Source organism: Embiotoca jacksoni, unplaced genomic scaffold (genome assembly GCF_022577435.1).
Source record: "Embiotoca jacksoni isolate LCO1_2020_lvr unplaced genomic scaffold, fEmbJac1.0.p SCAF_9, whole genome shotgun sequence".
Taxonomy (NCBI): domain Eukaryota; kingdom Metazoa; phylum Chordata; class Actinopteri; family Embiotocidae; genus Embiotoca; species Embiotoca jacksoni.
Window position 1 is genome coordinate 8,853,543 of NW_027185447.1, and position 125,279 is coordinate 8,978,821.

General features: G+C 43.7%; 5 protein-coding genes across 9 annotated transcripts in view; 2 read left to right on the top strand and 3 right to left on the bottom strand.

The window, feature by feature from the left end:
- perm1a (PPARGC1 and ESRR induced regulator, muscle 1a) overlaps positions 1–4,469 on the top strand; it is a 6,782-nt gene extending 2,313 nt beyond the window's left edge. Inside the window, exons 2-4 of the mRNA XM_069141080.1 lie at positions 1–2,051; positions 3,129–3,245; positions 3,600–4,469. The exon at positions 1–2,051 is cut by the window's left edge and continues 1,716 nt beyond it. Coding sequence (XP_068997181.1) covers positions 1–2,051; positions 3,129–3,245; positions 3,600–3,715 — 2,284 coding nt within the window. The 3' untranslated portion in view covers positions 3,716–4,469. The remainder of the gene's footprint in view (positions 2,052–3,128; positions 3,246–3,599) is intronic.
- A 1,066-nt stretch (positions 4,470–5,535) lies between these two features.
- Positions 5,536–18,760, bottom strand: plekhn1 (pleckstrin homology domain containing, family N member 1). 2 transcript variants are annotated; one of them, XM_069141082.1, is made up of 16 exons: positions 18,585–18,760; positions 16,762–16,852; positions 16,396–16,557; positions 15,494–15,574; positions 14,908–14,998; positions 12,909–13,042; positions 12,144–12,293; positions 10,943–11,023; positions 10,764–10,839; positions 10,355–10,500; positions 9,875–10,027; positions 8,859–9,095; positions 8,232–8,387; positions 7,605–7,847; positions 7,314–7,374; positions 5,536–6,385 (listed from the first exon to the last, which is right to left on the bottom strand). In XM_069141082.1, the coding sequence occupies exons 1-16, from the start codon at positions 18,656–18,658 to the stop codon at positions 6,201–6,203; spliced, it is 2,121 nt and encodes a 706-aa protein (XP_068997183.1). In that variant the 5' UTR covers positions 18,659–18,760; the 3' UTR covers positions 5,536–6,200. The 2 variants fall into 2 exon arrangements, with proteins under 2 accessions (XP_068997183.1, XP_068997182.1); XM_069141081.1 differs by having other exon boundaries at positions 7,605–7,850.
- A 7,691-nt stretch (positions 18,761–26,451) lies between these two features.
- On the bottom strand, positions 26,452–43,908 carry klhl17 (kelch-like family member 17). Of its 3 annotated transcripts, none has more exons than XM_069140748.1 (12): positions 43,700–43,908; positions 40,561–40,825; positions 39,649–39,770; positions 39,295–39,516; positions 35,502–35,618; positions 35,058–35,289; positions 34,440–34,584; positions 33,721–33,888; positions 33,423–33,511; positions 33,196–33,269; positions 32,867–33,048; positions 26,452–29,353 (listed from the first exon to the last, which is right to left on the bottom strand). In XM_069140748.1, exons 1-12 carry the CDS (start codon positions 43,880–43,882, stop codon positions 29,125–29,127), a joined length of 2,028 nt encoding a protein of 675 aa, XP_068996849.1. In that variant the 5' UTR covers positions 43,883–43,908; the 3' UTR covers positions 26,452–29,124. The 3 variants fall into 3 exon arrangements, with proteins under 3 accessions (XP_068996849.1, XP_068996851.1, XP_068996850.1); XM_069140750.1 differs by lacking the exon at positions 43,700–43,908 and adding an exon at positions 42,934–43,080 and having other exon boundaries at positions 26,453–29,353; XM_069140749.1 differs by having other exon boundaries at positions 26,454–29,353; positions 35,076–35,289; positions 43,700–43,907.
- A 232-nt stretch (positions 43,909–44,140) lies between these two features.
- On the top strand, positions 44,141–61,981 carry noc2l (NOC2-like nucleolar associated transcriptional repressor). The gene is made up of 18 exons (XM_069141110.1): positions 44,141–44,225; positions 44,639–44,776; positions 44,885–45,068; positions 45,186–45,432; positions 45,954–46,044; positions 46,160–46,238; positions 46,463–46,573; positions 46,674–46,787; positions 47,985–48,173; positions 48,609–48,748; positions 49,791–49,902; positions 52,670–52,783; positions 54,108–54,209; positions 54,524–54,667; positions 57,871–57,984; positions 58,242–58,371; positions 60,318–60,410; positions 61,683–61,981. The coding sequence occupies exons 1-18, from the start codon at positions 44,206–44,208 to the stop codon at positions 61,820–61,822; spliced, it is 2,262 nt and encodes a 753-aa protein (XP_068997211.1). The 5' UTR covers positions 44,141–44,205; the 3' UTR covers positions 61,823–61,981.
- Positions 61,982–63,725: 1,744 nt separating this feature from the next.
- Positions 63,726–116,045, bottom strand: samd11 (sterile alpha motif domain containing 11). Of its 2 annotated transcripts, XM_069140814.1 has the most exons (13): positions 115,178–116,045; positions 113,991–114,082; positions 101,541–101,716; positions 93,325–93,434; positions 85,735–85,827; positions 81,808–81,972; positions 76,036–76,189; positions 70,425–70,540; positions 69,991–70,069; positions 68,940–69,751; positions 67,950–68,083; positions 65,305–65,415; positions 63,726–64,979 (listed from the first exon to the last, which is right to left on the bottom strand). In XM_069140814.1, the coding sequence occupies exons 1-13, from the start codon at positions 115,875–115,877 to the stop codon at positions 64,701–64,703; spliced, it is 3,021 nt and encodes a 1,006-aa protein (XP_068996915.1). In that variant the 5' UTR covers positions 115,878–116,045; the 3' UTR covers positions 63,726–64,700. The 2 variants fall into 2 exon arrangements, with proteins under 2 accessions (XP_068996915.1, XP_068996916.1); XM_069140815.1 differs by lacking the exon at positions 65,305–65,415 and having other exon boundaries at positions 115,178–116,044.
- Between the last annotated feature and the right edge of the window lie 9,234 nt (positions 116,046–125,279).

Below are 125,279 nucleotides of genomic sequence, written 5' to 3' on the forward strand. Positions count from 1 at the left end.
TGCAGAGGCTGGAAATTCTGGCAGAGATGAACAGCCGCCGTGTCAAAGTGAGGCTGAGCCCCAACAACAGCTGGAATCAGACTGTCACAGCAAAGACCAATATAGCACTACGCTGGAAAATACTCTGTGTGCAACTGGTGGGATCACTTCTCACACCCCCAAAACAAAACCTCAGAAATTCAAAACCGCAGCCTGTCCATTATTAGACAAGGTTTCCAATACCGTGATCTGCACTAATTTACCATCAGATTGTATTGATCCATCTCAAAGTACGATCAGTTTAGATATAAATAATACAGTACAGCAAACAGAACATCCTCTGGAGGTTCAAACTTTATCCAAATTAGATATTTTATCGGAGAAAAACCCAAAAGCTGAGAGAACTCAATCAGCTGTATCACAAATAACGGTTTTAACAAACATTCCTCAGACAGAAACCAAACAGTCCTTGTCTGAAGACTTCCTAACAAGTCCTTCAGATATCACACATGTGTCCTCCTGCTATACTTTGGACACAGAGTCTGTCATCTCACTCTCCAACGAAAACTTCACAAACATGTCGGCTAGTTTTTGTTCATCCGTCAGTGAAGATGAGTCTGGAGGTCAAGGAGAAAAAAAAGCACTAATGTCGGCTGAACAGAAGGAAGGAGACGCTACATCTGGACCTGAAGGCCAACCAGAATCGAACTGTGATTCGTTGGATGGAGCAGAAGACAGCATCTCAGCATCTAAAGCTGAATGCGAGCCAGAAAAGGTGGTGAATAAAGTGTTTGCCATGTCTTCTTTTTGGAGTGAGATGGAGAAGCTGACGATTAATGATATTCTGGGCGTAAGGATGATCAGCAAAGGCGCTCCACCCAGCTCTCTCCCACCTTTACAGGAAACTGAGGAGCCTGACATGTTTGCTGTGACCGATTCAGGCTTTTTCACTCACGTGGATGAGTCCAAGTCGGAGCAAGTCAATGAGGACGCGTGCAGTGCACCTGATTCTGTAGAGTCAAGTTTACGTTCTGTGATCGCAGTCGATTCTTCCTCTTCAAGAAGTGTTACGTGGGAGAGAGAACCTTTCTCGGTGAGCAGATGTGCCGATATTTACCCGGAGAATATGATGTTGACATCTGTGACTAACACTCCCCAACTTGTCCTCTCTAATGGGCCTCAAAAGTGCCTCAGAAAGATTTCCAAAAATGTCAGCGTGCACAATTTACATGCCCTGGAATCTGAGTCTTTCGGCTACACACGGAAAGTTGAAGCTTTACATCCTGTAGATGAAAGCGATTCAGAAAAAGTAGAGTATTTCACTAAAGGATTTCTGCCTAAGCAAGACAAAGACATGGAATCTCTACCTTCCTCTCTGACAGACACTTACCGCGTCTCTCTTACGGATATATTTCAGTACTTCTTTGGAGGAAAACAATCAGCTCCCAGCCCTGCAGCTACAGAAAACATAACCACCTTCTACGCTGATGGAAACTCTGTCCCGGAAACATACGATCATTTTTTCTCAGAGTTTGATACAGAAAGCTTCTTCTACCCTCTCACCGCAGCCAAAGATAAGCCAGTTCCCATCTTTTTCTACTCTCGCTCAGCTGACAGAAATCTGCAGTTTCCAGAGGCTTATGAATATTTCTTTGCGTCTTCTTCGTCAGACGATTCTTCTGTGGAATCTGATGAAGAAGATAACTGCGGCCCCGTGAGGGTGGTGACCAGGTTCAGCCGGAAGACCAGCTCAACTCAGATTTCTACAGACATATATGAGAATTTCTTCACAGACAGCGACCTCAGACAGAATCTCTTCTGGAAACCAACACTCTCCTTCAGGAACAGTAATTTTACAGCATCTACAGTCCAGAAGCAGAGATCAAACCCTCTGTCTCTTACACCTGTGAGGCCCAGCAGCAGATCCCGTCCAAGGACTTTTCCTGCCCTGGTAAATCAAGATGTGATGTTTCCCGACCCGCTGCTCTGCTCCTTTGATGACAGGATCTCCAGACAAGTAGCGCAGCAGCCTTTCAGATACGAAGACTTACAGACGACTATTTCAAATCCAAGTAAGTCCGCTTTAGACAATGATGCATACATTAACTGTCGTTACTCGTTGGGTTTTAACTTGAACTCTTACAGTTTTCAGTTTCATTTAAACCAACATGTTTCTGTTTGATACTCATGAGAAAGCAGAAATATGACAGGACTTTAGTCCTGGAAATTTCATGGAATAAAGGTCAAAGTAAAGAGACAAGATGTGATTCCAGTGTAAACAGCAAGTCGCACCATCACTAAAACCTAAAGCACAACATTTAGCTCTTTTTTGTACTATAATTTATTGGCCAATCTTTTTATCAGAGGTTTAAAAAACACATAAAATGCCAGGTTTACATTCAGCCATTCTTTATACCCACGTATCCTCATCTAGCCCAGTCTGCACTAGTTGAGTTGAGGCAAAGTCTTTTGACAAAAATATCATATGTAGATATCCAGACTTCAGAGAGATTTCTAAATTCATTATTTTCACACTGCTGTTCGATCTGCTTTGCATGCTGTTTGAATTAAGACTTATTGGAACAGTTAGCAGCAGGATTTACGCTTGATGTGTTTGTCACATTTGACCTCATCGGTTAAGCTCTCGTTGTTTCCATCACATGTGGACAGTTGTAGTGAAGGACATGTTATCCACTCAGTCAGCTGTTACAGTCATGACCGCGACAGATTCTCTTTCCTCAGCTGTCTGGCAACCTTGACTGACTTCAGTGGTGAAGCCAAGAGGAAAAGTTGTACGTGATAACTTGACTTCACTCAATGAGTGTCTCCTCTAAGCCGCCTGTTCAGCACTATAATTCATGTTTGGCTGTGAAGGGAAATGAAACGATCTAATGTTGAGGAGTCGTTATGTATTTGTGAATCTCTTTTAAAAACTACAATGTGCTTTGATTAAGATGCCCACTAATATGTTGTCTTATGTTCACATCCAGCATATTATTGAGAGCTTTTCCTACAGCTGTTGGTATGTTAATGTTAATCCCAATGCCCCTGACCCCTGAATGAACTTCTGTGTGAATGGTTGTTTACATCTTGTATGCAGCATTTGTATGAGCAGCTTAATGATTCATGATATTTTCTATGTTAAAAAGGGTTGGATGCCTCCCTCCTGCCTCTCAGACACTCAGACATGTGTCTGGTTTGTATTGCTTTTGCTTCATGGGTCCTGAAGACTGCAAACCCACAAGTTGGAGATGCCTGGAAGGCTGGTATGTATGTTTATATGTCGCGTTGATTTACTTTGGAACAATAGAAAACCTGCAAATCTTGTTTTTTATTCACTGAAATTTTAAAACAGCTGCTCATTCAGTCTTTATAATTGTATTCACCCAAAATTGGATTTTGAATTAAAATCATTTCATTTGAGCTTTTTAATGACTGCAAGGATTCTGGCTGTTAATAATATTCTGAGGCCGTAAAAAAATGTTTTCCAGGAAAGACTGGGGTAAATAAATAAAAAAAATATAACGAGCTTCAGGGAAAGCAAACTTCATATGAAGGAGTAAATTCACTGTTGCAAAGTATGAGTAATGTGATGACTCACTTTTTGTTTTATCACTCAGTTCTGTTGGCGAACGTAAGTGCTCTGTCAGCCATTCGATACCTGCGTAAGTATGTCAAAATGGAGGCAGCAGAAAATGAAATGAGATTGTGTCACACCTCGCTGTCTGACTCTTGACGTTTCTGCCTCTAAATCCGTCATGAGTGAAATGATACATTTTTCCAATGAAGACTTGATACGAGCCAATGCGGGACGCAAGTTGTTCAAAGAAACTGTGTTGCTACCTGTTTGCAATATAAATATTACTCTTAAATTCCGATGATCGCTCCAGAGAAATTAATCAACAACTGTTTCTCACTGAATTATTGTGCGTGATTCTTTTACCTTTTAGCATTTTAAAGCATTCATTTAAAATTCAAAATGACCAAAAGCAGGATGAGACATTTACTTATCTGAAAGAAAGCTTTAGACATTTGTAAATAATGTTTGAAAGTATGTACTGAAGGGAGATTGGAGGCAGGTTCACTCAGAGCTAGACTGGACATGATAGATGGACGTGTGATTAATGGATTAAGTTGAGACACTCAAGAATTTAGGATGGTTCTTTTTAAACCTGTATTTTTCCACTACATTACTTGTATAATGCAAATTTTTAAATCAAATTTTGTAAAATATTCCACTGACAATTATCAGAAGTATTTCACAAATTTATTGAGGGGACATGTATCGCAATATTTAACATGGAAGTATAACAGCATTCCCTCACAAAAGTATATTTCATAATAGGGATAGCATTGTGTGCTAGTATCAGTAATATATCATGTGATGGGCCTTTTATAGATTATTAGAAGATGACTGTACAGTATTGTTGTATAAATTGCACTGAGCTGTTGATGTCTTTCAGTTTAACTACAGTAAACAGTATGGTTGAGTTGTGTGCTGTCTGTCATTCAAAAAGCACTGAGACCTGATAATGAAACACTAGAGGGCGACATAAACTCACATAAGAACCTGGACTGGCGCATCACTGCTGTGTCAGATGCAGTTTTCAAGTGATTGACAATACTCATTTTGTTCTAAAAAAGTAAGTATAGACCCAAATTATGTGTCAAGCTCACAATTAACATAAAAAATAATTTGCTTAATCAACCACGGGCAATCTGTCATCAAGGTTTTTTCTTTCAGGATCAAATTTATCCCCAGCAGGCGTTATAAAATATGAAATGTCCCTCAGTTAAGTTCAGCCCATAAAGCCGTTCCAGTATTCTCCCAGCACAAGCACCCAGTTCGATTTTGTACCTAATATTTCAAAATGTCACAGATTTACGTACAGGGGCGCAAAATTAAATTCCAAATGAAATGTAGTTGTTTAATACAATTTCATACAGAAGGAACTCAAGGTGCCTCACATCACAATTAAAACATAAAATTAAAAAGCCAAAATGTGCATATAAACACACCCATGTAATACATACATGCGTACATACCGTATATGTACGTATATGCATATGTACAAAACATAAGCACTCATTTCTCTATATGTGCATATGGATATTGAAATGCATATATACACATAAATACACAATTACCACAAAGATTTGAAGAGAACGTTTGACTGAATACAAACTTCTTTAGTTTGCTTGTAACAGTCTAAGACCGGTAAACAAACTGTTCCTTTAGTTTAGCTGGATAGATGCGAAATTATTTCTCACCAGACTTTGCTGTGGATATTGCTGTGGGCATATGAAGTAAAAGAGGCCCTTTGTGATCTGAGCAGTCTACTCAGTGTGTAATTTGTAATCTGAAAGCACTGAGTAGCTGGTGGAGGCTGCAGAGAACCGAAGTGATGTGGCCTGATTTTGTTTAACAGTAACAGATTTGAGAAAAAAGACACATACTGATTTATGAGGCCCTAAAAGAGAGAAAAAGTAATTTGTATTTACTTATACAAGATTTCAGATATTTAAAATAAGACTAACCAAACATGTATATTTTTATATTTTTATTTCCAAATATAAATAAACACCTCAAACAAAAATGAAAAATCACACAGGTATCAGTATTGTACAGTTTAGATAGTAATATTAGCATATTTAATGCAGTCAAGTGAAGCCACATGGATTTGCTTTGACAGTGTAGTGTAATAAAATAATAAATATACAACATTTACAAAAATATACACATATATTCTTCACTATAACAAGCCCTGATGGAATGCTTTTTATAGCTTTAATTAGAAACAAAAGGAAACATGTAAATTAAAGTAACAAACAGCCTGTTAGAAAATCCTTAAAAAACTTGAGGTACAACATATTAAACTGTTGACAGTACCATTACATATAATACTTTACAAAAATAACATTGAAGCTACACAGTATGTAAAGTTCACGCTGCTGTTTTGAATGCTACATATCAAACAGACAATTGAAGTGTGAGTCTGTCACTTCCATAATGTTGTGTTTTTTGGTATTTCCTTTCACACCTGCACCCATCGTTCTTCTGCTAGACTACTGAACATCTAACAAAGCGGTTCCCGGGATTTGTCGGTTCATACGGTACACAGCAGGAGCAGCACAGGCTGTGCTTGTTGGCTTTTATCATCCCTCTGATAGAGATCAGTTGTTTGCACACGTCCAGACGAGTGCCGGGCGATTGTTTTGTTTCATGACCATCTCTGCTGGGTTGCCATGGCATCAAGGCCTCTGGCCCCAAAGTCTAATCCTGACCAGTGTGTCGAAATTCCAGACGTTGGCTGAATCATTCCAGTATTGCAGTCGTACTCCCAAATGTTGTCATAGTCCACTTCCTGGTCATCTGGTTCTGTGGGTTCGAGGTACGAGTGGTGATCTGCAGGAACCAAAGAAGATTCCCGGGCTTTTAGTTTCAAGCAGTGAAAGGCTAAACTTGCCCTGACTCTATAAACTTGGACACAGTCCCACTGTAATTATGGTGTGATGTGCCTTGTCCCAAAATATAATCTTACTGTAAAACCAGTAGTGTAACATGCCACCTCTAATCCATGTTATTTATGTCTGCTTTCTAATACTATAGAAACATGCAAAACACTTGTACACAGCACATTTAAAAAAAAATTATGGAATATTGTATAAATTAAAAAAAAAAAAAAATCATGTGATAAAAGAGCCCGTAGATGTCATGTACCGAGTTGTGTGCTGTCATTCACAGTAGAGGAGTAAATCCTGTCTGTAGTACTGTGTTCTCTTCCACTGAGCTTTGACCTCACTGGACGTCTACACCAAATGACATTTAGAGCTTTATTATGCTTCCTCGAGTTGGCACATTTGCACATTTCCTGCACCTTCAATTCTGTAACCTTCAAACTTCAGTTTACCTGCTGACAGACCCAAGACTTCAATCAATCCAAAGTGCATACAGTGATGAATATATGGTGCAACGGAGAGCGAGAAATGCTCTGCGTTCTTAGTGATATTTAAGAAGGCGGCTCACGGTGTTGACTTCAATACCTCACACTCATAAGGAGATATGATGCTACAGTGTTAAAGATTTGAAAGAGTGCCCATTGTTTCTTCAAAAAAAACTATACATTTATCCCAGCTATGGAAACAGCCCTCTCTGTTTTGTTGGCAAGATGAAAACACTTTAATTAAAAGATATTTTATCAGGACTTGAAGCATATAAACAATTACTATAAACACTTGGATGCATGCTTGAACTTAAGTTCACACACAGGCACACCATACATTCAGAGAGGAATGTTTCATTAGGTTTGTGTATGCATGCCTTCAATTCTTACCTGGTGAGTAACCATAAAGCATCTGAGTGTTGTTCCTCACACAGCTCGACGGGAAAAGAATCTGTCAACAGATGTGAAAACAGAGAAAGTTACTTCCCGTGATCAACTAAAACAAACATTCTCTTATGTCCTAAAATATGTGTTTCATCTGTTGCACCTGTTTAAATATCACGTGCTTCACATGTATATACCCTTTCTCTACTACCAACCAGTGCAGCAGCATTTTACTTTGTAGCAGAGCATTCCAGAAACAGGAGTGTCCTGGGAGATGAGTGTCTCTGTGCTTCTCACCTGCTCTTGCACTTGGCCGGGCACAGGTAGCAGCTTTAGCCTGGACACGGCCTCTGCTCTCTGCTCTGCTTGGCTTTGAGGAGTTTCCACCTCCAGGCCCAGAGCATGTCCGTGGGAGTTGGTCAGGACCAGGCTCCTCCTGCAGCGTCTGCCCATGGGAGGGGTGCGAAGCTGGAAGGAGGAAGGAAGGACCCGGGTGTCTTGCTGATGGTGTCGGTGGTGAATCGGTTCATGCCAGCTCTGCTGCTAAAGAACAGAGGGGAGAGGTCACAGGAGGTCAACTATAAGAATGTAAAATAAGAGTTTATATGATTAACATTAACCATAATTTCACCCTAGTCTAGTAGTGTTCAAAATGTTGCCATAAACACATGTTGGTAATAAATATTTTTCTGTGTATGTAACTGAGCTGGTTTTGATGTGATTTAACCAAAATAAACAAGTGGTTTATACATTTGGATTCAGTGATGGTCAAATGCTGTTACAAACTACAAGTTGTTAGAGATTTAGCAACCTGACCAAAGACTCTTGTTTCTACGTGTTTATGCTTGTATGCACTGCCTGATATCAGACTGGCTGCACAGGTGTAAACTGAACCTGTGGCTTCAGTATCATTGACCCACTTACCACCGGCCGGGCCTCGTCCAGGGAGTAGATTTCGGGGCTGCAGGGCTCATCGTACAGAGGCGACAAGGGTTGTCGCGGGGCGCACATGTCCGAGTGGCGCTGGGGGGTGTTCATGGAGTAGTTCAGAGATGTCTGAGGAGTGCTCCAGCTGTTAGACTGAGCAGAGGATTCAAACAGAACCAGGCATTAGTTTACGCTGAGTCAGGAAAGGAAAGTCAATCACCAATTTTCCTTCCATCAGTCTGACTGTTTGACACTCTTCAAGTGATAGAGACACTTTGAACATCACACTTTACGATCTGACTACTAAGTTGAGGTTTTGGACTAATGCCAGTTATGCAGCAGTGGAGCGGAACTGTCTGAGTAGAGTAAATGTTTTAAGACCTGCTTGTGCTTTTTTTATGAACTATAATAGATTTCACTCTTTGCACCATGAAGCAGATTGATCTTTCAATCTTAATGTGCATAAATGCCAACGTCACTCAATTTGTTAACACTGTGCATGACAGCCCCTCTCAGCCTACTGCTTGGTGTTTCTATTTAAGTACTGCGCACATGACATGTGAGATAAATCACCAGTCTCAAAGGGAATATTCAGTTATCAAGTTAGACACCAGACTGAGTTACCTTGACAAGCGGGGCTTTCTCCAGCCGCTGTGGACTGGCCCGGTTCAGGCCCAAGTAGGGCGTGCTGTAGATCTGAGACAGCACCGAGCTCTCTGCAGGCTGGAGGTAGGAGCTGCGCTGGGGGGAGGAGTAGCGCAGTGACAAAGGTCGAAGGTCGCGCTCGGGCCTGGTGTGGGAAGACATGCTATTGGTTCTGCTGCCCAGCCGGGCAGTCTCAGTGGAGGAGGGACGGCTGTACTGTAGGGACAACAAACACACCACGATGAAAAGTCAGTCAACAGTTGTGGCTTTACAACACATCAGAGATTTTATCCTAGAAGTCCTAGCAGAGCAGACATTATAAAGTGTCTCTTCTCTCTTCAGCTTTAGGTGTCTGTATCATCTGGTGTTTTTTAGTAAACAAAGTCATCTGAGTGTGGGAGAAGAAGGTCTTTATTAGCTTAATTGGGAGAGCGGTGGTTCGGGTCTGGAGTTGAACAGCAACATTTCTTCTGGGCACTCAGCCCTCTCCACTCTAAGCTAATTGGATGGGCAGGCGGCCTACATAGTCCTCCCCCGGGGGAGTTTGGTCAAATGTCCTGATAATGCGGAGTGCTTCAGTGCTTTTAAAAGAGTCTGAAGTTAACAAGCAAACTTTTCACTGCTGAATCAGGATCTCAGTGTCTCTTTCTTCACTACATCCAAAAGTTTTGTTTTGATACATTGAGTACATGTTGTTGTGCGAAAAAACTACTGACCTGGTTGTAATTTTGTTCTTTTACTAAAAGGCCTGGCGATCGCCACCTGAGCATTTGTAACAGGAGCACTTTGGTCTATCGACCTCACTTAATAATTAACTTCGTAAAAGAAAGGTGTTGGCGCTCTGCTCCACCAAAACAAGCACAAGTCTTATGAGTAATTTAATAACGAACTTCCACCAAGTTTATATCTGTCCAAATATTGCAGTGTTCGTGTGTTTGATTATGTTTATTAGTTAAATGAATAGCCAGACTTGAGAAGAGGCGCAGCTGACTTACACAGAGGGGTTCTGAGTATCCTGGCGAGAGAGGGTTTTCTTCATGAATGGGGAGCTGAAGGTTTTGGGACCCACGTCCACTCAGCGACTGGTTGAACTTAAGAGACTCCACTCTTCCTTGGCTGTTTCCACTCCACCTCTCAAACTGTGGAGCCTAGAGATACAAAAAAAAAAAAAAAAAAAAAAGATAATAAATTATTTTAGAAAAGTATCTGACAATGAGCCACTTCTACTGAACCCTTGACTTGGTAGTGGTAGTAGTGGCAATTTAGGAAGTGAGTTCACAGTCATGCTGAGTGTTTGTCAGTTTACATAAGAGACAAGGCCAGGCCGCCTGTCTCCTTTATCACTTTTCCTTGAACTTAATTTCACTCTACCTGTGGCTTCGTAAGAAATAGCTCACGGCATAGTTATAGATCATCAGCAGCTGTTGATGATGTCATTATTGTTGGTCCGTGAGCGTAAGGAGAGCAGGTCTCACCTCCATGTTCGTCGGGGTGTAGATGATGTCATACACAGGGGGCGGGGGGCTGAGAACAGGCACGTCAGCGACTTTGAATTGCTGGATCCAGTCGCAGAACTCGATCCTATCCAGACAGGACACCACTATGGGATTGATCAGCTTCCCTGAGAAGAGAGCAGGGGAGGACAAAGCCCGTCATTTGGTCCGGTTGCTCACTGGAATGTGCTACATTCAGATTGCTATTCACCAGGGATCAAACCAGCTCATTCATGGAGGGGTTACACTCGGTGACTCTAGCGCAAGTCATGGTAAAAGGCCACTTAAAATAAAACATGCATAAGAATGTGCACTCATTATAAGCCCTTTAACATGTCTATTTAAATGGTAGTGTGCTGAGCAGAGCAGTTGACCGATTCAGTGTGTTTACCTTCAATCATAAAGGTGTTGGGCTTGACGTCTTGACAGGGCGTAGTCACTGTAATCATGTTGAGCGGAAGTTTTCCCTGTAATCATAATGACTCTATAACACAGCTTTCTTATGCAAACACTGGATACACACAGCTCAGCATATGATTAAGTTCAAAGGAAGAAGGTGGTCAAATGTACCTTGTAGAAGAGCCCATCGTTCTCCTCTGATAGGATGATCAGGGTTGATGGGTACATCACCAGCAGTCTGTCGCTCTGTTCCTGTGGAAATACAATTAAAGTGAACTTTATGAAGTGTGCGCAGTTGTTTTCATTAGATAAAAACACATCTAATCACTCTTATCCAACAGTAAATTCTTGTGTCGCTAAAATTGCACTTTTGTATGTCTAGTTTACATTTCTACTATCTCATTTTTAATTTTTTATCGTGTCGAAAGTCATATTAAGTAGAAACATGTGTAAGCCAGAACATTTTTAGGGCAACATTAATTCTTTGTGGCTCTTTTTCTTCTTTGTATATTGAACAGGGAAGTTTTTATGTTGCACAAGACAGACAGGCACCAAATACTCCTGAAGGTAAGAAAACAAGCCTTGATAACGTCAGCAAAGATAAGATTCTGAATAACACAAGGTACAAAGGCAACCGTGAGACCTGGTGTGAACATTAGAAAAAAAACAAAAAACACCAATGTTATCCTTTAATACTGTGTTGAGCTCCCAGTAAGATCTTCAGTCAAACTAGTTTGTGGTGCATTTAAAGGTGCGGCGGACTGTAAGAGTTTATGTCTCTTCTCTCAGAGGGTGTGTCTGGACAGACAGCTGACATTCCAGCTGTGAGGTGAGTCGAGTCACTGCGTGAGCCGAGCAAATGCCTCTCACACACCCAGGCCCTAAATCTCACACACTTCAATAGTGCTGCCGCCATTTCCCACAGAGAATTAAATACAGATAGCCGTACAAGCTGCATCATGACTACTGCTTTTATTGGCCGCTATGTGAAGCTGTTTCGGTGTTTGTGCGCATGACTTGGTTTATTTTTGTATCAGTTGTTTGCAGGTGTCTGAAACTGTAGTGCACCTTGACAGAAAAATAAAGATATTAGAAAACAGCGTATGTTCAGGGGAGCTGCTAAAATATGGACTGCGCCCATTTCAACTCACCCCTTACATTGTGTTGAGGTAATACGTGTGTTGCGCAATTTTAAAACTATGTGAGTCACCAGGATTTAGAGCCGATGTTTTCCTGCTTTTATTCATCACGTGAAAAAATTCCCAGAGTTCGAAAACATATGACTTACGTTCTGCTGTACTGTATATTTCCATAAATAGGCAAGTGACCCGTTACTGTGATTCACTGAGGATAATCAGCCGTTATGTCGTACCTGACAGGGCAAGTGCTGCAGTCGGACTTTCGTGACGTAGGTGATGGGCCCCAGGCTGTCCCGCTGAGAGCCCTCCCACTCATAGATGTGCTCTCTGTTGATGGAGTTTCTCAGCTCGTCTCTTCCCTCGGGAGTCTCGTCTTGGTTTGGCTGCAGTAAGCACACAGGGGTAAATGGAAGTCAGATATAATCATCACCAAAGTAAATATGAACAGTGGTCTGCCCCTAGGTGAATTTCAACATTTTACTTTGGCTTCTTTCTCTGGAATGTTTGTTCCCAGAAAAGGCTCCTAAACTAAGCCTCTCAAAGGAATCATCAGTTCAGTTGTTTTCTTCTTTCTTGGCACATCTATAGGTGGTTCATGTGTTTCATGAACTGTTTTCCCACCTGTGGGTGTAGAGTCAGCACTTTAACTCCGTACAGATGTTAGGGTGATTATGAAGTAGGGCATGATGTGGTCAAGGCCGCTCCCTAGTATTCAGGCCTCAGGAAGAGCCAGCAGTGACCTACATGACTCACCAAATTTACACGCTCACACACATCCTGTTTTATTCAGCAGTGATTGATGCCAAAGCATTTCGCTGGTTAATCCACAGGAGGATTTAAAAAAAGAGACCACTGTCAAGTGCTTGTTTGAATTTGGAAACAAACAGGGTGTTCCTCATTGTTACAGCACAACAGACATTTTCATGCTGCCAGATATAATTTATCATATGTAATTTCAAACCAGGTGGCAGGCAACAAAAAAGTGCAGTTGAACTTACTTTCACTCTGGTGTAGTTTACGGGTGCAATTGGAGTGCCTCCATTGGCCTCGATGTTTTCTTTAAGCAGGTCGAACCACAGGTCCATCTCTTCTTGGTTGGCACAGTAGACGATGATGGGGTTTAGACTGACACCTGCAGGGGATAAAGGTCACAGGGTCAAACAGGAAAAGTGTCAGTCAGGTTTCTCTTTTTGTGCCTTTTTCTGATCAAAAGCTTTCTGTCGTGGGTAAATCAGTGATGTTCAAACTCTTGGATCTTTAGAGTGAGTGATACAATAAGTCAGATAAATGTTAACACATGTTCAGGACAGTAAACCACATGTAAGGCCTGTTGTGAAAAAGCCTCCCTGACCTGCTGCGTTTGGCATTTAAAGACTGCTGCAAACTTTCCCTCCCACGAACTGCTTCCCCAGGAGAAGTGAAGAGGACCTGGGGTGAGCAGAGCTGGAATCCCCCGCTGCCTATCAGTCCCACACATACCAGAGATAACCAGCACAGATAGTCCATTTCATTCCGTTGTACTGTACTTGTCTGGAACCATAGCCCGTTGACTGCTCCTTAATAAGCAGTTTCTCTGGACTCACTTGTTGACTTTATTTTCATCCCAGTTCTTACTGGTAGACCTTGACCACAGCACTCCGTCTGAAAGTTATGTTTTTTTTACTCCCTTTGTTGTTGTTTTTCAAAGTTCAAGCAAGGCAAGCAGTGTTAAAACTCTCAATCAAACGCTGATTCAGTTTACAGAGGTCTTTAACTAATGTTAGAAGTAATTATCTGCAATTATGTAACATTCACAGCCATGTTGATTAAAACCATGTGAGAGCTTCCGGGAATTTTTACACATCCTCTCGTGTGGTATTTGCTTCGTCACCCTCTAACTCACCAACACAGTATTCTCGGCTCAGTGAGGGGAAGACGCAGTAAATCTCTGCATCAGATTTCTCACTTGTCTCAGAATTTTGTCATGCTTCCTTGACCTGTTTCCTGTCAGCGATGCCTCCCGTAAGGTAAATAAAGGTTTATGAAAACAGCTGAAATATCATACCACAAAATAACAAGCTCGATCTGGAAAACCGCAAACTAATTTCATGAGAAAGCAACACCAAAGAGAGTCAATATTGTGACAGCAGATATTTCTGTAAGATAATAGTGACGAAGACATATAAACACAGAAACCTTACACCTTCATGACCGAGATGGCCTTTTCACACGTTGGATTTTTGTTGTTCAGTATTTTTTCTTTAATCCCTGCCTTCACTGATGTTGTTTCCCAGACAAGAACCAAAGCCATCTAACCATTACAGCAACTTATTCCTCCTTAATGAAAATAATTCCCATTGGAGATTTTTTTTCTATTCAGAGTTCAAAAGCTAATTGGCATTTCTAACGGGCATTAACCAGTTTTTGGAATGTGCCATAGATTATACGCAGTGACAAGGCTAAGAGCGTTAGCCGGGCTTTTCTGCGCGACAGCTGTGAGCTGACTGAAGGGCACCTGTTGTCTAACAAGCGGGGCCTTTAAGGCCAGTTTGGCCTCCTGACCAAAGGTGAAAGGGGCCCAGCTCTAGTTAGTCTTGGGTTTGAGTGGAAGTGAAGAGGTGAAAAGGTGTCGCGCCACCTTTGAATCACTGGAATGTGACAACATGGGAAACGCTGCAGACTGAAAATAGTGTGTGTTTCTTGTGGGGTTTTTTTAAGTGGGGAGAAGTTTTACTTTGATCCATAACTGATAACAGACTTAGCAGACCACCAGGAGGGGTTAAAAACATTGGACAAGATTCATTAAATTGAGATACTGTAAATATGAGCCAAAAAGCTGAATAAGATTCTCACACTAGCTCTGGTTTACCCACTGACTTAAAAACCTTCAACCGGATCAGCCGGTTTCTGTCTGAGTGATTTATTAGCTGAATTTAATGCAGCCAATGAAACAAAACATATGATTATCACATACCAGGGCTCGCTGCCAATGACACTTTCTAGTGAAGTCAAACTTACCGTTGATTTGAAAGGCGAATTCTTGGGGCTGGCTGTGATTGCAGTTCTGTTGCAGGTTGTTGATGGTGAGTTCTTTCAGCGGAAGAGTCCCCTGCACACAAAACAACAAAGAGTCCAGTCACGCTCCTTTGGCCAAAAAAGCATTCTCTCATTCACAAATCAAAAGCATCCTCTGCATCATTCCCCTCACTTGTCATGCTGTTTGAACTGTTGAGCTCCAAATAAAAAAATAAAAAATCACCTTGATTGAGATCAGCCATCAATGATGTATTCATGTCTGCCTTCCCTTTGCTGCCATCTGTAATCTGACTAATACTGTATACAAATACGTAGCTGTCTCTTTTCCACATGTAGGTGAGCTCTGAACAGACCCAATTAACTGATGATTAATGGCTGCTCATGCTTCATGAAACAGATAAAGAGACATAATCATACTTTCTGTTTATCAACAATGCGCTGGTTGGCAGGGTACGACTGTCAGAAGGTATGATGACACAACATAAAACTTAAAATTATGAAAAATCTTGCCTGTGATTGTGAGGAACTATGGATTTGGTAGTTATTGCTTGAGCTAATAAGAAGTTACCTGGTATGTGAGTCCAGTTGTGTTGTTGGAGACAAAATGAAGGTGTGTCTGGAAGAGATCCAGGTAGCAGTCATGTATATCCTGCAGAGACAGTAGGAGAGGTTATTGATTGAAAAGAGTTACACACATTACACACCCACATTATAGTCTGTTTTGATGTTTGTATCCAATAAGAAGAGTCATGTATTGCAGCCTGACAAAGATCTAAAGATTAATCAATATTTACAGTAACTCTCTGCCAAGAAATAGTCTGTCAGTTCTTACTGTTAATTTCATTTTGTAACATATTGTTCTTGTATCATCTGCTGATTCATAGAGCAGGAAATGTTCTGATTCAATGGGATGGATGAGGGTTTTTGCGGTGTTCTTTTCTGTAATAATTTAGTTTGTTCTTTTGCCATCATGACGTCATTCCTTCAATCAATCTTTTCTTTCGATTTTTTCACAGAGCTGTTGTGTCACAGCTTTAACAAACTGCAGTTCCCACCGCGAGGAGCCAGGTTGTCCTTTATCAATCCGGGGGATCAGAAGAACTCTCTCTACCCTGAGGTTTTCTGTTGGAGATGTTTCACAAGCGCAGCAGAAGCAAGCATGTCCAAACACAGGCTGCGGCCCGCTTTGTGGAGACCTGATTGGATTATTCACAGCCAGCCACCACGTCAAAGACAGCCGTGAGTTTCAGTGTGCTCGGTGCCTGCAGAGCAACATCCTGTTACTCTCCACCTGTTTTTTTGGGGGGGTTTTGACACTCACGGGTCATGATGTGTCATTGAAGGCTTGGTCATTTGTTCAAAAGCTCTCTAACCACAATGATGATTGTGAGGCTTTATCTTTGTTTTCTTTCATAGCTGCTTTCCTGATATTTCATCACACAGTCATTAAAGTTATTTTGTTCCACTCACCTGGCAGTGGAGGAAGCGGAAACGAACTTTGGAGCTGTGAATCATCCGTCCGTAGTTCTTCACATTGATGCTGCTCTTCTTCCAGCCGCTGGCCGGGTCGTAAGGAAACGGCGGGTCCCATTTTATGTTCCCTATCGTCTGCAGATCTTTGTGTGTCATTTCCTGCAACCATTAATACAGTAACGTCACGAGAGTTTAGACATGACATGAGTAAACCAGTCAGGCCTGGTGGTAAAGTCAGTCACACAGACAGCAATAAAAAAATCGAATAGCACACATGTTGACACTCAGAGGAAAGCAGCCCTGTTTGGTATGCATGTGATTTAATGTTATTGCCGTGTCCTCTGAGCTGATGGAGGTCCTTACCTTCCTCGGGGTGACAGTGCACAGGATATTGATGATGCTGTTGGACTTCTCCTGTCCCTCTTGGGGATTCTTCTTGCGAAACAGGCGACTGCTGCCCGGGAGAAAGAAAGCCATGTGTTAGTACTCGCTCTCCAATGTTTACCATCTATTCCATCTTTGGTGTTTAGTTGACTTTCCAGCTGCAGTGTCAACAAGAAACATATCCTGTTTGTGGGAGTTCACTGTTATTTACTGTAGTCAATTAAAAAGATGACCTAAATACAGCGTTTTTTTGCTCTACTGCGTTGCATTTCAAATTCAGTTTAGTTTACACTGCAGATAAATGACATGTATTCATGTTGTGTGTCTCATGTCATATAACTCAATCAGAGGCCCTTCCTTTATCCCTCACCCCATCAATACCGGCTATTTAAATGATAAGAACAATCAGGTCTTGTGTTTCTGACAGCAGGGATATGCATAGGAAAATCAGCATTCAATGGCCCTCTTTGTTTTGCATGACCCTCATCTGTTATCATTAGTGTCACGGCCTTATGAGGAAGCCCCCTCAATGCAAAGATATGACTTGGGGATTGCTTTTACAATCTCAGCTTGTAGTTTACATGCTTATCTGTACATATGTGTGCCAGTGTCCTCAGTGCAACAACGCAGGCTTTTGTTTGCATGGTGGGAATCAAGGACTGTCTATGCAGCAAGTCCATGTTCAGCATTAATCATTGCTTAATCTCAAGTGAGGGATGCTGTTACATTAAATCTCTTTTTTAAAATTTACACATAAACAGAGAAAAATATGATGGACATTCACCGTGATGGAACCTGCAGCTGTAAAGTGAAAGAGGAATATATTGTAGATAATAGACAGGTAGTGGATTTGCACACCCAACATTCTCCAAGTCTGTGGCATTCAGCAGCACTCACTCCCCTTCTCTGTGGGGAATACCTGAGCCTGACCTGATTCACCAACACAAAGACTTAGCAGGGAACACAGGAAACTGGAACACTGACTGTATTGTTCGTGCTGAACCATCAATCCAACGTGAAAGGTGTATCAGTGTTCAAGCTGGAGGTTTTGAAACCCAACGGTTTTCTTTGGGGTTGCCCTGCCTCTCTTTTTATTTGAAAACTTAAGAGCTACATGGCACGTTTAACAAAAGTAGACCCTGAATCATCACACAGCTCAGGACTGAAGACTGAAGCTGAGGCTAATTAGAATCAGATGTGGTTGTCCAGCAGAGTTGGCTGCACCAAGTGTAACATGCCCAGTCATATAATCCTGGAGGATTAAAGAAAAATGTATAGAAATCCAAGTATAACCCATTATTGTCAGTCTTTTCTTTTATTCATGTCAAACGCCTTCAGGTCAGATCACTTCATGACATTTTCTTATATATCTGGAGTCACAAACCAGATCTTATCATTTAATTAGTATAATGGCCCGCATGGGATCATAATAATGAATGGGGGTCAGTTCCTGATTTTTTTGGAGGGAAACCAGATTCACTGACAGCTGGCAGATCATCTTCACAGAGATGCAAAGAGGAGGCAAATGGTAACTGGATCATTGACACCGTTGGCCAGACAGGCACCACTCAGACACGACCGCGGGACTCTCCTGTATTAACATATGATCTTGACCATGGCCTCATAAAATTCACAACCTCTGTTTAACCCCACTGCTCAAACCCTGAGAAATACCAAGAATTCCTTCCAGCTGAAAGGCAGAGTCTAAAATAACAGACTGCAGTTAAGGGCATGACATGTGCTCTGTGGACTCACTGACACAAGTGCAGTAAGAATACCTGGACAGGTCAAATTGTTCTTACCTATTTCTGCGTATGAAACTCTTGCTGGAGAATCTGAAGTTGTGCTGGGGGACACATGACATGCTGCTCCCCATGCTGCCGTCCTCTGTGTGGCTTTGTGCTGCTCTGTAGACAAACTGTACTCCTTCTGTGACAGATGAGCGTAATCCAAGAGTGCAGTGCGCTCCCTGCTGAAGTCAGACTTGTACTGAGGCAGAAGTGGGCAGGGAGAGGGCTCTGTGAGAGAGTGTCTGTGTAAAAGGGGCGGGGCTTTGACTTTGCGTCACAGACTGCGTGGTGGTGAATAATCAGTAGGACTCGCTCTCTGTGAGCTGCCTCTGTCTGCTAAATCAATCCCAGCAACAAAGGCCGAGGGTTCAGGGGAGAAGTGTGCCATTTCACACCTTCCAGGAGCCAAATGGAGCTCATTGTCGGGGCACCACTGCAACCAGTGGCCACTAAACAAGCTGGATGGTGTGTGTCAATCACTGGGGAAGATGGGAACTTCTGCCTGCATGCCCAGACATGAAAATGCCTTCACACTTAAGGAATCTATTTATTGCTGGCCCTCATGCTTTGAGCACATCAGTGTCATTTTGAAACTTAAGTATCTGGGAAGTGTTATATTACAGTACGCTCCCCTGTTGTTTGAGCAGATCATAGTAGTTCAAAATAAAACACAGTGGAGATGTTAAAAATAGTCAAAGCATCACTAAGATATTTGATCTGAGGAGGTGAAAGTATCTGGTGTCACATTGTTTCCAAACACAAAATATCAAATATGAGATTCTCCCTGTCAGTCGGAGAGGAAGAGAGGAGTTTCAACAGGACGCCTGTGAAGTTAAAGGTTGTAATTTTCATAAGAAAAGAGGTACATGCAAACATATCTTGTTTGCATGTTGGGAGTTTGCTCCTAAACAAAATATTCACCACCTAGAGAGTCACTCCAACTAAATAATTCAAGCACAATCAAGCAACATAAATAAACCTTAAAATTTAGCATGTCGTCCCAGGGGATGTACATTGTTATAGACTTAACAATACATTTTGATAATATAGCTTTGATATTTGATAAATATATTTAGACTGTTGTGCAGTTAAGTTGATAATTATAGGTTTTAGATTGCAACACTCAGCCTGACTCACACTAGACTGATTTTTCAGAGTTGACCTCCATAAATGGACAGTGACAAGCAGCCTTATCAATCAAACGAAGGAGTCAAACCCTTGTGATCGTGTAGTGTTTGCTTCTCGATTAGGTCATTGTCTGTGGTGAGCTGCTGCGGTTACGTCTTAAAGTGAAATACACCGTATGCTGCAGTTTGTCAGTTACTCCCAACCTGTTCAACCGGTCGTTTGAACGGATCCACCTGAGGCACCAACAGTCGTCAGCCTCTTAACTATGGAGACATTATTACTTTCAGCCTCTAAGATACTGTGTTATACTGCTCTCTAAACCCCTGTAATTTAATCAACATAGGAGACTGATAGAGCTACATGTGGGGTCAGCAAATATAAAACGTCTGCGTAAGTAACAGACGAATATTAAATGTATTCGAAGTGACAGATAAGATGTAAAAGGACTAAGGAAAATGCCGTCTATAACATCAGTAGACAGATTGAAATAGATTGCTGGTGTTTTATCTCGACTCCTTTCCACTCACAACATTGGCACATGTGAAACACTTAACCTCCAACGAGGAGTGAATTGTTAGATCAAAGGCATAAAACATAATGTGACATATAAAGTCTATCCTAATTCATCACAACCTCGTCTATTTTAATAATCTGAGAAAGACTAAATTTGTTTATAGCTAAATTATCCTTTCAGAGCTCAAATTGTTTGACAAGAACACCACTAACTTTCGTAATGGTTGTTCACCCCAACGTTACAGTATCACTTTTATATCAAGTTAGATTAGGTTTAGTATCACAAGATTTTAATTAAGGAATTTTGCAATTTGTTCAGCATACATCCTCAATTCTAAAATGCTGAATTCAGACCAGAAAAAACAAATTTGTTTCTTAAAGGGAAAGAATTCAAGAAATATCCGAAACAAAGAAATATTACCAAAGTTTTGAATAAATGTTCGAATTGTTTGAGGTTTATCTTAAATTTTGTAATTTAAATATTGACATGAGACAGAGAAAGAGCAAATGATTCTCTATCAGTATCTATAAAGGAACACAATGCATTTGATATACTATAAACACATCTACTACATTCAACCAGAACCAACTCGAAGTAAACCAACCAAAAATGTCCGTTCTCCTAGTTTTGAAATATGATAACCCTTTAAGGTAATCTGTTTCTAAGCTAAACATAAACACATTTTGGATAGTATCTTTAACTCCTTACCTTCCAAATCACAAATAAATAAGGATCCTTAAACACATACCAGTTTAAGGATCCTTATTTATTTTTCAGATAACCACTTTTTTACTTTTACAAATTGAAAGTAATCTGATTATTCTACAAAGTAATTACAGATAGTTGAAATTGGGCCAATGATATAATTATTTACATTTTCATGAAAGCACAGTTCTAGTCTGGTTGTGCATCACAATGGAAAAAAAAAAAAATCTGATTTACTCGATAACGTGCAGCTGGGAAAGTGACTCACCTCTCTGTTGCAGTATCACACGAGGAAGCCAGCCAGGAAAAAAACTGACTTTTCACTGAGATCGCTCCATTTAGATTCACAGTTAGTTTCAGGTGAGACAGATCATTTAGTGTTTGCCAATAAAATCCCACTGTTTCCCAAGAATTTCCCTATTCATTGTAGAAGGAAGCTACATCATGCATACAACCCACATCTTTGCCAAATATACAATCAAAGGTCAGTTTCTACCTTGATTTTTTTGAGAAGTGTAACATCTCATAATGTTTTCCAGAAAAATGTAGAAGCTGAATGATATTCATGGTTACCATTTTCTGCCTTAACTTTGGTTACTCAGCAATGTTTTAATTCAGGAAACCGAGAGATGCCCAAAACAACTAACGTTTTTAAAAAATAAAAAAAAATGTTTGTTCGAATTACTATAACATTTTAAGAAATCAAAAAAAAATCAAAATCAAAGCTTGTGCTTGTTAATGCACTAAATGTTGTCATGTAGTTAACTTGTAGATTTTTAACTTACTAACATTGGCCCCTCTGAGAATCGACACCTTAACATGGCGGACGGGTTTGAGTGGCCCAGTGATCCTGGGAGCTATGTTGTCTGGGGCCCCTGCTAGGGCCTCCCAAGGCAAACTGGTCTCGGGGGGAGAGCCCAGACTAAGAGCGGTTCAGAAGTCCCCCAATGAACAGCAACCCATGGACTTCAGCCACCTACCCCGGGGAAACCGGGGGAACCGTCCCGCGGCCAGACCCGGGAGGGGAGCTCGCCGGCGGGCGTCTGGTGGCCGGGCCTTCGCCCATGGGGCCCAGTCGGGCTTAGCCCAAACAAACTTAATGGAGCAGCTACCCTGTGGAAATCCCCCCCCCGCATGGACAAGCATCGCGGTCGGGTGCCTTGCAGACCGGGTGGCAGGTTTGGGATGGGGGCCCTGGCGACCTGATCGCAGTCAGCATAGACTGGCCCGGGATGAGCTGGAAAATTTTGCGGGGGAGAGAGACGTCTGGGCCAACTTGCTTGGCCTGCTGCCACCACGACCCGATCCCTGATAAGCAGAAGAGAATGGATGGATAACATTTGCATGTTAACGGCTAACTTGTTAAACATTAGCATTTTCAACAAGATAACTTCTTATCAACATGTATTAGTATTGTATAGCAGAACTACTTATTAACATGCATTATCATGATCATTTTTTGCATTTTAGCTTAATGTCAGTACATACATACGAATGCTAGACGTCTGCTTGTTAATATGCTAATGAGTTTGACAAGTTATTGGTGCACTTGAAACACAACGAAAGTTGTGCTTGCACTAATGTTTTAAATAGTTTTTTCAGTATCTACTCTATCTTTTACGAGCATTACCCAAGTTTTTAAAACTGGAATACCTGATGCCTATTTTTCGTACTAGTCATGTAGCAACAGTGTTCTTACAATGTGAACGTTAAACACCAAGCACATCGTGAACTTGCCTTCCCATGTTGAAAATACTACCTCATTTATTTTGGTACTCTTTGTTCCACTGGTGGCAGAGCAGATTTGACTCTCCATTTGTTGACCCTTTAAGAATTTTTGTTCTGGTGTGTAAAGAGGGCTGCAATCTTATGGGGTCAGTATACTTCAAACCTCTTACTTCTACACATTTTGAAAAAACAATTGGGTGGTTGCACCATTTTTTAACGTTTCTGACACCAACAATCCTTGCAGTGTTATACACCTCTACTTATGTTAAGTGTGTGTGTGTGTGTGTGTGTGTGTGTGTGTGTGTGTGTGTGTGTATGAATATTTTAGAGGAGACACTGTTTGAAAGTGTGCACTGCTTAATTTTGATGTTTATTGCAGCAGCGTTTAAACTCTTTTACGTGGGCTTGCAGCATGTATGTGCTCCTGTACAAACTAACTTGTTTTAGGCAACCGTTACAGGACTTGTGTGGGGATTTGGTCTAGCAGCCACTTTTTTGGGTATGTTTAATTTACTACAGTAGATTTTACTCCTGCAGTTTGTGTCACAGTGCTCAGCGGGAAGGGGAAATACCGAGTGCTTTGCCAAAAGCAACACTATATAGAAAGACAAACCGCCCATTCATTTGTTCCCACTCGATTTATCATGGTGAGGCTCACAATTTCCAAATGAGGTTTCCCAACAGCAGCCCATATCACCCATTAAAAATAATTACATTATTATTTGGTATGTTTCCGTTTTTTCTTTCCTCACCTTACACTGGTTCCTTAACTGCTTATATCAGACCTGCAATTATACTTCTGCAAATTACACTTCATTCTTTGATTAAACCACCTGTTTCATTTTATTAGACTTCTGCTCAAAAGACGAAACCTAACCTAGAAGCCATTTTTGTAATGTCATTTTCCCTCCATGTGTGGTGGCTTGAACTTTGGCTCTCCCCGAGAAACAGCAGCGGTGCTAAAGTCACACCTCGGGCTCCTAGAACAGAGTCTGGATATGAGGCCCCCAACATCAGGTGTCCAACAGAGATTCAGACGTGCCAAAGTTCTCACACACTACGACCATAAAGGAATCTTAATTGGACTATGGCCCTCCTTTGAAGGCAAGATCAGTCAAAGTCATTTTAACAGTTTCAATTTCCAACTTCTGTATAGATCCTTGTTTGTATTACCAGCCACACATTATGATAAACAAGTGAAATGACACAACTGCTTTGTGATGTCACATATGCACAAATACATGCAGTCTGAAAACTGGAGGTTTGATGTGATCTTTAATCTTTAGTCACTTTTTTTTTTTTTTTTTTTCATTATTTACTTTGGCAACTCTCCAGAACAATAGGCAGAGTCAGCAGCAGCTTGGACACGGTTTAAGATTTCCTTGGAACTGTCGACATGTTAACTGAAAAATGAACAGAAAAAAATAGTGAGAAAGTTCTGCAGTGTCAGCCTATAACGCCTTGTACATTGCATAGATCTATAATCCAGATGTCTACAACTGGCACTGACACATTCATATATATATATGTATATATCTTTTTTTTTTTTTTTTCCTTTTACATTTTTTAATCTAATCCATTTGATCTAATATAAACTGCACAAGGATACCATATGTTATATTTTAGGAATATATTTATACATGCAGCATTTTAGGGAATAAACAAGACAGTAATGTACAGCGATAAAACCAACATGGTAAAAAACTGGAGCCGGTTTTGTGGGGACTGTAAGAGGAGATGAAATTTTATTAAGCAAATACAGAAACTGTCGTGTTTTTGGTTTCGGTGATATTTAGCTGTACATGGCGTGTTTATAACTCCAATAGGCAGAAACTATTCTTTGGAGCGCCTAGAACATAATTTGGCTTATTCAATAATTAAAATGGAACACGCAAAGAAATATAAAGCCTTCTACTCTGCCGTTGACACAAATTAGCTGAAGCTCAATTTATTTTACTCTTCTCTCTACCTTTCACCAGATAATTTTCTTCATGTTGACAACTTAATTTAACCGGTTTTGGCTCTTTGGCCAAGATTGAATAATTTACCTATTTTATGATCTGGCATCATTATCTTTCTATAAGTGGCCTTACATACTTCTAAATTGATTTTGAAAGGATTGTCAAACCTCTTTCAGAGTGGCCATAAAATTTAGTGGTACCCTAATTTATGTGTAGCTACTTTTTGAATAATGATCTCCTGCTGTTGATACTTTACTGCACTTGACAGTTATTTTGTGCACCCACCACAGGTCTGTTCCTGAGCACGCCACTTTTTCTTGTGAGCATTAAAACCTTCCACATTGCTTCTATTCAGTGATTTAAGTCCCAGTCATAAATAGTTTTAATCGATTTTCCGTCACAGCAGTGCAGGTCTTTGCTTCAGCCGCAGGTCAGAAGGTGTACGAGCCTTTCACAGTAGGTGCAGTGGTCCAGTCGACACCTCAGTCCTCACAGAGAGGATGGCAGAATTTTCTCCATGGCCCGATAAGGGCCGTGCAGAGCCTGACACCAGGGGAAAGGGGAGAGGCTGCGGTGGGGGGGGGGGGGGGATGCTGGGCGGACAGACCGCCCCCAGATCAGCTGCAGCAGCTCCTCTAGAGTGAGCACATTCATCCAGACACATTGTAAAGTCATCAGCATCCTCAAAGCAACGGAGGTGACTCACAGCTACTGCAGTTAGAGATACAAACTAAATTTTCCACCCACTTTTTAACTGTGATTTTTTTTTAATTTTTTATTTCCTTATTGGTATTTTTGGCATCAGAAAAAGATCTTCAGAAAGTATGAGTCCCAATTAATCAAAAAAAGATGTATTCTATGTGTTCAGATTTAATTTAGGCAGGACTCTAAGCATGGGGATGTTTTCTCTCCCACTGTGCTGATTTTCATCTAGCGTCTTCTGTCAATGTGAACCGTTTGAAAACTTCTGGTCTGTAAAAGCCCCCGCAGCATAATCTAAAGTTCCTCTGCTGTCCTTCCTTCTGCTGTGTACAGTCCAAAGAATTTTTACAGGAAGATTCACCACTCTCGTGATGCATTATCAACACTCCCGAAAGTCATCATATCATTGATAAAGGTTATGTATAACAGCATTGTTATTAACAGCCTGAGTATATGAACTGTATTTGGCCTTGGGAGTTTTTGAGGAACTTTCTGCTGACACTACCATTAGAATCCATTGTGACCAGTATGATATGATACTGCTCTTCACAAAGACAAGAAAAATATACTTTTATTACAGGAGTGTTTGATTCAGGTGAAATGTCACTTTAATATTAAGGTTGGATAACTTTCTTTAAAAATGTAAACTTTCATTTGGTCTCGTAGTAAATATCATCCAGATCATTGTCTGAACTCGACAGTGTAGATATATATATAGTATACAAGTAGATATATATATTTATATATTTGTCATTACTTACAGTCAGTTTCACTTCATTAAGTTGGCATTACTGAAACTACAAAGCTCTCATTTCTGGCTATTAAATATATGGCTACAAGCTGGTTAGCTCAGTTTACAGGATATAACTTGTACATTTGTAAGCTTTAGAAGTGCTGCTAGTTTGGTTTTGCTAATTTGAGATAGAGCGAGGCTAACTGTTCCCCCATTTCCTGTATTTTTTTTGGCTAACCCGGGTTATTGGCGGCTGTCCTTGGCTTCATATTTATCCTACAAACACAAGATTGGTGTCAATCTCTTCATCGAATTCTTGGCAAATAAACACGAGTATAGCAAAGTATACAAGTATAGCAAAGCCTCTAATACACATGCACAGGTGTGTCTTGTGTTGTCTCCAGAGTATGCTGTTAAACCAGCTCTGTGTGCAGTTGTAGTTTTTTTTTTTTTTTTTTTTTCCTCAATCAAAGTTGGTGTAGGTGTTTTGCATTGTGTGTTTTTGGCTTGTGTTTGTATGTGTGTGGGGAGAGGAGGAGTTCATGGGTCCAGTGTGTGCAGAGGCAGCCACAGGTGTGAATGCCGTGTGACCGAGGTCAAGGAGGGTAAAGTGAGAGTGTTCAGCTGTCTGCTTGGATCACTGTGAAAGAGGAGTATGTTGGGAAGGTACCAAGGAACTGTGCATGTTGAGCCTAGCAACAAACTTCGTTAGCAACACAGCTTTCAGTGTGCGTGTTTGTTTGTATGGATTTTTTTATTGGTAATTTGAGGTATTAGAGTTATTAGTAATTAGAGCTACAGGGATATATCCTTTTGTTCCAACTAGATGGGTTCAAACTCACCAGGATACTTATCACATCTGAAAACATCTTTATTTATTTCTTCTTTTTTTTTTTTTTTAAAGTGTATAGTATTGCTTCATTTCGCAATAGTGCAAAATTCAACATTTTAAAGTCAATCATAAATAACAAACATAAATAAACAATTATCACCACATTAAACACAAACAAAAAAAAGCTACAGTCACATTGAAATTGCACAAATGGATTTAAGATAAGTTGAGCAACCTTTTTATGTACATTTCGATCCACAGATTGGAGGTCAAAACCGCGTGTGGCTTTGAGCGCTTTTGTCTCAAAGTCTGTCCCTGACTCATATCGACTTTACAGGTTAACAACATTTCTATAAGGCCATCACAGCTCCAAATCTATTGGGTCCGCTCTTACACATAAATGAAACCTAAGGAAGTTTTAGATAAACGGAACCAGATCAACAAAATCCTTCAAAATAAGGAGAAAAGGCAACTTCTCAGAAGTTTGGAATGGCATCACTGCACGACACATGAACTGAACTGAACTCAGGTACTGAGTCAAAAAGACAGTAATATTTGTGGTTAATAAACAGGTTTTGTTTTTTTTTTCCTAGTTGGATCCATTTCAACAATGAGGTAATAAGCACCAAGTGTCAACAACATTACTCATTAGTGTCAAGTGTTGTCATATTGAAGGTAAACTAGTATTTACTGCTTTAATGTAATGTTAAGCTGTCATGTGTGAAAAGGATTAGATCCGCCTCCATGTCTTTTTAAAGATAATAGACATTTAAAGACAATGTAGTCTTTCATTGGCTGGTCAACAGTTCAGCAAGCGGCTAAAGCCGTTTTTACAAATGTAGCGGACAGAAGGTACAGCGTCACGTGAGATCATGCTTGTGGCAGTGAAGAAACATGAAGAAAAGAAAATAAATGCTGCATCTCAAAATGCAACAATCAGTCCTCTTAACCAGGAGAAGCTCCAAATGCGCACATATTCAACGGCGACCTCTCTCCCACTACGACATTCTCTTTGTCATTCCCATCGACGATATGCACTTCACACATCTCAATAAATATATTTAAAACACTCTTAAATCGGCATAGGTTGGATCGGTTTCCTTCTCTCTGCATCTTTAAAACATAATATATTAGAATTTATACATTTTTATAAATACATATAGTTCAACATAATTCTCTGTTTGTATAAAAAAAAAGAAAAGAAAAAAAAAAGAAAGGATCTAAGCTCATGTACAGTTCAGGGGTCCTAGCTTTTCTACATTGTTGGTGTCCATGCTCTCTTGCAGTGCGAGAAGGGTTTTATAACATTGCCTGTTACTGCCACCTAGTGTGACACAGCAGCACTACGACATTGTTTTAACCATGTTGGGAGCCAATACGTAGACATGCGTGGTACAACCAGTAAAAAGCTACATTCCAAAAGTAAATTCATTCACTTTCTCTTTTTTTTTTTTTTTTTTACACATTATTGCAAAAAAACTCATCAAAGAAATCCCTTGCAGAGGACGACGACATCAAACCAAAAACATTTACATCACACGTGACAGAATTAAGGGTCCACCATGTTTCACGATAAGTGTGTCAAACACTGGAGTGGTGGGAAAGAAGTGGGATTTGAGGAGAGACGGTTCACACATCTCACATGATATCGTTGAGCTCTTGACGGGAGTGGGAACTGGTATCGGTATGGTGGAGTTGTACAGAAGAGTTTCAGGCATCCTGGTCCGATACAGTGCAGCCCAGAAGTAATGGCAGCATGGTTTGTAACAGGAAGATGCAGATTGTTACAGTAAATTACAAAATAATTCTTAAAAAGGATAATTAGTCAAATTATTTACCGAAAAATATATAACCTCAATTTCATGTCACCCAACAGCATTACTGCAACAGCTTATTTTTACAAAAGCTATCTGAAGCTACAACTGCACTTTGAATTTGAAATCTCTTGATTTTTCAAGATTTATCTTGATTTGAAATCATTACTAATGTTGTATTTTTTTTTTTATTATTATTTTTTTTTAAACTATAATTGAAAAATGTTCGCCAAGACTGACAAATTCTGAAGTGTACCGGGCCAGGAGCCTCGTTCCCACCGTTCGCCCTTCTCTTCTCCACCCCTCCATACGTCTACCTGTCCCCTCCCATCACTCGTCCTACTTGCCGTCTCAAACGGAGCAGTTGCGTCTCTTCCCAGAGCCAGTCTGGGCTGTAGCAGCAGAGGCTGAGGTCAGCCAAACGGTGACCCCGTGTCAAAGGCTGGTGGAGGACACCGAGAGGGTGGGTGAGGAGGGCGGCGGGAAGTTGAGAAGCTCCAGCACTGCCACGCCCACACTGCTGCGCCGTGTGAACATGCAGGAGGCAGCGACCCATTTGTTGCTGCGTGGGTTGTACTTTTCAATGGAGTTAAGGCTGGAGCTGCCATCGTTACCTCCCACGGCATATAACCAGCCATCCATAGCCACCAGGTCGTGAGTGCTCCTGGGAGGGGGGGATATCAAATTCAGTAACTAAGTTTTGCATGTATTATTTGTACCGCCATATTTTTAATACGCCATATAAGGATTGATTTCTCGTTTTCTTATCTGGAAGGAAAAATTATCGATGCAATTTATTTAACCGGCACCTGTTCATTTACAATGGATCCAGTGTGATCTACAACATAAACATTATCAATGATTGTGTCCAAAAACTGAAAGATGACAAAAGACATTTTGAGAAGTGAAGTGGCTTATTGACAGAATAAACACTGCCATATTGTGATTACAAAAAAATACTCAATTTCAATTTCCAAAGGTTCCAATCATGATCATGATATAATGAGATTATTATTATGAGAAAGTTATTCTACAATACTTTGAAATGGGCACATGTATATGAAGTGGCTTCATAGGAGTGATAGATTAGTGGTCTGTGCAGTGTGATGTTTTGGTCTGTAAATGGAGCCTCTCAGCAACTGGATAAGAAAAGTGCTCAAAGCCACACAGCTGATTAATGTCATGGGTTATTTATGGAGCTGCACAGTCAACTGCTGTCACGTTTTCCTGCTCCTACAATACAGTGGGTACGGAAAGTATTCCGACCCCTTTAAATTTTTCACTCTTTGTTTCATTGCAGCCATTTGCTAAAATCAAAAAAGTTCATTTTATTTCTCATTAATGTACACTCAGCACCCCATCTTGACAGAAAAAAACAGAAATGTAGAAATTTGTGCAAATTTATTAAAAAAGAAAAACTGAAATATCACATGGTCATAAGTATTCAGACCCTTTGCTGTGACACTCATATTTAACTCACATGCTGTCCATTTCTTCTGATCCTCCTTGAGATGGTTCTACTCCTTCATTGGAGTCCAGCTGTGTTTAATTAAACTGATTAGACTTGATTAGGAAAGGCACACACCTGTCTATATAAGACCTTACAGCTCACAGTGCATGTCAGAGCAAATGAGAATCATGAGGTCGAAGGAACTGTCCAAGGAGCTCAGAGACAGAATTGTGGCAAGGCACAGATCTGGCCAAGGTTACAAAATCATTTCTGCAGCACTCAAGGTTCCTAAGAGCACAGTGGCCTCCATAATCCTTAAATGGAAGAAGTTTGGGACGACCAGAACTCTTCCTAGACCCGGCCGTCCAGCCAAACTGAGCAATCGTGGGAGAAGAGCCTTGGTGAGAGAGGTGAAGAAGAACCCAAAGATCACTGTGGCTGAGCTCCAGAGATGCAGTAGGGAGATAGGAGAAAGTTCCACAAAGTCAACTATCACTGCAGCCCTCCACCAGTCGGGGCTTTATGGCAGAGTGGCCCGACGGAAGCCTCTCCTCAGTGCAAGACATATGAAAGCCCGCATAGAGTTTGCCAAAAAAACACATGAAGGACTCCCAGACTATGAGAAATAAGATTCTCTGGTCTGATGAGACCAAGATTGAACTTTTTGGCGTTAATTCTAAGCGGTATGTGTGGAGAAAACCAGGCACTGCTCATTACCTGCCCAATACAATCCCAACAGTGAAACATGGTGGTGGCAGCATCATGCTATGGGGGTGTTTTTCAGCTGCAGGGACAGGACGACTGGTTGCAATTGAAGGAAAGATGAATGCGGCCAAGTACAGAGATATCCTGGAAGAAAACCTCTTCCAGAGTGCTCTGGATCTCAGACTGGGCCGAAGGTTCACCTTCCAACAAGACAATGACCCTAAGCACACAGCTAAAATAACAAAGGAGTGGCTTCGGAACAACTCTGTGACCATTCTTGACTGGCCCAGCCAGAGCCCTGACCTAAACCCAATTGAGCATCTCTGGAGAGACCTGAAAATGGCTGTCCACCAACGTTCACCATCCAACCTGACGGAACTGGAGAGGATCTGCAAGGAAGAATGGCAGAGGATCCCCAAATCCAGGTGTGAAAAGCTTGTTGCATCATTCCCAAGAAGACTCATGGCTGTACTAGCTCAAAAGGGTGCTTCTACTCAATACTGAGCAAAGGGTCTGAATACTTATGACCATGTGATATTTCAGTTTTTCTTTTTTAATAAATTTGCACAAATTTCTACATTTCTGTTTTTTTCTGTCAAGATGGGGTGCTGAGTGTACATTAATGAGAAATAAAATGAACTTTTTTGATTTTAGCAAATGGCTGCAATGAAACAAAGAGTGAAAAATGTAAAGGGGTCTGAATACTTTCCGTACCCACTGTATATATGTATACATACATACATACATATACACATATATATACACACATATATATATATATACACACACACACACACACACACACACATATATATACATATACATATATATGTGTGTGTGTGTGTGTGTGTGTGTGTGTGTGCGTGCATGTCTCTGAACCATGGGAACAAGTGGATCTTGCTGATGTTATAACAAACTCGAAGACCGCTTCATCTCTAAATCTTCCCTCCGTGATGCAGATTTTGTAACAGCACAATGCTGCGAGTGTGTGCATGCGCGACTGCTTTGATAAAACGCTTGCAATACAAGTTTCAGCTTTCATCCTCTAAGTAAACATTCACTCTTCTGGAAAATAGGTCATTTGATGTTTATGCCTTAAGAAGGTTTAGGCCGTTAAGAAGACACCCAAATGCCCCAAATCACTCGTCTTGAAGAGTAAAGAATTTCCACAGAGAAAAATAAGCGCAGCATGGCTAGCCTTTTGACAAGCTCCATAGAGATGACGCTACAGGATTTTTTTTTTTTTTGCTTTTCAAACAAGCTGACTTAACTTCAGAAAAACTAAAGTGGAAGATAAAGACCAACCAAGCTCATTTCCTCTGCAAGGTGTCATGTTTGTGAGAGCTGGACCGTGTTTAAAAAAGCCACCTCAGTATGTCATTTGAATTGAACCGCTGCTAATTGAAGGTTAGAAGTGGGTCACCCTGAAGCCTCAGTTGGCTGAGGTGTCTCATTCAATTACATTTTTTGGATCCATCCCAGGTCGTTTATCATCTCCTCACCTATCTTTGCTCTTCCTATCTCTTAAGTGTATAGTGTCATGTAAAAACAAACCCACAAAAGTCGAAACATTTGCTGTAAAAGAACCAGTTCTCTTTAAAATATGGCCAGTAGACTCTGTGAAAACCCCTATACAGATTGTAGTAGAGATCTGTTTACTGATAGAAATTATAAAATTGTTATTGTAGCAGCGTAACCACATATTCTCGACTATTTGAATATTGTTAATCTCTGCCTTTGTTATTTTAAAAGTAGAAATGCATTTGGCTACAGGTTGCTTTTGCACTCGTTCTGGTGACTCTTATCTCAACAAGTGGGTCTTCCAGATTAAGCATTCATCTCTGCAGAGCTCAGATCTGTTCAATTCATGTCAAAAGTGAGTTGTGATCATCTCGTGTTCCGACATCATTTACTGTGCGCAGGGTTAACTTACCTTCTTTCCTTATGACAGTAAGACAGCTTTGAAAGTCACTGGACCTGCACCTGTCTGTTCTGGTTACACTAGTATGAATTCTGGCTAACCTGCGTATGTTCATGGGGGCAACTCCTTCCCAGGTGTTGGTCTTGGGGTTGAACCGCTCTACTGAGTTCAGGCAGCTGGTGCCGTCATTGCCCCCTGCGACGTACAGCATGCCGTCCAGCACGGCCACCCCTGCACTGCTGCGCCGACTCAGCATGTTGGCGATGGCTGTCCATGTGTTGCTCTGTTCAGTCAATCGAGAGCGCGAGCATTGGTCACATGTTTATACTGTAGATCCGTCCGTAGTGTATGGATTTGGTCTACAACATTCAGTCGATATAAACCTGGCAACAGATGAGTTATTCTGATGATAAATTTAACAGCAGTTTACCTGCGGGTCATATTTCTCCACTGTTGCGAGATGTGAGGAGCTGTCATAACCTCCCACTGCGTACAAGCTGCCATCTGGAAGGGAAAAGGGAGTAAACACAGACAATGTAAATGTTAGCAGTTAAATATCGAGGTGGTAACTCCCTCTCGATTTCAGATGTTAAAATGTAGACGGTGTAATGTAAACACAGAGTAATACAGCTTGTTTACAGTATAATGTTTTCCTACCCAGAGTTGCCACTCGAACATATCTCCTACGGGTGCTCATGGCAGCAATTGAGGTCCATGTACTGGTCAGAGGGTCGTAACGCTCCGCACTGAAAGAAGAGAAAGACATTTACAGTAATTACACTGCAAGGCTGCAATTTCGATAAAACCTCTGATGCATGTTGCAGAAAAAAGCATTACGACAAAAAAAAAAAAAAAAAAAAAAAAATGATGCGACAAGATACAACAGTGAGGATAATTTAGCTTCGAATAATCGAGATGTGCAGCATTTACCAGCAAGATGTCAGTCTGTGTGTACCTATTGAGACAGGAAGCTCCGTCATAGCCTCCAGCAGCGTACAGCAGGCCGTGCAGGACAGCTACACCCAAACAACTCCGTCGTGTTCCCATGGAAACCTCAGGCTGCCAGGAGTTAGTGATGGGGTCGTAGGACTCCACGGTAGCGAGGTCTGAAGTGCCATCATACCTGAGGAGATGTGGATAGAAATGACTCGAGGTGTCAGCATGTTGCCGTGAGTCTGAATAACTATGCAGAGCACGGTAAACGTTTACGTTAAAAAGGCATTTTTCATAGAGCAAAGCAGTGAACATTTCATCAGGAGAACAAGGATGTTTGTTTGTTTTTTAACGTATACATTATTGACATATTCTGCCTGCAGAAGCTTATAACCCGGGTTAGCCAAAAATAATACAGGAAATGGGGGAACAGTTAGCCTCGCTCTATCTCGAATTAACAAAACCAAACCAGCAGCACTTCTAAAGCTTACAAATGTACAAGTTATATCCTGTAAACTAAGCTAACCAGCTTGTAGCCATATATTTAATAGCCAGAAATGAGAGCTTTGTAGTTTCAGTAATGCCAACTTAATGAAGTGAAACTGACTGTAAGTAATGACAAATATATATATACACACTTATCACACAATGTAATGTTTGAGTAAAAGATTATTTCGCTAAAACAAACTAAAGTTAGCTTGTTTTGGGTCTGAGCTCAACACTACGGTTATCATCACTCACCCTCCAACAGCATACAGTCTGTTCCCGATGGCCGCCACGCCCACCCGTGCCCGCCGAGTGGACATGGATGCCACCATGTGCCAGCGATCCGTCCTGGTGTCATACGCCTCGCAGTCTCCGTGGATGGCAAACAGGCTGCCACCACCTGAGACACAAAGAAACAAACATACCGTATGGAGGGGGAAAAGACTTTAATGTCCGGCAGAAATGCAAATGTTGTAAGAGTCATATTGATTTTAGTCAACTATTCCAGTACTTTTCACAATTTTCAGGGTTTGATACATATCGAAAATCAAACGCGTTTATGGTCAGTCTGATCGGCCTCGCTGGAAGGCGGAGTGAAAAGCCGGCTGCTGTGGAGAGGAGCGAGATGCAATATCACAGCTGGCCAATCACAACGTGGGTAAAAGTGGGTTTGAATGTCACGTTGCTGGTTTTAGAAAGTTACCGCGAATAGTCGACAGTCACCCTCTGGCTGATGTTAGAAAGATGTGCGGGAGTTTCCAATACTGTCTGACCATCCCACTTAAAAAAAAATACTAAAGTTTGAACACTTAATTAGTAACATCGGGAGCTATCGATGATTGACACGTGGTCTAAGTGTACCCTAATGGGTACCTTCAGGGGCACACTGACCAACGGCGAAGAGCACGGGGCTGGCGCCCTCACAGCGTCGCGGGCGCGTCCGGCTGTTGCTCAGGACTCCCCTCTGCTCAGGCATCAGGTGGTACTTGAGAGCCTCGATCAGCAGGTCCTTGCACTCCGAGTGATGACGCACCAGCAGCTCGGTGTCCACGTTGCTCATCAGAAAATCTCGCCTCAACAGGGGCAGCCGCACGCACTTCATCAGCTGATGGGGGCGGAGGGAGGGAGGGAGGGAGGGAAAGAGGGAGGGCAGGTGGTGAGTTGAGTTGAAGGGGAATGGAGAAATTTGGATTGATGCGTTTCAAAGAGTCAAACAAACAAAAACAAAAAAAAAACATGTTTTCAAAAAATCTTCTCAAATGAGACAACAACAACAACAACAACAACAACAACAACAACAACAAAAAAGACTCATACCCAAGGTACATGTTGCCTGCGTCCGTCGATATCATGTTTCACCCAACTCAACACAGCCCGGTACACTTCCTCTTCAGATGGCACGTTGAGATTGTCACTGGATATCAAATCCAGGACCTGGACACAAACAGACAGGCAGAGTCATTTTATTCCATTATTTTAAAGAGCATCTCTCTAAAATTTGAAATCACAGCGCCTTTAATTCAACTTTCACCACCAAAAATCTCTCGTAGAGAAGCTTTTGCTTCTGAAAAAATATGTGAAAGTGAAAGCTGGACCAAAAGTGTCAACACTCGAAGTAAATTGAGGCATTGTTAGTTCCTGTAGGTTGTACCCCACTTCTTCTGCTGAACTGTTGCCTCCTCTCTCTCTCCTATCTCTCCCCTCTCTCTCTCTCTCTCTCTCTCTCTCTCTCTCTCTCCTCTCTCTCTGCTGAGCTTGATTTGTCTGCTTCCTTTCAAAATGAAACTTAAATACTGTAGAATCAATCAAGTCCAAATTAAACGTAACTTTTACAAGGCACATGCATCCTATAAAGACTTGTGTGTTATATTACAATCTGTGTGTGTAGCTGTGCTGTATTTAAGTTGCCACTGTTTGTGTGTGTGTGTGTGTGTGTGTGTGTGTGTGTGTGTGTGTGTGTGTGTGTGTGTTATCTGTGGCACATGCTGCAGTCTGAGTGGATGGCTGGCACAGTTCCCAGCTCAAGCCAAAGCTGGCAGGGCTGAGAGGGACCTGAGCAGCCAGCTGCTGCTGCTGCTGCTACTGCTGCCATTACTGCTGCTACTGTTGTTGCTGCTGTTGTTTCTGCTGCTATTACTGCTGCTACTGTTGTTGCTACTACTGCTGCTGCTGCTACTACTGCTGCTACTGTTGTTACTGCTGCTATTACTACCACTACCACCACTACTACTACTACTACTACTGCTACCACCACCACTACTACTACTACTACTGCTGCTGCTGCTGCTGCTGCTGTCTGGCCCGGCCAGATCAGGGCAGCAGTTAACTGCCTCCCAGGAACAGTTTCCACTAATCCACAGTCACACAGAAAGACTGTTGTTGCTGTTGCCCCACCCTGCAGTCCCTCTTTCCTCTGCCTGCACACACTGCATCACATTAACAAAAGTGCGTATGTGTGTAGAGGAAATGGAAAGTGTAGTATGAGGGACGTATGAATGACAAGGGTTTCGGAGTTGTCAAGATGCTCAAGATGTCTTGATACGCTGCTCAAAGTAATTAGGATGCATTCAGCCTGTGTTGTCTTCATAATATCATGCATGTGTTAGTGAAACATCGCCAAAGCGGCCTAGTCATAATCCTGTCACGCCGTGCCACTTCCTTCACAGAACATGGGAAGAAATATGGAGCATATTTCACAGCTCTGTGAGCTCAGAGTGCTTTTAGAGCAGCCAGTACATAAATCCAGATCTGGTGCAGATTCATGGCAGGCACAGAACAGCTGCAGACAGAACGGGGCAGGAAGCCAAAGGAAAGAGAGAGATAGAAGAACAGAAATGAAGAAAAAATTGTCTATTTTTAATCTTCCTTTATGCAGCTTAAATTTCCCTGTTTTAATGCAGATCCAGTCTCGGGGCTCTGAAGGCCAGAGACTCGGTGTTGTACTCTGATGGAGCCCCATCACTTAAGTGCTGTGGGAACTGTTCTTTAGAGGAGTGAGAGGATAATGGGAAAGTGATGCTGGCAGCTGTTTGTTACTTCTTTTCACTGCCCTTTAAATTCGTTGTCACCTGGCATGGCTCAACAAGCGTCTGTTGAAAAAGAGGCCATTTTAAGTGAGAATAGGCATTTTTCTCTTTTATTCAGACACTAAAGTGAACACCCTCCAACACACGACAAATACAACTTACCAGTGCTGGGCTTTTAGATGTAGTCTGATATTGTGAGGCCAATGTAAAAAAGGAAATGTATAACACAATGCAACCTTAGAGATAAAAACAAAAAAAAAACCATTAAAAAAATGTTTATTATTATTTATTTTTTTTAAACATTAAAACGTAATCTGTGAATTGTGCATTTTATCGTTCAGGAATATTCACATTTACTGTACGATGAAATATCAGCACAAGTGTGTATAAATTCGAATAATTGCAATCAAAAGCATGTTTTAAAAACATAACGTCAGACTCGTGACTCGTGCACTACGGGCTCTAATCTTGTGTGTTGATTTGGGGTTTAGTTAAAGTTAAGCTCACTGACTGTCCCTTTACGGTTTCTTTAACCTTTATTCAACCTCTGTATTTTTTTTAGAGGAGTTTACACAGAACTTTCTGCTGAGAAACAGCAACCTTTTGAAAAACTCACTTCCCCTTCACGTGTTTCCACTAGAATAATCAGGGTCTAAACTAAGACCAAGAACCAAGAAGTTGCTGCTTGAACAGTTTGCACTTTTGGAAGTTTCAGCACATTTTGAGATGAACCCTGCATTGCTAGCATTATTTAGAGTTTTACACCCTGTATGTCTGAAAACCTGCAAACATCTTGTTTTGCTTGCACGTTGCCCGGCAATAATCAGGATGGAGCAGCCTCAGAGATTTTTTTTGGGCTTTGTTGCCCATTTTTGCAGAAGACAACATTAAGAGGGAATTTGAGACCATGGCGATTTCAATGTTCCAGCGGATTACTTTGCTTAATCTTTCCTGCTGTGAAAACACATTTTAAGTTTCTAGACATTTTGAGAATAATGCCTTTTTTTTTTTTTTAAATCCCTGCTCTCCACACTCATTCACACCAAGATGCAAACAGGTCAACCACAGTCTGATCAGCTGGCTGCTGAGCAGCTCAAATGAGCAGTGCTATTTATCTCATCTAATGGCACTCAGGCACTTTATCCTGCCAATTTTGGAGCCAAACTAGCAACTAGCATCGTTTGCTGGGATAAGCTGTGGCCTCCCGTGACCCTGTAAAAGTCTAAGCTAAATTTCCCCCAAAAACCTTTGTCTGAAATTGGTAACAGTAAAATAATAGAACATTATTGAAATCTCAGAGGAGTAAATAGTGTTGTTAGCTCATATGTTGGCTCTATAAACAGCACAGCATTAGTGAAAAATGTCATTGGCTTTGCCTAATTACCACTTCCAGGGGAGGAACCACAGTGTTGCCACTGCTGAGCACTAAGTGATCGTCTGTTGATGTGCCAGTTAAAGTAGTCCATGACCTCGGTGGAGTGATAAAACACTAAGAGACAGTGATTGATGCAACAAGCAGGGAGACAAGAGAGGTCTTCTAATGAATGTTAAAAACACAACGTCATGCCCACGGCCACGTCCCTCCCTCTCTGTGGTAAAAACAAAACATGACTGGTTTGGACACTTGCAGCGGTGTTCATATTAGTGGAAAAAGTTGATCAACAATATGCAGGAAGAAAATGAAATGCTTTACAGTTTGCATAATTGTCAGCATTCTGGTGGATAAATTGAACTGTAATTGAACAGTAAGGAACAAGTTGTTAATAACTAGTCAATGACTATTTGTCATGAATTTATAATAAAGTAATATGACTCAGACCAGTTGCCATGAAGTCATCCAAGACGAGGCCAAACCAGGGAATGTCGACTGGGCAGTTGCTTTCATGTGCTGTCTGAATGTAACAATACTGCCAAGTTAATGGTAATCAAATTACCAGTATGACTGACAGAGGACACTATTTCCCGAAGATAGATTTGCCAATAATTGTTTATTTCCCCTTGTGATTATACCAACAATACAACTTTCTCTATAAGCAGCGGTCTCTAGAGGACACAGCAGGAGACAGAAAAAGCATGTCGCCTACCTGTTTCAGTGGCAGCAACATGAACTCCTCCGTCTTGGACACCTCCACAAAGTGCTGCAGGACATACTTGTGTGCTGACTTAAGCAGGTCGCTGCAGGAGTGAGTGTCAGCGAAGCCTCGGATGCCCAGGCAGTTGGAGGGGTCCAGCTGGCTGAGGAGGAACTTGCAGCAGGCATCCCGCACCCCGTTGAGCTGCAACAGGCTCGCTGCCGGGAGCAACGTCTAGGAAGAGAACAGTTACAGGTGGAAATGAACCGAGTCTTTTGTGTGTTTTTGTGCTCGATAGAGGTCGACTTACAATGTCTAATTTAACAACAGTGTTAAATGTGACGAATGTGAAAACTTCTAGCCTACCTGCACGTTGCCTTCCCCGACCACGATCTCTGCTGTGTACGCGTACTGGACCAGCTGCTCCAAAGCCTGAGAATCGATGTCATGAAGGGTCACGTGGGTCTGCCGACTCTCTGACATCTCATCTGCACGACCGCACAGAAAGAAAGCCGATACATTTTTTGAAAAAGTCATAACCAGTAAAAGTCTGGCTGATAAAGTTGCATCCCTGTTCAGTCATGCTGACACATGGCATCTTCTAATGTATACAGCGCCGCTGCCGAATGTCAGCACAGCCCATTCGTTGCTGTCCATTTAATTAAGTTTGTGTGAAGTGTGCGAGGTTTTTGAAATTCCTGAATCTCTCGCCCACCCTGGTTCCTGCAGAACTACGTCAGGATGTCCACACATCATCAGTCAAATCTTTTACTAGAAGAACTCACAAACACATTTACCGATCTGTTCTGTTAAAATGGGATAATTAGTGACTGGGTCAGATGAGAGGAAGCAGCTGAATCTCCAAACAACTGACTGTCTGGAGACACATTGTACCCTGATAAAGGTCTAGTGTCAGGAGGAAATCTGAGATTCGTACACCTCAACTGACCAACTGTGCCCCAGACAGTAATAGAGGGAAGGAAGGAAACGATGATGTTGAAAGGATGAAGCGGTGTTTACTGCGCGCGCACGTACGCACGCACGCACGCACGCACGCACGCACACACACACACACACACACACACGCACACACACACACGTTGTCGTGGCATCAGACTCAAAAGACAGACAATAATTATGTGCAGTTTGATGTTAGAGTTTAAAATATCTAAACCATGCCACATGCTGATCCTCATGGATTTCAAGCATAAAAACATGACAGGAAGCAAACATAGGCAGTGTGCTTAGCATTAAATCAGAAAAGTGGGCTGAACCTACTGGTAAACATAGCATGGAAGTAGGGGCTGCAGGATGCCAGCACCACTTTGTGCGCCTTAATTTCTTTGTTGGAGACATGGAGCACAATGTCACACAGCAGGGCGCGCTGTCGCATCCTGTTCATGGACACGAAGGAGTCGTGGTAGTGGCGCTTTGAGTTGTGCGAGATGCTGTGTCCATCGCGGTTGAGCAGCTGCATGCCCCCCTCCATCATGGTGCCTGAAGTGGCGGTCGTGGGCTCGTGCCTGGGCCGCACTCTGGGCAACTGAAACGTGACCAAAAAAAAACATTTTAATGTCAGTTAATACCGATGTCATTATACAGTAAAAAAAATCTTGTTTTGTCATCGGTCTTAAGAGCTTAGTATATCTGCAGAGTGGCAAATGTTATGACAGGTGTCCTGAGCAATCATTGTGCCTATTGTTACAGTTATAGTATCCATCCTGTCAGCTACGACAGGAAGCCCTACCAGCCTGACAGAAATCTGAGTACAATTACAAAGTGCAATAGGACGGCTGGCCTGATTATTTGACGTTCAGCGTCAAGACTCATTAGATCTCACTACGACAATTAGAGTTTAAAAAATGAACATTATTAGTTCAATTTGAATCAAATCAGTGCAGGCTATTCATCCATTAGACTGTCTTGATTTATCTGACTGTGATTTCTCCAGACTACCAACTTTAATTGCAGCAGTAGCTGTGAACTCCACCCCACCCCACCCTGCTCTTGAATGGAGAACACACTTTAAAATGTTGCATAACCATCATCACACATTATAAACATTATGTTTTAGTCTAATAAATATTTTGTGTGCGCCAAGAAGCGACTGGATGAAGCAACCCAGTCGGGAACAACATTAGAAAAACACAAGCTGAAGACAGACTACAGGAATTTTAATGAAATATGCTGAATTTGATGCAGTGACAGCTTCCACAGGTCCAGAAAAATACATGAGCAGAAGTTGACTGGATGGAGGGAGGGAGGGACACACCCTCAAAAATATGACCTTAATTCAAAACAATTATGTTCCAGCTGTGGGTGCGGCCTGTAGCTAAATATAGAAGCAGACCCAACAAACCTACACCACCCAGACTCTGTCCATCAGGTCTCCAAGGTAGATGACCTGAAACAAACTCCAGTCCTGAACTTACCTAACACTGTATGCCATACATAACGGATACACACCACACTCGGACACAAACGCTTTCGGACATTTCATGCACTGAACAAATACACACTCACACCATCTACATTTATTTTATTATGGTCTATTTATTTATTCTCCTTTTCTGTTTTCCTGTTAACCTGTCTGGAAATTGAAAATCTATAAGAGAAAACGTAAAAAAAAGAAAGGGGTTGACTGGTTTTGAAAGTTGTCTTGTAGCGCAAGGGACATCAAACTCCTCCAGTGGAGGGCCAACACAATAAAAATGTGTTGTTGTTAATATCCTTAACTTGGGAAATAAACATAATTACTACCTCATGTAGCTAGCCATTTGAGCGAGTGTTTACCACAGTGGGGCGTAAACATCCCGAGACAGAAAAATCGCACCCTCAAGTGATGCTTTTTTTTCCGTATTAAATTCATTCTTTGTGTCTTTGTAAATATAAAGAGAGGTTTGTGTGAAAATAACACGGCTAGAACAAATATGCAACCAGCAGATTCTCATCAGAAGAGAACATTGACGTGTTTAAAGTCCAAAAAGTGCAATTCTCCAGGCTGAAACACAACAACATTATATTGATCCTGATGAAGTTTAGTTTCACATATTAAAAACACAGTTCACTGAGTATCTAAGCATCTGAACGACGCTGGCATCTGCTCTGAGGCACTCTTGTGCCTTTCAACTAAAAACTCTCCGCTGTCCCAATGTGAACCATCTCAAATGTCATCACAGCTGCCAGGCGACTAGCTCATTTTCCAAAACACAATAGACCATAAAAACACACCAGCCATGTTCCTCCAGGAGGGAACAATCTGCTCACATGCACAGGGGAATTACAAGAGACAATGCTGCAGACTGAGGCATGGATACACAGGAGGTAGAGACAGATGTGACATCACAATTGCTACAGTAAAAAAAAAAAAAAACTAACAGGAGTAAAGCACTTGTCCTGTCCATCCCTGTCTTGTCTCCTCTATCCTGTCTCTGGCTCCAACCCTTGGATGCCAGCCACACAAAGGCTCCTTAACAAACAGTGCATGCACAATATTGTTGGACGCGCAAATGTTTCAGGACAGAAAAGATGTGTGTCTATCCAGACATCAGCCTCCTCGTGTGATGAGAGGAAACCCCAACCCCCACTCCATCTATTCTGAATTACAGCATCTATCAGCTGCAGCACAGACTGAATGTGTAATGTCTCTACCGGTGGCGGAGTTGCGGTTGTCCTCGGACACAGCGTCTTCCACGAAGGGACGGCAGATAAATCAACAGCTGTCGCAGTCAGACTGGTTTAAAATTGGTACCATCGTCTGTCCAGCTGTCCATATTCTGACTCAACCATACGAAATGTGAAGAAAGCCTCTGTTTTGTTCTGTATGCAGTTGACGTCAATGCAAAAAAAAAAAAACCTGCATGAAAGCTGACATCGGTTTGTTAAGGTGGAGCTGTAACTGCTCCACCTTAAGCGGGGACGCTGCCTCTGCTGTTGAAATATAACACCGTGTGAAGGAAGCGACACACGTGAGACCAAACTGGAGGACATTTCTTCTGAGCAAATTACAATAGGAGACAGTGAAATGTATTTATTTTTCCACGTAACATAATACGACCTTAAGCAGCCGCCTTTTGTCTGGTCTGACTCCGGAAGTGCGTTCGATACATCCGCCTCTGCTCCCACGAGAGGCGGAGCTTTTCATAAAAGCGCTGTGATTGGTCAGAACCCCACGTCGGTTAGCCCGGACAACAAAATCAAACAAACAGCCACCGACTGATGAACTCCGTGTTCAATAACGCGTAAATCCTGATTTCTCCAATTTAAAGATGGCATATAAGTGGAAATCATGCATTTAGCATTCTATTAATGAAATAAAATAAACGTCAGTCACATTTGATTGTATCTTTGTGGACTAGCCAGCTAATCTTAACGCCGAGCATTAAAAAAAAAAAAACTAAAAGCAGACAGGTCTCACCACCGGCCGTCGTCGGTGTCGATGTGACAGCAACGATTTCTTCTTGTTTGTAAGCTTGCCCAGCTTTGTGGTTGTGTATTGAAGTGGTAAAATAAAAAAGGGGAACGGTTCCTCTCGAGGTCCTCTGCTTCCTGTGTCTCGTGAATGTGGCGGATCATTTAATTTAAACCTCACGTGCAGCATCAAAACACCGCTTGTTCTTGTGCGCGCAGCTTTGACAGTAAAATTTCGAGGATGACGTGAACGCCCGGCCGGCTTTTTATTATTCTTGTTTGATTGTGCGTTTACTCTAAGTAATTTAGTTTGGTTTCACTAAAATATCAACACCTAAGCCAATATATATATATTCTGTGTCGGAGCCAAATAATAATTCCCCTTTTAGTCAGTAAATTTATGAACACGGGTATCTTGCGCCGCTCATTGCCCATGAAACATAAAACCAAGCCCTTCGTTTTGCACCGGGGCATTGTGGGTATTGAGGTTTGGCGTCACGTTTCGGATCCAGCATGGCAGCGAAACAGAAAAGGTGTGTGTCCAGTTACTGTGTAATTTGTTGCATGTAATGAGACTTTAACGTTTATTTGACGTTGTTTTGTTTAAAGCAGACGTGTTGTCAAGCGGGTCGTGAAACTTGCAGAGTTAATCAGACTGTTTTAACGTGATGAGAATGTATTTTAGCCACACATGCTGTTAGCATGAGGTGGTTATGCTAACTTAAACTCCAGCTACGTATTACGTTTTTTCCCCTCTTCGTTATAAAAAAAAGAAAAAGAAGAAGAAGCCTATTCACGAGTGTCGAAGCAGATATTTGCAGCTAACGAACAGACGGACAAATAAACAACACAACGATTTGTCGCCGGAGAATGAGGAACATGTGTAGTTGCCACACACATGTTGGTTAACTTCTCTAATCTGTTGAATTGCTGTCTTCTTTTGTAGGAAGTTAGAAAACCTCAGTGTGGATGAGTTCCTGGTGTCAGGTTTTGACTCTGCAGGTGAAGATGAATCTGAGGACGAGACCCCCAAACAAAACGGGCCCAAGAAGAAGAAACAGTTAAACTCCGCTGCCTCGAAGACGTGAGTCCTTTTTTGTTTTGTTGTTGTTTGTATTGGTTACATGTACACACTGTTTGTGATGAAGATAAGAATGACATCATGCTTCTGTGAATTTTGTTGACCGAGCAGAGATGAAAAGAAGAAAGGTAAGGCCTCTCAGCACAAGGAGCAGCTGTCCCGGTTAAAGAACAAAGATCCTGAGTTCTACAAGTTTCTGCAAGAAAACGACCAAACGCTCCTAAACTTTGACGACACGGACAGCTCTGAGGATGAGGACGAGAAAAAGTACCACAAATTACCGTCTGCACTGGAGGTAAGCTGCATGCTGTCGTGTGTTGTGTACGTGTGTCTTGAGTTCACAATGAGTCATGCTGGAAAATAAAGATCTTCGTGATGTCATTTTTTTTTTTTTTTTTTTTTTTGCACGTAGGAGGCCAGCTCTGGTGACGACGAAGAGAATGATGACGAAGAGGGTCAGAAAGGGTCCAAGAAGTCCAAGAAGGTGGCGGAGACGATCAAAGTCACAGAAAAAATGATAGAAGACTGGAAAGCTGCTCTGAAGAAAGAACCCTCTCCTCGTCTCTTCAGAGAGGTCACTCAGGCTTTTAAGGCTGCCGTCGCTACGACAAAGGGTGAAGGAGGGGGTCAGTGTCGATACAAAGTGGCCGACAGTTCAGGTACGTCATCGTCTGTATTTAGTCTGCACCGTTGTCACACAAATTATTCGTCATTGCTTTTTCTGTAAAAAGCAGTTTAAAATCTGAATTGAACTTTCGAGTAACACAATCTGCTTTAATCGTCATATTTAGTTTTACCTGCAAATCTTCCTACTTGTTTTATCTTCGGTTGAGTGCGGTGTTTGTTTTTCTTTCTTTCTTTTTTTTTTCTTTTTTCTTTTACCCTCAAGAGAAATATCTGCATGTTTATCTACAAAACTTTTTAGATTTTGTCTAAAGACGACAGCGTTCTTGCCTGTTAACTGTAGCGTGAACACAAGGCGCCATACAAGAAATCATATCTGAGATCAGAATGAGTAAACGTGATTATGTATGGGGTGCGTTTGAAAAGTTGACAAAATGTTGTTGAATAACATTTATAATGAGCAAGCCATGTCTCCTGTAATGTACTATATATTCTGTAAAATCCAACACAACCTGTTACACTCTGTAAAATAATCTTTTTCCCGTCCTCTCTGCAGTCTTCAACACATTGGTCCTGTTCTGTATCAAAGATATTTATGTGACCCTGCAAAGGATGCTCAACCTGAAGCCAGATAAAGACCAGAAGAAGTAGGAAGTCAACATGCGTTATATCTGCTGATCTCATCTCTTATTAACGGTTTCAGTGTATCTGTGGATAGACTGTTCACTCAACATTTTGTGTTTCTTCTGTATTTGTTCTCAGGCTGGTGCTCCCCTCGTCCAGTAAAAAATGGCAGAAAAATCAAGTTGATATCAAGATGTACCTCAGTGGAGTAGTTCAGGTGTGTTCTACTGTCCTGTTTGTCTGTCCGTGCTATACTCAATTCGATGGACATCATGATGTCCAGTAAATATAGAGAACAGAGATGTTTTCTTTGTCTTTGACGCAGAGCAGTAAACTTGTAACAGAGCTTAACATCTGTTCTGATATTTCTTTCCTCTTTAACTTTTGCACCCTGAAAATAACCCTGTAATGATCTTCTTACCTTCTTCTCTCCACCTGTAGCTGTTATCGTGTCTAACAGAAGCTTCAGTCATCAGCGCTGTCCTGCAACACACCAACCAGCTCATAGCTTATTACCTTTGTCTACCCAAACAGTGTCGTTACCTGGTTAAGGTAAGACTTGAAGACTAAATGGATAGCATGGAATAGGATGCCTAAGTAATCATTGCGAAATAGTGTTTTATTGTTTTTGTTTGTTTGTTTGTGTGTCCAGCAACTAATGAAGCAGTGGAGCACAGGGGAGGAGACGAGTCGTGTGCTCGCCTTCCTGGCGCTCAACAAAATCTGCAGACACAAGCAGGACACGTATCTTAACCCTATTCTCAAGGTGAGCTGCATGAACGGAGGGATGCACAACTGGGTTTGGATATAAAATGGACTAGAACGAGGAATTTACCAAGTCAAGTCAAAACACTCTAGTTAACACTCTGAACCCCAAAACCTGGTGTCAAGTTAACAAGGCATGTTTTCTTTAAAAAAAAAAAAAAAAAAAAAAAAAAAAAAAAATATATATATATATATATATATATATATATATATATATATATATATATATATATATATATATATATATATATATATATATATATATATATATATATATATATATATATATATATATATATATATATATATATATATATATATATATATATATATATATATATATATATATATATATATATATATATATATATATATATTCTAAATTACAACATTTATCAGCCGGAAACTGGAAAAGTTCGAATTTATCGTCAGGTTTTCAGGTTCTTGAACGAATCATTTTCACTGAGTGCGTCGGTCAGACAAAATACCCTAATCTGAGTTTAAAATAGTGATAGTTCATCAAAATCCCTTTATTCTTTGTCTTCTAAAGCTTTGCTAAAAATTAATTGTTTGCACGATCAAGGTTTTTTTTTTAAATACAAAATTCTGTGCTTATCATCACAACCTGGAAGCCGTGAGTGACTCGGCTGAGACCAACAGTGACGTGGCAAAAAAATGTCAATGCATTTTTGACTGAATTGCAGGCTGGAGCTCAGAGCGGATAGAGCAGAGAGGTTTGTTGAGGTTGTAAAAATGTAAACTGTTTATGTATAGTCTGTGGGAGCCCAAAAAAAAAAAACTTGGGGGGGAAATGCTGTGTGTATATAGATTAAAAAAAAATATCTTATTTTTGTAAATTAAATTATCAGAGAAATTCAACTTGTATTTATGAGATTAAAATGATTTTACAGGTTATGTCATGAAAATGACACTATGACTACACATAACTACATATAAGGTGCAGGCCTGACTGGTGCAGTGAAAAATGAGTCGACAGTAAAGTAAAAATGTGAAAAGAGCAAATGACACCCAGAATCTGCTCGAGGGTTCAGAGGGTTAAACGAAGAGGAAAACTTTTTGTTTCCTTTTTTATTTGATAATCGTTTGCACGCACATCCAACCTGTACAATCAGTACCCAGCTGTTTTCTTCTACAGCATTCTGCTCCTCTCTTTTGACTCTTTTCTGTCTCTTTGCAGCAAATGTACATTTCTTATGTACAAAACTGCAAGTTCACGTCTCCCAACATGCTGCCAATGATCAACTTCATGCAGAGGACTCTAACGGAGATGTACGCCCTGGACACACAGGCCACCTACCAGCACGCCTTCATCTACATCCGGCAGCTGGCCATCCACCTCAGAAACGCCATGACCATGAAGAAAAAGGTTGTTCTTGTTTTTTTGACTCTGTCTAAGCTCACAGAGATGATCTACTTATGTGCTTTTGACAGCTTTGAAGACACATGAAGATGTATTTGAAATGGTCATGTAGATGACGGGGAGACGGCCCCTGCAATTGATTTCTGTCATTTTGGTTTTGATTTAAAGATTTGTCTTGTAAATATATAAAACACAAGTGTTTATTTGCTGTATAGGTGCAAATGCAGAGGGGCTGGGATGTATAATTGGAGTTGTATAAAATACAGTGCTTCTATAAGCTCTGTTGTTATTTTCTGAAAATTAGATTTGATCAAAACATCTCTGCTGACTTTGCCACTACAGTTAAAAGACGGCACAAAGCTGATCTCTGATATATAAATGTTGGCACATCAGCCTGATGCTTGTTTGACATTTTTATTTTCTTTGATTAATTGTTGATAGGAAACCTATCAGTCGGTGTATAACTGGCAGTACATCCACTGTCTGTACCTGTGGTGTCGGGTCCTCGGCACCCTGCACCCAAGTGACGTTCTCCATCCTCTCATCTATCCTCTCTGCCAAGTCATCATCGGCACTATCAAGTGAGTATACACTTTTATTATCTTACTTCAGCACATGTTTGACTGTGAAGTAAAAATGTTTAAAAAGTCCAGATTAAGTAAATGATCCACCTCAAAGTCTTATACACAAAGCTGTCTGTTAATGATATTTCTGGTCAAAAGGTATGTAGTTATAGAAATTTATGTAAAAGATTTATTGTGATGATTTTTTTCAAAAAGCATAATTTCTCTTTTGATTTCATGTAATAAAATCTGTTTATTTGGCAATTTTCTCCACAAAACGATCCCAGAAACATCTAAATCTGTTTCAAAACTTCAAATCAGTTTTTGGTGATGTCAGAAAACCTTGTTGCACAATGTGTGTTTTTGTTGTTGTTTTGTAAAGCAGGGAAACTTTTGCTCTGAACACCCAGAGTGTCAGCAGCAGCCAGATCAATAATAAAAAAAACAACAACAATGGGTCTCATGTTGTAACAACACTGTTTGAGTGACAGACGGACTGCCGGCAAAAGGTCATAAATAAGACAATATTATGCACAGAGGAGTGCAGCAGTGCTATCAATCAGGGGTGGGAGTGGATAATGATATAAAAACAGATATATTAATACTGAGAAATAGGATGAGACACTAAAAATACATTATGGAGTACATAAAATAGCTGTCATAAACTGTCATCACAAAGTTATTTGTTTGGTATACTAATAAAGAATGGGACTTATCCTCCACTACATATCTTTATCACTCTCCTGTCATGACTAAAAATGTGTGTTTGTGTGGCAGCAGTCTGTAGTTAAAAGTTGTTTTGGGCTGTGCCGTTTACAGTGACCTGAACTTTTGGATTCACAGTTAATCGGTGTCATCACTAAAAACTCGTTTATAATTTGTTAACGTCCAAAACTGTGGCAGAGAAACTTGCACTTCTATTTGTTTTTAAATGTGTGCAGTCTCAACAGTGTATTTCTGGTGTGTGTGTGTGTGTGTGTGTGTGAGAGAGAAACCACCAGGCTGCTGCACATGTTACCAGCAGCAGGTGGAGACATTGACCACCGTTGTCTTTTCTCAGACTGGTGCCCACTGCCAGATACTACCCTCTGAGGATGCACTGTTGCCGAGCCCTCACACTGCTGTCGAGCAGCACCAACACGTTTGTGCCTGTTCTGCCGTTCCTCCTGGAGGTAAGACTTCACGTCATCTCCGGGAACCACTGCACACATCTGACAGAGCAGCTCCAGGAGAGAAAAGACAAGTTTCCAGCAGCCGGGTCTCAAATCTTTCACACCAAAACACGGCTTGAAGCCCTCGATTTAGATGATCTAGAATAAACGACAGTCGGTTGGTTGACTTTGTCACGAGTGGAAACAGTGATCAGGTAGACGTGATGAAATGTTCCGCCGGTGGTTTGCTGTGGAAAAACATCAGTGGCGTATGAAATGCGTTTTGGTCTCAACGGCCTCAACTGAAGGAGCTCAGGAGGAAACATTTCGAAGGGTGGAACAGAGCGAGAGACACCTTTTGTTATCAGGCCAATCACAGGTCACCAACTGACAGCCTTTTCTCCGGGTCAGGTGTTAATCACGTGACTGCGTGTGTGTGTCGTTTGTGTCTTTTGTGTGCAAAATATGAAAAGTGTTTATGCATGCTGTGGGCCTTCGCTGTGGTTTGCTTGTGAAGAGCAGTCTGCTGGCGACAGTGACTAGTTCGTCCCGCTGGGAGTGATCTGTGCGTGCGTGCGTGTGTGTGTGTGTGTGTGTGTGTGTGTGTGTGTGTGTGTGTGTTTCTGTGTGCATGCAGCAGTTTGACCGAGGCGATGAAGGCACGGTTGTGGTTTACACTCTGGTCCTAACATGCTGTGCAGACCACATCCTCTCTGCCTATGGCCCACTCCCCACGTCTTCTTCCCCGCACACACTCGCCGCCCCCCAACAGCAAGCTGTGTTTATTTGTGACGCACAACACTTCCTGTGTTTTTTCTCCTTTACTGTTCTCCTTGTTAAAGGCAGGCTGAGGTACGCTGCTACTGTTTTAATTAGAGCAGCAGAGGCAGCCCCTTCCTCCTATGTCTGTGCCTGTGTGTGTTCTCGTATCTCCGAGGGGGGTGTACGATTTGGAGCTTCCTGCTTCGGTAGCTGTGTGTGTGTGTGTGTGTGTGTGTGTGTGTGTGTGTGTGTGTGTGTGTGTGTGTGTGTGTGTGCGTGCGTGCGTGCGTGCGCTCGCTCGCGCGCGCGCACGCACGCACGCACCAAGGTTGGCCCATGCCTTCCCACTTCCCCCTGGCTCCCCCGCAGACCGCCACCACATCCTATGTTTGTACAGACAGCACCGGCCAGGAGCGTTGCTCTGCTGCGCACACAGAGAACATTAACGACCACACACACATGCACAGAGATACGGGGAGTCAGAAATAGCTTGATACACAAATACAAGATAGAAATTCACTTGCGCACTGTGGGCAGATGTGAAAGCTAAAGCTTGTAGACAAATAGCCCACACGTTGGCTAGAATGTACTTTCACAGACCAAGATAGAAATGTGTCATCTCGGTAACACTGCAGCGTTTAACGTGAGCCGCGGCGAACAACGATCGTCAGAACAGTCAACATGTAGCAGGTGAAACGTCTTCAGAGAACAAGGAGAGGGGTGTAGGTTTATTAAGATCTTTATTAAGACAAAATAAAAATCCACATTCAGATATAGTTTAAAAAGAAAATGTTTTAAGTGAATTAATTCCATGGTTTATTGCTTACTGATGGGGTTTGTACACCATCAGCTTGACCTTTTTCATGGTTTCCTTCAGTATGAGGCTTTACAGTCCACTAAGTGCCAAATTAATGCGGAACAACTGACTCAATACTTTCTGCCACTCAGGACTTTACTAACTCTGAGCGTTGTATGCTCACACACCGAACTGAGACACTATCTAGTACAAAGCTTCAGCAACAAGGTGACAGTGTGAAATATTTCACAGGGGTAGTGGGCACCTCCCTTTACCCTGCTCCCCTCACCACTCAACACCCACCACCTCCACCTCTTTTACATCTAAACAAGTTTGACGTGTCGACGTGCTTTGGCAACGTTATCTTTGCTCAAAGCCTAATGATCATACATGCTACAGACGACCACCAATACCATTCCCTCTCCGCCGAATCCAAAGACCGCCCTGCTCAGCTGCTTCACCTCCCTCGCTGCCTGCTGTTGGCTCCGTCCACGGATTCAACGTAATAAACCCTCTGCTGCCTTACTGCTGCCCGGTCCTCCTGAGCTGCCTGCCTTTAATTCCACTTCCTTCCTGTCCTTCGCTCTGGTGCCAACTTCCTCACCACCTCGTCTTTGCTCTCTGCCAACTGCAACTCCACTCTCACCTTAGCACACTTAAGTTCCTCTGTCAGGGTAGACGATGGTAATTGGAGGGTGCCCCTTTCAATACAATGCAGCACTACTGAGGCATCAGGGAACCCCCAAACACTTCCTAAAAATGAACTAATCAGTCTCTCCAGCTTCCATCTTAGAAACTGAACACTCATTTACTGTCATAGGCCACATTACCTTTGCAAGTATCCCAAACTATAGACACCACAGCTTAAGCTTTCCCGGAAGTCCTGACTTCTCTTTTCTCTCTGACCCTTCAGTAACATTTCCTCTAAGCTGCTCAACCTGCTCAGCATCGCCCAGCTCACTCGTGTACCTTCTCCCTACACTCCTAACTGGCTTATCTAACACAAAGGGGTGTTTTGATTGGATAAGTAGGACAACAGGTGGATGATGATGTGTTTCACTCAGAAAAGTCATTTCCTTTTAAAAAGTGAGCTGAAATTATGATATAAAACAGAACGAAAAAAGAACTGCCTGTTTTTATTGGCTTTAAGTTTTGGGGTTTATATTTCTGTCCCACTATCGCAGCGATAAGATCAGAGTTCAGTGCTGCCATTTCGTCTCTCTTTTATAGATCTTCCAACAAGTGGACTTCAACAAGAAACCTGGAAGAATGAGTAAGAAACCCATCAACTTTGCAGTCATCCTGAAGCTCAACAAGGTCAACCTCATGGAGAAAGCCTACAAGGTAAGTCTGATTCGTACAGGACAGATTATTTCCTCTGGAGCTGGTAGAGAGAGTGCTCAGGGTAAGCTGCTGTTTGTGTCTTTATTGCCCTGAGAAGGAGCAGCTGATCAGAAGAGTGGTTCAAGTCTCAGTTATTTCCACGTCGCTCCGTGACACTGTGTGTTAGCACTCGTGTGCGCCTAAGGGGATTGAGGGCAGCGCGGAAAGCCCCTTGTCAGGGCTCTAAAACTGGCCCTGAGTCGCCACGCTCAGTGCTGCAGCCAAGAGGATTGCCTCACGGCTCTGCGGGATTATCCCCTGCACTCCGCTCGCTAGGACTGCGGACTCCACTGCTGTCACCTGGGCAGCTGCCACGTAAACTCCCCGCAGACCTGACTGAGCTGATCTGTCTGAACACTGATCGCTCCACACAGACGAGACAAGTTTTCACTTAAACGGAGGCAGCTGAACTTCTAGTGCTGTAGTTGACACATTGTTTTTTATTATTATTATTATTATTATTATTATTATTATTACACGTAAATCTGCGTGGGATTATACCTGTGACCAGTTGTCGTACTTGGCTACATTATTATTCATGGAGCCCATTTTTCTCGGCATTACTTTAAAAGGTGCTACGAGGAGATCTCAGTAATGTCTCATCCACTCTGTTTTTTTGTGTCTGTTGACGATTCTTGTGTGTTTGCTGATAGAGAATTAAACACATGGAGGAAATCTAAGAAAAGCCATGTAATCTCCTAGTTAGTTACACTCCAAATGTAACGTCATCCAGGGTTGCAGCGGTTTACCGGTATCACGGTATATAATGGTATGGAAATTGAGGATTATCAAACAATTGCTTTTTTTTTTTACTGGTATTGGAGAAATACACGAGACCAAACAGACTATCTCAATTTCATGTTGCACAGCTCCTTTCCTCCTCAACTGCCTGGCAGATTTAGCAACAGGTGCCACATCCGATGAGCCTGATCATATCACCATCTCCAAACCCCCAAAAAGTGATTCAAATTAGCAGTGCGGGAGAATTTACTACTACTTACTAGAAAATCATGATTCTCATTTTATCCAGAATTATGCCGCCCTAATCAAGAGGTGTGGCCCGAGATCATTGATGAAGGATTGATCCATAGCAGAGAATCTGTGGTTTATAACAGGCAAGGTTCAGCTGCTTTTGTGATTCTTTTGTAAGAAGTGAGATGGTTGTTGATGTTCTTTGGTCACCAGATGCACTACAAAGGGTAAAACTATGACCTGGACTTTATTTATCAGTGTAAACTTTGATTATTGTTTGCACATTTTTCTGTTCTGCTTTTTTTTTTTTCAGGACGGGTTGATTGACCAGCTGTATGATCTCATACTCGAATACTTCCACAGTCAGGCCAGCTCCATCGGCTTCCCCGAGCTCGCCCTGCCCACCATTATTCAGGTAACGCAACCATTCAAACTGATCCAGGAACAGACTCGGGTTTTAGACCGAGGAGGTTAAATGACGTTATCTCCTCATGGCTACAAACAATTTACATTAAACTAATTCAGTGAAGTAAAGAAGCAGCAAAGCCTCTGAATGGAGTTTAAATCCTGAACAGATGATTCAGGCTCTGCTAGACTGAATATTCTTCCCCTTGGGGGGGAGCGACCACGAGCCCTCATCGGGTCTGCCTGAATGCGTCTGATGGGTGGACAGCATCATCCTCTCTGCCGGTCGCTTCCCTCTCATGCTCCCCCTTCATGTCCCTGCAGCTGAAAGCTTTCCTGAAGGAATGCAAAGTGGCCAATTACTCCAAGCCGGTGCGTCAGCTGTTGGACAAGGTGCAGGAGAACAGCAGCCACATCACAGGACGGAGACAGAAGGCCGCCTTCGGAGTGGCCGATGCCGCCGCTGTGGTGAGTGTGCTGGTGGTATGAAAGACAGAAGCTGTCTCTCTCTGCTGTTCTGTTTCCTGATGTTCAGTTTCAGTGACCCTCACCAGTTAGAAAATGAGTCGTAAATACAGGCCAGCGCTCTTCTACCAAAAAAAAACAACAAAAAAAAAAAAAACACCGTTATACAGGTGAGTCTGAGATCAGGGAAATACATGTCAAAATGTGATGAAATAATGCTGAATAGACAAGTTGTTGCTGTTCTAAATGAATAACTGACCAAAAACTGATTATTTAAGATCATTTAAACAGAAACATGAAAAACAAAAGGCAGTCATATCACAGTCACTTATAGATGGACAGAAGACAGAAATAATTTTATATTCAATTCACTCACATTATTGAAGGTTGCAGTCCTTTTTAAGTGACTCATAAAACCTCTCTGGATTCACATGTTCAGTTGTTTTGGAAGGCAGTTTTGTTTTGTTCACTCAATATTTAATGACGTATAGCTGGCTATAATACAGTACAATTTTGATATTTGTTGAATTAATTGCAGCCCTATTAAGTATTAAAAACTGGATCCTGTAATTATCTGTAGGGCTGGTTATCATTCAAAAATATTCAATATTGATGTCTAGACTTAAATACTGGTTCCCTAATGGTGCTCTTTCAATATCATTTGTATAAAATCCATTTTAACGAGAACATTTCACGTTAAAGTACAAATCTTTAGTTTTTTTAAGGTAAGGAGGCTGTTTTCTGAAGCTACAGTTTACCAATGTTCCCTAAACGCCTCACATGCTATGTTAGTGGATGCTAGCTGGTCGGCTGCGCCCGGGGAGGCCTCAAGTTACTGCAGCGCACACAGCTCGGACAGAAATGTGGACAAAGAGTGAAATAAGGCGTTCAAATGTAAGATTCGGTTCAAACCAAGGGAGTTTTATCTGTGCAGGTCGGCCAAGTGGAGCCCACGTAGGGTGAATGCTGGAGTTCACGACATTTTCTCCTGCATAAACGTAGTTTAAGTTGGATGTTTTAACCATATATTCATGTGGATTTATCCTTCATGTGGATTTATCCCTCATGTGGATTTATCCCTCATGTCAGAATTTATTACCAAACGACGAGACATTTTTATATGGCAGAATCAAAGCAGCTCACTCGGTGGTATAAAGGTATCACAAACATCAGTACCCCGCTCTCGCTATATGCTTTATAATTTACCGTCGTGTATGAGATTATCGGTTCTGTTGCCGTTTGTTTCCATCGAGAGCAACAATTTTTTGACACCGAAGACGAGTCATCTCATTCGAAGCCGCTTCTCGGTGTCTCATTAGTCCACTTCACCGGCTCTCCCCCCCGTTTGTCACGTTTAAAGGGCTTCGAACCGCCCGGTGTGTTCAGACGGAGAACAGATATGATCTCGCGCATCAGGAGCGCACATTATGTTTGAAATATTACAGCAGATCTTATGCTTAGATTAGCCCACTCATTGACTCACCTCAGTGATGTTTTATTAGTTTCTAATTAAATACTTCAAACTATTTAATTTGCAATTTTCGTCTTCATATTAAAAAGAGACACTTAATATAAAAAGTATTGATTCACTGATCTTATGCACAGATGAGACCTCAAACATGTCAGAAAATGAAACGGATGATTGAAGTAGAAACTCAGATTGGAAATGAATTAGGCTGCAAGGTGTGTCCATTAATCCCTCCAGCTGATCCATAAATCAGACGTGATGAGGAGGGATTGGTTGTCACTCTGCCAGCTGTTATGGCCATGTTTGGTGTTTACGATAATTGATTATCCTGAAATATCAGCCAACTCAATCCACTTAACTTGGAAGAGTCGGTAAAAAAAACACGTTTTAATCATCTATTTAGAGTAGTCATGTGTCCGATCATCTTTTAACTCGTCTGTGGTGTTTTTATCTGAACACTCTCAAAAGAGAGGTCGCAGTGCAGCGGTAACGTTATACTGAATGACAGACGCGGAGGTCTGAAACTTTTTTTCTTCTGGTCCAGTTGAGGAAAGTCCTGCGAGCCATCGGACGACTGACCATGAAACATCACAGGCAGCGACTCGTAATGGAGGACGCTTCTGTATAAATACATCTGAGAGACGGCGTGGTTGTTCAGAGCTCTTACTAGAGGCGCCACCGCCTTACTGAGCCACCGTGTGTGTGTGTGTGTGTGTGTGTGTGTGTTTTTTCTGTGACGTGATTAATATTTAGGAGCAGTTCAAGATGAAAATATAGTGGGTGGTTTTTGTTACCACACAAACACGCACGCACGCACACACACACACACACACACACACACACACACACACACACACACACACTATCTCATCAGCTAAATTACACAAAGTACAACAGACAGACAGCGCGGCACCGTGCCAGCGCCTGTCGCCACGGCTCTCTGCTCAGCGGAGGCTGTCGCCATGGCACCGACTCCCTGGCATCGTGGCAGCAGTAGAGGTGTCACCGCAGGCGGAGGAGAGGGGACAGCCCTGCTGCTGCCGCTGTGGAAAGGCCACGGCCCCCCTCCGGCCAGCAGCCCCCTGCCGACATGTCACCCAGACGGAGAGCTAGCCTAATTAATGATGCCCTGCCTCCTTCCAGGTCGAGCTCAGGTGTTTGCTGGTCTCTCTCTCTCTCTCTCTCTCTCTCTCTCTCTCTCTCTATCGGAAATATTTAAATATTTGTTTCATTTGTCCGAGGACTCGACTGAATTCTGAGGTCGCTTTTCTTTTTCATTTTCTCACCCCGTCTTTTTGCCTTGTGCCTACATGTCACCCGTCTTAATGGCTGCTCAGCAAATTGTGTTAAGTGTGTTAAGGTAACGGGCGCTGGAGGCCACAGTCTCTTCACCCTATTGGATTTGTTGGTCAGATAATGTGATTGGTCCAAATCAATATCGTCCACAAAGACCTTCAGGGGCCGGAGAAGATCTTTTCTCTCAGGCGCCTTCAGTCTGTTTTCTCCATCCTCCTGACTCTCAGCGCTGACTCTCGTCCGTCTGTCTGTCTGTCTGTCTGACGCTTGTCTGTCTGTCCGTTGATGCAAAGCTGCGGTTGAAGCCACATGTATTCAGGTCGTTTTAGGTCCTTAGTGAACCTGCTGAGAAGCTCGTCTCTGCCACGCTGGATATTCAGTCTCATCAGGAGCACATCTGTCCACACCTGCACATTCACCCTCCATGTCATGTCTCCGCCAGGCGGCCTGGGAGAAGCAGATCAAGGAGGAGGGGACTCCTCTGAGCAGGTACTTCAGCCAGTGGAAGAAGCTGCGGGAGAAGGAGATCCAGCTGGAGATTTCCGGCAAAGAAAGGGTAATTATCCGACCAAAGAAACCACCGACATTCGTCTCATCCACCCAGTCATCATGAGTCGCTGCTGGCGTTTTCCTTCGTGAATGTCAGCGTTCCCCACAAGAGTTGCTCTTTTCCATAAATCACTAAACAGTCACGCTGCAGAGTGGAAACTTTTACCGGCAGAACAATTATTTTATGAGCACCATTAAGGCCATCAAAGCAGGCTTGTGTGTGTGTGTGTGTGCTCACCCAGCCTGTTCTTGTGTTTGGTAAAGATGGAGGATCTGGACCTCCCCGAGATCAAACGGAAGAAGATTCAGGACAAGAAGGTCGAGGACAAGAAGGAGTTCAAGGACCTGTTCGAGTCCGACAGCGACTCGGACGACGCAGGACTCAAAGTCAAAGGTAAGAGAACGCTGGGGGGACTCGCTGTGAGTTTTGAGACCGGAGGTAATTTGTGGACCGGTGAAACCGACGACGCCCGCCTCGGCCTCCAGGGGGCGGTGTTTTGCTACAACAGTGCAAAAGCAAAGTTGCGAGGTGATGACAGCTCGGTCTGATTTCTCTGCCTGATTTCTCTGCCGTAATCTGTTTGTGTGACGCTGGCCGTCTCAAAGGTTTGACCCCGTCGCCGGCGGCGTGGTTACCGCGAGACGCCGAGACGTTAAAACATCCACGGAGGCTCTGCGTGTGTGGAAATAAAAGTTAAACTCCAAATCAAGCTCGAGAGAAAATGTCTGCTTATCAGACAGTTTGAGTTCGCTCTCCGCCGAGAGGAGCCGTCAGCTCGTTCACGCTCGAACCCCCGCATGTCCCGTCCTCTCGGGGTCGTGTGCAGGTCACAGGCAGCTGCAACCTCGCTTTTACAGCTTTACACTCGGACACGCTCCAAGCAGAAAAAAAAAAAAAAGAGTCCTCCACAAGGTCACAGAGGAAGGGAGTAGGCGGCAGGGGATTTTTTTTTTTTTTTTTTTTTTTTTTTTTTTTAATGCATCTGGACTTCATTGTAGGGAGAGTCCCCACAAACGGATGGGCAGCTGCCGGCAAGCGTCCACCCCTCCCACTCCCCCTCTTTCGTTCGTCTTTCCTCCACCCCACCCCCCCCCCCCTCCCCGTGCACACACACGAACTGAAACCCCCCCCAACAGGAAGTACAGGCTTGGATCCCAGCGGGGGTTCCTAATTCAAACCAGCCCACTGGAACAGCCAGAGGTGGCCGCTCCCACTCCTCTCTCCCTTTTTTTTTTTTTTTTTCTCTCTCTCCTCTCTTTCATTCTACCTCTCTCGCTCTGTGGGCTTCAACCAGCTGCCCCCGCATATCCTCGCAACACGTGCGCACACAGACGCACACATCTCGATGATAGCACACACCCACCACCTCGTCGTCCAGTCTCGAAGAGCCAAAAGCTTTTGGGCCGCTCACCAAAGCTCTTTGTGGTCTCACACGCTCCCGGAAAGAGGGGGAGTCTGAGAGGAGGGGGGCTGATGATTTAGATCTCTCTCTCTCTCTCTCTCTGTGTGTGTGTGTGTGTGTGTGTGTGTGTGTTGTGTGGTGTTTGTGTGTGTGTGTGGTGTGTGTGTGTGGTGTGTGTGTTGTGTGGTGTTTGTGTGTGTGTGTGTGTTGTGTGGTTTGTGTGTGTGTGTGTGTTGACAAGTCATCCAGGTCATTCGGGGGCAATGTCTTAGGTACTGCTGAAATGTGCGAGCAGCAAAGAGTGGGAGAGAGCATGTTTGTCGCATTAAACTCAGACGAGAAGGGAAGTACCTAGTGTGTGTGTGTGTGTGTGTGTGTGTGTGTGTGTGTGTGTGTGTGTGTGTGTGTGTGTGGCACACAAAGGAAGTAGCTCTGTTTTGCTTCTCTCCTCCAGCTTCTCATCACACCTCAACTTCAAAGCCCGTGGACCCCAGTTGTCCCTTTGGCTAGACAACACACACACACACACCGTACTTTGAGGATAGCGCAACACAATTTCAGACAAACTCAACTCCTCTCCAGCACACACGCAACCGCACGCACACACTTCCTGACTCCGCCATCATCGTCGTAGCTGTGGAACCTGCTCGCTATCTCCATTTGCTATATTTAGGCCGTGAGCATAAGATGTCTGAAATTGCCGGTAGTAAACTGTCACGGGTGTTTGTGCAGCGGCAGCGGCGCCTGTAATCGACTCTCAGTTCCATCTCGGGAGGAAATAGACACTTCCAGCTGCCTCTGATACCTGGCCCACATATCCGCGTCTCCAAAGTCCTCAGACGTCAGCGCCGCACCAGCGCAAACTTAGGAACGTCTGAAGAAAGTAACACGAGACAAAACTCGGTGCCGAGTAACGTTTCTCACCGTCTCCTCGCAGGCAAGAAGAGCAGCCGTGCAGCTGATGATGATGATGATCTCGAAGATCTCTCTGACTTGAGCGATGACGAGGGGATGGAGGGAAGAGACTCAGGTTGGTACAACATCAGTGTCGCCACACAAACACGCTCTCGTCACAAAGCAGTTTTCGGACATTTGTAAGTTTTTCATTTGCAGGTTTTTATGATTTGAGTGCACCGATGAGGTTTCCTGTCGGCGAACGGACGTGCAGACTCGATAATCTGGAGGCCGGCTGATATCGAAGCCGAAACCTCAAGACGGTTGTAGAGCTGCTCGATTAGATCACCAATTCATTTGTCAGTTGATTGAAAGTTAACTTGCAGCTATTTTTTTTTTTTTTTTATAATAATATTCTTTATTATATATTATGTCTTTGTCTTAAAAGCTATCTATCGATTAAAGCATAAACTGTGAGATATGATCTAATTTCAGTCTTTACAATCAGAGGGTTTTCTGTTAGTTATATTATTCTTGTAGAGTAATAAATCTCTGAGTTTTAAGCTCGTGGTCGGTCAGAACGAGCCGTTAAGATGCAAGTATTTACTCCGGTAGACTCGCAGACTGTTTCCATATTATTATTATTTATTTTTATTTTTTTATCAATCGCATAAAAAAAACTTCTTGACTCATTCATCAATAATGAAAACGATCATTTGTTAGAACCTTAAACGTAAGCATTCGAAAGGGTAAATTGCACTGAAAATCAAGTCACCTTTGCTTCAAAATGTGCGTGACCTGGTTAGTATTAAATTCAGTCTCGCAAATTAATAAATTGCGTACAAATGAACAGAACGGGAACCATCCGCTATGCCACAACATAGATTTAAGGGATGTCAGATTTGTTTTTGTTTTTTTACAGTGTGTTCCAACTGCCAAAGCACAAAATGTGTCGACACGAAAGCCTCTAGTGATGAATTATACATCCATGTCATTTTACACAACACTCGATGTAGCATCATGAGAAAATGTGGAGGTTAGAAAAAAAAATAGTTTTTATTTTTATTTTTTTTTAACACCCCCTTTAGCATTTGTATACATTTATAATAATATAGTTTGTATATAACTTGGTTTATAACGCCGTAATGTAGTTGTAAGCAGATTTCAGTGACTGAACTCCTCGTGCGGCAAAGCATGGAGGCTGCGGCATAAACAGAAAATGGATGACGATACAGTAAAACGGATGCAATAATATTAAAAAAAAATGTGTTCGGAGGAGAATTAATAAAAATCGGAAATGTCCACATCACTTCATGCACGTTATCACATATTCGATACCTCCCGCCGCTTGCCTGGTTTCCGACGTGGCTGAATGTGAAGTTTGAAGTGCTTTCTTTCTGTATTCCAGATGATGATGATGAGGAGGAGGAGGAAGGAGATGAAAAGGCCTCCAAGGCTCCTGAGCCGCTGTCCTCCTCTGCTCTGATAAAGCTGGCGGAGGGAGACGAGGATGTGGTTGAAGACCTGGAGCTGTCTGATGACGACTGAGCCGCCGCGTGTTCTCTCCTCCCAACAGCTGGACTTCCAGGATGTATTATCATTTTCTTTCCTTTTTAATTTCGTATCACTTCACATGTACAGGACAAAGTAAATTCATCGTGTAATTTCATGAAGCATTGAAACTATAAAAGATGGCGTTTCAGAGTCCCGATTGTCCTTGGATTATTTTTTTATTAGATGCTAATTAGTGGAGGCAGGAACGTGAATGCTAATGAAGGAGTGCGCCTGAACCGGAGTCGTCCTGTCCTCTACACGTGCACACCTGTAGGCGCCCCCGGGCTCTCTGTAAGAACGGGCTGTTTGGAGGGAGCCGGGCCGAGCCGGGCCGGGCCGGCCAAGAGGAGGGGGGGGGGGGGGGGGGGGGGTGGTTACAGAGAGGCGGGTGTTGAGCCCCGAGGCAGCAGTGCTGTGCCAGGCTGGCAGGGTGGCGTCTGATGCCGTGCCAAGACTCTCTGCCCAGGTGGTGGAGCAGCAACACAGGCTGGTCTGTTTCTGTGCCAACTGCTCACCCACCTCCTGCCCAGACCGCTGTCTCTTCTGTCTGCGCGTTCACAGGCGCTCGACTCTTTCTTCGACTCCACTGCACCTTTTTCCCAGAATTCACCTCTGAACCGAAGGCGCGGGGGGGGGGGGGGGGTCTTCTTCTTTCGGGCGAGTGACGACTGCGTGCTCTCGCCGGTGTACGAGCACCAAGGCAGACGCATCGAGAAACACTTCGGTGTCGTCACGTTTCCTCTGTAGCAGTTTTCAGTGAATTCGGGAGCTTCTGGTGCAGAGGCCCGCCTAAAGCGAGGGGAAGTCCCAGCAGAGTGTGCAGAGCGCACCGCTTTGAAGGAGGAAGGTGAGCGCGAGTGAGGGCTGGTTCTGTGTGTGTGTGTGTGCGCGCGCGTGTGTGTGTGTGTGTGTGTGCGTGCGGATATATGAGGGTCAGGTTTACCCCCACAGGCAGGGAGGCCTCGGCCTGCGGCTGAACCTCACACTCCGACAGCTGGTGTTGACCTGAACTGTGCCCCCCCATGGGTCGTCACCCCCCCCCCCACACACACACACACACACACACACACACACCAGGAGACCACATACTCCCTCCTGCACGTTTCTACAGAGAACCACAAACACCTGAGGAGGAAAAGGCATTCGCACGTCTTCTGCTGCAAAACACAAACACGAGAGAAAGCAGAGGAGTTTCTTTAGGATTTATTTCACCTGTGTGGTGAATAGAAAAATAGGATGAAGACAAAACTTTTGAAGGGAAATCTAGAGACCTTTTTTTTTTTTTTTTTTTTTAATTCATTGCTTGCGTATTTAAAAAAACCAAAAAAAAAAAACATAAATTCAAAACATTTGCATTAAGAGCTTTGTGCCTTTCTTTTCCCTGCAACCAAGAGAAAACAAAGTAAAAGTATCTTTGGAATCCATCTTAAGGGCTAATTTTTTAATACATATCATAATCTGCTTTATCTACTACATCAAAAGTCCTATAAATACTTTTGTCCTCATATTTATATGCTGAAGTAGCATTCGACATTGGAGCATCTTTTTTTTTGTTCTTTTTTTTTTTTAATATTACACTTTTTTTTTTTTTATTTAAAAATGGCAGAACAAAAATTATGAACAAAAAGTACCACCAAAGTTCAGCAAGTCACATTTTTCAGTAAAGAAAACCTTATTCGTGCAACTACATTTAACAAAAGTAAAAGTACCACGTATGTGTAACCTTCAGGATATTTTCATCTCAAGCGTGATTCTGTACAATTTTGCATGTTTTTCCTACCTCCCACAGTAGTCAACACCAACGCGCGGCGACAGAAAGCCGCGCGCGCCATTTTGAGGCTTCTCCGTGTGTCTCACCTTTTGAGCGTTTCGGTAAACGACGGCTCGGACCCCCCCCCCCCCCCCCCCCCCCGTGAGTCCAGTCGTGTTGAGGCACTAGCCTAAAAAGCATTTCCCCCTGTTGGACCAGTCTTTTCTCTCGAGAGCGGGAAAAAAAAAAAAAAGAAGAAGAAGCAGACACGTTCGTGAAACGCGGTTCGGGTTCCACACGTCCGGTCATCTTTGGTATCGGGGACAGTGGAATGCATAGTTGCAGTGATAAAAGAGGAGAGGGGGAGCTGGTCGGATCTGGTGCTGCTCGGCATATGTTTCAACTCCAGCCGCTGAAAAAAGGACGAGCGCCACGCTGCTGTTTGGCCTCCGGGAAACAGGCGAGAAGAAAGGAGGGGTGGGGTGGGGGGGTGGGGGTGGGGGGCATGGGGGGGGAGGGGGAGGGGGGGGAAGGAGAGGCGTCTCTTTTTTAATTCCTGGGCTCTGCGGGGCTTGTGGTGAGATAGAGACAAGAGAAAGGGAGCCGAGCAAGAGCTTCCTCCAGCCCAGGAAGGAAGGAAGAGTTTCCGCTAGCGTCTGACTGTCTGACTCGCAAGAATGTCGCGTTTGTGGCTTCGCTCCTGTTTTTTTGGCAGCCGGTCCGCGACCAGCTGTCTCCTTTTTTCTCCCTTTTTTTTTTTTTTTTTTTTTTTTTTTTCTCCTCCTCCTCCTCCTCCCCTCTCTTCCTCCGTTCCTCCGGCGCTTCACGTTTTTCTCCACCCCGACCCGGTTTTCTTTGGATTCCTGCTCGGGCCGCGGAGGAACTCGGCCGATTGGTCGGCCGGATGCACGGACCGCACCGTCCGGTTTGTCTCTCGCCCCGGTCCGCAGGTCTTCCCATCGATTTCAGCTCAACGGTCCTGAGGCGAGAGAGGGGGAGTCTGCTAAATAGGGCCCCGGGAGTCAGTCTTGTCTGATTTAAGTTACCCCCTCCCCCCCTCCCCCCTCTCGCCCTTCATTGCTGGAGACGGGTCGTCCCTTCTCACCTCGGCCTGCTTCGCTCCTAGGACGGAGTTTTGGCCTCGTACCGACCCGCCACGGAGGAGCCGTTCTCCTGCTTGGGGGAGGAGCACCCCGGGGTGGGGCCGCTGTACGGAGAGGAGCTGCTGCTGGTGGAGGCGGGCCGGCGCGGCAGGGGCAGGGAGAGCTGGAGGGGGGCGTCGGACGGCGTGGTCAGGGGGTCCCGGTCTCGTTCCGGGGGGCGCAGGGCGGCGGAAGGCGGGAACGGGAACGCCAGCGGGAATCCCGTCATGTAGAACAGCCTGCCGACACGGCGCGCCACCTGAAACACAAGACCAGGCCGTCAGTCCCGGACTCCCCCCCATTCGAGCGGCGTGTCGTGAGCTGGTGTTGTGTACTTTAATTTAGAGAGAGAAGAAGAGAGGCCTCAGTCTGCGGGGCAGGCTACTTCAGGGGGGGGGGGGGGATCTGCTATGCTATATGCTATGCTATGCTATGGTAGCGGTCTCTCAAAACACACATTCGCGCGCGCGCACACACACACACACTGGTCCACGTGATCATACACAAACACACACACACACACACACACACACACACACACACACACACACACACACACACACGCGGGTCAGTGGTGTGTGTACCTGAGAGCGGATCTTGAGCGCAGGCCCCAGCTTTAGTCCCATGGTGTTGAGCAGGTGCTCCTCAGTGAGCAGCGGCAATGTCTCTCCATCAATGGCCTGCTCCCGAAACACCTGGCAGAGACACAGCCGCTTCAGCCACAGCCCCGACACACACACACACACACACACACACAGAAACACACAGAAACACACCACACACACACAGCTACACACTCACCCACACAAACTACTGAACCTGTGGATCTCTTCCGGTGATTCCCAAACCGTGGTACGGTGGTACGCGAGAGCCTTATCGAAAGGCCTAACGAGAGCACTTCTAACGGGCCAAAGTCCGAACACAACAAACAAGTTACATCATCGACACGTCACATTAAAATGATGTAAAACAAAAAAAAAAAAAGAGTTTTTAAATCATTAAACAAATTTAGATCATGAATTCGTGCTTCAACCTCCCGAATTAAACAAAACTATCGTCGGCCTTTCGAAGCTACCGCATCGTGAAATCAGTGGATTTTATTGTATAAAAAAAAAAAAAAAAGAAGTGGTTGGTTCTTGGAAAATCTGGTTCATATTCTGAAAAGTTTGGGAAACTCAAACCGTCTCTAATGAGGTTTAAGCCGTCTCTTAGTATTCACACGCCGTACGTAGATCAACAATGATTCTCTCCACCAATCAGCCGTCTCGTCTCGTTCCGTGCAAAAATGTTTTTTTTTTGTTTTTTTTTGTTTTTTTACAGTTTATCTGAAGCTAATAAGGGAATTTCATCCCCAGCAGACTATTTCTCTTCTCCCACAGAGGCGGTAGCTGCGGCCGGAGGCATCATGTTCCTTGGTCGTCCCGTTCTCAAGAACGCCTCCAGGACATTTCATCAAACTTGGCAAAGGATAACTTGGTGCCAAGAATGAACTTATTTGCTTTTTAGGGTTAAAGATGAAGGTCTCGGGACCCCCCCAACTCCACACATCCACCTGAACTCGATATTTTAGGAACGCTTCGATGGAATTTCACAATCACTGACTTGGCTTGGAGGATGAACTGATTACAGTTTGGTGGTCAGAAGGTCAGAAGGTCACCGTGACCTCGCGCCTTTCCCGTTCTTGTAAACGCAATGTCTCAGGAACGCCCTTGAATGACCCTCTTCAAATTTGCCACAATCATTCATCTCAACTCAAAGATGGAGTTAAATTGATTTTGGTGATCAAAAGTCAAAGGACAAGGTCAATACGACATCACGTCCATCCTGTCCTCTTGAATACGACATCTCGGGAATGCCCAAATGTAATGTCCTCAAATTTGGCACAAGTGTTCGAATGGCCTCGACAATGAAGTAATTACGGTTGGTGGCCTTGGGTCAAAGGTCAGTCACCACACATTGACCCATCGTCCTGAATGCAATATTTCAGGAAGTTCAAATCTCTTCAAATTTGTCACCAATGTCCACTGTGCCTCAGCAATGAACTGATTGGATTTTGGTGGTCAAAGGTCACCGTGACCTCACGTCTATCCCGTTCTTATGAAAGCAATATTTCAGGAACACCTTGAGGACCCCCTCCAAGAGCTACACAAATGTTCAGCGGGATAAAGTGAATAGATTTTGGTCATCAAAAGGTCAGGGGTCAAGGTCACCGTGACCTCACGTCCGTCCCGTCCAGCCATTCCATTCTCGTGAGCGCAGTAACTCAGAAACGCCTTCAGGGAATCTCCTCAGTTTCGGCACAAACATTCACTCGGACCCGAGCGCAAACTGATTTACAATTTGGGTCAAAGGTCAACTCGCACCGACCAATGCTCGTGAGCATATGTGGGGAAACACCTGGAGGTAACGTCTTCACATTTTTCACAAATGTTCACGTTGCCTCAGCGATGAAGTGATTCCATTTTGGGGGATCAAAGGTCAGAGATCACAGTCACATCTTTCCCATTCTTGCATAAGCGATATCTCAGGAACGCCTTGAACGACCCCCTTCAAATTTGGCACAAACCATTCCCCCGGACTCGAGGTCGATGTGAATCGATTTTGGTTATCAAAGGTCGGAGGTCAAGGTCAATATGACATCACCCCTCGGCTCAATTTTACACGGTACGTGGACTATTTGATCATCCGTCACTTATGCTGAAATCCCCGTCAGGAACTCTTGCAGCAACTCAAATGGAGACATCACCACGCGAGTACCGTTTTATGACTCGGATGAACGCTAAAGTCACTTTTTTTTTTGAAATATTTTTGCCGTTTTATTTTTGGTAAAGATTAAAAAAAAAAAAAAAAAAAAACCCGACTATAACGGGTTGACTTTTCTCAAATGTTGTGATATTTGAGTTTGGAACAATGCAGGCACAAATGCACGTTTCATTCACACAAGCTCCAGGTGTCCACCTGCATGCCGCTAACTCGCCCTCATTCACACGGAGCCCACATGGACATGGACATTCACGCATTCGCACACGTTCACAGAAACGTTGACAAAAACTGAGCAGCTTTCGCGCTTCTGCTTAAACTAACGAGACGCTACAGTAGTCGTTGGATGCGTTATATCTTGGTGGCTGTTGTCCTTCGATGGTTAGTCATCAGCCTGCCCCTGGCCTCCGTCCCCTTCTCTCTCCCTCTGTCTCTCTCTCTCTCTCTCTCTCCCGTCCTATGTCCTCACCTGTGTATATTCAGCGCATCCAGCCAGGCTGCTTATGAAGCCGCACACATCCTCCACACTCCACTTGCCGATGTCCTCCACGGGGTTCGCTGTGGCTGAGTCCTCCCCATCCATGAAAAGACCTCCCAGAGAGCCTGAAAGAGCAGCAGCGAGTGAAAACGATGCGTCGATATCCACGCTTGGGCACAGAGCTGCTACGTGTTTGAAAATACTTTGAGCTTTCGTCACAAAAAAACCCACAAAAAAAACCCTGTTAAATTATCTTTATGTTACGTGGAGCTTAGTCATGATGGGGAGTTTGAGAAATGAAACAACCAGGTAGATTATGGGTCAGTAACAGCACATTAATTAAACATCAATTACTGAGTTTTATCAAGACGGATTGTTTGGTCTTTAAAGTGTTAGCGGATGCCCAACACAATGTGTGTGAGACCAAACCGGCGTTCACGATGTAATTACAGAGAAAAGGGGGCATCTTTTCACTGAGAAGATGCAATTAGTGAATATCTGGTATTTTGCTTTATAAACCACAAAAAACTATTTATTGATCATCACACTTGTGCAGTAAAGTTATGTTGTGATTCATGAACAATATTTATAGTTTCAGCTCTAGATTTCACCCTCTGTCCTTCAGCTGTTGTGATGAGCATCTTATGCTTGCATTAAAGTACAGTAAATGTTCTTGTCTGCGTCTGTGTTATTCCACACGTGAACAAGTAAAGGTGCGTGTGTGTGTGTCTATGTAAATACTGCATGTTTTTTTTAGAACAAACAGCGCGCCCCCCCCCCTCCCTCCCTCCTCTCTGCCCACGTGGCTGTGCTGCCGGTGGGTCACACAGGGGTCAGCGGCAGGGCCTCAAACAGGGAGAGGTCTCCACACTGGAGACACGCACACAGACGGGGACGCTAATGGGTTTCACATGTCAGCTTTGTGTGTGCGTGCGTGTGTGTGTGTGTGCGTGCGCGTGTGTGTGTGCGCGCGCCTCTCACCCGTGTGAAAGTAAGGGTTGGCGTAGGGGAATCCGAAGGGCAACGACTGTGCGTGCAGAGCAGGCAGCGGTGGCATGAACCCCGGTGGCAGGTGGTACTTGAGGTCAGCTTTGCCGAGTCCCGGGGTGAAAAGGTGCCGACTGGGCGACTCCGTACCCGCCGAACTACAAGGGGCGCTCAGCCGGCCGGAGCTCTCCCCAGCCTCCTTGGCACCGTCGCACACCCCCTTGCCGCCAGCCTCTTTACCCCTGTCTCGCTCCCTGTCCCTGGGTTTACTGCTGGACTTTGCGCTGATGCGCTCCCGCCTGTCCTCGCACATCTCCGTCTCGCTGTCCGAGTCTTTCATCTCCTCGTCGTGCACCTCCACGTTTCCCTGCTTCCCTCTGTCCTCTCTTCCTCCTCTGTGATCCCCAGCGCGGAGCTGCGTCTGGGAGACCCTGCGGGCTGCCTTTCTGGATTCCGCCTCCGTCCCGGCAGAGGAGCCGTGCGCCTGGGTGTCTTTGGGTGTGGAGGACGCCGCTGGTTGCTGCTGCTGCTGCTGCTGCTGCTGCTGGTGGTGGTGGTTGAGGGTTAGGAGGGGTGTGGCGGCCCCATGGCGAAGCACCAGCATTGCATTTGAGCGGCGGGCCAGCTCCTCGCGGAGAGGATGGCCCTCTGGGATGTCGTGGAGACTCCGCAGGGCTGGATGGTCGGGGGGCAGGCCAGGAGGTAGAGCTCCAAGAGGGTCGGAGCCCAGCAGACGCTGCTGCTGCTGTCGCTGGTGGAGACTTTCTAACTCCTTCTGTCTCAGCAGCTCTGCGGACATCTCAAGTCTGAGGCAGAAAAAAACGAGAAAAAAAAACACCGAGACATTAATTAACATACGGGCCCAAATGTTTTAAACTGACAGTATTTCACATTTATAGCTGCTTTCATGTCTGTATATTAAAAACATAATATACATCTCGTACCTCGAAGCTACACTTTTATTCCACGTTATAATAAACCCACATTACAACGCTTTTATATCGGCTGTCATAATCACTTTATTATTACACACTGTAACACGCACCTGGCCAGATTCTGCTTCCTCAAGAGCTCCTGTTGCCGAGCAAAGATCTCAGCCTGAGCTGGCTGGAGGAAACCGTAACCTGCGAGAAAATAACCAACACAGTTGTAACCAAACACTTCAAAAGAGATCTACAATTTCCCAAATGTAAAAAAAAAAAAAAGTGAGCCAACATGTTCAAAAGCGACGTAAGACCTACCAGGAGATCTAATCAACATGCCTTGTATGTCCACTAGAAAATGTTCTTTTAATAGTAAATATCCTGCAATTACCAGACCTTTTTTTTATTTTTTTATTTATTAAACTATTAAATACATAATTTATTCTTCTGGTTTGAAACAACGTTAAAGACCCATTTCTTTCGTATCAGCGAGTGAGAATTTCCGTTCTGTCACGTAGTGTGCGATCCAGTCAGGATGGCAGTGCTGCTGACTCACCTGGGGCCTGGCAGAGAGCGGAGGGCATGCCCAGGAAAGGAGGCCGCAGGTGAGGTCCTAAGGCGATGTGAGGAGCAGTCGGAGGGGACAGTAGGGGTGGAGGATGGGACAGTTCTCTGTGGACACGAATATACATTTTTTTTTAATTTTTAAAAAAAAAAACCATTCATTTCCTTTTGGATTTTATTGAGTGAAGTTAGAACGACGGGAGCGTTAAACGTTGAGGGATATATAATACACGATTGCCCGCGTGAATAGAAGAGACGGTCCCTTGCGTTTTGATTTTTTTTTTTCCTCTGCTCCTAGCACGTCAACTCTTTCTTGGTGCGTGTGCGTGTGCGTGTGCGCGTGCGCGTGCGTGTGTGTGCCGCCACACCAATGAATGCAGTGTATTTTTATCAGTGGCGCTCCAGAGGCCCCCATGTCGCCCCAGCGCCTCATCAGTCTTGTCACGCTGCAGCAAGCGCCGCTGGCCATTGCTGTACCCTGGACTGCAGCCTCTCCTTCCCCTCCCGCCTCTCACACACACACACACACACACACACACACACACACACACACACACACACAACTCCGGACCCACACACATAATGAGGGGCTGAATGCACAATGCCAGTGTGTCATGCTCCGACAGCTGGGGCGGCCCCTGCGTCTTGACCGGGGCCATGGGCTGAAGGACCTTCTAATTAACACTCATCCCTCCTCTCTTCTCTCCCTTTTTTTTTAACGCCCTTCTCCCTCCTTCCCTCCCTCTCTCCCTCTCGGCGGCATTGAAACCAGTGAAAAGATGGAGCGTCCCGCAACCTCTGCCTCTGAAAAGGCCTCTCCATTATTAGCGTCGTCTTTTGTCCTCCTCGAGGGGGAAAGGTGCCTCTCACCTTTCCCCCTCTCTTTCTGTCTCTTTCTGTCTCAACCATCTCTCTGCTTCTCTATGACGTCTGAACATTTTTGTTTTGTTCGCAGATTTTTTTTTTGTTTCCCCCTCCACTTTTACTTCTTACGTATCTCTTGATGTATTTCCCTCTCCCTCTTCGTCCTTTCGTCCTATCTGTTAACCTCCCCCCCCCCCCCCCCGCCCACCCACCCCCCCCCTCGCCCCCCCCCCCCCTCGCCCTCCTTCTGTGCACCTCCTTCAGTTCCTCACTTCCTTTTTTTTTTTCCCACTGTAATCCTTCCTCTCATTCCGTCCCTCGGTTTTGTGCACATATCTTCACGGCTACCGGGACTTTGTTTTTGAAGAAGCGCATTAAAAAAAATCTGCCAGAGGAGTGAGGCGTGTGCGTGTTGACCCTTTGAAGGCGTCAAAGTGTGGATGATGATGATGCTCTCTGGAACCACAGCCGTTTCCAGGGCCTTTGCCGAGCTCGCTGCTGCTGCAGCAGCTTCCTACAAACACCTCTCCTCCCTCACTCTGCTCCCGAGCTGCTGCTATCGCACCAAATCGGGAGATCGGCCGTGTGACTGCCGCTGCACAAAAAGCATACATGGGGGAAACGAGATGAGGAAAACAACAAAGTCAAAACCAACACTGGGACGCGTGCAGCCGCAAATATTGTTTTGCAACCGTGTTCAAATTAGCCAGCGCCTGCTTGTCTCCCGCCTCACTAAATGGTGAGGGGGGGAGAGAGAGAGAGAGAGAGAGAGAGAGCGAGAGCGAGAGAGAGAGAGAGAGAGAGAGGGGAATTGCAGAGAGGGAGGGCACATATACAAGAGCTTGGGATGAGATGGGGGGTTGGAGTCAGTACTGAGAGGGGGGAGTGATGGGGAAGGGGGGTGATGGGGAGGGGGGGGGGGGGGAGGGTGGCATTCATCGATCGCCTCCGCCGCTGAAATGTTAATGCTAATCGTATAACCGCTCTCTCCGGCGGTGCCTCGCACTCCAGTGGCAGCTCCAATTAATCTTGGGTGAGGGCTGTGGCGCGTGACCCTGGAGCCGCGAGCTGGGGCCTCCGCTAGCCGCTGCTTATGTAATTACACCGCCTAGTGTGTAATCACCTGGCCTAATCCCTGGGGGCTAGCAATTAGCCTCGCGACGCACAGTTCCACCAGGCTACGCTGAGGCGCCCGCAAAACTTCCCATCCACCCCCCCGCCATGGGTCCCGCATGCCAAACTCCCATCACTCCCCCCACCCCCCCCCCTCTCCTCCCCCCCCCCCCCCCCCCCGGTCCCCCTTTCTGATGTTCCCTCTTCCTTCCCTCTCCTTGCACCGCCTACCTTTGCCTAGCGTTAGCCCGCAGATGAATAACGGTCAATTAAAGCTGCATGACTGGGGCTGCCAGGCGTCTGCGCCACCATAATTAGGCCTAATCACGGGGAGCAAGAGAGAGAGGAGAGAAAGAGTGTGCGTCTGACACTCCCCTCCACTCCCTTCCTCCATCTCTCCCTCTCTTCCTCCTTTTATAGGAGGCAATTTTGAGGGAGGAGTGGCAGACATTAGTCGTTTTGCTCTGGGGCTGTGTGTGTGTGTGTGTGTGTGTGTGTGTGTGTGTGTGTGTGTGTGTGTGTGTGTGTGTGTGCGCGCGTGTGCGTGTTTGCATTTTGTTGGGAAACCACTGACATGCTATAAAAAGATGAGGCAAAAACACTCACCTAGTTTTTGCATGAGACTGAAAATAGGCAGATTGACAAACACAAGGTGGACTCGTGATCCTGCAAAACTACATCACTGGATTCCCTCTCTGTGTGTCTCTGTGTGTCTCTGTCTCTGTCCGTCTCTCTGTCTCCGCCTGCAGAGAGGCCAGGGGCTCCTGGGGAATTCACTGGTGTGTGGCGACCTGTCAGAGTGGCGACAGCGGTCCCGTCCCGCAGCAGCCCAGGCAGTGTGTGTGTGTGTGTGTGTGTGTGTGTGTGTGTGTGTGTGTGTGTGTGTGTGTGTGTGTGTGTGTGAGTGTGCATCTGTGTAAGTGTGTGTGACAGGGCTGCCCTTAATGACTGGAGCGTGGGGGGATTAGGAGCGCCGCGCGGCCGCCTTCGGCTCCTTCTCCGCAGGAACACATTTACACAGGAAGCTCATTAAAATGGATGAGGCTCCCTCCACGCTTGCTCTCTCTCCCCCTCTCTCTATCTCCCTCCCTCCCTCCCTCCCTCCCCTTATCTCACACTCTCTAGATCTCCTCTCTCTCTCTCTCTCTCTCTCTCTCTCTCTCTCTCTCTCTCTCTCCCCGTCACTTCATCATCTCGCCATCTCCTCTCTTCTTCTTTTGCTTCCCTCTCTTCCTTCCCGTTTTAAGCTCCCACGTTTTCCGCTTCTCCTTTTCTTTCTACTTCCCCCCATCGCTGCCTATTTGCCTTGCAGATGCTTGGTGAGCTTAGTGCCATTTAAGGCCAGACAAATGGAGCGCCAGGCTCTAAGCCCATCGAGCGGCCCTAATGATTTGTTTTTAACAATGGGCCCTAATGGGCCCCAGATAATCAATGATGAGGGGTCGATGGAAAGGTGAGCCACGCACAGCGTTAGGGGGGGGGGGGGGGGGGGGGGGGGCTTCCATCTTTAACTCACTTCCTCAGCCTCGTTTTTCATTTTAGCGCTATTTTTTTTTTTTTTTTTGCTTTTATACGCACCAATTTAATTTTCTCTTCACTTCGCACTCAGTCCACTCTCGTGTCTTAATTTTCTCCCTTTTCTCTTTTTGTTCAGGTCCTTTGCAATTTGTGCCTTTGGAAACGATGTAAACCACATAGCCAAAGGTACGTGTACATTACAGTCACGTGATGTAGGTGAAGGTCTCAAGTCTAGTAGTCTATGAATATGCTGCTGCAGCAACCTCCAATCACCTGGCAAAGGCCTTTCCCCAGATTTTGGCACCTGACTGCAGGGATTTGGTGAGAAACCCTTTTCTGTACACAGAGACATTATCCTCAGTGGGACTTCCCTAAACTGTTGCCACAATGTTGGAAGCACACTATTGTCTAAGAAAACATTTTACGGAGGGATTTTTTTCAATAGGAACTAAAAGACCCAAAAGATTAAAAAAAAAAAAAAATAAATAAATAAAAAAAAAGAACGATCCCAGACAGAAATTACATAAAAATATCAGTCAGTGTGCACATGAGGACACACAGGTGCAACATCATACAGATTCTGCATCGCTCTTTGTCCGTTTCCCTTTTCTTCTTGCCTTGTCTTGCTTGGACAATGGCACACGTGAGGGAGAGGGCACTTCAACATATTTTCCTCATTAACGCTCCCATTTTTTTTTATTTTTTTTTTATTCACTCCCAAAAAACATATTGCGAGTGAAAGGGTTAAAGAGGAAGGAGATAGAGGAGGACAGAGCGAGGTGGAGATAGATAGATAGATGGATGGATGGATGGAGGAAGGGAGGGTGAGGCCTAGTTAACTCTCACCGGTCCTGTGTGGCTAATTACTCTGTGTGCTGTCAGAGAACAGCCGCGGCTCACTGGGTACATTCACGCTGCACCGTTGGCCTCTCTCTTTAACACACACGCGCGCACACACACACACACGCACACACGCACACGCACACACACACACACACACACACGCACACAAATTAGCAGACATATTCAGACAAACAAACCCAAATTCAATCCGCATAGATGAGCCCGCATGTAGACCGCCAGCTTGAAAAATGGAACAAACAAACACACGCAAGCACTCAGCAGACCCCCTCTCTTCCTCCCTCCCCCCCTCCCCCTCGCCTCAACACACAAAATATATACACCCCCACAGCCTCCCAGAGCTGCACCACACAGCGCCTGGCCGCTCTGCTTCCTGCTTATTTCCCCCTCCTACCCCTCACCCACCCTTCTCTGTCTCTCTCACACACACACACACACACACACACACGCACACACGCACACATACGCACACACACGCGCACACACACACGCACACACACACGTACACACACGCACACACACGCACACACACACATACACACACCCGCGCACACACACGCACACACACACACACACGCACACACACACACACACACACACACACACACACACACACACACACACACACACACACACACACACACACCCTGCTGCCGCACCGCCGGCCCATTATCGATCCCCCGCCTCTCCCCGCGCCACATAAATAATCGACAAGCAATTACCCGCCCACTCCCGCTGCCCCCGGCTTTGTTTGGGAGGCGCTGGGGCCAGCGCTGGGGGGGGAGGAGGAGGGAGGAGGAGGGGAGGGGGAGGGGAGGAAGAGCTGGCGTGCAGGCGTGCAACTCCACAGTGGTAGCCAAGAGGTTATTGGATCCTTAGTTTAGCCATGTATGTGGAAATGCACATACTCACGCAGGAAAACTGCAGCACAGTGAAAAAAGAAGAAAAAAAAAAAAAAGCCAAATATGAGACGAGATCTTGTTGAGGAAGCGAGGGATGAGTGAGAGAATGAAAAGGAGAGTGCAGCGGTGTAATGATGCAAACCGGCAGGTGTGCACCTCCTTCAGCATATGCGTGAGGAGGATGTGGCTGCTGTTATTTTTTTTTTTTTTTTTAATGATAAATAATGCTGGTTTTGTAAGCGGGGCAGGGTGGCAGTTTCAACAGCCGCAGCAGTTGGCGGGGCTGACGTGGAGATCAGGGTTTCGTGCGAGCGTTTGTTTCGCATCTGTTTTTTTTTTTTTTACCTGTCTGTGAAATGCGCGTCCCGATGCTGAGGCAGACCCTGCTTGCGTCTCTGGCTGGATGAAGAGGAGCTGCCCGCCGAGGGAAGGTGAGCTTCTAAGGACGGCGGATTCCTCATCGCTGCAGCCAACGCCTCCTGGCGAGCACGCAGCACGTCTTAATAGGGAGCAAAGGGGCAAAACAGGGGGAGGCACAGCGGAGGGGAAGAGATGAGAAGATAGAGGTGACATGACAAAGATGATGAAGGATGGAGGGTGGAGGGGGGGGGGGGAATGAAAGATGGATTCAGAAAAGAGAAGCAGAGGTAGGAAGGGAGAGAGGGAGGACAAAAACAAGTTTAGCATCCGGCTGCTCACGTGTTCGCAAAGATATTAACATAAATGCAGAACATCTGTGGAAACAAAATCCTACCAGTCCTTCATTCCCCTGCTAATAATTCATACCTTCTATTACGTGTGCTGTACATTATTTATGATTGTTTAGTTAATACAGAAAACAGTAGAAGTGAATCATACTTTTAATGTTGCTATTGTGCTGTAGAGATAGATGTAATAAAAATAAAGGAATTTTAAAAAAAACACTCGCCTCATTCTACATAGATACTGAAAATGATCGTCATGCATTTTCTAATCCACATGCAACACGCACACACACACACACACACACACACACACACACACACACACACACACACACGCGCGCACTAAACAAAGATGAACGCGAAAAATAACATTTTGGCAGCTGTGAATTAAAATTAGCACACATGCTGCCCGGTTTCAAGCAAATGTGGGAAAATGAAGAGGTGGATCCAGAAATACGAAAAAGCTCAAATGACGGCAAGAAAAATGATGAAGTACGTGTTCATGTTTTCAAAACAAATCACGTCAGGTGTGTTTTTTGTACCAAAGAGTCGAACGGCAGCTTCACACACCAGGCGCACGCCGTCTCTACCCCTCCCCACCCATCATCGTGCCTTCCCCCTCCATCTCTGCCTGCCCTCTCCCTCCACCTTCTGCCCTCAACCACTTGCCTCGCTCCATCTCGTTCTCCGCTCATCCTCTCCCTCCCTCTCCGAGCAGCCCTGCTTCTCTCTCGGCCTCGCAGGAGAAGAGGACTCATCATTATCAGCCAGGCCAGGCCACACCAGGAGACATGGCTTCTAATGAGAGAAAAATCCATCCTGCTCTCTCTCCTCGCTCTTCCTCTCCTCCCTCTCGCTCTCCGCCTCAATCTATCTACCCCCCCTTCCCCCCTTCCCCCTACCACCACCACCACCACCACCACCACCACCCTTTTTTTTAATTAGACAGATCCCTCGGGAGCTAGGGGCCATTTCCGCCGCCGGTACGGGTGTGATGTGTGTTTCTCTGTGTCTGTGTGATTTAGGTGCTTCCGTGTGCGTGCCTGACTGTGTGTTGTGTTTGTGTGTGTGTGTGTGTGTGTGTGTGTGTGTGTGTGTTGAAGCAGTTGAGCGGGCGCCGGAGTGGGGGGGTGAAGCGACAGATATTAATGCGGCCTAGCTCCGGTGTATCGATCTGTTTGCTGCGCCAGGCCACAGGGGACTCGGCTGGCGGCAGACGAGGGTGTGTGTGTGTGTGTGTGTGTGTGTGTGTGTGTGTGTGTGTCTAAGGTGGGGGGGGGTTGTGAGAGATAAGGGAGGGATCAGAGGGAACTGTAGCCCCAGAAGCACACACACAAACACACACAGTCTGTTGTGCACTTGCATACACAGGGTGGAAGAGTTGACCTCTATGAGTTTGTCGTGGTCACAATCCCACCTCACCAATTATTTTTGTATAACTGGCTCAGTTAAAGGGGAACTTTGGTAATTTTTAGTATTACACGTCCATAAAGTCTGGGGACTTCCAAGAAACAGATTTGAGAGGAACAGTCAAAATCGATGCTGTGGAGGCGATGGTGTCCCGACCATGCTCCAGCCTTCCTATCTAAACATAGAAGACACCCTAACTTTTGGCTTCAGACACCTTAAAGACGGAGAGTCCATGAGCCCTGAGAGTTCAACTCGCCACAATTTTAAGAAAAAACAAGCAGAAACTAAGAAAACCTCTTCACCAATTTGACAAGAGATGAAGCTGCAAACTTATGAAAACACTACAAAAGAAATGTTTTCAGGAGACACTAACAAGTCATGAACATGGCGGGTCACGCTTGCTGCCGTGATAACTCATGAAATATCTGAAGTTGACTATTGAAGTAAACAAAACAGTTTTTTGTTAAAACATTCTGATGATGTTTTAACCCTGCAGCGTTTCAGTACACTTGTGATTTCTGGATTTCTAGCTTGTGTTTTCTAAATGCTGCACACATGTGCTCTCCAAATTGGTAAAGATGATTTTTGTCTTTTGTCTGTTTGTGTGCGTCTTCTCACGTCTTAGTGCGTTGAGCTCTCAGGACCATTGTGGGATAGAGTTGAACACTGGATTCAACACTTTCCATCATGCCTTCTGTTTTACTTTATAAAACCCCTGCACCCTTTTATGCCACACGCCCAGTTTGTAAAGCAGGCAAGCCGAGTAGTACTCTGTTTCCATGCCTTCTAAATACCAAGTTATTTTATTTCACTTCTTTTAATTCAAAGATAGTCTGAAAAACCCAACAAAACAATGGTCGCCAAGGCCCTGAATTTGACAGGCAAAAAGGGGGACTTCTCCTTTAAATCCAGAATATACATTCTATAGATTCTATACAGAATCTAAATTCTGAAATAGTATTGATAATTTCTGTCTATTATTTCTTCCATTTCTCCAGTTATTCGTTTCTCTATTTAACCAGTCTGTGCTTGTAAAGCTTCACTTCAACACCAGGTTCATAGTTTGTTCTTTCCTTCCTTCTCTCTCCAATTCTCTTTCATGTGAACTGAGAGGAACAGGGTCACCTGGGGCTCTACCCTTCTCTCTCTCTCTCTCTCTCTCTCTCTCTCTCTCTCTCTCTCTCTCTCTCTCTCTCTGTGTGTGTGTGTGTGTGTGTGTGTGTGAGTAGGTACTCTGAATCAGAATTTTCTCCTCTAAAACTCTTGTCTCGTGTTGCAGCTGCTGGAACACAAGAGGAGAGTCCCTCTGACTACAAATTAAGAGTCCTAATTGAGGACACACAAACACACACATACACCACACCTCCTCCTTTGCATCAGTTATTTTGGGAAGTCCCAGTTTGAGATTCGGACCCATTCCACTTATCCCTCTTTTATGCCAGCCCATTTTTCTCCCCGCCATCATTCCTGGAGTTGGGCCTAAATCCTCTCAGTTAAGCCGGGTTCTCCTCGGCGCGAGAATGCACAGGAGCACAGCGCTGATAGAGCTTGGCCGGCCTCATGATGGATTTGGTGGACTGGCAGGTACACAAAAGCCAACATCCATCCGATAAAGTACACCACACACCAGAAAATTAAGTATCTTTTCAGGAAGAGGCATTTAGCCAGTATCACGGGCTTATGTAGCGGTAAATATGTGCCGAGTCGTTCACTCTGAATGTCTTTGTCCTTTGACCGATTGTGTGCTTGAGTTTTTGGGATGATGCTGAAGACATGTTGTGTATAGCTTCATGTTTTAATGCAGACTGAACTGCAGGAGACAAAACAGAAGAGCACGCCCTCCATCCCACCCCTCCTTCCACTTTCATCTGGATCTCTACCCCCACTTTTTCATTTTTCTCTCCCTCACTCTCCTTTCATCATATGAAGGGGGAGGGAAAGCCCTCCTGGCCATTTCTACAACCCTGCCACCCCTCCACCACCACCCCCAATTTCAGCCCTCCCACCCCCCCGACTTCCCAACTCTTCTTTTGCCCATCAGGTCCAGAGAGAGCCCCTCAAACAACACCTTGCACCTACGTGCGCGCGCACACACACACACACACACACACACACACACCCGCCTCTTTCACGCACACACACTTTCATTTTCTGTGTCCTACACTTCAAACACATGAAAGGATGCTCTGCGGGGACCAAGGCTAAAGGGAGAGTTGGCGGTAAGGAAAAGGAGGAGGAAGCAGGGAGGGGGTATAAAAGCAAGCTTGAGAGGGAGATGTATAGGAGAGATGAGGGGCCCGGGGGGGCCCCCATCGGAGACCAGGTCAATGTCAAGGGGCTCTCGCTCAAGTGATTCACGTCAGCCTCTCAAGAGACAAAACAGCCACCCCTCTGTCCCACCTCCCAGACTGTTAATGTCTCAGAGTGTCAGTTTCTTAACAAGCTCCACCTGTTAATTGCAAGGGAGGATGTGGAGGTGGTGTACAATATGTTTTGGAAATAAACTTGAAAACAGTCAATGGATATATGGAGGAATTTGTCAGGTGTGGCAGGAAGGAATATTAGCAACATTAAAAGACCACTTGAGAAGATCTGACCGTGACAAACAGAACGTAACCACACATATGTCGCCATTACGAAAAGTTGTGTCGTGACAAAATCTTATTTCTAGCTCCAGGAGAATTCACTCTTCCCTCATTTCCTTTGACCATTTCTTCTCCCCAGTTTCTTTTTTTTTTTTTTTAATTTTTTACTCCTATTCCTGGTGCCTCTTTACCATCGCCTCTTCTTCTTCTACACATAGACAGCTTTTAAGTGCGGTTTGTAAGAGGAATGCACGTGTGCAGAATAAAGGATAAGCGTGGAAACAATCAAACGGAGTTGGAAAGTGGAAGTGAAGAAAAGGAGCGAGTTTGTCTGTGTTGGTGCCTGCCTCAAAACCGACGAGGCTTCTGGGAAAGGAAGCCAGCGATCAGACCAAGCCCTGGGCTGTAAAACCCCCACAATGCACTGTATGTTGCCTCTAACTCCTCTAAGACACAGGGAAAAGGCAATTAAAGCATTTATAGGCTTCGCCCCCTAGATTTGCAGCCAGCAATTAAAAATCATTACTAATCAAATAAAAATAAAAGTAGCTCAAACTACAATTCAGCCGGAGCATCGATTGGATTTATGCTACTGCAAAAGAGCCCATAAAGACTGGTAGGACTTACTGTTACATTCTTTAGAAAAATGTGAGAAAAAGGTTAACATTTAATGGCAGACACAGTGAAGTGAACATAAAGCCAACTTATAAAACCCAAATTAAGCAACTTTTCTCATTTTCTTTTCTCTCTATCAAACTACAATTCTCTCAAGCTAAAACCGGTAAATTTTATGTCTGTAGAAATGGAGTATATGTGTGACACGCTGGTGGTTTCCTGGGTGTAGGGAGATTTAGAGGGATGGCAGGCAGCCAATGAACGCTCCCGGATCAATCATGGCGTTGATGCATGTGAAGGCCTGTGGGTGCCGTTAACGACGGAGAGTCAGGGTGGTCAGAAATCACCCTGAGTGACACTTTGACACTGGGTGGGCAAGCACCACAAATAGAAATGTCAGCCGTCTCTATGGCTGGGGTTTTTACAATGGCAGCGGTGTGGCACACCTTAACATGGTACTCTGAACACAAGGCTACACTCTGGGGTTACAAAGCAGCACTGCACCTCAGTGACTTGGTGACAGGTGATGGAAGACTTTTTTTTTTTTTTTCATTTTTTTTTTTTTTTTCATAGAAGCTGGTGAAGTGCTTCCAAAGGAATCTCTTTTAGTTTGAAGTAAAGCTCAAGTTTCTTTACAAAAATAAAAAACAGTAAAAAAAAAAAAAGTACATCCAGATCATTCATGAGTCAGTTCTTACTGATAGAGGAGGAAACACTACTCAGAATTTAAAAATCCACTGTGCACTAATGTACATACGGTGTGCGTTATTACACAAACAGAAATACAGAGACTGTGAACTGACCGTGGCCAGGCAGCCCCATGCTGCTCGCTAGCTGGTAGAGGCGTTGCTGCTGCTCCTCGTAGGACCCTTGCTCGCTGAGCGCTGACATCATGCGCCTGTAATGCTCCTCCGGGCTCATGTGGCCGTGGCTGCCGCCTGCTTCCACCACCGGGCTCTGAGAGTTTTCTGAGGAGAGGAGGAAGACACTCATCAGTGACTGTCAATATAAAAATCATCAGGAAATGAAACACTGACTTAAACTGCAGGCTCTAAAACTCCTCTATTACGTTTACAATAAACTATATTTTCAGCATGTGGTTGAATAATACCTCATGTATTTAACCAAGTCCGCATTCATTTGCATGTCAGTCATCATTAGGTAGGGCGTGACACAATCAGCTTTAAACCATTGGTGGATTCAAACGGCAACCGGCGGTAACAGATTTGGAAAATTTGTAGTTTAATGACTAAAAAGCTACTTCAGGAGATCACTTAACACAACATCAAAGACTGCTGTTTCTCATTCCAGCAAACTATACCACGAGTTTACCCCCAATAGGAAAGGAAAATAACTAAATCTAATACGAGGGAGTCTTGACTTTTTCTCAATGGAGGGTTCATTCACTGCTGTCCAGGAGCCAGTCTGCCTTTTTTGCACATTAGTTCCTCTGAGCAGTGTCTATGCTTGACACCAGAATATCAGTCGTAAAAAGAGGGGATTTGTTTCTGTAACTTTTTGTGATTTTGGCTGATAAGACAGGTGTATTTTTAGGATAATAGTCACACCTTGTGCAGCTCTCAAGACATCACAAAGAACCATGGTAGACCCAGAACAAGGATTTGCACAGAATTCATTTTAAACACCTGCAAACTAGCAGTTTTGTTTTTTTATGATTACTGCTCTCTCTGACATACAGCCGTCCTCAAATATATCGGCCAGACGTGCTTCTACACAGATAATTCCTGAGGAAGTTGCCACTGATGGACTGAAAGCCTCTTCACGTGACGCTCGACACATACATCCATGCATTGTTAATGTTCTGAGCCTGACCCCATCATGAACTCACAATTCCTCTGACACAAAGCGCAGCAGTATCCATCCAGTGCAAGATCAGAAGTACAGTTGATTTGCAAAACTGTATTTTCACTGGATATAATGCAGACTACAAAAAAAAAAAAAAAAGAACAAAGAAAGCCACTTCATTTTTACCACTGTATGTGTGTGTAACGCTCGTGAGCTGTGCTTAAGGTGTTGTGAAGTCGCTGTGGTGTATGATATCTAGCGGGCTGTCAGTCCCCATACTTAATCTCCCTCTCTGACCTCCCTCCTCCCCCTATCCGTCAATAGTAACATGATCTAAGGTGAGGGTGGTGGGGATATGGGGAGGTGGTTGGGGAGTTAGAGGAGAGAGACGGGGGAAGAGGTGGAGGAGGGAGAAGCAGAGGAAAGCGGGGGTTATTTTTACCACCCTCCTCCTTATTGAAACCTGAGTCTGGCCCCGGGCAGGCGAGCAGGAGTGGCGCTGAGGAGCGGAGGTGGGGTGGAGGTGGTGAGGGAGGAAGCGAACACGCAAGCATCTCTGTCTCCACCGCCGAGCTATACCTAATCCACCCAAGGTCCTCAAGTGTGTGTGTGTGTGTGTGTGTGTGTGTGTGTGTGTGTGTGTGTGTGTGTGTGTGTGTGTGTGTGTGTGTGTCTTTCTGTCTGTGTGTGCGTGTGCGTGTGTGTGTGTGTGTGTGTGTGTGTGTGTGTGTGTGTGTGTCTTTCTGTCTGTGTGTGCGTGTGTGTGTGTGTGTGCGCGCGCGCGCACTCAACTAGTCTGTGCCTGTCTAAAGTTTTCCTGCTCTCTAAACACAGCAGGGGGTGCCGACTTTGCAACTGAAAGAAAAACAGACATCATTTACACAGCGGCATCCAACCTCTCTGGCTCCATCCATGCGCTACTCTCCCAGACTCTCTTTTAGTCTATTGCTCCACCTGCATTAGTCATTAAAGGATAGTGTCCGTCACCGCACTCATAGGCAAAGAAGATAACACACAAATACAAACACGCAAACAGGTGCCGGGTCAGGCTTTGGGTGTGGACAGAGCTCAAGGTTAAGACACGGGATCAGCGATGTTTTGAAAAGGCTTAAATGCACTTCTGTGGATAGCGAGCTGCGCACACACACTTATACATACCCACACAAACAGCCTTCTTTATCTGTCTCTCTTATGTGTATATATACAGCAAAGAAACTAAATATGCACAGCATATACAGAAGTTGTTTGATTTGAAAGCCAAAAACCGAAACATACGTACTCCGAGAGGTACAGAAACACAAAGTCAAAAGAAAATCACGCTAGCCCCATTTGCCTTAAAAAGAAGCCAAGCGAGGGTACACAAACAGACACAGACACTTATAAACACACACACACTCTCTTTTAACCAATAACAAGCCCATGCATCTTTTAGAGGCTGGGTTGTGTCTCAGTAAGACGATAATGGCCAGGAATGAGTGCTTCTATACACAGAGAAAGAGGAAGATGCTCCAGGCAGGGCTGCTGTCGGTCAAAGGTCATCCAGTGGGCAAAGGTGAAAACAGGCTGAGCTCTACACAACTCAATCTGATCTCCAAATTTACTGACGCAAATACTCTCTCCCAACTGAGTGTTACACAAAATGCAACCATCATAAAACAAGATTTCATTAACATGTCAAATGATTGGAAGCATGTGGAGAGTGTGTGTATGGATGTTGTTTGTGTGTCTGCAGAGATGAGGCTAGATGTGTGGTGAGCTGCCCTTGGTTTTGCCTGCTGTATAATGCATCAGTCAGGAAGTTTTCCTAAAGAGGAGCCCACAGGGACCGACTCGGTGGCTGTGTCGGCTCCATGCCGGGCGCCCGGTTTCACACCACACAAGGGAGATATGAATAATGGAGGATAGCGACCGGATTGCAGCGTTACGTAGGGGCATTGTCTTGCCAAGGTGCGCCTTGTCAAGGTCCGTCATCTCGCTAATTTCTCCTCGAGAGCGAACAAAGGTGGTGTATGTTTACTTGAGCGTGCGTGCCTTTGAATATTGCTGCACATGTTTGTGTGTTTGGAAGAAAGCAGAAAGGACGAGTACCTTCTTAAAGGAGCAGTTCACTAAAATCACAGGGGTTTTTTTCATCTGTGGTAGAAAATAGCTCAAATGAAATCTGTTCAAAGTGAAGTCTGTAGATTGACCTGAGGAATTCAGACATTGCACAAGTTGAAGCGTTTGTTTTAGATGACATTTGTCAATATTTTGAGCAGCACAAGTTCTCCTTTTGCTGTGCTAAAAATAGGCATCTTATTGGGATAGCAGCTGACTCTTAGCCAAAATTCAGTCTTTTCATTGTTGCAAACCATAAGCAGAGTTCATAAGCTATGCTTTGGTAATTTGGTTGTACTAACCCTTTACTAACTCCCTTTAACGTACGTGTATGCAAAAATATAAGTCTGTAAACAAGACAAGCTGCAAGACATAGACCGAGAGAGATGACATGAAAGTGAAACTGTTTCTGGAGCTGCTTCATGTTCCGTTTTCAAACTGCCGCCCTTCGAGACAGAAAGCTGAGATCAACCAATCAGCTCTCCTGACACGCAGGTCTGCATGATGTGTTTGGGAGGTGCGTACATCAGCTGCTCTGTGGGCCTCTGCAACTTCTGCAACACCTTTCTCTGCATAGTTCTGCATGTTCCTCTGTCTATCATTGGAGAAGCATAATTTGGGCTCAACACACTGACAACCACCAGAAACTGAATCAACACAGCCTCAATTTTCTCATTCTTCAATCGGTAGCGTCCATCTTTTCTCTTTCATTTAACACTCGGGTATTCCGTCCTCTTCCCTAAAATGTTCACGCATCTCCTCTCAGAAAATGCAGGTCACAACACATCTGTAACGTCGCACACACAAATAAACCTGCGTGGTCTTACCTTTGGGGGAAACACTGCGTGACTTCTTGCTGTCAGAGGGACAGTCACTGCTGCTGTTGGGAGAGAAGCTTCTCCTCTTGCCTAGAAGGTCGTCTGTAAACATACGCATACAAAGGGAGAAAACAGCAGTCAGTAAAAAGAAGAAAGGCTTGGTAGTGCCTCTGTGTGCTCCGTGTCTACCTGCGAGCATGGCGGCTGCTTTGGAAGTGAACAGTTAGAAGAAAGAGAGCGAAACGGAGTCCAAGAGGTAAAAAGTGATGTGTGGAGAGAAGGAGAGAAACAGAAGGAGTGAAGGAAGCCACGGGCATCTGGAGATGAGCCTGTTCTGTCAGCGATGAGAGAGGCCTGTACAGATCTGCCCACTTTATTCACTCTGTCTCTCTGTCTCCGTGTCTCTTCCAACGTCTCTTTCCAACAGTTCGTCCTCAAGTGTTATCACCGTTCTTCCTCTCTCTCCCTTCTCCTCTTTCTCCCCTTTTCCCTGATGTTGGCACACAAACTTTTTATTGCAGTGAGCAAAAGCCTCTCAGCTGCTTGAGAAATTCCTCTCAGCCGACATTATGTCTATGTCGTGTTTATTTCTAGTTTTTGTACGTCCACAACAACCATCCCCTCTGTTGTTGTCCTCCCCTCGTAAACACGCTTGTCTCATATTTCCATCTGCTTCTTTCTCCTTCTGTTCTCATCTAGGTGTCTTTGAACCCAACTCCCATTAGGAGCTCGCTCTCTCTTCCCATTAAGACCGCCCCCCCCTGCCTCCTCCTCCTCCTCCTCCCTGTTGTTCCCCTCTACCTCCACCCCTGCCACCAACGAGGAGCATCTCGTGTACAATTACAGCACCCCCTACTGCCTCCTCCTCCTCTCCTCCCATCTCGTCTCTCACTCTTCCTTCCCGCCCCATTGCCTCACCTCCACCCCCCTCAAACACACCTCAAATCAATACAGGCCTAATCAGAGAGGGAGGGGATGCAGAGCACATCGCACGCAGCGCCGGCAGGAAGGAAAGAGCCGTTTGTCATCTCTCTCTCTTTCTCTCTCTGTTTCTATCTCATGCTCCTCTGATTTTTCTCTAACTCTGTTTCTTCCTCCACACAAGACAGCCAAGCCACAGCAGCAACTGCTTCCCTCCTTCCTCACTTTCTCTCCCTTTCACTTCTCAGTGTGTATTTTTAGGGATGGGGGGGTGTTTTATCCTCCCTCAAGGAGAATGGTTGCTCTCTCCTTCTGTCTCTCCTTTTCAGCAGAGCAATTTTTCATCATTTGCACAGCATGTGTGAACAGCAAGGAGAAATAAAGAAAAAAAAAAGGGGGGGGGGGGTGCGATACAAAAAACAACAACAACGTGATTGCGTCACAGCACACAACCAAACAGAGTTTGGGGGTTTCTGTCCTTTGTCCACCCCAGATAGTGTTGTTGCCTTTGTGACGGGCAGACAGTTATCAATACACGAGTGAAGCTGGAGTGGCGTCTGACCTTTAACCTTTAACCTACTACCCAAACTTATGTTCTTTCCTCTCAATAACAAGAGACTGGGGGGTTAGACAGAGATTTAGATGAGTCTCTGAGGATTTTGTTGTGCTGCTAAAGAAGCCCGGGTGTTGATGAGAGGGTGAGTGAGCAAGCGAGAGAGGGAGCAGGTTCATTAATGATCCCGTGTTTGATGTTGCCTCTCAGGTCCTGAGGAGATCCACTCCCTATACCATCCTAAAGAGACAGCAGGATGGAGGGAGGAGCGCTAATGGACAAGTACATGCACACACTTTCTCCTTTATGATCTCCCATTCTGTTTTTCTTCTCATTTTCAAAACAGGTTCAGTACATTTCTTTCAAAAACACCTCTAAAGGTCTCCATCTATCCTATTAGTGAGGTATTAACAAAGAGAGAGAGAGGACCCCCATTAGTCAAACCCCCTCTTCGACCAAACACATACACGCTCACACCCAGAGCCTCTCGTGATCAAACACACACACAGACACACACTTGAGTCGTCTCGTGAGCCGACCTCACTCAAGACACTGCATCTCCTGAGCGAGTGCCCGAGGGCCAGAGATTTGAGGGCGGAAAGCTTTTAAAGCCAATTAAATGGGGCTTCTTAGAGCACCGGCGCTCCCTTTTTATGCCGAACTCTGAGCTCTGCTAGCATCTATACTAAACCTTTTACTCCCACTAACACCGCTTACAGTCAAGTTTGCTACCCCAGGCCTTTCCCTATTACCTGCTTGTTAATACTGCTCAGGAATTAGCGGTTATGGAGTTTTATTTTAGCTTCAAAGCTGTGATTTTAACTGAAAATACTGCTTTATTATTAGGTGCACATTACCTGCTATGATATAACCCCCCCCCCTGTTTTTGCCATTTCTGGTCAACAAATAGTCTACAGGCCAACCTTTTTAAAGAAGTAGACCTAAACACACCTAGTTCTAACCTCTGCCTCAGTTCCACCTTGCTAGTTAACCTCCTCCTTATCTGCTGTCCCTGGCACTGAGAGAAAAAGATGGATGAGAAGAGAGGGACAGAAACAGAAAGAGGAAACAGCAGGACCTTAACGACTTCTCTTTCATGTTACGCCACCAGGGCGACTCATCAGGCGGGAGAGCATTCCCCTTTCTCTCTTGCTCTCTGATTTCCTTTTCCTCCCTCAAACTTCAGTCCTCCTCCTCTCCTCTCTCCATCCCATGGAGTGTGTTGACAGCTCAGACAGCCAGACTCCTTAATTCCTCTCGTACTCCGTTAATCTGTCATCTTTATCAGGCCGGGGGGGGAGGGAGGGGGGAGGGGGCGGTGGGGGCTGCGGTGGGGGGGGGGGGGTGACAGGCGGGGACGTGGGGTGGGCCGCCAGCCGCAGCCCCCCGATCAATCTCCACATTACAGCTGACAGAATGGTGCTAATAACTTATTGATCCCCCCTCCGTGCGCCGGGGCCTCCGCCGGCCCTGAAAGCCCTGCCATTGATTGGCTTACGGGCCGATGCAGCTGGGAAAGGGAGGGGAGGATGGGGGAGGATGGGGGAGGGTTGGAGGCGGTTCATGCAGTTGGGGCAAGAGGCGCTTCTGATCACACTGGGAGGAGGATGCACCACCGCCAACATGTTCACATCTCGTAACACTGCTGTGTAAACTGCTCGTCTCTTTGTAATATTCTTTCTAATAGGAGGAGAGAAATTAAGAGGAGGACACGGAAGACCACCGATAGAGAAGATTAGGAAAAATCATGAGAAGATGGCAATGTCAAAAATATGTCTGACCTTAAAGTGAAAATCTGTGACTTTGTCATATAAATAAATGTCCCATTTACAACAGCTTATAGTTATGTAACACAAGAAAAAAAATAAAATAAAAACGCGGTTAACGCTAGCTTTTGTTTTAGTCATCATAAATGCCTTGGGTCAGATTCAGTCAGTTTGTTCCTCTAAAAATCATCTGCACAGGTGGTGCTACACAACAAGTGATAGTTTCCATTAGCAGTAGACTGGGGCTGTGACAGCCACTGCTAAGAGTTCTTCATTACTTCCTTGTTTGTCTTAATTGTCACAGCTAAAAGATAGCACAACACAATTTACTCTTAGGTCTCTTTTTATAAGTCAATATAAATGGAAAAAAACATGTCAAACATACTGTACGTTTCTTTGGGTATAGTTAAAAACAAGCTTCCCTGTGCAAACAAATTCTTCCTTTGTGGCTTTCACTCTGGACACTGCTTAACAGCAAGGAAACAAGAGTTGTGAAAATATATAAAAAGAAAAGAATAAATAAAATATTAGAATAAGAACACTATATACGTATACAATGTACGAAGTTGTATTAGAAAACAACATATTGTTGCATATAGTCTATATACAGACCGTGGGAACTCAGTGACATTTCCATAATAATAAAAATTGAAATAATAAAGTTCCATCTAATATTTAATCACCTAGTGTCCTCTATCACATTATTCCTGCTTCCTTTGTCAAATCTTCCAATCTGTCATCCCAGCAATCATCTGTCTTTTTCTGTTTACAGGGTCTGTTGCTCAGCAACGGTTCATGCCAAAATATGCATATTAAATATTAACAATTAATAAACAACACAAAATTCACAGCGCATTAAAGGCTACTAAAGTTTTACAAGAATTTTCAAATCATTCTGTCTATGACACAAGTAGCAACTGAATGTAACAGTGACACTGTAACAGTATTGTGATTCTTGTCAAGTGATACTTTGCAAAGCATCATTTTACACACCAGGGATTATCAGAAAAATGACTTTGCCCAAAAACAACAACATACCAAATCAAACTCAAAATTGATTAAGAACAACTGAGACTATAGAATGAAATCCTCTGAAAGGTAGGTCAAACTATTTATTTCCATTATTAACTCAACTATGTATTCTTGTTATCTTTGAATCTCATCTCTTGATGGAAGTGTTAAGCGTCTCTTTTTGAACGTTAACTCTGAGAAACCATTTTGTTATGGCAGTGCAATTACATCCCCGTTAACCAGTGGGATGTTTTATAATATTTACTACCCACATTTCCCTTTTTGCTTCTGTATGTCAAGGCTTATATCAGCACAAATCCTGGAATGTTTACTTTGGTGTAGAATTGCCTTTCTATGCTAATAATGTAATAACTAGCTGGTAATACTTTAAAAGAAATCCTCACTCACAATCAGTTTGAAAGAAAAGGCCTTGCACAAACACGCTGGGCTGCAGACTCACACGCAAGCAAACATCTAAAACTAGGCCTTTAAAACCACACACGGAAAGGTGCGCATGCACAAACACACACAAAAATGTGCTCAAGCCCCAAACCACTGCTACAACCCCCCAACCACACACACGCCGACAGCCTGTAACTGCCTCTGGGAGTCTGAGTGTATGGAGCAAAGGAGAGAGAGAGAGAGAGAGAGAGAGAGAGAGAGCGAGAGAGAGAGAGAGAGAGAGAGAGAGAGAGAGAGAGAGAGAGAGAGAGCGGCGGCGGCCCAAAAACACCTTATCTGACTGTTTGAGTCTCCGGTCTGACCGCAGAGCCACGGTTTACAGTCTCCACAGGCAGCCAGACTCTCAGCGTCGGCGCCCCTGCCCTCCCTCCCCCTCCCTCCCTCCCTCCTCCACACCCCCACCGCCCTCCCCCTCCCTTCTTCCCTCCTCTCCACCGCTCACAGAGCTTCTGAATAGCCAGTGGCTGGGGATTGAGCGAGCAAAGGAGGGAGGGAGAGAAGAAGGAGGGAGGCAGCCCTCCTGTCTGTCCCTCAGATTTAATTAACGGCCCACTCCGGCACAGAGACGACCCAGCAAGGCTGCTTCCCTTTCCTCCTGACCCACACACACACACACACACACACACACACACACACACACACACACACACACACACACACACACACACACACACACACACACACACACACACACACACACACACACACACACACACACACACACACACACACACACACACACACGCGGAGCCGTTCGCCGCCATAGTCTCTGCTCGCCCTCCCCTGATACCACTACCCGCACTCATTCATCTCTATTTCTCCTGCCTCTCTATTTCCAAATGTTTCTTCCATCTCCGCATCCCTGTCTCTAGCTGTTGCAGACGTTTCCCTCGGTTTCTCTCTCTTTTCCTTAACTTCTTGCCTGTACTACTCCCTCACCCCTCGCCCCTCCCCTGCCCCCTCACCCTCCCACAGTTCATTGGGAGATGCTTTTGGAGGATAAGTCAAATAGTGCAGTTGATTGACAGAACAGAGTAAACACAATATCAGAGCAGCGAGCCGCGTTTACCGTCTCATCCACCTCAAAGTCAAATAATCTAAAACTTCACACCCATTTCACCCACCTAAGTATTTGGAATCGAATTTGAACCCATGTTGATTTTTGCGTAGGCACGCATCTGTATAACTACGTGTTATTTTTGTGTGTAATTGTGTGTTTGTGAATGTGTGTGTGTGTGTGTGTGTCTAATTTCACTGGCAGACAGAATTAGAGCCAGTGGCTGATCGGATTGGACTTGTTTACAGACACGAAGCGAGCCGCTTAGGCAGCCTGTTAAATCTCCCTTTAATGCTCAAACGGACAGATTTTAGGGTCTTGGACCCCCTATGGCGTCGGCTACACTGTCCTCACACACACCCCCATCACTAGCCCACACCCACCTCTATCCCCTCTTGTCCTCCTCCGTTAAGAAAACTATTCCGTGCTCTGATTTCTCCATTAAGTTTAGGAACTGATTAGGCTGGTATATTAATGGAAATCTGTCCCAAACTGGGGTCTAAGACACTGGCTGAGCTGGCTGCTGAGCAATCTAATACCCTCCACCACCCACCCACCCTGCCTGATATCACAGGCACCGTATGGACAATTAATCTGGCAGACAGAGGAGATGAGCACAAAGAGAGAGGGTATGGATGTGTTGGGTCTGGGGTGATTATGCCACTTGCTGCGCCTCTGGTTAATGGGATAAGAGGGGACAGGGTCGAACTCCGGGCAACAGTGGAGCAAAGGTATGGTCTTCACTGATAATAAGGCACCTTGTTCTTTAATTAAGGGGAAATGCATTTAGTTAAAAGTACCTGGATTATCTGATGGATGGTTTAAATTCAGGTGATTCCTTTATCAAGATTAAGAGTTCAGATTTAAATTCTTTCCTGTAGGCAAAAGCCTGCATAGATATTAGGAAAAAAATATTATTTATTAAAAATCACATTCAGTAAATATTTTGTGAGTGCACAAATAGTCAACCCTAAAATATTGCCTTGATATCAATATTGAGGTATTTGGTCCAAAGTATCATCATATCGAATTTTGCCCATATCATTTTAAAGTGAAAAGTTTGTGCTTGTGTAGCACTGCTGCTATCGGACGTACCTTTTTGAACAACACATAAACTACTGTACAACTACCTCAGCATGGTGACAGCATCCAATACAGCGTGCTGATTGCTGAATAGTGATGTGCACACAGAGGCTGTTTTACTGCCATGTGTCTTTCTTTGATGGCTGCATCATATCCTCAAACAGGCTACTTGACAAATAGCTGTGATTAAATGCGGTCTGTGTGTAAGCTGTATGAAAAGCTCTTAGCTTAGCACATGCACACCATGGTTCCTCTGCTCACATGAAACTGGATTAATGGCAAACAAAGCTATTTATTCAGAGGTAATTTAAAACAGGGGGTTTAACAAAAATCCTGGAGTGCGGCAGAGAATGTGGGAAGAACATTAAGCAATCAACTTGAGAGCAACCTTTAGGAATGAGTAATAAGCTTATGTTAAATTCCCCCAATCAGACAAATTAGAGTAAATTAAATTGTTAATGGAACCTTTACATATGTTACAGGAGATGTAAAGGGGCATATATCATGAGTCTGGATGCAAAGGAAGGAAAAAATAAACAAGTTCGACAGGAAAGAGAAGAAAGACGACACCTTCTACTTTACTTGCATTATGCATGCATACTGGCAAACCCTTTAACACACACACACACACACACACACACACACACACACACACACACACACACACACACACACACACACACACACACACACACACACACACACACACACGCACACATGCACACAAAGCCTCATGGGGATCCTACCTGTGTGTCCAGTACTGGTGCTGTGGTCAGAGGCTGACTGGCCTTCGGGCATGCCGTGCTGTCTGGTGTGGTGCAGGTTGGAGATAATTGTAGAGAGGTCACTGTCACGACTGTAACACACACACACACACACACACACAGGAAGGAGAGGACACATTTAAAAGCAGCTGCAAACAAACTTAATTTCACAGTGTGATCCAAATCAGCACGTGGAAAAACGCAGCAGCGCATTAATTCGAAGCATTTCACACACGACTTACCGCAGAAATCCTCTATCCAGACAGACCTGTCCCCCACACAGAGTCAGCAGCTACAAGTGGCTGTCCTGTCAACTGGCTCTTAGCTCTGAGGTGTGTAATACACTGTGACAGACTACCGTATCCAGCACTTTCGGGTCTCATCCCCACTCATCTTCCACACTAAGATGCATTAATGAACATATTCACAACTCATAAGTAGTTTAACAGCTTAAAACCTGATTATGGCTCTTTTTTAAACTGTGGCTACTAGCAGCTATTTTAAAGAAATATGGCAACTGAATAATGTGGAGGGACAGATGAAGAATATTTAAGATAAAATACACAACATCAAGCCTTCAACTGGGTTTACTCTATTAGTAGGAATGTGATATTTAAACGACAACGCAATCTGTGGTACATGACAGTTCTATTCTCATGCCTCTCTTCAACAGGAGGTCCGTCACCAAAAAAAAAAAAATTGTCCACAAGAGTCTCTCAGACACCCGCTCCTGCCCTTCAGCATCCAAAGGAGGAGCAGGAGGAGGGTTTACAGATTAGGCCCAGATTTGTTTGGAGCCGCTCTGTCCTTCCAGATTCTCAACCCGCTGCCTTTCTAAACTCCCTACACCAGTGGACCCACACAACTGTGTCATGGAGGTATTTTATTTGCAATCTGATTACCATCCTGATCGCATTAAATGGCATAATGATGGGAAATAGGCGCTTAGTGTTTGAGGGTAGTATGGCAGCCGCGCAGTACGAGTGCAGTCAGTGTAATGGCAAACAGCTTGTGTGGTAGGAGACGAGCAGGGCTGAATAATTTTTTTTTTTTTTTTTTTTTTTTTTTTTTTAGCTTACATGCCAAATATCATGCTATTACTGTGACATACATGCTACACATGGTAGAACGTTCCAAAGCCCAGGAGAACAGGAAGGTTCTTGTAAACTGTCATCTTGTTTACATAATGAGCCTAAAAACAAGCAGCTTTTACACATGTCAGTTTCGTGGTGTCAGCATCCTCTCGTGTGAGCAGGAATCTCATTTATAGGCCTAACTGGCAACTTTATTGAAAGCAGAATAATCTATGAAGGGGGTCTGGTATGACACGGCAAGCACAGTTTATGGGACAGAAGCGGTGAATGGTTCTTAGCTGCCACCGCTATGACGAGGCCACACTGTTTGCGGCTGCTGGATTTGGGTTTTTACAGTCCCATGATTACAGGCTCCTGCTGTAATGTCAGGCTGTCGGTCGCCAAGCTGTTTTCCACACGCTAACAGAAAAGATGAAGGGTAGTGCTGAGGGCTTCATGCTGGCCTCACCAGTCACCTCTCAGTCACAGAGAACCAATGACTCAGAAAACAGTTTCAGACAAAACACTCGCCGTCGGTTGCTAAGCAAGGAGACGCTTGATTGGACTGTAACTGCAAACTTTTTAGACTAATGATAGACTCCTTTTTTAGAGTGCAACGTGCTAAAATTAGTAGCTATCTGTGTCTGCGAGGCCAATGGTATTCTTCAAAAAGAAGATCAGATGCAGGGGAGTTTTTTTTTTTTTTAAAGTCATATGACTGCAACAGAACACACATCACACACACAGCAGTTACACACTCCACTGTAAGAATCTGCAGCCAAATCCATCAATCTGCCCGCTGCATAATAACACCACCTTCTGTCCATCATTTAAAGTGATCATGATAATGCCATCTTGAACTTCTCAGGGAGGTGATGGGGTTATTATCCTGTGGCGAAGTGGCCGCTCTAAGCCATGAACGGCAAGGACATTGTTAGTTGGGTAATTAGCGTACTTCTCCTGAGCCGTCCCGCCTCAGCTTGGGCTAATGAGGGCCTAGCCCTATCTCCACCCACCTCGGCCCTCCCCCCACCCCGCTCTTTCTGTGGGTGGAGACAAGGTCATACTCAAGCCATGGAAGATGGAGAGAGGGGGTGGGGATGCTGTTTAAAACCCAGTCACCTGAGTCAGCGCTCCCTAAGGAGCTCCTAAGGCAGGGGTTAGCTGGGAAGGACGGTGGCCTCGGAGAGGATGGAGGGGGGTTATATCGAGGCTGCTGGGCCTGACAGCTAAGAAGGACATGAGCCACCTTCTTATCACCCAGGTGCACACCGGAGACAATCATCTCAGCCCTAAACTGGTCAATACTGCCCCTTCATCACCGGACACAGAACAGACACAGTGACCCAGACACCGGGGTAACTAATATGCGTTATTACTCAAAGTCTATCACGAATACCACTGGTGTCCAACATTACTGATTATATTCATCTCTAGTAATTAAATTTCTACTAAGGCTGGGTATCATGTCAAAAGTATTCCATTTCAAATTCTGATATTTGAAACTTTTTGATAATTAATGCTCACGACATGTTTTAGGTAACACGTAAGTCCTAATAATGTTTTTTTTTCAATGCTCTGTCTTTGCAGTTAAAATACAATTGGCGTCTTATGTGAATTACTTTTTTAAAACCCTCACAGCAACTGAAACATGTTGCTAAATCTCTATAAAAATGAAATAAAATGGAAAGTACTCCTGAAAAAGTTGATCTTTTCTTTTGTCAAGATAAAAAACATTATGCTCCTTTCAACAGTGGGCGTTACTATTCAAAATAGGCTAAACAACATGAAAAGACTCTTGCTGGCACTGGGAGTCAACTCAGTATAAAAGCCCAGCAGTGGCCTGCTGTGGCATTGGCACATGGTGCTGAGGTGGCGGCGCTGGAGGTCACAGTGTGAGCTGGCAGAAGCTGGCAGCCCAGGCACCCTGACGCCATGTCTCACACCACCACTGGGAAAGTGCTGACAGACAGACAGCAGGGATGTGAAGGTGGAGGAGGAGTCAGAGAGAGAGAGACAGGCTGCAAGCGCTGTCTAACATCTGTTGCTTGCAGGTTTACTCCCCTCATTGGCTCAAGACAACAGCCTGAACATTGCCTGCTCCTACCTGTGCAGGTGGCCCAGAGCAGTGTTCAAATATTACCAGGTGATGTAGTATTCAGCATGTAGAGTATGAACACAGGCAAAAAGATAAAAAAAAAAATTAAAAAAATTTAAAAAAAAGAGGGAAATGAGTAAAGTTTCTCCGGAGCTCCGTAAGAACAATTCAAGTATTTTCTTTATAAAATACTTCGGTACACATCACGTCTAAAGCAGGAATATGGATCTGTTCCATTTACATTTCATGTTTTGTTTGATTCCTGTGAGCAACGGAAACACAATTGTCATGCTTCTCACAGCTGAATCGAAAGGCAGCCCACAACTGGGAACCCTACAAGCAGAGATGGTAATGAATAAATACAGAAACAGATACATAAATAAGTAAGAGTAGCCCGGCTCCACTTCTCATTGTTGCTCCTCCGCTGTATAGGCTGACATGAGGTCGATAAAGCAGCCAAGGGAGGAAAGAAAAGTACAGGGGAAATAGAATAGTAAGTCTGCCATGTTACATTTAGATCCTCCGGAAAAAAAACCTTTTTTTTACTCTTAATTTCTAATCTGGCGTAAACTTTATGAGCTCCTATTATCCTTTTCATCTTTCTAATTTGGAGATAAATTCTTTAGCAGTTGTAAGAAACATTTGAAAAAAGGAAATGATCTCTTATATTTACAGGATGTGATGTCATTCCTTTGAGCACACAGTTAGTCTGTTTAAGGCTAAAGCTCTCATTATCTTCACCTGATTTCAGCCTGCTGTATGACAAGACATGGTCAATAATAAACGCTATATTCTTCACATATGGAAATAATGAACTTCATGCTTCAAGCCAATGCTAAATCTAAGACTAAACTGCTGGAACACTGCTGACCGTCTTTTTGTTAATCCCATGTTTTGACAGGGAGTTAATAGAAAAACCACTGCTCTGTGCGGAAACAATGAACATCTCGCTGCTAGCCAACGCCCAATCAACTACTAAATTACTGCGACTGTGTTACCATGGTAAATGCGTGTAAACAAGGCCAAAAACTTTCGAAGCGGAAAGCTCCTCTAAAAAGCTATAAAACCTTCAAGCTCCCTAATTAGTGCTTTAGGGGAGAGCCATTTCCAGTAATTTCACACTGTCCGTGACCCCTTAGTGGCATAAGGCAATGACAGTTGTTCAATAAAGCCAGAGGACAAAATGATAAATGCAACAGCTTTCAACTGTGTTTTGCAACAGACATACAGCAGCTAACTCAGCATCAGTCTTTTTTGGGCAAATTGAGTACAACGTCAACATTAACAAACATAAGCCAATGTTGCTCCATGAAAAGATGCAGAGAGTGGACTGTAAGGGGAAAACAAAAGAAATACTCTGATAGGAAGTAATAATGTGAGATGTTTGTAAATGTGCATGAATGTGATAAACTTCTGTTTCCTTCTACAAGTAATTTCAATAAGGATCCTTTTATCAGCATCAATCTGTAACAAACGCTGCAGCTTTTTTCTCAATGAGCACCAAAGCTCCCGCTGCAGCAACGTTTCACTGGGGTAAAAAAACACAGTTGAAAGCTTTAACCAGGTCTACCAAAATTGCAGCCACAATGACTTGAACTATAACTTTTCTGCTGAGAACACAAAATGACAGGAAAAACAATAAGATGGGAGTATGGGCAGTTGAATTTAGTATGTTGCTTGTTTCTATCAGCCTTTTTTTCTGTGCTGAACAGATGAACACAGCAAAAGAAAGGAGATCCCGTGTTGGGCTGTACAACTCACCTATATGACAGCCACCCTTCTTCTATTGTCTACTAAGTCTGCAAATGTAAATATTTTCTTCCCCTTTGTAAATTATTTGCACATAAGTGATCAAGTAAAAAATGGTTCCATTGATGATTGAAAAAAACGATAAAAAAAAGTATTTGTGTTTGTTTTGGGGAAGGTTAAGAATGGGTTTGGAGAAGGTGTTTCTAATGGGCGCTGGCTGAAAGGCAGACGTCAGCAGGTGACACTTATAAAATCCACGATGGTTGCCAGGTAATTACCCAGGCTGTCAGTCAGCACTTTCCAATCAAAGCCTTGTTATCTATGGCTAACTGAAACAAACACTAAGGCAGGCTTTGTTTTGCCCTTGAGTAAGACACTGAAAAAGATGGTTCTCCTATAAAAAAAAAAAAAACACCACCCCATTGGTTGTCTGTGCAAGCAACAGCTACGTTTCATCATGACACTGGTCGTAGTAATTATGACGGGATCACAGGAGGAGGTGATGTGGTGTAATTACAGACCCACTACGTCAGGAGGAGGTTGCGCAGGAAGAATGGGTCGACAAAAACATTGAACTTTAAAAACGGGAGTCTGCTGTTTGTTTCTTATAACCATGGCCGTTTGACAGCAGAACTGGTTGAAAGTGTAAACAAATCCAAGTCAGATGCCTTCAATCGACTGCAGGTATATCAAAGCAATGCCACACTAGATGTTGTTTCTATTCCACACAGAAGCCACAAAAGGTTCTGACCCCAAAGAACTTCTCCTTCTGAAACTTTCAAATGGATCTTATCGTTAAATTAAACAATTAGTCGGTTGGCTCCATGGCTTGGCCGCACTTCAGTCTGTAGGTGGTCTCTGCTTATTCAGCAGGTAAAGCACAGCTTTATGGAGGGCCAAGTAACCCAATTGTCTACAAAGCCGGCGACTATTAACATTAATCTGATTAAGAGAAGGTGGAATGTCTTATAATGAACTTTGGAAATGCATGACTGAGAATGAGGAGCTATAAAAACAACACTGACAGACAAAATCATATTAACGCACAACAACCAGTCATCGTAACTAACCAGACAACAACCACTCTTTAATGTTACACAAAGTGACATTATATATAATTTATATTTAACTCTGCCTGAAAAACTGAATGGAAAAAATAGAGTCTGAAGTGTGTGAAGTAATACCGGTAGTTAATTTGCTGCATGAAGCATTATGTAAGGATTATAAAGTCCAATGATTGACACATGACACGTTTGATGTGCCCATGCAGATTAAAGTACAGTACACTTGGCTGCAGGTTGCTGCAGCCAAGTGGGTGTGACGGTGCTGCCGCCAGTCTTGATGATGTGAGGATGAGATAGCACAGATACACTCACACATATATACAGAGGCCCTGTATTTTTCACATCCATTGGCTAAATCCAATTTGTTAAGACCCTTCTACGACTCACTTACGAAGCTGCGGTCAATGGAAATCACATTTCCATGATTGGACATCCCATTATCCTGTTCGTCCAGACCCACAGCGGGGGATAAAGCAGGGCTGAGACGGATGCCCACGACAGACCGGAGCTGCGGCTCCAGCAAGTCCGTCGCCTTTCAAAGGGTAAAAGCCTGACATATTAGTCATAAGTGTTCTTTAAATTCATTATCATCTTAACACGCCAGCGGCACAAGTGTCAGGGGGAGGGGAAGCCCTCTTAAATGAGGTTAGTGGATCCATTTAAAGCTTCACAGTTGCTGTGCTGTCCGCCGTGTCACACGCAAGTCTCAAGACATGAAAAACATCCCCTCCTGTAATGAGGTTGCACAAGCCGCTTATAATGCAGCTGGGGACTTTCTGAGGTTAATCAATGAACAGATTCAGCATTATATCTGTCTATCATCTACCTGATTTCAGAATGATACAAAACAGTTTATGTTCAGACCAAGTAATCACAAAATCCATGTGATTATTATTCCTGACTGAAAATGTCAGTATTGATTGTAAAGGGAGCAAATAAAAAATAACAATCCCATTTTTTTTTATTTGTAATGCATGTTCCTAACCAAGCAGAGTGTACAGCATCAGTGAGAGACGGTGCTCCTCTGAGACCATTTGACTGATTTTAATGAGGTGACCTCGCTGTAACCCTGCATGTCTGCGTTTGCATGTGTGCCCATGTGAACATGATTAATCACTTGAATTTAAACAGGTCTTTGGTAAACGTCCGCATTTAATGGAAAAACTAACTTTTGTGTGTATACAACTCCTGCACTCTTCTCCATCCATTACTTTGGAAAATTTGAGTTGTAACAATAAGTTAACAAGCCATTTACTGATTCACACACTTACAAAACCTGTTTCATTCAAAAAACACAACAACATTTCTGAAACCGCTACATCCCCATTACAAACACTTGGTGTTTTTTATCAGGGTAAGAAAATAACCACTTCTCAAAAATAAAAGTGTCCCTACAGAGACAAACCACTACTGCTTTTCTTCCTGATCCTGACAGCAAAAATAACAAGACTATGGTGTGAAAGATGAGGATCTAGAGACTGTTTATAGATGCATGTTGGACTTTGTGTTTTTACCACTGCTGTAGGGTTTTGAGACAACACATGCTACTTATCCGTATTTATGTTGTTTTAGGGTTTTTGCGTTGCAATAATGCCACGTTAACAAACAATAAATGTTTCCTTTTAAACATTCTATGATCAAACCACTCCCTGGCGCAGCACGGGACGGGATGAAGCAGACAGCGGTGACTCAGGTGACTCAGTCTTATAATATCAAGTCAAGACAGATAGACTGAGACTTGGCAGGAGCAACAAAACGCAAACCAAGAAACCAATTAACACTTTGAAAGCTCAACAACTTCTATTAGACAACTTCCCGAAGCAAAAGCCATTTGATATTTTTGAAACACGACTCTTTGTCTGTTTGTCTAAAAATGAGCCTTTAACACCTCAAATCCTGAATCACCCGTGACGAAAATACAACACACGTCTGAGGTGCCATTATTTTTTCAAAGCTGCATCTGTCTGCTATTAGACAGGATCTGAAAAGACAGCAAACTAAACAGAGAACTTACTATTAATTATCTTTAACAAATGTGACACCTCAGGAGCTACCAAGACATTTTCTTCACATGGTGATTTCACTACACAACACGTGTATTTTCAGGCACAATAAAAAACAAAACAAAACTGGAATGACAAGAATAGACATTGGACTCAAATGTCAAACTGCATGGAAATCACAGCCATACTGTACAAGTCATATGTGCCTCACCTCTTTCTCATGATACTGTAATGCAACTCGTCCTCCTGCTTGATGTGGGCATGATCTCCACTGGCCCGCTCGCTGCCTTCACTGTCGTCACTGCTGAAGATGGAGGCCAGCTCCTTCTTGGGCACCCGGTTGGGTGGGAGGGGGATGATGCGTTTCTCTGCCAAGCGCCCGCGGTTCTGTAAACCATGTCACACAGAGAAGACGTATGTATAGACAATGAAGCACTAAACGTGAGCCTCACGTTTTGAAGTTACAACTCCTTGAGCTCTCTCTTCAAATATGCAGATGGTACAAATCAAGACTAATGCAAATGTATCTTTATCTTATTTTGCATTACTGCTAGTTTTTCTGTTCTCTTATCTTGTTATAAAAAAAAAAAAACACCTCCAGCATAGAGCAGCTAAACAGATTTGGAAAAGCTCAAATTGTGATTTGATTAAAAAGATATATATCCATGTATTGTGTCAGATGTAATACCTGAACACTACGTATTAAGTTTATGTAACCAGTTAGCTATAATTAATGGATAATGACTGAAATTGTTCCTTAAAAGGAATGATTGAATAGTTCACATAATTAGCGACAATAATGGTAAATATCTGAATAGATAATGCTTGAACTATATAACTAAATGTAATGAATATATGAAAAATGTTTTTCTTAAATCTATAGTGCAATGACCATTCGTTACATTCAAGTTTACACACTGCTGACTAAACATTTAGCCGCCAGATAATTCTTTCTGTATTTCACAGAACACTACGTTTGTAAATGTGGTTTGTGGTGGGACATTTCAGCGCTGGCCGTATGAACGCATGCAGGCCACGCTCTAAGAGCCGAGCCGAGCTGGCAACCTTTCTGTTTAGCCCTATGCTAACTTGAATAGGAATAAAGTAATTCAATCATGCGACTCATTTAGACTTTTCGAATGTAATGGATCACATTCTGATAGTGAAATGAGTAATTTCATGGGGTCATAACCCCTTTTATTTAATGAATTCACAAGCCGCAGTAGTAGTGATGGAGTAGGCTATGGCGTTGCCTCTAATGTAAGCGTGTGTCGACAGAGTTTTTGTAATCACTTCCACAGGCCAAAGGAGGAGACAAAAGTTTTGCACTGCAGGTTTAAACCAATTCAAATTAACATATTTGTAACATGATGGGTGTCAAGGAAGAGGTATTTGAGATCGTCTCATATGGCAATTGGACTACATCAGACAAACATGGTTGGAAATCACAGCATTAAAATACAGTCAAAACGTAATGTTATCTTCGTATTTCTGCAGTCGCGAAGTCACTTTAAACAACATCAAGGACAGAAGTCACATTTACTTATACTTTTCTATTCTGAAGCCAAACTGATGGAGGCGATCAGTTAGTTGCTGCATTGAGTGTTTATTTTGTTCCAAAGCTGCCAGGAGTAAGCAGAGAAAAGTAGGGATTAAGATGAGAGTGTGGCCCTAGGGGTGTCAGGAAGCGAAGCTGAGCGACCTTTATTGTGACCTGAAGAGGTCACTGCAGATTAACACGGTCCTATCACAGAGAGAAGGGGTGGAAAGAGTAGCAGAGGAATAACCAAGATGGGATGAGTGAAAAATTGAGAAAGTAAAAGCGAGTGAGTCGAGGAAGGAAACTGGAAAAGAGCAAGGGAGCGTTAGGGTGAGGAGAAATGTTAACATGGAGGAGAGGGGGAGCAGATGTGGGTTTGTACAGGGAAAGAGAAAAGGTGAGAGAAAATACAGAAATAAAGGAGAATGTGGCGAGTCAAAACATGAAGGAGAAAAGACTCCACAGCAGGAAGACTGTCCAGTGTGGGAGAGTGGACTAGGATTTGAAACTGTATTCCCTTTTTCTCTCTCGGTGTGCCTATATCTCTGCTCTTACTCCCGGACGCCTTTAAGGCCTGCGGCTATCCCTTCCACCACACGCACGCAACCCCACACTCCTCCCTATTCCCTCCTTCTCTCACTCCATCCATCCCAGGAGGTGTGGTAGCATGAGTGGCGGGCGGGGGCAGGAGGAGGGGTTTGGGGGCTCCTAGCCAAGAGGCAAACAGGTGCAGCCCCTCTGGAGTCTCTCAAATGGCAGACATTAAAAAGGGTTGGGAGGGGGGAAGAGAGAGATGAAAACATCCCCCAGGATGAGCAGGCCACGGAGTTCTGCACATTTCTCTCCCTTCTCTTTTTCTCTGTCTGGTTAGAAAAGAAGGTTTTTCCCTCCTTTCTTCTTTCCTGCTGGAGTTTTCTACAAGTTCTGCTCCAGCGTTTGAGGACAGTGGATCACTTTCTGATACTTCTACTCTTTCCACACAAGGCCTCGCAGTAGGATTTTAGCGCCGGAGCTCCAACGGGGCATTAGAGGGAGGAAACGGGAGCGAAACATCATGTCAGAACAACAGAACAACACTTCTTTTATGGACGCAACCACAGTTCCATCTGTCAGACACACACATCTGTTAAATACAAATTCTCCACCTCCGAGTCTATTCATTGCTGCCTGCACATCGTCAGAGAAAACACACATGTGCACATGCGCACTATAGCCTCATCAGCTACACATATAAACGCATGCATGCTCTCACACACACACCTGTTCATGTTCCTTAGAATTCCCCTCCAAAGCGGGGGATTTTACTTGGAGCAAGCCAGCAATATAGTGTATACAAGAATAGTTTTTCTAAGAGCCGTCGTGACTGTGGCTGTGTGTGTGTGTGTGTGTGTGTGTGTGTGTGTGTGTGTGTGCGCGCGCATGTAGACAACCACCCACACGGCCGTGACATACCCAGGCTGACAGCCCCCCCTCCCTTCCTCCCTCGCTCCCTCCCTCCTCTCTCCTCCCGGAAAGCCCCAATCCTTTCTTTAGTGGCACTGACGCAGAACTGGGGGTGAGCTCCCACTGCTTCCGGCAACACTTCCGCTGCACGGGGGAGGGCTCTCTGAAACAAAACATGAAGCAAAACACACCCCTGGCAGCCCACGTAGGAGCGCTCAAAGGAAGGGTGCCTGAGCGCTCGGGCTCGTACGTGCACGCACAAACACACACGCCTGTGAGCGGAGCTGAGGCAACCTTGCTGTGTGTGGTCAACCTCCTTTCAGCCATGGAAAAAAGTCTCTCATAAAAGTCCCACTAAAAGCACCTCTATGAATATCACCTCCCACGCTTTCTGTCTGACAGTCAGGAAGCCAAGAAATATATCTGGGCTTCACATTTACAAGAAAAAACAAAGAATATACATACAGATGCACATGCATAGGGGCAAATGACATGGTCATATCAGCATGTGATATAAATACTTCCAGTAAACACAGATACTCTCATTCATTCACACGCATATATTAACATAATACATGTTAGACATTCTTCAGATTCAATATGCACTGAGACTGACACTAGGAACTTGAACTGGAAAATCTGAATTATTCAGACTGATTACTGCAAGTTTGATACGTCTCTTTTTTTCCCCTCACTTTTTCTCCAGGACGTTGCTCTGTTTTGGGATGACGAGATTCTAGTGTCTCATTGTGAGCAAGATGACAATGGAGTTGAATTCTATGTATTTGGAAAGTGGAGCAGATTTGAAATGTGAAAATTTTGATGAAAACTGTAATTTTAGCTTTAGTAAAGATAATTTTCACTTCCAAATTTAAAGCTCTCAGAGACGTAGATGGCACTGAATAACACTTTGTGTGGTGGGCTGAGATTTACTGAAGTACTGGACACACTGTATTAATATGGGCTCAAAAAAAGTTGTGAAAAAAAAATGTAATAAATTGCATGAGTAAAGGGTACGAAATGGTCTTTTAAGAGCCAAAAATTACAGATTCTTGTTTAAAAGTGTAATATGACTGATTTTTTTGTTTTAACATGTTCAAAATGTAACACAAATGATTAACATAATTTGATATAGTGTAATGTCAAAGACGTCAATGCACAGAAGTCTACTGAAGTTCACATGTTAACCAGTTAGCCCGAGACTGTCCCATCTTGTAATACCAACTCACTCCTTCACAGGCAACAGTGAGTCACTGCAGCATTGTTTGTCCTCAGTCCAACATGAAGGAAGAAGCAGTTACTTTAACCTCTTGCTATATAATGAGTTGAAGCTGTTAAGTTGGCTGTTTGTTGATAAGTGGTTCAAACCAGTTGAACAAGGAGCTCGTCATCCAGCTGTCTACCAACTGAGGCGATTTTTTTTTTAAATTTTTTTTGTCGCAGACATCCAGGCAGAAAGATCTTATTAGCACAATTCAAAATAGATCGTTGTTCAAGCTAATGACTACACAAACCGTACCAAAAGAAACCTTCTAAATGCAGTCGATGTATGGTTTTGCTGTGGCTGCTTTCTTTCTGCTTTGGTCTTGCTAAGAACAGAGATAAGACACCTATAATGTAAATGATATGCTTGACTAATAGGTGTGGGTCAAAAAGGTCTAACTTTAAAATGAAGTTATAAAAAAAAAAAATAAATAAATAAAATAAAATAAAATTACTCACGAACAGCGATAGAAAATACGACAATTTTACATAACTGCTGACGGACTGACAGCTGACCGGAGAATATGGTGACTTGCTTATCGCCTCTTCAATAACAAAGTGGTAATATAAGATGGTACTTCATTTTTACATATTGCCCCATTTAAAAAAAATAACCTTGTTTTGCTTATGTTTGCAGCCATATATGCTCCGGTAACTCATGGGGGTGGTGTTCTGAATTCATGAATTCAAAGCCGTGGCAGGGTTTAAAAGCAACAAAATGCCACTGCAGTGAAAAACAATAGAGGCAAATATCACAGTAAACATTAGCCAGGAAAGATGTCTAAATTCAAGCAGAAATTATAAGGCAATCTACTGTTATCTCTCTACATTAATTTTAGACTTTCAAATGAGCTCTCGGTGGAAACGACGACTAATAAGCGTATGTGTGTGGTTTTTTTTTTTTTTTTTTCTTTCTCCTTGCGTTATTTCCTGAAAGGTGCAGTGCCCTGCCGCTGGCTCCAACCAGCATTAGCAAGCACACACCCACACACAGGCACTGAAACAAACACACACACACACACACACACACACACACACACACACACACACACACACACACACACACACACACACACACACACACACACAGCAGTAGCCGCCCGTGACATTCCTGCAGCTGCGGCGCTCTCTCTCCCTCGCACGCGCCCCCCCAGCGATCTCCCTGGGGGACGAATGCCTAATGAGTCACGCGCCTGTCTGCCGTTACCTCGCAGCGTGTGTGTGTGTGTGTGTGTGTGTGTGTGTGTGTGTGTGTGTGTGTGTGTGTGTGTGTGTGTGTGTGTGTGTGTGTGTGTGTGTGGAGGCGGGATGGCGGGCCGACTTGGCGCGAGCACAAGGAGAAGGGGGGAGGGGGGATGAGGAGACGACAGAGAAGGAGAGAGGAAAAAAAAAAAAGAGCGTGAGGAGGGTGGGAGAGGGAGGTGAAGCGGTCATTACCGCCCCAACGTAAGAGCTCTGAAAGAAGGCCAAAACAAACATTTGGTCTGCTGTTGTGTATATATGAGCCTGAAATCGCAAATTACAAATACTGACTGTTTAGTCTCACCTTCTTATCTCTGACTCAAATGCAGAGAGACGCCCTGACATTTTCACAGGTGAATCTATGAAAAGGTGATCAGCTACAAATTTGTCAGCTCTGGTCAAAGTGAGATCGCCCAGTATAGAAACATGACCAGTGTAACCCGAGTATTGTGAACGATCAGATCGGGGTAATGGTTTGTAAAGTGTTTACATGGTTCACTATAATCGGACGTAACCAATAACCCAGTGATAAAATATACATGATTTGTCAGATAGTCAGGTAAATATATAAATAATACATAACAGAGACCATGAATTGAGCACAATAATATAAGCTCTATTACCTCTAGAATTATTAGTGACGTGATAACTGGTAAAAAAAAAAAAAAAAAAAAAAAAAAAAAAATTCTGGTGTTTTCTTTTCTTTACCACAATCACGACGCAATTTGTTTATAGAAACACCCATTTGCTTCCAGTGTACTCCGTGACCTTTGTAGAGCATGTTCAGAAACAAAAGTATGAGGGGACTCAGACAAAGGCCCACGAAACTGAACAGGACAGACAAGCCTAATGATCGCCTGATCTGGTTATAATCTGTTATAATCAACACACACACTTGCAAAATCTAGGCAATCATCAAAAATCCAAACATGACATTATTAAACTGAATATATATAATTAGGAGCATGCTGATGCTTCTGGCATCAGAATATAATGCTCATACAGACACGTATTTACAAAAGTAGAGGAATAAACACGCTAAAAGCACTAGTCCCACTACACTGTATGGTCCTTTATAGTACAGTGATCTTAACACATGTATTTGTATTCATTGTCCAGTCCAGATAATATATATTTTGTTAGTTTGGTAACACAATTACTCTACCTCGCTCCCCTGTAAACAACCCACCAATACCTCACTATTGTTTCCTTTTATCCAGACATTTCAAAGTGATGGAGTTGCTGCGTATTTGTCTTTCTGTCAGCCTGTCGACATGTTCCCAGGATGTAACGGGCAAAACATGTACTTTTACAGCCTTTCCTATCGATATCAAAACTGCAACACTTTCTGTGACACTCAGTTCATTTGGAGCTGCAATGTGTCCGGCTGAAGTTAAGCGATAATGACGAGTGCTGCTTTAACATTTCTAGAGGGCTTTTGTCTTATTGTTTTTGTGTTGAAGCCAAAAATATTTTAACCAGACAAATGATTTGACAAGACAAGATATTGAAATACATATATTCTTAGTAAAACGGTGTAAATCACAGCATCCTCAGCCTCGTCAACGGGAGCTGCATGACAAGTCTGATTTAAAATTTCTGAAAAAATGAATACGGAGAGTTTCATTTTAAGTGTTTCCACACCGTCTCACATCCAGAGTGATATTTCAAAGACGTATCAGTAGAAACACTACAGACCTTGGCTTTACATTTACAATGGGTTCGAAGTTCTGAATAATTTTTTTCAGAGGAAGTAAATGTCGACAAAGATGATGGTATCTTGTGACTTTTAAGGTTAAGATTCGGGTTGGGTGTTAAAATATTGCCTCCACCTGGTGTGCATAGTTTCGCACATTGTACGAAGAGAATGCGTTACTTCAGAAACGCAGCTATAAATCTGCCATGAGATGGACCAATGCACCAGCGTTATCAAGTAAAAGTCCATACATGTGAAAATGCACTTGGTAAAATAAACCTGATTCTAGATAACTGTGTGTGTTTGTGTGTGTGTGTGTGTGTGTGTGTGTGTGTGTGTGTGTGTGTGTGTGTGTGTGTGTGTGCAGATTTTAGGCAACACTTGGTTGTTGAAGGCCATGTGAGAGAAAGAGAAAAAAGTGAAAAAGCACTGTAGGTCAGACAGGCATGCCACCAAGATCCACGCCTCCCCAACACACACACACACACACACATGCAGGCACGCAGGCACGCACGCGCACACACACACACACACACACACACACACACACACACACACACACACACACGCGCACACACACACGCGCGCATGCTTTCCTGCACACTCGGCCCCCACGCGCTGAGCCGAGCGAGCAGTTGCAGCCCAGTGGAGCGGCACAAGGCAAAGGGGGGCGGGATGGGGGTGGGGGGGGTGAGGGGGAGGGAGTGAGGTGCACTGAGGGCGAGAGGCGGCGAGGTGGAGGGGAGGCTGCTGGCTCGGCGCTGGGAGGTCAGTGCCGGTGCAGTCAGGCGTGCAAGCGCGCCTCTCGCCCTCCCATTTCCCTCTTGTTTCTCTCCTCCTCCTCCCTCCGTCTCTCTCTCACTCTCTCTCTCTCCCTCTCCCTCTCCCTCTCCCTCTCCCTCTCTCTCTCTCTCTCTCTCTGTTTGTATAGGCCCACTGAGGTCGCCACAGGGGAGCTTTACAGACAGGTAACGACTGGGCCTTTCTTTCCCCTGACAAACACAGGGGAAGTGGAGGGGAGGATGAAGTTGTGGCCGGTACATTCAACTGATATTTTCTATTGTTTCGGTCCTCGCATAGATTAATTTGATCCCGACAATTACTAGAATGTCATTTAAAGTTCAGCAGATTTGAAGTAGGTCCATTAAATGCACGAGGACAATGAACTAAATATGCTGCCTGGTGAGGTTTGGAGAAGTCACGCACGTCTATACGCATCAGTTCCGTTGTGAAAGGGAAAACTTATATAAAATCAGATGACCCTCAGTTATGCCAGCAAAACAAAATTTTGCCAAACGTTAACGGGGTTTATTTCTTTCAAACTTTCTCATAGTGACTTTTTAGTACATCCTTAGTATCGGACATTATGTGTCACGATGATAAACAAAACGCTAATATTCTATATGTTTAGCTTGGTTTTCATTTTCATCTGAAACTGTGTGGATTATGATGATCACCAAACAGAATAATCAATTTAGTAATAATCCAAAATGTAATATGACTATACAATACTGTTGGATTTGAACCAATCCTATGCTTACATACACATATGTGTTTTGAGTTTATAGATGGATGTATGAAAACTAAAACGGTACACGACAGTACTGTCTGCAAAAGTCTGATGTAGCAGAGCGAGCCTGCAATTATCAGAGGAAATCACATGGCGAAAAACAAACACAGTTTTCTGCGCGCTCGCACACACACACACACACACACACACACACACACATTCACACAGATGTTGGGGAGAGGGGGTTTTCAAGAAGTATCGCCGTTGGCTTCATCATGATAAACCACATTTGGCTGATAGACAGATGCTCCAACTTAGTTTAGCTGCATCTTAACAGGGTCCGCACCCAAACACACTCACTGTCAACACAGAGCGTGAACATGCATACAAGCAAACGCATTCAGCTCTCAATCTGTGACGTCTTGCAGAAATGGACACTGGCTGAGGCTAATGGCTAATTTGTTGTATTAAACAGCTTAACTAAATTATTCAGATAGAAATACAGCAAGAAGAACAAGAGTGTTTTTACATGTGTGTATGTGACTGTTACTGTATTTCTGTATGTCCAACACACATTTTAATTCATATTGATCGATATCTGTGAGATGGCGTACGAACATTTCACTAGAGGCTCACTTAGTGTCTAATTTGTCCGATATACAGAAAGACACACACACAAAACGGCACAAATACACTCGGCACGACCACAGTTCTGCACACTTCTGGGCCAGTGACCAATTCCAGTGTTACTATGGCAACGTAGCATCAGCAACATGTACGCAAGCATGTGCACAAACCACAAACACACAACACACAATAGAAGCCCCGTACAGTAGTTAGTTAATCTACGATGCCTCTTCCATCACATAACTGATTAACTTCTCTTATTTCACTCAATGATGCATTTTAATTGTAATTATCTTTTGCTTATGAGAAGTGGTATTGTGAAAATGGAATAACATAGACCATGGGCAAAAAAACTGTGTGTGTGTGTGTGTGTGTGTGTGTGTGTGTGTGTGTGTGTGTGTGTGTGTGTTCGTGGATATGTGCATGTATGTGTGATGTGTGTGTTTAATTCCACTTTGCAAGAGGAGCCCTTGATTGGAGGAGGTCTTTACGAGCCGGAGGAGGGGAGTGTAATTTCCTCCCGGCCTCCGCCAGTTCCGCTGAAATAACAGAGCAGAGGAAGCCCAGCTCTCCCGGGAGGAGACGGACACACACACACACACACACACACACACACACACACACACACGTGCATGAACGTACAAATGCGCACACACAGCAAACTGGTAAGGCAGCAAACATTGGGCGTGCAAACAACCACAGATTCGCACGCACAAAGACAAAAATACAAACTAACCCAAACACACAGAACGTACAGACAAAAACACAACAGAGCTAAAAAATAAACTTCAATAAGCACACACGATCAGGAGATTGATTGATTATATGCAAAATATAAGGTAAATACAGTCCGACACAAAAAAAAAAAGAACGACTAACAACTTTGAGGCAGCTGTAATCACCTACTAGAAATCGATTAGGAACCTGATTATCACAGGCTTAACATATGTAACACACCTTAACAGCAAGTTAGCAACAGCATGTCAATCATAAACTCATTTAAATCCAAAGCATGGATAAACAACATAATGAACATATATAAACTCTAAACTGTTGAGTGTTGCAACAGTTCAGTTTGTGGTTGAGACCTTTGCTTTGACCCTTGCTGCATGTCTTTCCCGTGCTCTCTTCCCCCGAATTTCCTGTCTATCTCCACTGTGGCTATCAAATAAAGGCATAAAATGCGCCCCAAAAAAAAAAAAAAAAAAAAATCATCTTTGGCAGTTTACTTTGTGTCGTGTCGTAATAAACAGCTTGTAACCAGGCAGACGCAGCAAATTAATTTCCATGATTTCTGTGCAGGCAGGTGCAACGTCTTCCCACCAGCTGTTGTACTTTTTATGACCGCTTGCTTCATGCCTATAGCGAAACAAGATCACTCAAAGTTCAGCCGTCAAACTTTCAAATTAATGTAGGCATGAGGTAATTTGTGTCACTAGGCAGGCATATAGTGTGTGTGTGTGTGTGTGTGTGTGTGTGTGTGTGTGTGTGTGTGTGTGTGTGTGTGTGTGTGTGTGTGTGTGTTGTGTGTAGGAGTGAGGGGGAGAGAGCGAGCGCATCAGCGAGGGAGTGCTGGCTGCCATGCCCTGAGGGAGTCAGTGGGGAGAAAGGGAGACGCCAGTACAGACCATACAAGTCCCGCTGCCTTTCCCTCCTCTGCCTAACCCTCACTGCCTCGCATGGAACTGCCAACATACTCAGCCTGCGTGTGCTGATGTGTGTGTATGTGTGTCACGATTCACTCGGTGGGTTAGACTTTAGGCTGCACCACCAGACAAGGAAGGCGAGAGAGGGAGAAAAAAAAGGCTGCAACAACAACCTTAAGGCTCTCATATCTCTGCTTACGTCAATAACAAAGTTTTCTCCGTCACAGCTGTAATTCAAGTGGAACTGAACAAGCTACGGCAAGCCAAAAGCCAATCACTTTGATATCTGTAATGAGCCTAAACATAAGCAAACATGCTCGGATTCTCAAATCCATCTGTAAAAAACAAGACGTGAGCATTTCTACTGTCTGTTTTTCTCTGCCCTCGACCTCCCTCAGGTAATTTGTTTTGGCTGAACCCAGTGTATTAGGGTGCAGGTCTTCATTCTTGGCTGTAAAATATGTCACCAGTTTACCTGTATCACTCAAACACCTCCGGCTTATCAAAACCGCCTTTACCTTGCGTGCCTCGCACACAATAATCAGCAGTAGCCACGCTCAGTAGCTCGCTAAGCCTCTTACACCCTTCCCTCAAGATTAGTGCTTGGGAGCGACGACAGATGCGCTCCGTGGTGATAAAAACACACACACACACTCACAACCCGCTGCACCTGTGTGAACAGATTTGGCGGCAGTGAGGCGGCAGCGTGCGCGCTTAAAGCTGACACATACACACACACACACACAGGCACAAAAACACACGCGGAGTGGTGATGCCATAATCGTGACACACCTGCAAGGCCTCAAGGTTTGGCATTGTGCCCCTGGTTGATCCCCTGAGGGAAGCACTAGGCAAACAAAAGTTCAACAGCCAGGTGAGGAGGCTGATTCAGTGAGACAGAAGAGCCTGACCAACGATACCCGACGTCGAGCAGCCATACTGGGCAGCTCAATGCCTTTGTATAAAAGGCTGTCTGATACGCCGCATCTGTGAAATGATGAAACTGGATTTGATATTTGTGCTGTGAAAAATTACTATAAAGCTGACGTGTGCCTGCGGGGGGGGTCCTCACCATCAAGGTTACAAAGACAGTGCTTCAATAAAGTATGGCAGAGCTGGGTGACACAACAAAAATATCACAGTAAAATAGCCGTATGCAGCTTTTACACATAAACTAAATCTCAACTTTGGGCTGTGAGTAAAAATATGATAAACAAAAACATTAGTAAGAAGGGTACAGACTGCAACGCCACAAGAGGGAAATTTGTGATTTGTTATTTTAAGGTTATAAATAAAACTGAAGTGACTTGATGTCAAAGTCAAGGAAGGACAAGCATTCCTCTTTAATTTAACTGGAGAAAAAAACAACAACCAAACAAACATCTGTATTGTTTAACTAGAAAATAAAATAACTATTGACACATATTTTTGTATTATGTCCACTTGTCTTCCAGCTCTGTCTGGATACAGTGTGCTCTGACATGTTCTATTCCTCACCATCAATCAGATCATTCTTGACCACCACACTTAACAACAATCTTTTAACCCTACATATCCGCTGCAGAGAAGTTATCTTCAAGTCAAATGAAAACTAAAGTTAATAAGTTGCTTCCGCCTGTCAACATAAGACACAAAAAGTACAGAAAGGTGTTGCAGCAGCAACAGCAGAATGACAGAAAATGAAATATTCTTACCACTGGAGATGAAATTCGACAACCAGGACAATCACAGATTGGAGGGTGCACCTGTAAGATTCCTTTGGACATAAGAGTCTTGAGACTTTTCCCTGGAAATAAACAAGAAACACAATTTGAGTGAATACTACCAACCGTATTCTCCAGCCAGTAAACTCATCTCCTCCATGACACAGCATGTGATAAGGCATTAGCATTATCATCGTCTTAGGACTCCATTTTCTAGATAAATCTTGTTTGAAAAAACAAATCCTCTAATAAGCACAATATGTATCTGAAGGAATCAGTACCTCCAAACAAACTTGACTTATCTTTCTATAATATTTGCCATTAAGTCTGATTGTAGCCACAGTCCAGTGTGGCGAGCCAGAGAGACAGAAACCTACTGTCATCTGTCTATAGGAATCGGTATATTAAACTATAAGGCTATCATTTTTGACCTGGGGGCGACACCCTCCCCCCACACATCTTTACGCGTGTCAGTTCTGCCTGAGTAACCTTGCGTGTGCGTGAGCGTGTGTGGAGAGAGCGCGCACACTATACGTAATTATTGCATTAAAATACGGTGTCAATAAAATAAAACCCGAAACAATTTTACAGCTAAGATTGTTTGCCGAAATATCTGACACATTTTCAAAATGTGTCCAGAACAGCAGCTTTACCTTTAATATTTCGCTGAAAATATGAATTGTTTGCAAAATAGTCGCATTAAACACTGACTGTGATGCTAAGTGGCCAACCATATTAATCACTTTTTAAAGTCTCTTCAAACCCAACATGCAATGCGTAAAAGTGAAAACACCCATGCACAAGTGCAGCTGCAGTCAACGGAACGATTCATCCCATAATGTTGAAAAAGAATGTGAACTGCCACACATTTAATCATCTAGGTCTAACTTTTCACCTCAGTCCAGTGCAGACAACTCCAGATGGCCCGGGTCGGTGTGTGATCGCAGCCCAAACTCTATGTCAAAGGCGCGGAGGGTATGAGGAGGATATGCGCCTTTTCTCATCTGTCTCCTTGCGCACTGACTGCTGTAACCCTTTCACTCCAAAACTCAGTACCGAACCACGAGACCCAAGTTGGTAGGCTACACACAAAAAGCGGCGTCTATAAAGCTTTTAATCCACGGTAAAAGTGTCCTTCTCTACCCGCAAACCGGGAGGAAAGTGAACGTTGCACTTACCTTTGTGTCTAATACTCCGTTTCCAATCTTTGGCAGTCTCCCGTCCACTGACAAACTGGAACTCGTTGGGGGTGAGCCACTCGCCCCTGTATTTAATTGAGGGTCCCTTACTACCTTGACACAGTTTATTGATATAAAGCAAAGCCTTGTTTTCCCCGCACTCCACCTCGATGCACGGCTCCCCGTTGTCGAAGAAGGGCTGAAAGTCTGGGATGGAGGAGAATCTCTCTAGCATTAAGTCGTCCGTGTGATGGTGGAGGTGCTGGTGATGCAGCGCCGAGTCGTGGAGCCCCAAGTAAGCGCGGTGATGGGCGAAAATATGGTCGTAGGGCGGCGGATGCGGGGTCACCACGGGTATAGCGGTGGCATTTAAAGGGGCCAGGTATTCGGACTGGTTGAACGCAGTCAATGCCATGTCGTCTCCATCCAGCCTCTCCTTTTTGATGGCAGGCATGTTAGTGGGAGCCGAGCGCCGGTAACAAGTGAAAAGCTGCTCGCCCGATCCAACTTGAGCGTCCTCTTCGTCTGTGAGTTGGGCTGACCCAGACTTGGAGACGCGCCGCTTGGTTTTACGCAGAGTCCCCGTGTCGCCGTGAGACAGCGGTCTGGTGAAGTTGCCGGATAGATTCCCATTCAGTAGTTTCCAGCTCGCAGCGGCAGCAGCGCTCTCCGCCAGCCTCACAGCTCCTACCTCCCACATTTAATCACACTCGCTCTGTTAATACCTGACATGCTGGGCAGCCCTGTGCCCCTTACATTATGTTACTGAGCCTATACGGTGATCATTACCAGTCGCTGCTACACGTCCTATCTTTTATTTATTTGCCTTTGGGGGAAATTTAAAGTAAAATATTTTTTAATATTCACAATAAAACAAAATTCTCTGATATCGTCAAAAAAACAACAACATCGATTTTGTTATGGGGAGATAGGGGAGTACATGTGGCCAATACACAATTTTAGAGTGAAGATAATAAAAAAGAAACCAATAATATTGTATTTCTCCTGTTACTTAAAACCAGCGTGGCATATGTCATTAATCAGAAACACAAGGCAAAAATACCACACTTAATCTTCCTGAGGATTTGCGCAATATTAATACAGTTTAAAGTTTGGAAAGAGTTGTTAGTTTTTAACCCCTGTGCATGTCGCTGAAGTCACGCTGAAGTTCACAGACCCAGACCAAACAAGATTTGCACTCTCCGCCGCTTCTCAACTTGGCCCATTTAAACAGCGGAGGCTAGGCGAGAGCCACGGCGAGGAGGGGGGACTGCGAGGGACGGCACTTCAGTGCGTAAAATGGAGGGACCATAATTAGTAAGCACGAGGAAGTAAACTGTGTCCACCTATTCAACTGAATCTGAAACTTATTAAAAGCTTTTTCTTCATATTTACGGCTTAAATCATATTATTTCTTCAAGAATCAGGTACAAGTTCATCCTAAGAGATGCTCGTTTACATTAATAATATATTAATAAAAGCTTTGGAATCAGACCTTCACCAGTGAACATATACAAAGAGATGCCCTGTTGGACAGACGTCATAGGCCACCAGATCTACCCATGACAGGCCACAGCCGCAGGTCCACACACTGGGTGTGTTCTGTACTCCTCCTGTGTCTAAATTCAACCACCTATTTGTTATACTCCACCTACAGTGACACCATCCTGCCCTCTCTTGCCACGCAGAGCCTCACCTGCTCCAGGGTTTTCTGGGAGCCACTGAAACTGCTTAAATAGAGCTTCCGGAGTCAAACCTGTTCTCAACATGTTTTATATCAAGTTGTACGTAAACAGCACCACATTTGAAAAAGCTGTTGGGTGTTTTAAGGGAGTTTTTATTTTCTTCAGAAGGACAACCAAGCTCTGTGAAACCAGTTAACAAAGTGCAATAGGTGTTAAACGTATCATGGGTCTACTTATCACCACAAAAACTAAAGCATAAATAGGTCTGATACTATTTTCAGATATTTGAAAACTACAGATTTTCCACTTTTAAGTGGCAAAAGGGGGAGTGGAAGACCTGTGCTTTTGTCTCTTGTGACCAGGAGTCCCAAATTAAGTCATTTTCCAAAATTCTGCTTTTGTTTGTTTTTGACTTTCGTCTTTGTTCGACAGATGTAGTAAAAATGTAGGCAGGAAATACAGGGAAAGAGACGGGAGTATGACTAGCAATGAAGGTGTGCCCTGACAGACCTTTACCAACATTGAACTTGTAGTTATACGTTATGCGCCTTACAGCCTGTGCCAGGAAGGAAAACATCCACGATAGAAGTGCCCTTGAGCAAAGCACCTAACCCCTTCCTGCTCCACCGAATGGGTTAAATGTACAAGTCAAATTTCTGTGTGCTCCTGTGTGTAAAATATTGACTATCAAAATAAGTCTTCTATAGTCCTATTCACAAGTTTGTCTTATTAAACTATGACCAACATCATGATTTTATGGTTTAACAGATAGTTTTATCCTTAATACAATCTTTAAAGACAGTTTATTTACTATACTTTAACTTTTAAACCAGCCAAAACTTAATCTTCATCAATGATGTTTGACTCATACTTGATATAATATTGGGTTAAAAAACAAATACAAAAAGGTGCAAATACAAAGAATTTCAAAAGATCTGAGCACATGTGAAGCCACTGCTGCAAACTTGTTGCTTTAACTTGAGTGAAAAGCCTGGAGCCACATTTTCTGAAATCATTCTCTCTCCACACTGTCTGCAGGGCAGGTTCCCCTGAGCTCCTGCAGCTTGCGAGCGAGACCACATCTGACCCCCATCAGTGGAGAACCACCCAGGTGGATCCACCACCGACACATGGAATAGCCATTCCAGCAGCAGAGGTGGGGTCCAAAGCGCCGTGTGTCGAGGTCTTATAAATCAAGCCAAACTGCCTCTGACACACACAGGAAGGAGGTACGCCACACCGCAGGCGGAAGTGGTGCACGGGAAGGCCAGAGTCCACAGCCTGGCCAGAGCTGGTAGAGAGCCTCCAGCCAGGAACCGGGCAGACAAACACACAGCAGACATGTGCAAAAACACATGTCAGCTACCTCACTGAAGATGATGAGGGACTGTAGATTCCTTTTGCATCTAAGAAGCCGTCATGTCTGAGGGTATGTAATGGAATGAGTCGGTTTGTGGATTAGGAAGAGACCAAAACAGATTTTACACTCACAGCTCAAGAAATAAAAGGTGACCTGACGTCACTTATCCAAAAGCTACCAAATAAAATGAAGGCAGTCTAAAAAATGAAATTGAAAGGCAAAATTTTTCAACAAAATAAAGTCCCTTCCCACGTGTTGGTGAGTGCACTGAACAGTAGCATTGACATAAATCATGAACTGCTGACATTTATGGTGAATGTTTACAGGGCCGTTTCTTGGAAGTGGAACGTTGCATTTCAGATTCGAAGCTCTCTGATATCAAACCAGCCTTCACCGCATCGAAATGTCTCGATGGAAACCTCGTGGATAAGTGCGGAGGCGCTGGAGGTTGCACCATCAGGAGAACCCTGATGAAACTAGTCATAAAGGGGACACCCATGCTGACACCCACGACCTGTCCCAGATTGTGAATCATTCTCGATGGCTCATCGCAAAGGGGTTCCCCACACTTGTGCAGTGACGACACTCAAACTCTCACATCTTTGAAAACTGATTTGGTGTTTAAATGAGTATGATTTTCCATCAGCATTTCGTGGCTCTTTCATAAAATGCTACATATGATGGGGAAACCTCGCTTACATTTCTACCTCATTTAACCTTTTGACTTTTTTGCTTCCTTCTTTAATGTGAAGACGCTTGCACCACAGAAAAACCCATGCCTGCCCTCAAACCCCATCAATTTAACAGGAAACAGGAAATCCCAACATCAATATTACAGTAAACAGTTGTTTATATTGATTTTGTGTTCTCAGTGCAAAATTAAAAACTTGTAATTCTGTGACCGTGTTAAAGATTTGTAATATTAGGAATAACCTGTTAAAGGTATAACTTTAAATTAACAAGGTTCGAATTTAGATTTCGCAGAAAAAGTGATTTATACTTGAAGAAGTGTATCTACTCTCTGAAATGATTATTATTTCATGATGCTGTGATATAATTGATAGTTATTTTTATAAATTCTTCCGTCAGTGATCCTCTCAGTTTCCCAGGATGCCTCAGATGTCAACTTTCTGCATTCAGCTATTGGTTTCAGATGACGTGTTGCAGTCAAATAACAATGAGGTGAAATGCAAAGTATTGGCAAAGATGATGGTGTCTCTTCCTCTTCTACAGTTTCTCTTTCTACTGCTGAATGGTTGTTTGAGTGTGATTTATTGGAGAGTCTACAAAAAGCTAACTATTTGATTCTCAACATCTGACACCAAATCCATCAACGTTATAAATCAAAGCACTAGCTGATTTCATGGCCTGTATATCTACAGAAAGAAAAATAATCACCACCAAGGACAAAAACAGAATTTAACATTGTCAAGTTTTAGAGTGAACTTTTTCACTTCAGGTGCAACAATACAAGTAATACTAAGATACACTATGACTTGGTCCTTTTCAATGTGTCACTGAAGCTATGCTACACTAATGTGGTGTCTACAGATAGGTGTTTTCTTTCATTTTTGCCAGTTCATGTCTCCATGACTTTTATTTGGTGACTTTCATATTCATATTGCTGTAAGCATATGGGGAGGATCCTGAAATTATTTTTTTGCACTTTTTCAACTGTCTGTTGATACTACATACACACGCAGGGTTACTGTTTACAGCTGTCTATATAAGTCAGTAAAAATGATTGAAAATACTATGGATATAAATTGATTCTTCGAGTTGATTCTTTCTTCTTCAAATATTTTCAAAGTTATAATTACATTTACCATGTCAGACATACTGTATTTAAATGTAGCTAAAAGTGGACTATTATAGACTGAGCAATATGGACGACTACTAATATGGAGGTTTTATCATGCTTGGTATTATTATAGAGAAACTGGTGTTTAACTACAGTAATTGAAGGTTATGACTATTTCTAATAATCACGTGGTATAATATGTCTGTAAAAAGTCAAAAATTCTCAATTACTCCAAGATTTACATTTAAAAAGCTAACACCTGCAGATGTTTGGCATTATTACCAATACAGTATTTAAAGGATTCATCGAGTATTACAACTGTTGGTAAATTATCTTATGTTGAATTAACTGGCAAATAATTGTATGAGATGAGTGTGTTACTCTGAATTCCAGCTCCACGATGTTTCACCAAAAATATAAAAACATCTACAATATACAGAGAAAATATATATACAGAAGACAACTTAATGATAAACCAATAAATCCCACCAGTTCACTGACTTCAGCCCTCATCCTACCAACGATAGAGGGTATTTACAGAAAACGTCGTGGACGGTTTTGTTTAGCCATGTAATGAAGCACAACTTTTGTCCATCCTTTCCTTCCCCTTATCGGCCGACGGGAACCCCCCTGACACGGCCCCCGCCTCTGCGCCGTTGTTGGCAGCGGCCCCGGAGCCGCAGCGCTGCCGGCGGGGGAGAGAGGTAATAAATAACCCGGGGAGAGGAGCGGAGACCGCCGGGCGGTGCACAGTCTGACCTGACAAATACTCACTGGAAAACCATCAGAGAGCGAGAGCCCACCCCTAGCGCTTGGAGCCAGCCTTTCAGACATGAGCTGCAAAATATATAGGCCTGCCCCTACTGGAAAAAAGGAAAGGAAGACAGACAGAAGCGTCTCCGTCTCTCCCCCCGTCCACGTCCAGACACCACCGCCGGAGACACGGCGAGAGTAATTAACTATTTAAAGCAGAGTATGAATTTCTTTTGAAAGCCGAGAACGCCTTGTCCAATTTCACCATGGAAATAGCCATAAGAGATGATAAACACGCTAGGGGAAGTTTAAGAAAAAGAAAACAACTTTAGTTTTGCTTGAGATGTGAAGCCAAAGACCGGAATTTATACACACATATCACACAGGACAACTTCTGGGTTGTCTAAAATATAATATATATTTAGCTTAAGAAACACCCAAATATATTATCTGTAGTTTGTCACACTATTATGATTCTCAATTTAAAATTAGTCCTTAAAGGGCCAGTTCAAGCAAATTAGAGTATGTTCTTACCTATTTGTCATCAGTTTTGTTTTTTTGTTTTTTAACAGCTTTCAAGATCGCACCTAGGTACATTAAAGCATTTCAAATCTGAAACTGCGTTCTTGTGTCAATACTTTACTGTTTTAAGTTGTTTCTGTAGAGACCTTTGTCCATACTGAAACATCTAAAACTGCATCTTCGGCCATTTTTCAGCTGTCAAACAACAAAACTGTGAAATCCATGTATATACCTACCCGCTCTGATTGAGTGTTGGACTCTGAGCACTTCCAAAACACGGATGACCTACAGCTTAACACTGTGCCTGGACGCCTCCCGTATGGACACAAACGCTGCACCTGAGCCGCTGCTGCTCTGCTAACATGCTGCTCACGCTGCGTGGAGGGCTGAAATACAGAGAAAAAAAAACAAATGTAACTGGCTTAACGTGGATGTGATCAGATTGCTGCTGCCACACCAATGCAATGGAGGTGAAGGGAATTTTTGTTGTGCACACAACATTTAGAAATACAATTTTACCAATTTTCACCAAAGCCATGGTCTTCCTGTTATTCAGACAGACAATACACTGTCCACAGGTTTCAGACTAAAGGGACACAGTATCTGTAACAACGCATCAAATTTTCATAATAGGATTACAACATATTCTTCAATGCTAGGAACACCTTAAACAAAACCCCATCCACTTGTATAGAGAGAAAAAATGAGGACACACAACTTCCTATATTGGCAAAGTGGATGCTAATCAGAGACACTGGATTGTTTACAAAGATGACTTTACCAAATTATCAAATATCTGAGGCATGATGAATATATTTCATTTCTAACCTACACTACACACCAGAAATCCCCTTGATTCTTATTCATGGTGCCTCGTTTCATCTCTTCGCTCTTTATAATTCTAATTTCTGTACCTTTTGATACAAGCAGAGTAGAAAAAACTAGAGACCTCCTGTCTCACGTCCACCTTCTGTTGTAGTTGATCTTGTTAAAGGTCCAATATTGTCTAATTGAGATTTCCATTTCTTTTTTTTATTATAATGCAGGTCTAGGTGCTGTGAAAATGCCAACGCACTCAGTTCACAGAGAAATACACACAGCCTGTATCCAGCAACGAGGCCATTTGGACTTTGGATGAGACCGAAGTTTGTGATGTCACAAACTCACTGTCATGTTATGTTTCCGCCCTCAGTACAGCCTTCTCTCCAACCTTTTATCTGGTAGAAAATACCGAACATTTCGTCGTGGAGCTTGCATGTTGCAAGAATAACGTCAGCCAATCAGAAGAGAGGATCATTGATATCAATGTGTCTTAAAGACACAGACGCAAAAAGCCTGTTCTTGGTAGAGCTCCATAGAGACATGTTAAGCTATATAAAGAAAATATAGTTTAAAAATATCTTCTGATATCGGGACTGCAAATTAAACGCCAAAAACACCAAAAACATTTTTAAATATGGGACGTTTAAATATTTTTAAATGTTGCTGACTCATTTTCCTTTTATCTAGACATGAAACTTCTCATGGGTCCTGGAGCGAGTTTAGTTCTCCTAAGTTGGAATTTGTGGAATTTAATATGAGAAAACAGTTCAGGGGATAGTCTCCGGGCCCTGAGTGAACTATCAGACATGGAGAAACATCACACATAAGACGGGGAAAAAATATGGATCAAAGTGCTGAATTTCTGACAAGCGTCTTTGGAAAGCACTAAATTTGGCATTTCAATACCATCCCATCTGGGGTTAGTGCTAAATAGTGCACCATATTCAAAACACTTATTCTCGGTATGTGTTACTAATTGCTCACCAGGCGGTGTTTTTGCCCACTCTGTGCAGCAACCAAACCAGTCCCTTTTTCAATAACTCAAACTTCAAAACACTTTTAACAGCGTATGGCTCTGTGAGCACCAAAAGACCTCTCTACTATTTTTATGGTATAACCTAGGCCTTAAGCTAAGTCTTCACCTTAACGTTTATCCAAAAAGTAGCCCAAAATAAGTTTTAAAACTGAATGTGGGACCAACACAGTCCTGTAACTCCAGAATTTCAGAGTTGGCAAGCAGGCAGAGTAACATTAAACCCGAGGGGAGGGGGAGGGTTGAGGGGGGTTTATGCTGTCGTGCCGGCGCCCTTGGCCTCCCCCAGTGGATCTGGGGGGTCAGGCGGCTGTCTGTGATCCCACACAGCGGCTCTTCCACATGGGATTTATTTTCTTGCTGGATGGGCAGGCAGGCGGCCCAAGAGGATTCTCATTTTAGACCAGCGTCTGTAGCTGTCAACGCCAGCCGACAGAGGCGAGCGGACACCCGACCCCGAGTATCCTCCCTCAACACTCCCCTTTGGACTCCCTCCCCTCCTCCTTCTATTCCCTGTTCACACACGCACGCGCAGCACATGGACACTGCGCGCGCGCGCACACACACACACACCGAGAAAATAAGGAGTTCACTGCCTCTCATTTTTGTCTAAATGAAACTTTTACTCATTTAATGATGTGGCTAGAAATTATAAAATTAAATATTTAACATCATTGTTTATTCAGTTTTGCATTTAAAGGCATTTTGCAGTTTAGGAGTCCTTATCTTTGATTATAAAGCTCTGTGGTGAACTCCAAGCTTCAACGAGCAATGAGCCAGGTCTATCTAGCAAAAAATGCACAGCGTCTCCCATTCCTCCCAAGCGCCGTTAATAATTTGTGCAGTAAAAGATAGCGTGCCTCTCTGAGTTTGTGGGAGTTATTGGCACAGTATTCCCCACCATATTTGTGCGAGGCAGTGATAGGAACATAAATTATTTCTTATCTCTTCCGCAATCCATTTTTCAAAGGGCTCACTCTGTGTTTGAAGGGTAGCAGCGCCAGCAGCATAAGCCCAGATAGTAGGCTACATTAGCCTTCAGAGATCCGACTTAGTGATTTCAAACAATGCAATAAGAACAGGACTCATTGATATGGGCAGTGCCATATATGACCATAATTTAATACCAAATTAGGCCCGTGGAATTCAACGAAAGATCAAAACAATGGTCAGTACTAGCGCCACTATAAAGGCAGACATTGTTGTGAGAATATTAAGTTAATTGCAATAACTGTGGATCCAAGTAGTAAGGTCTTCAATGTTAAATAATGTTTTCTGAGTTTTCCAAGAATTTTGTTGTCTCCAAAAATGGCCACTGTGAAAGAATTTCTAAATGATAACTGTATTACTTTGTTTTTTGTCAGAAAATTGGACAAACCAGGTGTTTAGAAATATTCAAATAGCTATCCTCTGTCCACTGAAGTGACAAATAAAAAAAGAAAACAGTCACAAAAACACTGATGCCTCTGGAAGATGGCAAAAGATTCAGCCCTGTGAATTGTGATGTTCTTTTAAAATCAGCCATTTTCCATAACTAGGACCCTTTAGTGCTTACAAGAGGTCAAGAGGTTTTCTCTCAGTTGTAAACATACAAAAAGAAATAGGAAAAGTTTTAGAGGGAAGTGAAAAAGTTGAATAGCGGCTTGGCCTGTTCAGCCCTGTGAACACTGCTCTGGATGTGGACATCCAAACCGCCGTATTTTTTGGAAACACTTTACAAGTGGTGTCAGCTATCAGTCCCCGCAATTTAAATGTATTCTAGAGTTCAGGCTGATATGCAGAGACAAAATGACAAATGTTGAATTTCAAACCCTCCTCCAAAGCATTAATGTCCGCTTGCAAAGAATAAACTCAAGCCCTCCCAGCTACTATTGATTTTTTTTTCGCTGTGTGATGTGAAACCAGCAATCAGCAGTGCGGTTCGAAATAGCCCTGAAACCGGAGCCGAGACGTCAATGAGTCGCCAACACATTTCAATTAGCGAGCCGCCCTGGCTGATCTCTCCCCCGGGGCACAAAGCACAGAGGGTCGGGTACACCCGGCCCAAGTCCACATATGGTCCTGTGTTGGCTCAAATGAATCTGATAAGACAATGAGAGACAATTTATTCATGCCACAGCCAGCTA

Bases quoted from the DNA above. Each gene is read 5' to 3' on its own strand.
- plekhn1 (XM_069141081.1), bottom strand. From the start codon at position 18,658: ATGGGGAGCAGCATGTCATGTGTCCCCCAGCACAACTTCAGATTCTCC. The intron at 10,840-10,942 runs GTACATTTGACC...TTATGATTACAG, and splicing joins ACGATGGGCTCTTCTACAAG to GGAAAACTTCCGCTCAACAT. The intron at 7,375-7,604 runs GTGAGAAGCACA...ATCTGTTGACAG, and splicing joins CCGGCCAAGTGCAAGAGCAG to ATTCTTTTCCCGTCGAGCTG.
- klhl17 (XM_069140748.1), bottom strand. From the start codon at position 43,882: ATGCTGCACGTGAGGTTTAAATTAAATGATCCGCCACATTCACGAGAC. The intron at 39,771-40,560 runs GTAGGTTCAGCC...GCGGTCGTGCAG, and splicing joins CTTCCATGCTATGTTTACCA to ATGAGATGTCAGAGAGTCGG. The intron at 39,517-39,648 runs GTAGGCTAGAAG...TTCTCTTCCTAG, and splicing joins TCGGGGAAGGCAACGTGCAG to ACGTTGCTCCCGGCAGCGAG.
- noc2l (XM_069141110.1), top strand. From the start codon at position 44,206: ATGGCAGCGAAACAGAAAAG. The intron at 52,784-54,107 runs GTAAGTCTGATT...TTTTTTTTTCAG, and splicing joins TCATGGAGAAAGCCTACAAG to GACGGGTTGATTGACCAGCT. The intron at 54,210-54,523 runs GTAACGCAACCA...ATGTCCCTGCAG, and splicing joins CCCTGCCCACCATTATTCAG to CTGAAAGCTTTCCTGAAGGA.
- samd11 (XM_069140814.1), bottom strand. From the start codon at position 115,877: ATGTGGGAGGTAGGAGCTGTGAGGCTGGCGGAGAGCGCTGCTGCCGCT. The intron at 114,083-115,177 runs GTAAGTGCAACG...GTTTATTTCCAG, and splicing joins ACGGAGTATTAGACACAAAG to GGAAAAGTCTCAAGACTCTT. The intron at 70,541-76,035 runs GTAAAAAAAAAA...TCGTGTCCACAG, and splicing joins GACGCGCATTTCACAGACAG to AGAACTGTCCCATCCTCCAC.